Source organism: Dromiciops gliroides, chromosome 1 (genome assembly GCF_019393635.1).
Source record: "Dromiciops gliroides isolate mDroGli1 chromosome 1, mDroGli1.pri, whole genome shotgun sequence".
In the NCBI taxonomy this organism is placed as follows: domain Eukaryota; kingdom Metazoa; phylum Chordata; class Mammalia; order Microbiotheria; family Microbiotheriidae; genus Dromiciops; species Dromiciops gliroides.
Window position 1 is genome coordinate 701,233,348 of NC_057861.1, and position 144,179 is coordinate 701,377,526.

General features: G+C 40.2%; 1 protein-coding gene across 1 annotated transcript; it reads right to left on the bottom strand.

Moving 5' to 3' along the window:
* Positions 1 to 44,603: 44,603 nt before the first annotated feature.
* Positions 44,604 to 119,650, bottom strand: KBTBD12 (kelch repeat and BTB domain containing 12). The gene is made up of 6 exons (XM_043979157.1): positions 119,520 to 119,650; positions 106,021 to 107,200; positions 102,607 to 102,877; positions 95,697 to 95,847; positions 53,260 to 53,457; positions 44,604 to 44,875 (listed from the first exon to the last, which is right to left on the bottom strand). Exons 2-6 carry the CDS (start codon positions 107,100 to 107,102, stop codon positions 44,700 to 44,702), a joined length of 1,878 nt encoding a protein of 625 aa, XP_043835092.1. The 5' UTR covers positions 107,103 to 107,200; positions 119,520 to 119,650; the 3' UTR covers positions 44,604 to 44,699.
* Positions 119,651 to 144,179: the final 24,529 nt, after the last annotated feature.

Genomic DNA, 144,179 nt, shown 5'->3' on the forward strand with positions numbered 1-144,179 from the left:
TTTTTGTACATATTGGTTCTTTTCCTCTTTTTTTTTTGATGAAGCAATTGGAGTTGTCACTTGTCCAGGGTCACACAGCTAGTAAGTGTCAAGGGTCTGAGGCCAGATTTGAGCCCAGGTCCTCCTGAATCCAGGGCCAGTGCTCTATCCACTGTGCCACCTAGCTGCCCCCCTTTTATTCCTTTTTTGATCTTTTTGGGGTGAAGACTTAGTAGTACTCCACTGATTTAAAAAAAATTTTTTTTTTTAAATGAGCAAAAATCTGCCTTTTCCCTCTCTTACCCTAAACCCCCCTCCCAAATTGAGAACAAAAGAAAAAACAAAACCTATTGCAAAATGTATGGTCAAGCAAAACAAATGTCCACATTCACTGTCATATATACATATACAAAAAATATACATGTGTGTACACACATGTGTGTATATGTATGTGTATTTAGAAGTATATGTAAATATACAAATGAAACATATATGAATACACAAACATATGTCTGTACCCAATTGTGTGTGTATATATTATTCCTTCCTTTGACCAGTTCAGATGAAACTGAGGTTGGAATGTCAGCTGCTCCCCCATCCCTCCTCCTTGTTTGTATAGGTTTCTACTTGTGCACCCTCATTTCATGTGATAATTCCCCCTAACCTTCCTTTCTTTTCCTCTCACCCCCAATGTATTCATCTTCCTTTTTCTTTCCATTCTTCTTTTAAGACATAATAGAGGGGCAGCTAGATGGCGCGGTGGATAGAGCACCGGCCCTGGAGTCAGGAGTACCTGAGTTCAAATCCGGCCTCAGACACTTAACAGTTACTAGCTGTGTGACCCTGGGCAAGTCACTTAACCCCAATTGCCTCACTTAAAAAAAAAAGAATAAAAAAAAAAAGACATAATAGAACCCCTTCCAGTACTTGTTTTATTAGATTCCCTCAATGACCCCTGATGATGACAGAGTTTAGAGGGGACATGGATCATTTCTCCATGCTTGGATATAAGCAGTTTATCCTTGTTTAGTCCTTTGTCATTGTTCATTCACATTTACCTTTTTATGTTTCTCTTAACTCCTGTGTTTGAATTTCAAAATTTCCCCAGAGCTCTGGTATTTTCATAGGATTGCTTGGAAATCCCCTATTTCATTAAAAATCCATTTCCCCCCATAGCATTACACTCAGTTTGGATAAGCTATTCTCAGTTGTAAGTCCATATTCTTTACCTTCTAGAATATCATAATTCAAGTTCTCTGTTCCTTTATAGTGGTGGCTGCTAAATCATGTGGGATCCTGATTGTGGCTCCTTGATACTTGAATTCTTTCTCTCGATGCTTGCATTATTTTTTTCCTTTGACCTGGAACTTCTACATTTTGGCTATAAATATTCCTTTTATTTTCAATTTTTTATTTTAGGGTTTCTTTAAGGAGATGATCAGTAGATTCTTTCTATATCCCCTTTGCCCTCTGGTTCTAAATGATCTTATTAATTTTATTTTAATATTTCTTCAAGTAGGATGTCTAGGTTCATTTTGTTATAGTTTTTGGAGTTTACACACTGTCTCCTAGGTTATTTGTTTTTGCTCTATGATATTTTATCTTTTCTTCTATTTTTTTTAGTCTTTTGACTTTGTTTTATTATTTCCTGTTTTTCCACTGAAGCCAATGGGCTTCTAATTTGCAGGGAGTTTTTTTGCTTGGGCTAGGTTTGATACCTCTTGTGCCAAGCTGTTAATTTCCTTTCTTTCTTCCATATCTCTCATAACTTTTCCATTTTTTCTCATGTGCTCTCATTCAATTTATAAAAAAAATTAAAAACTCATTTTAAAACTTTTGTTTCAAGTTTTTCTGATAAAGTCCACATTTTTCAAATATATAGGGAACTGACACAAATGTATAAAAATATGAGTCATTTCCCAATTGATAAATGGATATAATATAAATGTATATAAAAGCATATGAACAGGTAGTTTTCAGAAGAAATGAAAGCTATCTACAATCAAATAAAAATGCTCTAAATCACTATTGATTATAGAAATGCAATACTATTGGCTAACATGACAGAAAAGGAAAATGACAAATGCTGAAGGGAATGTAGAAAAATTGAGATACAAATGCACTGTTGGTGGAGTTGGGAACTGGTCCGACCATCCTGTAAAACAATTTGGAACTCAGCCCAAAGGGCTATAAAACTGTGTCTACCATTTGACCCAGCAATACCACTACTAGGTGTGTATCCCAAAGAGATCAAAGAAAAAGAAAAAGGAAAAAAGCAGCTTTTTGTGGTGGCAAAGACTTGGAAATTGAAGAGATAGTTTCCCAAAGTTTCTCATAGTTTGGAAAAATTCAAGGATGTAGGACAGGAGTTATAAACACACAAATATGTGAGAACAAAGCCATTTTGATATGAGAAGGTTAGATCATATTAGAAAAAAAGTGGGAAACCTGGAAAAACCCAGGAGATTTGTCTTATATCTTTCCTTTTTTTTTTTTTTTTTTTGGGTAGGGCAATGAAGGTTAAATGATTTGCCCAGGATCACACAGCTAGTAAGTGTCAAGTGTCTGAGGCCAGATTTGAACTCAGGTCCTCCTGAATCCAGGGCCAGTGCTTTATCCACTTCACCACCTAGCTGCCCCCTTGTCTTATAACTTTAAAAGAGTTTATGCTGGTCATATGGTTCCTCTTGTTTTGAGATTTAGTGTCCTCAGTTTCTTTTCCTATTAAATCATCTTGTCAGATTAATATAATACCCATATACTAAATTTTAGTCCATGAAAACAAGAAAAACATTAAAAGATTTATCATACAACATTCAAGAAGTACTCATTATCACTGATTAATAAATGACAACCATTTCCTTTTTAATGTTGTCCTGAGTATAACTGTATTCAAAGTTCTGAGTTCATTTTATTTCATTAGACCCATTTGTTGAAAACTATTGCTCAAAATAGTATGTAAAATATAAGGCAGATTAAGAATGCATTTAACTTGGATTAATTCCATCTCCTGTTACTTTCTGTAAATTTATTCCATTGTCTTCTCTCAAAATCTTTTATTTGTTTTTTGTCAAAATTTCATTTGGTTTTTTTTTTTTTTTAGTGAGGCAATTGGGGTTAAGTGACTTGCCCAGAGTCATACAGCTAGTAAGTGTTAAGTGTCTGAGGCCGGATTTGAACTCAGGTACTCCTGACTCCAGGGCCAGTGCTCTATCCACCGCGCCACCTAGCCACCTCATATCAGGCCATTTTTAACATTGTTGTGGTGGTCGTTGTTTAGTTGTGTCCAACTCTTTGTAATCCCATTTGGGATTTTTTTTTTTTTTTTTTTTAGTGAGGCAATTGGGGTTAAGTGACTTGCCTAGGGTCACACAGCTAGTAAGTGTTAAGTGTCTAAAGCCGGATTTGAACTCAGGTACTCCTGACTCCAGGGCCGGTGCTCTATCCACTGCGCCATCTACCTGCCCCTGGGATTTTCTTGGCAAAGATACGGCAGTGGTTTGTCATTTCCTTCTCCAGCTCATTTTACAGATGAGGAAGCTGAGGCAAATAGGGTTAAATGACTTGCCCAGGGTCACAGCTAGGAGGTGTTAAGTGTCTGAAGCCAGATTTGAACTCAGGTACTCCTGACTCCAGGGCCGGTGCTCTATCCACTGTGCCATCTAGCTGCCCCCAAAATTTCATTTGTAAACTATATGGTTCCTGTTTTCAGTAGTGCATTTGACAGCCTTAATGTGACTCCACCATACGAGTTCATACTAATTGGCATAGTACTGTATTGGCATAGGAAAAACACACACACACACACACACACACACACACACACACACAGAGAAAACCTGAGCCTAAATTTGTTCCTGTTTTTGCTAAAAAACAATATGATTAATATATATCTATAATGTGGTTTTGGCAATAGCAATAGCATTTTAAAATTTGCCTTATTTTCATTTGACTTTGCTCATAGCAAGAAAACTTTAAATACTACTAAATAAAATATGCCGTGCTGTATCTGTCATGATGAAGGATCTTAGTAGGTTTCCAGATATAGCATCCAATAATCCAGTTCCACTTATGGTAGCTGGAAAGAATGCTGAACTTAGAGTCAGAAGAGCAGGGCTCAAAGCTTGGCTCTAATACCAAGTCAGGGAAACATACAAATACACATTTTTTTTTGGTGAATTTTTGTGTATGTGCATTCCGTGTGTGCATGCACATATACATAATGTGCATACATACAGTATTACTCACAAAAGTTCTGGGGAGAACATATAAATATATAAACATATAAAGAGAAAATGTGATAAATGCAAAGGAGAGGTTCAAAGGTTTAGATTTACTTTTTTTTTTTTTAAGAGAGAGGGAGGAAGGATAGGAGCAGGATGGGGCCCTCCAGAACAGAAGTTACATAGTATTCTCCACTATACCCTATTTCTTCTTTTATGAATTATAGTTACTATTACAGAGATCATTTTTTTCAGAGGGGGATCTTTCTTTTAAACAACAAAAAAAGCAGGATGGATAAAGAGAGTGAGGGGGAGTTCTTTATTTTATTTTATTTTTTTTTGTGGGGCAATGAGGGTTAAGTGACTTGCCCAGGGTCACACAGCTAGTAAATGTCAAGTGTCTGAGGCTGGATTTGAAATCAGGTCCTCCTGAATCCAGGGCTGGTGCTTTATCTGCGCCACCTCACTGCCCCCGGGAGCTCTTTATTAACACAAACAACTGAACTAGTTATTCATGAGAACAAAGCTTAAACAGTCAAGGAACTAAAACTGATGTAAGGACCACAGAGAACAAGAGGAGCATGAAAGCACAAAGCATGTGGGTAGAGTAGAGCCTAGATTACCCTAGAAAGGCAAGGAAACCTTTAAATGATAAAATCATAGATTTAGAGCTAGAAGTGACCTTGGAGAACTGAGGTACAGTCACTGTAGGGCGTCCAGGTTCACAGCTAGTACATATCTGAAGTAAGATTTCTGACTCATAGTTTAGTTCTCTATCCACTAAAACTAAGAGAACAGGGGCAGTTAGGTGGTGCATCGGATAGAGCACTGGCCCTGGAGTCAGGAGGACCTGAGTTCAAATCTGGCCTCAGACACTTGACACTTACTAGCTGTGTGACCCTGGGCAAGTCACTTAACCCCCACTGCCTCACCAAAAAACAAAACAACAGCAACAACAAAAACCCTAAGAGAACAGAGATGAGGGTTTAGAATAGGAAGGATTTAGTACCATACTCTTAGATGGATTATGGAGAGAGATGATAATCAGATGAGTATGCAAAATAAATGTTACAAAGTGTTCATGCAAAGGGGGAGGAAGGAACTGAAATATCAGTTTTATAGAAGAAGGTACACGTCTAACACTTCAAGTGAATGCATTGATTCTCCCATTCTACTTCCTCCTCACCCCCTAAAAAAAGACAAATCGGAGGAATATTTTTCTTTAAGTCCAGCAATTTGTTGCATAAAAGGAACATACTTTATCTAAGGTGAAGGGAAGGGTTGGAGAAAAATAATTTTTAAGCACTGTAGTAAGCACTTGATAAATCTCATTTTGATCCTTACAACAACCCTATAAAGAATTAGGTGTGGACTGGGAGGAGGGGTGGAGAGGGGGATGAACTATTCTTCAGAATGGAGCAAAAGAATAAAGGGAAAGAATGTTAAAACCATTTGAGGGGTTGAACGGGAGAGAAGAGGGCGCTCCTCACCAATAACCACATTTTTTAAAAGAAAAGTTTCAGGCCAAGTCCACCATTGAGAGGGGAATGGAAAAGGAGACGTCTGGTCCTAGTGGCCAAAGGGACAGGTAGGTTGGTGATGAGAAGCAGAGGAAGGGGTTTGGATGACAATAAGTCTTTCTGAGGCGTTGTAAATTTCAGATCTATCCTCCCAGGGCAACATGGTCCTATTTCAGAGTCACAGCTGCCTAGAGAGCCTTTTCCTTCCTTTCTATATCGCATTTTCCTCTAACTCCTAATCCTGTTGCCTCCTTTGCCTCTGCTTTTTATCTTTCTCTGTCTTCTTTAGACTTTTTATTCTTGGTTTTCCTCTTATTTCCATTCACCCAGGGAGTACTTAAGATCCTGGGAGAGTAAAAGGGAAGGGAGGCATTTTCTCCTACCTCTTTGACCTACTCTTCTAGTTTGTCAATCAGTCAGCAAACATTTATTACTTACCTACCATGTGAAAGGCACCATGCTAAGCACTGGGGATATCAGTTGTCAAGGAGCTCACAGATACTTACCTGGGGCAGAAACAGAAATCCGGCCAAATATCTGCTGGTCCACAGAATTCTTCCTGTACTCTACATGCTTTCTTTACCTGGAGCATTTCCTAGAGCCTCAGTTGTGTAGCAATAAACTAGAATACTATTTTTCCAACTCTATTCAGTGCAGCCCTGGACTCAGGTGCCGCCAATTTTAAACTCTGCCAAAGGTCTCTTCTCCTAACACTTCCTCACCTTATTTTCTAGTTTAGCAGGTTTGAACCATCAGCAATCAGCAGACCTTTGCCAGTGTCCTAATTGCACCTAGTACAGACAGTAACCTCAGCCAAAAGATGTCTTTGAGAAGCCCTCCAGGAAAAACAAAAGGGAATCAAACAAAAAAACCCTCCAAGCTCATTTACATCCTCCTTTGTCCTCCCTCTTCACCTGGCTCTTCTCCCTGAGAATTTCCTTCTTTCTTTCTTTCTTTCTTTCTTTCTTTCTTTCTTTCTTTCTTTCTTTCTTTCTTTCTTTCTTTCTGTGAGGCAATTGGAGTTAAGTGACTTGCCCAGGGTCACACAGCTAATAAGTGTTAAGTGTCTGAGGCCGGATTTCAACTCAGGTCCTCCTGACTCTAGGGCTGGTGCTCTATCCACTGTGCCACCTAGCTTTCCCCTCCCTGGGAATTTCAAATGGAAAAGATAACAGGTGGTTTTCTCTGGGGTCTTACTGGGTAGCCATACAGCAAGGTATGTGAAAGCCATGTGGCTCACAAATATCTCAGTATCCTCTATGCTCTATAAAAATATTTTGAGCTTTGTCTCCTTTAAAATATTATCTTCTGGGGGCAACTAGGTGGTCCATTGGATAAAGCACTAGCCCTGGATTCAGGAGGACCTGAGTTCAATTCTAGCCTCAGACACTTGACACTTACTAGCTGTGTGACCCTGGGCAAAGTCACTTAACACTCATTGCCCCACTCCCAAAAAATTATCTTCTGGTAGTGGCAGCAGGTGATGACTGATGATGGTGAGACAATCATGAAAAGCACCTGGAGGCATTTTTCTGACAATTTCCCCCATTCCTAACTCACATGTATCCACATTGGTTCTAAGAAATTAAGTTATGAAGTATATCAATAGATTGGGTTATTCATATATATATATATAAAACATCCCAGGAGTCAGGAATAACTTCTATGATTCCCCCAATTTTAATGCCTCTCGATCCAAGACAATCCTGAAGGTCTTACGATGAAAAATGCTTTCCACCTCCCAAGAAAGAACTGATGGAGTCTGAGCGCATATTGAAGCATACTTTTTCCACTTTCTTTATTCTTCTTGGCTTTTTGTGGCAACGTGGCTAATATATTTTATGTGGTTTCATATGTTTAACTAATATCACATTTCTTGCCTTTTCAATCAGTGGGGGACAGGTGGGAGAGAGAAGAGAATTTGGATTTCAAAATATTAAAAAAAAGTATGTTAAAAATAAATTTTAAAAACCTCTCACTTCATCTCTTTTAGGAATTCTAGTTGAATTTGTGTCCCAGCTGTGTTTTTCTCTGAGGCGTTGCTTCCAGACAATTTGGAGTCATTCTCTTTTGGGTTTGTTTTTGAATTTCCCTGCCACCACAATAACTTTTTATGGTGGGACTCTTTTTTTTTGTTCTCCTATTCTTCTACTGTGTGATTTTTGGTCTTGATGTTAAGACTGGACTCTACCACACTTCTGGAAGGAAGGCTTGGTCTGGTTCTGTTGCTGCTTTCTTGGAATATTAAGTATTGTGTTATTCCAGGATTTCAGGGACAGGCTGGGGATCTCTCAAGCTTTCAGTGCTCCTGAGGCAAAGTCTGATTGTTATTCCTCTGGTCTGAGCTCTTCAAGTTCCTGCCCTGGGTTTTGGATCTGATCAACAGTGAACTGTTCCTGGCCTCAGCCCCTATTAGCCATCTGGGAAGCTCTGTTGGTTCATGGAATTGTAGGTTTTTTTTTTGTTATGGGATTCTTGCCTTGGAACTGAGACCCTGCTATGCTCCTGGGGTCTGAAGCACATTGCTACTACTGGCTGGTTTCTCAATATCTTCCTTTCTCATTACATATGTCCAGGACTTCCCTACCCAGGACTCTTCACCTTCTCAGTCTGCCCAAAATCTGTTATCAGGAACTGGATAGTGGGTGACAAAGCTGCCAGTTGGCACCTGTCCCAATTGCAGTACTTGGGTATAGATCTGGGGATGCCCAAATATGAGTCTAGGATCTCCTTTTGCCTTGGTTTACAGCCTCTCCCTGGGTGCTGAAATGTTCTGAGCAGAGTGTGCTCCTGATCTGATCCCATTCCTATTGTCCACAGGCTTCTCTGTCTCTCTTTACTGACCTGGGTTGGACAAAGGACTCACTGTGACTTTTTCTGCATTTCTCCATCAGATTTTGGTCTAGTACATTTTCTTTGTTTTCAATTTTTTTGTGGGGCAACAGGGTTAAGTGACTTGCCCAGGGTCACGCAGCTAGTAAGTGTCAAGTGTCTGAGACTGGATTTGAACTCAGATCTTCTTGAATCTAGGGCCAGTGCTTTATCCACTGTGCCACCTAGCTGCCTCCCCCCCCCCCCCAGTACATTTTCTAGATCTATTTGGAAGAGGTTGTTTTGCCCCCATGCCTCTGCCTCCCAGGTATTGTTTCTTTCTACTCCACCATCTTGGCTCTACCTCCTCCTACCACCATCTTGGCCCTGTCTCCAGTTCCACCGATTTTCTACAGACACTGTAGTAGGTGGGATGCTGAGGGTGGGGGTGGGGGTGGGGGTGGGAATCAGGGTTGGATAGGAGTCTTTTTTGTATATATTATTCCCCTTCCCTTTCCCCCCCTCCCCCCATGCAAACTCCTTGAGGGCAGGAATGGTTTAATTTTTGTCCTTGTATTCCTAGCCTTTAGCACAGCATCTAGTACATAGTAGGCACTTACATGCTTTTTGAATGGAATTGACCTGATTTCTGCTTTCTAACTAACAGCACTGTCCTTAAGTAACATGGGCTCTTGGGGTAGGTGGTGAGTCTCCCCTCATGGGAGGTCTGCAGTGAGAGACTGGATGAACACTTGTATGGCATATTGTAGAAGGGAATCTTAGGGATGGGCTGCCAGTCGAGGTCTCTTCTGATTCTGACATAGTGCCATTTTCATTCCTTGCCTGTGAGTGATCATTGAATTCACCACGAGGAGGCAGCATAGTGTAGACAACAGAGTAGCGGTCTAAGAGATCTCTGTTCTGGTCGGGGGTCCTAATACTCAGCCCTGCAACTGAGACCTTGGGCAAGAAGTCACTTTCCCTTTGTGAGTCTCAGTTTTCCTCAACTGTTAAATAAGAGGGTTGCATGAGAAGGAGAAGGGGAGGGAAGAGAGTCTCTAAGGTTACTTCCAATTAATCCTGTGTTGTTCAGATTTTTTTCGCTTCAATCTTGTTTTGTGAAAAGTGCATGATCTAACTAGGATGTTACAGAACCATAGAGAGAGAAGACATCATTCAGCCTGACCGCCTCAATTTTTACAGTAAAGGCATTTTTTTTCCTTCATAGAGAGAAGAGAATTAATTCAACTGAGTGATGTCCCCTTCAAAGCAGCTCTCCTGGGAAGGCTGTGCATTTATGCCAAATGGTCCCCCATTGATTTGAGCTCTGTGGGAACTCCATTTTGGGAATCATCTCCAGCATCCACAGCCTAGTCATTAGAATTTGCTTCACAACAGCAAATCTCTGGTCTTTCAGGGTGAATGTGATTTTTTGGGAAGGAGTCCAAAAGTCATTCTGAACCGAATCTGGTGAATCTGGTGAGACATCAGCAGGGGTGATATTATTTTGGGTACAAAATGAAAAGAAAAGTGAAAATTCGCATTACTCTGTGCCCACCCTTCTTCCGAAGGCGTTATCCTGGCTGCAGGCTGGAGAATGGAGAGTCAATCAGTTTTTATTAACTGCTGCATAGTGGATCACATGCACCCCGAAAGACTTGCTGTGTGGACCACGTTCTAATGACCAGGCTCTGGACTCTGGAGATCCCGCAGTGCTAGCCGTGTTCTTGGAAAGAACTGAGATAGGAAGTCAATGCCTCTGGGTTGCAATCGTGTCTCTGCTACTTACTGGTAATGGGAAATCGAGCCATTTGTTTCCTTTCTCTGCGCCTCAGTTTCACCACCTGTAAAGCAAGAGGTTTGAACTCGGTGATCGCTAAGGTCTTTTCTAGCTCAAAATCCTATGCGTGGGGCAGCTAGGTGGCAGTGGATAAAGCACAGGCCCTGGATTCAGGAGGACATGAGTTCAAATCCGGCCTCAGACACTTAGCACTTACTAGCTGTGTGACCCTGGGCAAGTCACTTAACCCTCATTGCCCTTCAAAAAAAAAAAAGCACCCCTCTCCCAAACAAAACAAAAAAAACACCATAATTTACGGGGACAACTAGGTGTCGCAGTGGATAAAGCACCAGCCTTGGAGTCAAGAGGACCTGAGTTCAAATCACCTCAGACACTTGACAATTAGTAGCTGTGTGACCCTGGGCAAGTCACTTAACCCTCATTGCCCTGCAAAAAACCCCCAACAAAAACAAACAAAAAAAAAGCAAAAGAAATCCTATGCGTGCGACACATATAAGTCCAAAGGCACATCTCTTTTGTAGGATGTTTCTTAGAACCTATTTGAAGTATACCTGGGAGCTGGCTATTCATGGGAATCTTGTGGAAAATGAAGGATCTACTAGAATGTAAGCTCCTTTGATGAAGGGGCTGCTTTGGTTTTTGTTTCGGCATATCCAGCACCTATCACTGTGACTGGAATGCAGTAGGCATTAAATGAATGCTTCTCAAATTGAATTCAGTTAATTTGTACATACTTTGTATCTATTAAACTACGGACATATTATAACTTTCCTCTAGTAGCATGTAAGCCCTTTGAGGTCAGGCAAAGTTTCATTTTTTTGTTCTTTGAATCCTCAGTGCCTAGCACATACTACGTTCTTGCTATATAGTTGTTGAGTTGAATCCTTCTGCAGAATGAACAATTTTGCCTTATAAATCTAGATTTTTAATCATTGGGTTTGCTTATAATGTAGCATACCTGGTGTGTGGTCTGGGCAGCAATTTACAATCATCCATTTAAAGCTAGAAGGGACCTCAGAGTCACCTAGTTTATGATTTTGCATTTCTTTTTAGAGATGAGGTGAGAATGTGATTTGCCCAAAGTTACACAGGCAGTAAATGGAAGGGTCAGGATTTGAACACAGGTCCTTGGACTCCTCTCTATCACTCTTTCCCCATTACTAGTTTCTGGGATGTGTCAGAACACCACTTTTTCTCAAAGCTAACTCCAAAAAGTGGAGTAGGAGAAGCAATAGAGACAGAGGGAGTCTCATTATGGAGGACAGAGCCTTCCCTTCTTTTACCCCTCCTTTCCAGACCTTTGTCCCTGGAAACTTCTGAAAGCCAAAGGGCTGACCTCTCTCCCCAGCTCCAGTTGTGTAACTGTCATCACCTCAAAGTCTAATTGGCCAATTGTCAAATGAGATAATGTTCATAAAGTGCCTGGCACATAGTAATAATATGCTTAATAAATGCTTGTTCCCTTCTCTCTCCTCCCACCCCCTACCCTTTCTCAATTATAACTCACCACTGTAGTCAACCAATAGAGGGCTAAGCACTCCCAAGAAGGGAACATCTCCATGACTGAGGGACTAGTTCAGAAAATGTTTGTCTCTGAAACTGAAGTATGAATGAGATATCCACACCACCTATGCAACCCTGGGTAAGTCACTTAACCTCTAGGAGATTCATTTGTCTCACTGGTAAAATTAGATTAGACTAGAAATTGGACTAGACTCTGGTTCTAAGTTTATGAATCATGATTTGTTAGTGCCATATATTTATTACTAAAAGGTTGGGCACCAGGAATCCATAAAAGTATCTATCAAGGAGATGGGAGATTGTGATGAGTCTGATTGGAGTACTCATGTTACAAAATTACATATCTTTTGAAATGCTGAAGGAGTGAGCTACAGAAGGATAAATGAAGCTAGCAGGGACCAGCCGCAGGTCCCTAAAGTGAATGCTGTCCTTTTGAGTAAAAATGAAGCTAGGAGATACAGGGGGCAGAATGAGAGGCCTATTTTTTTTTTAACATGACCAATGAAAAAATTGGTCTTGCTTGACTAGGCATTTTTGTTAAAAATGATTTTGTTTTTCTTTTTGATGAGGGGTAGGTAGGAGGGAGAGAAAGTAGATGTTTGTTCATTGAAGAAAAGTTAAGGCTTTTTGGCTTCCTGACTTGATGGTGGTGGCGGCAGAGGACTTCACAGGAAATTTGAGGAAAGATAGGAATGCCAGGCTGTTAGAATTCTGTTCTCAATCTTTTTCTTTCTATTTTCCAATAAACCCTTAAAAACCTAAAAAAAAAAAAAAAGAAAAAAAAAGAAAAGTTAAAAAGAAAAGAAACTAGAAGGAAATGAAATTTAAACTGTAGGTTCCTGACATAAATGGGTTCTCTAGGATTCAGCCCCTGAACATTGCTCCAATATCCTTCAGAGAAGATGCAGTCCTGGGCCAATATTCCCATTGTTATCCTCCCAAACTTGCTTCTTTGCTCTTGAAGAAGTGGAATAGTAGGGGCAGCTAGGTGGCACAGTGGATAAAGCACCAGCCCTGGATTCAGGAGGACCTGAGTTCAAATCCAGCCTCAGACACGACACTTACTAGCTGTGTGACCCTGGGCAAGTCAACTCTCATTGCCCTGCAAAAAAAGAAGAATAAGAATAAGAATAAGATTAAAGTCTCACACATAGGCTTGAGAAATTGAATTAAAAGGCCTGAATTCTCACTGAAATAACCAGGCTTTGAACTTAAGCTACTCACTGTCAATTAAACTGAAAAATCTACCCAGGCCAATGCTAGCATATACTGTAAGATACCAGAAGACACTGACCATCTTTGAAAAATGACCAGATATAATTAGGGGGAAGCAAAAACACATTTATTAGGTGCCTACTATGTGTTAGGCACTGTGCTAAGTGCTTTACAAAGAACCAATTCTTACAATAACCCTGTGAGGAAGTTATTGTTTTATAATATGTAAATATTTTATTCACAATAAAAATTAATAGATAAACAATATATAAAAATAAATGTTAAATAAACAATACAACATGCAAATATAAATATATAATATATACATATAATAAATAAACACATAAACATGTTTATTTTATGTGATATATTGATATATTGATAAAACTATAAATATAACTTAAAATGCTTTATATTATTTTATTGATGGGAAATCTGAGGCAAATAGGATTAAGTGACTTGCCTAGGATCACACAGCTAGTGTGGTCTGAGGCTAGTTTTGAACCCAGTTCTTCCTGACTCCAGACCCAGTATTCTATCTGCTGCGATGCCTAGCTGCTTCTGAGTAGCCCTTTCTCAGGCTGGTTTGTTTGCATTCCTGTAATTTTCAACACCTTTATTCCATCCTGGACTCATTCCTTAAAGCCCCAAGTTACTGATTTATCACAATACCACAAAGGTACATTTGACTCATTTTTGCTGTCTCTTTAAAGCAAAATTTTGATTTGTAACTTTAACATAAGCTTTGTTGTCTGAAATGGTTGCTTGGAATTCTCTAGTAGCCATTTTGGGGCTCCCCCTCTAATTCGAGGTTCTCAGCTGGTAAAAGAGAATTCATACTGGTCAACAATCCTCCAAGTAATTTCTTCATAAATTAATAAATCTCTGTTTCTAATAGATCTGATCCCCTAAAAAACCCATTGTTGGGTGATTTCGTTGGTTCTGACAGTCTCTTATTTCTAATTTCCTCTAAGGAAATTCAGACTTATTGCAATGTGGTTGTTGGATATCTGATCTCTGCCTTGTTTAGTGTTCTCCTGGGACATGTGTGATATGGGTGGAGATTGCTGCTGCCTTTAATGGATGCTTCAGCTGATCATCACTGTATGCCAGGGAAGGTGCTGTCCATTGGACAGAGCTCTGGGAGGTGGAGCTTTCCTGAGAGACTTTGTGCTGGATGTGGAGATAAGAGGAGTGGGCCAGTAAATGTTTAACAACTGGCTAAATGTACACACAATGTACTTTTAAATATAATCAGCATTATTGACACTCTTTTCATCACTTTCTTAAGTCTAGACAATCACCAAAAGAATAAAGCAAACCTTGATTGCTGATTTCTGGTGTAAATGCTCACAATGGAAATTTAACCATCAGCTCTCGGACAGCATAACCCTGGCTGGGCTTATGTCAGACTGTGTTTTTTTTTTTTTTTTGTTTTGTTTTGTTTGTGGGGCAATGGGGGTTAAGTGACTTGCCCAGGGGCACACAGCTAGTAAGTGTCAAGTGTCTGACGCTGGATTTGAACTCAGGTACTCCTGAATCCAGGGCCAGTGCTTTATCCACTTTGCCACCTAGCCGCCCCCCAGACTGTGTTTTAAAAGGAAGAAGATGAGGTTGCTGAGAGAATCAGAATTGAATACTGAGTGAGAGCAAGACTTGGAGATAAATTTTTTTTTTTAAATGGGGTTGCAAGAGCTAAAGGAGCAAAGGGTATAAGACAAGACACAAGGCTCAGCTGGAACAGGGAGAAAGAAGACAAAAACACAGGACCAAGAGTCTTTGGTCTGATGTTTAGCCTTGGGCCTTGGTAATCTAAGACCATACTTCTCCATACAGCCTTTGGCTTCTCCCACTGACTTTGCTGTTCCTTTATCACAGTATTTCCATCCTCTTTCATTACCACCTCTTTCTTTCTTTCTTTCTTTCTTTCTTTCTTTCTTTCTTTCTTTCTTTCTTTCTTTCTTTCTTTCTTTCTTTCTTTCTTTCTTTCTTTCTTTCTTTCTTTCTTTCTTTCTTTCTTTCTTTCTTTCTTTCTTTCTTTCTTTCTTTCTTTCTTTCTTTCTTTCTTTCTTTCTTTCTTCCTTTCTTCCTTTCTTCCTTTCTTCCTTTCTTCCTTTCTTCCTTCCTTCCTTCCTTCCTTCCTTCCTTCCTTCCTTCCTTCCTTCCTTCCTTCCTTCCTTCCTTCCTTCCTTCCTTCCTTCCTTCCTTCTATCCACTGGGGTTAAGTGACTTGCTCAGGGTCACAAGGTTGGTAAGTGTTTGAGGTCAAATCTGAACTCAGGTTCTCCGGACTCCAGGGCCTGTGCTCTATCCACTGTGCCACTTAGTTGCCCCAGAACACAAGGTTTTCAATAGTTTTGATTTATGTGCGAAAACATCCTAGCAACCCAAAGACTATTAACCAGAGAAAGAGAGAATTCTGACATCTTTCTTGACTAGAAAACGTGAAGTTAGAGATAATAATGGCTGACATTTAAAAAGCATTTAAAGTTTGCAAAGCATTTTATATTTTATTTGCATCTCACAACTACTCCATGGGGAAAGTATTATTGATATTATTATTTTCATTTTACAGATGAAGGAACTGAGGCTCGGAGATTTTAAGTGAGTTTTCTATGGTCATATAGCTAATAAACATGAAAGGTGGAATTTGAACTCAGGTCTCTCCTGATTCTAAATCCAGGGGTCACTCTTCTATACCATATTGCCTCTGAAGAGTTGAAATTCAAGGATTCACAGAACAGCTAGTTTGTACAGTGGATAAGTGCCAGGAAGACTCATCTTCCTGAGTTAAAATCTGGCCTTAGACACTTACTGGCTGTGTGACCCTGGGCAAGTTACTTAACTCTGTTTGTCTCACTTTCCTCATTGGTAAAATGAGCTGGAGAAGGAAATGGCAAGCCACTCCAGTATCTTTGCCAAGAAAACCCCAAATGAGGTCATGAAGAGTCTGACATGACTGAAAAGTGACAGAACACCACCACGAGGACCTGATCAGCCATCGGTTCTGATCCCTAATGATCAGAGAAGAATCCTTCTATTTTCTGCTCTAATTAAAAGGATGTGAGGCAGTAAAGGTTAGAGTTGTTATTCAGTTATTAATAGAGCTGTTATTGACTACAGAGGCTCCTAGAGCCAACCTGAGCAGGAACTAATTGTTAACTTTTAGTGTGGCCATTTATACCTCAAAAATACTACAATGCAGACCTGGATTTACTGATTTCTTGATTGTCTAGACTTAAGAAAGTGATAGGAAGAGTATTAATAATGCAGATTAAATTTATTTTGAAATTTTTCTTGTATAATTAGAAAATATATTTCCCCCCAATTACATGTAAAAACAATTTAACCTTTTTTCTTTCAAATTTTGAGCTCCAAATTCTCTCCTTCTGTCCTCCCCCACCCCCATTTAGAAGATAAACAGTTTGACATAGGATATACATGTGCAGTTATGCCAAACATATTTCCATGTAAGTCATGCTGTGAAAGAAAACAAAGACAACCCCCCCCAAAGAAAAATAAAGAAAAAGTAAGCTTTGATCTGCATTCAGATTCCAGTTCTTTCTCTGGAGATGGATAACATTTTTCATCATAAGTCCTTCAGAATGGTCTTGGAACATTGTATTGTTGAGAATAGTTAAGTTATTCACAGTTAATCAATGTACACTATTGCTGTTACTGTACACAATATTCTTCTGGTTATGCTCATTTCATTTTGTATCAGTTCCTGAAAGTCTTTACAGGTTTTTCTGAAAGTATCATGCTCATGATTTCTTATAGCACAATACTATTCACTCACAATTAAATACAACAACTTGTTCAGCCATTCCCCCAGATTAAATTTATGATTATGTTTTGTGTTACATTTTGGGGGGGCATGTGGGAGATCAAGGTGTTAAACATTTCACCAGCACACTGCTGCTCTGGTGACCAATAAAAGGAACTCACTTTAAAGGAAACAGAACACTTTCCCTGGAAGAGCTATTGTATTATCACTCCCATTTAATGTCTGTGGAAACTGAGATGGAGAGATTGAGACTTGCCAATGGGCACCTAAGTAGTAGCTGTCAGAGTCAAGACTTGAACCCAGGTCTGATCTTGTATCCAGTGTTCTTCTTGGTGCCCTATGCTACCTTTGCCAACTCTTCTCATTCGGTGCAATGCCACTGCATGGAAATTATCTGTGCATTTAGTGAACATGCCTTAATGGGTCAAAACTCCAAAAGGCCTTCTCATGAAATCCAGGTTAATTTTTTTGGGGGGGCAATGAGGGTTAAGTGACTTGCCCATGGTCACACAGCTAGTAAGTGCTAAGTGTCTGAGGCTGGATTTGAACTCAGGTCCTCCTGAATCCAAGGCCAGTGCTTTATCCACTGTGCCACCTAGCTGTCCCCTAATTAATTTTTTTTAAGTGAGGCAATTGGGGTTAAGTGACTTGCTTAGGGTCACACAGCTAATAAGTGTAAAGTGTCTGAGGCCGGATTTGAACTCAGGTCCTCCTGAATCCAGGGCTGGTACTTTTTCTGCTGCGCCACCTAGCTGCCCCTCCTAATTCATTTTTTTTTTTTTTGGTTTGGTTTTGTTTTGTTTTTGCAGGCAATGGGGGTTAAGTGACTTGCCCAGAGTCACACAGCTAGTAAGTGTCAAGTGTCTGAGGCCGGATTTGAACTCAGGTACTCCTGAATCCAGGGCCGGTGCTTTAACCTCCTAATTCATTTTTTTTTCCTAATTCATTTTTAATAATTATATCCTGCAGTTCTGCCAGCGGGGCTCTGGGCATTGGTGCTGGGTCATGCATTGTTGCTAGGACCAGGATCAGAAACCAAATGATGCCTACAGGCTTCAGGGAATGATCTTGGCAAGGAACTGTGCCTGGGAAAACTACTATTCTATGTCAGTGCAATAGAGAGAAGAAAACAGGTTGGAAGCTGTTAAGGGCTAAAATTCTAGCTAGTCTGTCTAAAATATCTAATGAGTGGTCGCCAATAAATTATAAGCTTTAGCAAGAGTTAGGCTTTTAAGCATTTATTAAGGAAAACAAGAATTTGGTAAAGAGAGAGAGAAAGGCCTAGATTTCTATCTATTAAAGGGAGAGCACATTTTTAGCTCCCTTCTCCGCCAGCGTCCCCAGGAAAGAGAGCGAGACTGAGCGCCAGTCTCTTCCTTCCTCCTCCCACTAGCCCACGTCACTTCCTGACTCCTGATCTTGCCCTCAAAGACCTTCCCTTCATGGGCAGAACTCTTCTACAGTAAGTATCCAGCAGGTGGCATCATTCCAATCGTTACAAAGCCGAGATGGGGAAATAGACCCAAATTGATTATCAAAGGATCAGGGAAACCAGAAAGGCATTAGCAAATATTGGATGCCAAGTAAGTTGGTTGAAATCAGCCTAGGAGGGTAGCCTTGAGCCTAAAGCTCCCAGATTGAATCTAATGTTCTTTCTGGGTCAACACCCATTTCTTTTTCTAAAAGGAGACTGGCTTTATTCTAAATATGATAAACCATATCAGTTCTCCATGTCTCAGGTCTCTTAGTGCCTAAACCATTGGCTGATTATTATTTTTGGACTGGGCCTCTTATTTCACTGGTATAAGGAACTCCTGGGGAGAAAACTTTCTCTATCGGTGAAGACTGGCCGCTACTGTGACTCCCAACTGCTGAGCAACTGCCACCAATAGCACAGGCGAGCCAGCCTAGCTGAAGCAGCAAGGGATCAGGAGGGAGAGCGGGGCATGGTCTATGCTAGTTGGGACAAAACTACTAAACCATCTTTATCAGTACCTCTCCTCAGATCCCTTTGGAAATAGCCATTTTTTTTTTTGAGCCAAGAGCCTTGGAAATAGCTGTCCCTCCTCCCAGCAGTATTGTATATTGTCAACTTATTTATTTAATTTATATACAGAGTACATCATGCAAAATGCCATGCTGGATGAATTAAAAGCTGGAATGAAGGTTGCTGGGAGAAATACCCACAATCTCAGCTATGCAGACAACACCATTCTGATAGTACAAAGTGAAGAGGAATTAAGAAGCTTCTCGATGAGGGTGAAAGAGAAGAGTGTAAAACTAGCTTGAAGTTTAACATAGAAAAAACCCCCAAAACACCAAACTAAGATCTTGGCAACTGGTCCCATCACTTCCTGGCAAATAGAGGGAGAAGAGATGGAAGCAGTGTCAGATTTTCTTTTCTTGGGCTCAAAGATCACTGCAGATGGCGACTGCAGCCATGAAATGAAAAGACACTTGCTCCTTGGAAGGAAAGCTAGGGCAAATCTGGACAGCTTACTACAAAGCAGAGACATCCCCTTGCCAACAAAGATCTATACAGTCAGAGCTATGGTTTTTCCAGTAGCAATGCATGGCTATGAGAGCTGGACTGAAAGAAAGCTGAGCACCACAGAATTGATGCTTTTGAATTGTGGTGCTGTGGAAGACTTGTTTGTTTGTTTGTTTGCTGGGCAATGAAGGTTAAGTGACTTGCTCAGGGTCACACAGCTAGTGTCAAGTGTCTGAGGCCGGATTTCAACTCAGGCTTTATCCATTGCACCACCTAGTGGCCCCCAAGCTTTTCCATTTGATTTGAAGCCGAAGCCTCCTTTATGTGTTATGGGGAGGCAGCTAGGTGGTACAACAGCTAGAGCCCTGGGCCTAGAGTCAGGGAGACCTGAGTTCAAATCCAACCTCATAAACTTACTAGTTTTGTGACCCTGGGCAAGTCACTTAACCCCTGTCTGCCTCAGTTTCCCCATCTGTAAAATGGGAGTGATAATAGCACAACCTCCCAAAGTTATTGTGAAGATTAGTTTATGTGGATAGTGTACGACATGGTATTGAGTCACTTCAGTCATGTCTAACTCTTCATGACCCCATTTGGGGCTTTCCTGGCAGAGATACTGAAGAGGTTTGCCATTTCTGTCTCCGGCTCATTTTCCAGATGAGAAAATTGAGGCAAAGTGGGTTAAGTGACTTGCCCAGGGTCACATAGCTAGCAAGTGTCTGAGGCCAGATTTGAACTCAGGAAGATGAGTCTTCCACTGTGCTATTCACTGCACAAGCTAGTCACCTAGGTGCTTAATAAATGATTATTCCCTTTTTCCCTCTCCCCATAGGAATATGCCCTCCTTAAAAACAATCCTTGCCTGACATTTCTGTTTGTACCCTAGGGCTTACTTTGTTCGTTCATTCATTTTAGTCTTAAGAGAGTTGTCAGGTACCCTGGGAAATTAAGTGACTTGTCATGAGTCACAGAGTCTGTAGGCAGGATGGCATAGTGGAAAGAGCAATGGTCCTGCAGTCCATAGGACCTGCATTCAAATCTTGCCTCTTGCTGTTTACCCCCAGTCTGTCTCTGGACAAGCTGCTTAGTTTCCCTGGGCCTGAGTATCCTAACCTATAAAGTGAAGAGGTAGGATTAGATGACCTCTGGAGGCTACTTCTAGTTCTAGATGGATGACCTCAATTAGGGGTTCTTAACCTAAGAACCAATATTGTAAAAATATTTTGATAACCGTTTCTCAATAGAATTGGCTTCCTTGGTAATCCTTTAGGAATTTACAAACATATTCTGAGAAGAGTCTAGACTCTTCACTGGACTGCCCAAAGGATCTACCAACCAACCAACCAACCAACCAAACAACCAAACAAACAACAGGTTAAAGGCTACTGATTTGAGTCTATCATAATCCAGGCTTTAAAATCTACCTTCCTGACATTGAGGTTGACTCTGTCCACAAGGACATACTGCCTGTCCATTATTAATCCCCTTTGGATTTTCTTCCAGCCTTGATGTAAGAATGAAAGATCCCAAAGTCCAAACCCCAGATCTATGTATCTGAACACATGGCTTCCTGCCTCCAAACGGTGGCATCTGGGAACCTCAGGATTTGACCCTCTCCCATCTCCTCTTATACAAAGCAGTTTTATTTACAAAGAACACAGAAAGGACTCAGAAAGAGTCAAGAGACATCCCCCCCTGCTTGGCTGCCCTCTCTGTCCCAAGGGACCAAGGAGGCAGAAATGACAAGGGAGAGAGTTCCAGGCATGGGGACAACCAATGAAAATGGACAGAGTTGGGAGATGGAGCATCTTCTTCAAGGAATAGCAATTAGACCAGCGTCACTGGATCAAAGAATATGTGGTGGGTCATAAGGTGTAAGAAGACTGGAAAGGTAGGATGGGCTCAGGTTAGGAAGGACTTTCTTTTTCTTTTTCTTTTTTTTTTTGGTGAGGCAATTGGGGTTAAGTGACTTGCTCAGGGTCACACAGCTAGTAAGTGTTAAGTGTCTGAGGCTGGATTTGAACTCAGGTACTCCTGACTCCAGGACAGGAAGAACTTTCAATGCCAGAGGATTTTATATTTGATCCTGGAGGTGATAGGGAGCCTCTGGAGTTTTAAAATTAGGATTGACATGACATGATTTGACTTGCACTTTAGGAAGATCAACTTGATGTAGACTGGAGTGGGGAGAGACTTGAGGCAGGTAGAGCCACCAGCAGGCTAATCCAATTTGGGGAAGAGGGTCTGCACTATGGTGTCAGAGAAGAGACAGGGGAATATGTGAGACGTGTTACAAGGGTAAAATCAATCAGCCTGCCTTAACAGATTGGAGATGAGGTGTGAGAGTGGAGACTGGGGAATGATATCTAGGGTGTGGGAAGCTGGTGGCACCCTCAATGGTAACAGAGAAGTTAGGAAGAGGGGAAGGCTTAGGGAGAAGGGGAAGATGATGAGTTCATGGGTCCTTCTTGCTGTTGCTATTTGTTGTCTTTTCTATTGCTATCTTTGCCTCACTTCTTCCCACTGTTCATCTGTCCTTCAGCAGAGGTTTTGAGGAACATCCCCAAGGAGATACAATGCAGAATCATCCTATAGCTAACAAAATACTCATAGCAGCCCTTTTTTGTGGTAGAAAAGAATTAGAAGCAAAATAAGTGACTAGCCTGGGGAAAGGGTGAGCAATGTTGGTACCTGACTATGTTGAAGTAATCATGAAACAAAGTCTTGCCCATCAGCTCCCAGGCTACTGCCCAGAGAGGATTGCCCATAGAGAGATCAGATTCCAGAAATGGCCAAAAAGAGCTTGTCCCAGTGGTTCACCATTTTCAATATCAATATTCTTTTTTTTTTTTTTTTGGTGAGGCAATTGGAGGTAAGTGACACGATCAGGGTCACACAGCTAATAAGTGTCAAGTGTATGAGTCCGGATTTGAACTCATGTCCTCCTGACTCCAGGGTTGGTGCTTTATCCATTGTGACACCTAGCTGCCCTGATGCTCCTTTATTTTGAAAGTTCTCTTACCTTCTCAACCATCAATATTCTTTTAAACTTGGTATTGAGACTTGTGGGAAGCAGAGGCCAGAAGAGATTGTATCTTGCACACCATGTGGGAGGAAAGAAGGCAAGCAGTGTTGAGAAGGTGCATCTCACCTTTGGGTGGCATCTCCATGGCCCTCTACCTTTTGCTAAGAGTCCGGCTATTGGTGGCAAGTATGGTAACAAACATCCTACATTGTGAGTCTAGGATGTGGAGAAAGGGGTGAGGAGGATGGAGGTGGCTTTCATTGGGGCATTGACCATACCCACTTAAACCTGTCTCTGCCCCTTTCTCCCATGGGGCACAGAGGATGGAATTCTTCCCCACAAGTCTCAATTCTAAGTTAAAAAGATGTCAAAGCACTAGGCAAACCTTAACGGGCTGTAGAGATGCTACTACCATCACCACTACCCTCACCTAGCCTATACATCTTTGGTCTTTCTCATTTCTTCTAACAAAGTTGAAATAAATATCTACCACACAGCTATACAGCTATAGCTTCTTTGAGACTCAGACAGTCCACAGTACATAAACTTCTCCAAACTCAGGGGTTAAAGGCAGGATGGTATGGTGACTAGAACATTGGATCCGGAGACAGGGAGACCAGGGTCCAAATCCTCCCTTGGATATCCTAGCTATGTGGCCTTGGACAATCACTTAACTTTTCTATGCCTCAGTTTCCTCATCTGTAATATGGGGGGATGATTTGATCACCTGCGAGATCTCTTCTCCCTCTAAATTTATTACCCTGGAATTTCTAGGAGGTTTGTTTATGGCCCCACAACCACGTCTGCATATGAGGAAAGGAAATACATCATTCTCAAACCATATGTCAAATAGGGCAAATTACTAGATGAAAGACTTCAGAAGTCTATATACCAGTTTTGGCTTCTCCTCACAGCATGGGGCTCAGGGGCAGGCATAAATAAGCTCCTAGGTCCAATGGTTTTCCATTTTCATTTGCCGTCCTACCATTGTCTATATGCTTCTCATGGAGGCTCACTCAACAGTTAGTGGGGGTATCTTTCCAGGGTTTGGTGTGATATTTATAATGTCATCTGCAAAAGAAACACCTAAATTTAAGAACTTTGATCAATGTAATGACAAAACATGATTCTAGAGGACTAATAATGAAGCATGCTAGCCATTTCCTATCAGAGAGGCAATGGACTCGGTGCAGAAGCAGTCATATACTTTTTGGTTTCTTGTTGTTGTTGTTGTTTTGGTTTATGGGGAGTTTTGTGGGGCAATAAGGGTTAAGTGACTTGCCCAAGGTCACACAGCTGGTAAGTGTCAAGTGTCTGAGGCTGGATTTGAACTCAGGTCCTCCTGAATCCAGGGCTGGTGCTTTATCCACTGCGCCACCTAGCTGTCCTGAGTCATATACTTTTTGAACTTGGCTGATGAAGGAATTTCCTTTGTTAGCTATGGCTATGCATATTTGTTACAAGGGTTTTATATTTCCTTTTTTCCCAATGGGGGAGGAAAGAGAGAAAATAGATTTTTATCAATTAAAAAAATAAAAATAAAGGCATCTAGGGCATGGTTTTCTACTGTTTCTGATTGAGAATCCCTATCAGTAAATAATTTTCCAGCACATGCTCCCAATATATGTACAATGGTTTGTAAGTTATATACATGTACAATTATATTAGTATATAATGTATATTAAAACATAGAAAAACAGAAATGAAAAAAGATGAGGTAAATATGAAATATTTTTAAATGATTTTATTTTATTTTATAATGGTACAATTTAAAAACTCTCAGCTAAAATTGGTAACAATATTGTTACCAATAATATTTTAGTGAGGATAATATAATTGAATGTTTCACTATTTAAAGATCTGGGTTTAACTCTTCACCACTTGTTTTTTAGTGGCTGTCATCTCTGAAAAAGATAACCTCACAAAGATAAGTAACAGAAATGGGAGACTATATTATTGGCTCCTCTTTCTAAATCATGATACTCATTTTTCAATCCCATCCACCAATTATGCAGAGATTTTTTTTGTTGAATTTAGCTAGTAAATTTTCATCTTCTCAGATGCCAATCAGTTCTTGTGAACTAATCAGAAAGTGTTGCCTTTTTACATTTTTAACAAATGGGTTCAAAAGCCACTAATACTCTATATTTGGAAAATTTTTAAGTAGGTTATAAAATTGTTCCCAAATATTTTAAGTGGGCCAATATGAGAGTTTTTAATAGATGCCACACATATCATGATGCACAACAAAAGCTCAGTCTTCAAATGTCTTGCTAATCAGGGTGGTTTCTTGCCATCATTAGCTAATATCTCAATGAGGTTCATTGTCAATGATAAAGGACGAAAATTCATATTTCAAATTATCTTGATAGTTTTAATTTTTTCACTGACTTCTTCGAAGACTTAATTAGATCATTGCTTTTTACTTTGTAATGTGACTGACAAAAAGCTTATATTAGGAGTAGAAGTGTCAGCTCTTCTATTTCCTGTTGTTTGTTCCTGCTTAGAATTCTTAGGGTTATCATCACTTAGTATTATAATCCATGGTGTCCTTGCTGGAATCTTTTTTGTCATTTGTCTATTTTGTTTGGGGTGGTTTAGTTAAAACTGGGTAATTTCATCCACAAATCCATTTAACTGGCTACAAGTAAAATGCAATATGTTTGCAAGTTGGGGCTCAAGCTCAGTTGTATAGGACACTTCCCATTGGTGGAGAATGCTTACTAGTTGTTTTAATGCCTGTGTCAGGGATGGAGTTGTCAAGAGCTTGGGAGGAGAGAAATCCTCATTTTTCTGGTTCTCAGCTTTCAGAGAGAACACAACTTTCCAGGTTTCATTGTTACCTCTATGTGTTTGAGTCCTGCAGGTACTTTCTGGTTCTTTTTCTACCTGAGGGACTTCTCCCTGAAGATAGACTGGAACTGCTTATTCTCTCTCTTGAAGCTGGGAGTCAGAAAAACAAGGATCCCTCTTTCCTTCTAGATCTTGCCAACTCTGCCCCTCTTGCAGGCACAGAACATCCTCCACCAATGACCTTGAGACCCACGTTACATGTTGAAGTGAAGGAGCCACTATCAACTCTCTGTATTGTGGAACTCCTCTTCTACTTAAGGATACCTTGTGTATCATAGGTATCCCATGAATGCCTGACATATGGACAGAGTCAGGGAGCCACCGTTAATATGTGTGTTAAATATTAGTGAAGCTTAATTTCTTCTGTGAATTTGGTTTAAAATAATGGATAACTGCATTTCAATATAATTGTTTTCTTTTGTAATCCTATGTATTTTATCTCATGCATTTAAAAGCACGATTCTGAGAAGGGATCCGGCTTCGTCAGACTTTCAGCGGGGTCCATGACACAAAAATGACTTAAGAGCCCTGGTCTTTTACTGATCTCTAGTGCATCACCGTTTTGGAGGAATCCTTAAGAATAAGTCAAGAGAGACTAGACAGAGAAGGAAACTCGTCAGTCCTTGAGTGGCTCTGCCCCATTTCTGATTTTGAGAATTTTGGTTCCTGTTTCTGGTGATCCCCTGTTTTTTTTTTAGCTTCATGGCTGGCATGAACCAGGGAAACAGGCCCCTGTTACACATGTATTGAGACTATCTTTGGTCACTGTATGAGAAGGGAACGGGTCAGCTTTGGAAGATGGTACTCTCTAGCAGACCGATTCTCTAAAGTCACACAATTGACTGAAAGAAGCAGAGAACACAAGCTCTCATTGTGCTCAGTGTTTCTTAACTACAAAAGCATTTTCCTTGGTAAACAAATTACTGGGGTGAAGGCTCTCCTCCAACAAGATGTCTCCCATTCATATGTTAAAATCATTCATTGTTTCTGAAAGATGCTGTGGCAGAGATAGCTTTGTTCTATGATTCAGCTACTTAATATCACATGAGGAGCTTCGTACTTGCTAAAAGTGTTGGGTCCTGAGTTACATGTTCCTCCATTGTCATGGAGAAGGGCCCACACAGAGTCGAAATGAAAGTGATTTCTAGAGGATGAATGTCCTCTAGAACAGTGATCTTCAAAGTGGAGGCTCTGGCTTGTTGAAAGGCTATTGCATGGCCTCAGTAGGTATGTGGCCAGCCGGCCAGGTGGAAAGATGGGTTACATCCCATTTTCTCATGATAACTAATTGTGAGTCTTGTCTTCAACATAACCACATCGATTCTTCACCTATTATCCCCATTCCACCTAACCCTGTCAACCTTATGTAAGCTCCCAACCCCTCCCCCACCTTGGGCATGGGCAATTATAAGCTAATTGTCACTTGGGTGCCCCTAGTGTGTGGTTGTAGAGGTGCTATTGGGAGAATTTCCCTCCTCCACTCCCCCAGTATACTGATCACTTCCCACCTCCCCCGATAATTTTGTGGCTGTGGCACAGTGGATAGAATGCTGAGTCTAGAGTCAAGAAGACCTGAGTTCAAATCCAGCCTCAGATACTTTCTAGCTGTGTGACCCTGGGCAAGTCATGTAACCCTCTTTGTCTCATTTTCCTCATCTGTAAAATGAGCTGGAGAAGGAAATGGTAAACCACTCCAGTATCCTTGCTAAAAAACCCCCAAATGGGGTCACCAAGAGTTGGACATGACTAAAAATGACTGAATAAAAGCAGGTAACATAGAACTTATTACATTATCTTTACCCTCAAATACATGCCTTTTCTAAAATTCTTTATTTCTGTTAAGGGCAGTGCCATCCTTTCATTCATTCAGGATCACACTTTCAGCATAATCCTTGACTCCTCCCTTTCACTCACCCAGGACGTGGCCTTTCTGTCTTTCTCACATTTCTCACATCTATCCCTTTCTCTTCAATGGCCATGTCTTAAATCAGGCTCTTACTACCTGTCACCTGTACTCTTGCAGTAGTCTCTCCCTGCTTCTAGCCCTTCCTCATTCTAGTCCATCCTCCTGTTAAAGTGAGTTTCCTAAAGAGTATGTCTGATTTCATTATTTCCTCCCACACTCAATAATCCCCAGTGGCTTCTCATTGGCTCTAGGATCAAACATAAATCCTTCCATTTGGTATTTTTCACAACCTGGTACAAACCTCACTTTCTAGCCTTATTATATGGTATGTTTCTCAAACTCCTTATATAGTTTCACCTTGTGTCCAAGTGGTTTGTAATATGTCACCTACAAAAATATATTTACTTATTTATTTATTTATCTTGTTATTGATCCTTACTCAAATTATTTTTGTCATGTTTCCTTCCTTAGATTCCTGGTTTTTTTCATATAAGTGCATTTTCTTAATATATATCACTCCCCTACCCCTTTTATTTATTCTCTTGCTTTTGAATAATGTATATCCTTGCAGGGGGTCTGAATCTGAAGTCCATGAACTTGTTTGCTTTTTTAAAAACTTTTTTGGATAACTATATTTCAATATATACTTGGTTTCCTTTTTTTTTTTTTTTTGGTTAGGCAATTGGGGTTAAGTGACTTTCCCAGGGTCACACAGCTAGTAAGTGTTAAGTGTCTGAGGCCGGATTTGAACTCAGGTCCTCTGGACTCCAAGGCCGGCACTCTATCCACTGCACCACCTTGCTGCCCTTGGTTTCCTTATAATCTTTTGTATTTTATTTTATGCAATTAAAAACCTTATTCTGAGGAATCTGTAGGCTTTATCAGACTGGCAAATGGAACCATAACACAAAAGTCTTAAGAACTCCTGTTCTATAACCCTGTTTTAGTTATAAATTCCATCTTGCTCAATGAAGACTAAGAAGTTGAATTTCCCTTGTGTTAAAATCTCTACCTTGTTCATTAGACATACTTTGTGCATTTGTACATAGACATCTGAGGCCACGGATTGTATTTCTTACTCCTTTCTTGGATATTGCTCCTCTCTTTTGGTATTCTTCCCATGTTTTCCCATTGCTTTTATTTTTATTTATGTATTTATTTTGGTGGGGGCAAGGAGGGTTAAGTGACTTGCCCAAGGTCACACAGTTAGTGTCAAGTGTCTGAGGCAGAATTTGAACTCAGGTCCTCCTGAATCCAGGGCTGGTGCCTTATCCACTGCGCCACCTGGCTGGCCCTATTCCCATTGCTTTTAAATGTTACCAGGCATGTCAGGCAGTTTTCTTTCCCATTCTCTCTCCTGTTTAAAGATCTTGGGATCATATTGAAAATGTGTTCCCATTCTTGACCAAGAGCCCATCATTTTTTTTCAGTGGTGAATAAATTTTTATTGATACCTTTTGTTTTGTTTTAAACCTCACTAATCTCCTCCCCAGTATATTCTCTTCCCCCTTCTCCTCCTGGAGAATCATCCCATATAACAAATAGTCTTAATTAATTAATTAATTAATTCATCCATTCATTTACTTATTTATTAATTCATCAATTCATCTATTTATTTATTCATTGATTGATTGATTGGCAGGGCAATGAGGGTTAAGTGACTTGCCCAGGGTCACACAGCTAGTAAGTGTCAAGTGTCTGAGGCCAGATTTGAACTCAGGTCTTCCTAAATCCAGGGATGGTGCTTTATCCACTCAGCCACCTAGCTGCCCCTAGTATTTTTTAAAGAAAGATCCCATCACTTTAATACTTTCATCCATGTTTCTGGAATCTAAATCACATTCTCAGGCACTATTTTCCTGGGTAACTGTTCGCTTCGTGAAGCTGTGGCGCTCTTCTGACTCCTTGAGTTGCTAGGAGTGATGAACACATTGCCTACATTCCTAAGGTCTTCAGTTCTTTGCTCAGGAGTCCATCACCCTTGGTGTTACTTTCTAGGTTCCTTTTGTGGTGTTCTCACAGGAATCACCAGATGTAGGGAGCACTCATCAGGTCTGACAGTTCTGGGGAGGCTCTCCAATATGTCCTGGATACATGTCTAGGGAAGACAGCAGATCTCTATAAGAAAAGCTGGCAAATACTTGCTTCAATATCTATCAGCAGGAATCACCAACCACCACAATTGTTTTCTTCTTCTTGTGTCCATTATTGGATGATCCCTTACCTGAAGGCACCTTTGGAACCACATCCTTGTTTCTTGGGGCACAAGAAGCTGCTTCTTCTAGATGTAGTCCAACTCCTCACCCCCTCCCAATAAAAAATCTCTTATTTTCTATGTCCCAAAAGGTTCAGCAGTCTTTTTTCTTCTGTCTTTCCTTCTTTGTGACACTTTCTTCAAACCTCTTATCTCCTGAAATAGGTGAAAAATTCCTACTTTCTCATTGCATCCTTTTAATTCTTTTTGTCTCTTTGAGACAAAATTGAATATTTCAATTTCCCTTTAAATCTGGAGAGCAGAAATGCATTTCTCTGGTTCATTTACTTTGTTATTTAGAATAAAGACTGATTTACATTTGTATATGCATGGGTAATACATGGTCCTAGAAGAAACACAGGGAGCACTGTCTCTGAAGGCCGCCAACAATTCTCTTTGCTCTCCATGTGAAATAAAATCTATAGGCCATTGTCTTCTTTTTAGAAGCTCTTTTGGCTAATCCTTGTGGATGGTCATTTTGCTGTTGTTGTTTAGTTGTTTCCCAGTCATGTCTGACTCTTCATGACCCTATTTAGGGTTTTCTTGGCAAAAACCCTGGAGTGGTTTGCCATTTTCATCTCCAGCTCATTTTGTAGATGAGGAACTGAGGCAAACAGGGTTAAGTGATGTACCCAGGGTCACACAGCTATTAAGTATCAGAGGCCTGATTTGAACTCATGAAGATATCTTCTTGATTCTAAGCCCAGTGCTCTATCCACGGTACCACTGGGCTGCCCTGTTAATCCTTGTGGATTACTGCATGGCAAATTGCCAGTGTTTGAGATACAAGAGAGCTCCACTGAGATCTATGCAAACAGAAATTTATTTAGCAGACAGAAGCAAATAAGGAAGAAACCCACAAGACACTAGGCCTCAAGACAATGTATACATCAGAGGTGGGTCTTGAGCCCAGGTCTTCCTGACTGAAGTCAGCTCAATGGGGAACAATAGGGAGATTTTTTTTTGAGCAAGGGAATGACATGATGAAAGCAGTATCTTTGTTGACTAATCTAGCTAAGCAAAAATTACTGCAAAGATACTTCCTTTTGGCTGGTTTATCTGTGAGGAAGTATGCTATAATGAAAAGAATACACGACTTCCCTGTATACATTATCTCTACTTAGAATACTAGGGACAAGAATGGTCCTGCTTCTGGATTTATATCTTAGCACAGTGTTTAGCATATAGTAAACAATAAATGTTTTTTCATTCATTCATTCAGATTCAAATGTTCTCTAAGAGAAAAATCCCAGAAGACCCACCCAAGAGAGTCTTCCTTTTGAGAGGGCTCTGATACTTCCTTCCTTCCTTTCTTTCCTACCAGCAGCTCTGCTTGCTTGCCACTCTGTAAAACATCATACCCCCTTCCTTTTCAGCTTCCTTTTGTGTATCATCTTTCCTTCATTAGATTATAAGATCCTTGAGGGTAGGGACTATCTTTCTTTTCCTTATTTGTATACTCAGCACTCAGCATAGTGCTTGGCACATAGTAGATGCTTAATAAATGTTTACTGAATTGAATTGTAGGCAAAGGGCGAGTCAGCTGTGAAGAGAATTGATTTTATATATATTCTGTGGCGCAGCTAGGTGGTACAGTGGGTAGAGTGCTGGCTCTTAAATCAAGAGGATCTGAGTTTAAATATGACCTCACACATTTGATAGCTGTGTGACAGTGGGCAAACCACTTAGTGTCTGTTTGCCTTAATCTACTGGAGAAGGAAATGGCAGACCTTCCCAGTATCTTTGCCAAGAAAACTCCAAAATGGGTCTGACACAACTGAAACCACTCAATGACATTCCCAATGCTTAGCATAGTGCCTCAAACCCAGTAAGCATGTAATGAATGCTTACTTATTGCTTAATTGATTGAGAGATGGAACAATTCCTAGAAGATACTGGTATAAAGGGTTAACCATAGAAATGGGAGAGAGCACTTCAGCTGAGACAGGAGAGAAGGAGATGAGAGAGAAGAGAGAAATTTTGAAATAGAGAAGTGAAGGAAGAGTAGGTCAAACAGATTTATTTTCTCAGCAAAGGTTGAAGAGAGATTACATACTCTGAAAGGGAGTAGGTTTGGGGGTTATAGGAGGGTTTAGAATAACTGGACCAATTAGAATTCCCCCAAATTGTTCAATGTCTCTGCTCACAGGGGCCTATGGTCCTGTGTACTATCTTCCTCTGTCCCCTCCTTCCCCCATGCATTATGGTGGACACCAGAGGAATAACAAAGGCAGACCACTGGGATTTTGCCTCAGAGTGGCGGATTTTAAGGGTACCAGCTCAGAGGTGCACTTTACCCCCTTCTGGTTCTGACAATGACCTTGTCCTCCAGCACTCTCCTTCCTCCCCTGTTCAGCAGCCCAGATCCTTGCAGGCCTCTCCTCCACCCACAGCCTCCTGAACCACCCCTCCCCCACTCTCCCTGTTTCTGCCACTTGCCCCAGGTACAAACATTATTAGTTGCAGCTCTGGCAGTTGGCAGAGAGCATTCCAGAGAAAACAGCAACAAGGAAAGGGCAGACTGTACTTCCAGTCAGTCAGTAGAAACAGGCTCTCAGAATGCAGGAGGAGCAAGGGACCGAGCCTGAAGATGAGTCTATTTTTCTGGGAAGATATTACCCCCCAGCCCAACCAATCTGGTCTTTTCTTAGCTAGGTCTGCCTCCTCAGGAACAGCCTTCTCTGCCCTGGCTCACGAGGAGCACTTTCTCATCTGGCCCTGGGCCCTGCTGAGCTTTTCTGAGAGCGGAGCTGCCTTTGAAGTAGGGACACCACTGGTCTCCATGGAGCTCTGTGGGAGGCCAAGCCGGCTGAGACCTGGGCCTTGGGTTTTTTTGTTTCTAGGTCTGTCCTCAAGAGAAAAATTAGCTTTAAAGATGATGCACAGAGACAGTTGGCAGCATGAAGATCAAACAGGGGAAAAAACAGCTTTCGTTTCCAGTCCATTTATTGATCAGTTTGCTTCTTCCTAACTGCTTTCCGTTGGTTAAAAAGTTTAGCAGGGTTGCAATTTCAGATGCCTGGACTTTGCCCTTGAACAGACCAAGGTGTTTCCAATTGGAGCAAACAAACCAAAGAAAAGCGAACACATACCCATTGAGGAAGTTTAAGTAAAGCGACTAAAATTAAAGCTAGCAGGGTCCCTAGAAGCCAGCTAGTCTAGTCCTTTCATTTGACGGGTGAAGGCATAGGGACTTGAGTTTGAATTCTGCCTCAGACACTTGCTAGCTGTGTGACCCTAGACAAGGGACATAACCTCTCTCAGCCTCAGCCTGTTTTCTCATCTGTGAAATGGGGATAATAACATTGTCTAACTCATAGACTTGTTGTTGTTGTTGTTTTTTCTTTATTATTGAAGAGGACCATGTGATTGAGGGAGGACTGTTCAAGGTCACCAACCTCACTCTCTCCTCCAGAGCCATCTGGGTCCAGTGGCAAAATAGATATCAGGACAACAGGAGATGGCCCTAGATGTTTAAGGTAATTGGGATTAAGGGACTTGCCCAGGGTCACACAGCTAGTGTCTGAGATAAAATTTGAATTCAGGTCCTCTTGACTCCAGGATCAGTGCTCTATCCACTGCACCACCTAGCTGCCCCATGGGTTGTTATAAGGGTCAAATGAGGTATTATATATGTAGTTCCTTTCTGGGCTCATTCTTCCAGCTCCCCCCCTCCCCCCACTGGCAGGCTGGGTCCCCAGAGGGTGACTTTGCTATTGTTCTTCCTTGGATCCTAAGCATAACCCTGAGGAGCTCATGAACCTCCATCCAGTATTGATTAACCAATTGAAAACAATTAACTTATACAAAGGGGCATTTATTGAAGCAGCATAGCAAGGACACTTGTTACAGAAATCATCTCCACTACAGTCTGGGACACATTCTCTTATAAGTACATATACAGTCCAGGAAAGAGAGAGCTCAGACTTAGAAATCACCCATGGCAAAGTGGGTAACTCACAGCTCCTGGCTGGACAGAAGTAATTTCCTCCCTTTGTGAAATTCCCGTGAAGTTCCTCTTTGGGGCTCTGGCACCCCTGTAGAGTCTTACAGTGGCCTTTCATTGGTGTGCCTCGTTTCTTCTCAATTCCTGATGGAGAAGCTGCCATCAGCTAATGCTCTTCGGGGAATGCTTACCTAAACAGATTAGAAGTCCCAGTCTTCCACCTTTTGAGCTTCATGAGGTCATCTCTGGTCAGTGGGGAAGGGGAAGAGGTTCTTTCTTCTCCTGCCAAACAGTTCCCTCTCAGGGGCTTTTTTGGAGCTCATTCACCATCAGGTTGGTCTGCTGTTAGAATGCTTCATTCAGAACTGGCATAATGTTTTGTCCAAGCCCCACAAGGCATGGCTGATTGTTTTCAACCAAACACAAGCTATTTCTTACACGGAGTCGTCTGCTTTCATTCAATACAAAACTAGTTTATATCTTTGGTTGATTGATTCTATATAGGTATATAGGAATTGTTCAGTTAGTCAGTCAACATTACCAAGTTTCAGGCATTGTGCTGGGGATACAAAGAAAGGCAAAAGAAGTCCCTACTCAGAAGGAGCTCACAGTCTAATGGGGGAGACAGCATTTAGACAGTTGTGTGTGAATAAGACATGTTCAGGCCAAACAGAAGATAATCAAAAGAGGAAATGCTCTAGAATTAACAGGGATTGGAAAGGGCTTCCCGTAGGAGGTGGGATTTTCTCTGGGACTTGAAGGAAACTAGGAGACAGAGGTGAAGAGGAAGAGTATTCCAGGCATAAGGGACAATCTGTGAAAAGTCCCAGAGTTGGGAGATGGTGTATCTTGTTCAAGGAACAGCCAGGAGGCCAGTGTCCCTGAATGGATGAGTATGCGGTGGGAAGAAAGGTGTAAGAAGACTGGACAGGTAGAGGGGGCTTAGTTATGAATGGCTTTGAATGCCAAAGAAAGCATTTTGTATTTGAGCCTTGAGACAATTGAGAGCCATTGAAGTTTATTGAGTAGAGAGGTCAGACCTGCACTCTAGGAAGATCATTTTGACAGCGGAATGGAGGATGGGCTGGAGTGGTGGGGGAAGACTTGTGGCAGGAAGATGAACCAGCAGTATAGTAAATCAGACCAGGCATGAGGTGATAAGGGCCTGGACCATGGGGGTGACAGCGTCAGAGGAGAGAAGGGGGAGTATAAGAGAGGAGTTGGCATCAGATTGTACATGGAAAACGAGAGAGAGAGTGAGGAGTTGAGAATAAAACCTATATTTTGAGCTTGGGTAATTGGGAAGATGGTGGTACTCATAGGAGTAATAAGGAAGTTAGGAAGAGGGGAGGATTTGGGAGGAAAGAAAATGAGTTCAGTGTTGGACATGTGGTTTTAAGGTGTCTACAAGGCATCGGGTTTGAGATGTCTAATAGGCAGTTGGAGATTTGAGACTACAAAATCATTGGAGTAGGTGATCCCACAGTTCCAATTGCAGCTTGTTTGAAGAGAATCAGATTTCAGGGTCCAACATACCCTTCGTGGTCAGCCAAACTGTGGCGTTTAAAATTATATGTGGTCATCTTACTTCTGTCCCAAGTTTGGGGAAAATTATCTGGGGTTTCTAATATATTGCTACTTATAAATGAGAAGCTTTACCACCAGTTTGGGGCCTTAAGCATTTATAAAAGCATACCAAATATCAGTAAAGAGAGAACACGTGGCTCAGAAAGTTAAGAAGGCCTATCTAGCCTAGAGGAGAGATAGAGCTCAGCCTGGCTTCCTTCTTTTTCCAAGTCCTCCACCACAAGCGCACCAGGAGCTTCTGAGTCTGTTGAGACTACAAAGTCAATAGAGAGGTCAGGGTTGGATAAATTGATTGGAGAATCATCAGCATAGAGAAGATCATTGAATCTATGGGAACTGATGAGTTAAATAGTAAAAAGGTATATAAGAAGACAGCCCAGGAGAGAGCCCTGTGGGATACCCACAGTTATCAGGTATAGTCTTGGTGAGAGCTTCCTTACCATTAGTGGGAGTAATCTAGACCAGATGTAGCCTGCAGGCTGGAACGTATACATCTGAGGAATCTTGCAGTTAGCTCTGAATATGTTTAAATAATTGGATTGTACCACTGGACAACAGTCCAAACACTCCCTTCTAGAGGAAATGCCCCCTCAAGTTCCTTCTAGTTCACTGGCCCCTCCTTTAGGCTCTGAGCCTCGAAGTTGTGATTTTATTTTTGCCTGGTTCCCCTCCCCCCATTTTTGCCCTTCAGTATTGCCCCCTCTCCCCCTGCTCCCCCAATTCTGTTCTCTAGAGGAGAATGACTCTTGTTTTTCTCTATTCCCTCCCTCTAGAGGCTCTCTCTTTCCCTGTCTCTGCAATAAAGTATCCTAATAGCTTCTTCTTCATTCTATCTTGTCATTCTCTCTTCATTCATGGTTTGCATCCATAGTCCCAGAATTCACACCATTCATTCATCTCCCTCTTCCAGCCTTCCCCTATTTGTCCTTAGAATTCCCAAAGAATTCTCTCTTCCTCACTTCACACCTGAGCATAGTCCTTCTGGCCTGGTAAATCAGACTCTGATATTTTCCCTATCATATCCCCAATATCTCAACTCAGATTCCCCTTTGATGCCTCACCAGGGACCAGAGATGAGCCTGGATTAACAAAAGGCAAGTCTGGGATCCTGAAGGCTCTTGTTAGGACCTTCCAAGATAGAAAGACTGTGAATAGCAGCCAGACTATGTGTGTTATCTGAAGACTAGTTTGGCTCAGCTCCCAAGATGCAAAATGCTTCACAAATATTATCTCATCGGATGCTCGCTTCAGTCCTGGTAGGTAGGTATTATTCTTATCCTTATTTTATATGTGAGGAAACTGAAGCAAACAGAGGTTAAGTGACTTGCTCAGGGTCACCAAACTAGGAAGTGTCTAAAGTTGCATTTGAACTCAGGACTGTCACTGATTCCAGGTCCAGCTCTCTATCCATTGCCACCTACTTGCCAGACGGTTTTTTTTGGGGGGGGCAGGGCAATGAGAGTTAAGTGACTTGCCCAGGGTCACACAGCTAGTTAAGTGTCAGGTGGCTGAGGCAGGATTTGAACTCAGGTGCTCCTGAATCCAGGGCCAGTGCTTTATCCCCTGCACCACCTAGTTGCCCCCCAGAGACTTCTTTTAAAACACTTCTGATTCCCAATTTGCATTTTAGCACTGATACTTTCAGATCACTGGAGACTAGTGTATTACCTAACTTCATAATGCTTTTCAGGGGCTGATTTGTTCTCTCACCAACTGTCATGAAAGTGCAGTAAGGTGATAATGGGTCAGTTGAAATAAGAGTTGTGTTCACACAGCACAATTTTAAAGGGATTCTGTTTTGGTTTCATCCAATTTCATACAAAGAAAAGAGGGTATTAACTAACTTCCTTATTACTCCACTCACTATTCTTGTGACTTCCCAGACCAAAACACCTTTTTTGGGGGACACCTTTCTATGTGTTGTCTTCTCCCTTGATTAAGAATGAGAGTTTCTCAAGGGGAGGCACGGTTATGCTTTTAAATGTCTATTCCCAGGGGGCAGCTAGGTGGCTCAGTGAATAGAGCACTGGACCTAGATTCAGGAGGACCTGAGTTCAAATTCGGCATCAGACACTTGACACTCACTAGCTGTGTGACCCTGGGCAAGTCACTTAACCCCAATCGCCTCACCAAAAAACAAAACAAAACAAACAAAAACCCCCAACAATAAATTTCTATTCCTAGTTTAGCAGTGTCTGGCACTTATTTACATAAATACTTTCATTCATTTATTCATCCATTAATTAATTTATTTTTTCATTTGTTCACGAATACATGTTTGCATCCATTCATTCATGTATTCAGAAATCACCCCAAATAAGTGAATGACTCTGTGGATCTCCATTCATGCCCAGAGCAGTGGACCAACTCCTTGAGGAATTATGCATACTGTTCCTTTGGGCTATAGAATGGATACCATAACTTTGGGATTAACACTAGAATTCCCATTAACTCTAGGATTTCAAAATACTCCTTTCCTGGTGAAACCTGTCTTCACTTGCCTTTTTTTTTTTTCATCCCCAACAGAAGCCAAACTTCTGGGAAGAAAGCTTTGTTTTTGGAAAGTGACATCTGGAGAGGTCCGTTGGAGAGTGAAGTCTGGAGCCGCTTATCACCCTATTTTGCCATTGACATCAAAGTGGGGTCAGGTCAGTTCTGGGCCCCCAAGGCCACTTTCCCCAACAGCTTAAAAAGATAAACAAACCCAAGAGCAGATAAGTGTTTCAGAGTTGTTTCAAAAATAAACTTTTTCATGGGAAAAGCCAATTCTGTAGTTGCAGAATAAGGATCGACTTCCAAAAGGACATTTAGCTGTGGACTACCCCTCCATCAGCTAGGCCTGAGTGAGGGGTGGGAGGAAAACCAATGAAATTAGTCATTGTAGGGTTGTTTTCTGTTGGACCAATCATTTCCTTCTAATAGAAGTCATATTTCTGTAAGGATTTTTTTTCCTGCCCTCCCTTCTCTTTGTGCCCATCTCCCCACCTCCAACCTTGTCCCTGGCTTTAGTGCTATCTTTCCCGAAAGGTTATTATCTTCTTCTTCTTCTTCTTTTTTTTTTTGTGGGGCAATGAGGGTTAAGTGACTTGCCCAGGGTCACACAGCTAGTGTCAAGTGTCTGAGACTGGATTTGAACTCAGGTCCTCCTGAATTCAAGGCCAATGCTTTATCCACTGAGCCACCTAGCTGCCCCCAGGTTATTATCTTCTTAATGAAGATAATTTCCATCTTCTTCCAGATTTTGAAGACTTCCTCCCTCCCTATTTCCTTTCTCTTTCCTTTCTTTCTTTCTTTCTTTCTTTCTTTCTTTCTTTCTTTCTTTCTTTCTTTCTTTCTTTCTTTCTTTCTTTCTTTCTTTCTTTCTTTCTTTCTTTCTTTCTTTCTTCTTCCCTCCCTTCTTCTTCTTCTTCTTCTTCTTCTTCTTCTTCTTCTTCTTCTTCTTCTTCCTCCTCCTCCTCCTCCTTCTCTCTCTCTCTCTCTCTCTCTCTCTCTCTCTCTCTCTCTCTCTCTCTCTCTCTCTCTCTCTCTCTCTCTTAGGCAAAAAGCAAACTTTTCCAGGAGGTGAAACAAGCAAGAATTTCATGGGGCTGCAGAACCTTTAACCTTCCCTCTAGGGAAAAATGGTTACATGAAAAAAAGTAAAAATAGCTTTATATCTCACACTGAATTTCAAGTCCTCCCTGCTATTTGTGACCCATGTATATCCTCCCAAGATTGCAGATGCCTAATATCCTTTCATTCCTCTAAGTTCTTTCAAAGCTTTTTTTTAAACATCACCAACTACTTAGTGATTCTGAGTGCATTAAAAGGTACTGAACAAAAGCATAGAAATAGAAAACTATAAATGGGTTCCCATTGAGCTCTATGGTCATACCCACATTGCTGGGTCTTTATATCAATGGCCTCCTGCCCACTGGTTCCTGTTGGTTATCTAGCCAGGAAGTCTGAACATGCCTTTGTGCAAAACATTTTCTAATTTAGACATTTCCCTGAATGCCAATATGACCAAATTACATTTTTATTTTGTCCCCACATTGAATGCCAGGGTTTAATTCCCAACCCAAGCTCTGTCCAGAATGGATGGAGGTGCCTCTGATTCTTCATAATTCAACTCAATTCAACACATGCTTATTAAATGCCTGTTACATGTAAGGCACCATGCTAGGAGCTATAAGAAACCAAAAGCTAAATGGAGCAGCTAAGGAAACCACAGACTACATTTAAGTAGTCTCAGTGGTCCTAAATTAGGTGTCAAGATGCACAGGAAAAAGAAAAGGGGGAAAGAGAGAAAGTAGTAAAAGAAATAAAGACTCTATTCTATTAGGTGGCTATTCTGATATTTAATGAAGAAATCCTTTGGGACAGTATTTGGGAATATTTATGAAGTAACAAATATTAACATGTTATATTTATCAAACTATTATTGATTTGGGGCATCTTTCTAATTAAAAAAAATTCTTTGTTGATGGCTTTCATCATATTTATTGTTTCCTAGCTCTAGACTGGGATAAAGACTAGACTTGAGATTCTTCTGGTATAAGAAGTTCCACTTGAGAAACTTCCTCTACTAACTTTTCTGAAACTTAGAGTGTAGGATAACTGAAAGGTTAAGTGATTTCTCTAGGGACACACAGCCAGTATGGGTCAAAGGTGGGACTAGAATCGGTGTCTTGCTGGATCCAAGGCCAACTCTCCAGCCACTCTACCACACTGTCTCTAGATCAGAGGTACTTAATCTAGTGTCTTTAAACTTATTTAAAAAATATTTTGATAATTCTGCTTCCACATAATGAGTTTCCTTTGTAATCCTATGTCTTGTTTTTGAATTTAAAGATATTTTTCTGTGAAGGGGGTCTATTTGCTTCACCAGACTGCCAAAGGGATCCATAACACAAGAAAGTTTAAGAGCTCCTACTCTGGCCCTAATAGAATAAAAATGACAGGACAGGCAACCAATTATTTTAATTAAATATCAGCTCGTTAGGTTTCAAGTCTCCAGGTCTCTGGGAGCACTTGGCAGGGTACCTTCTCTGTTTGGTAACTGTCTGAATGCTTTGCTAAGCATTTGCTTCAAAGATTTTCTACAGTGTTTTGCCTTCAACAGGCCTTCAAGAAATACTTGATGAATGGATGGATTTCAACAAAGCCAATAAATATCACTTTGTGCATTACAGCAAGAAAGGAGGTCTGGCTGCCCCATCATGCTTTAAAAAAGGACATTCTTTGTCTATGTGGTAACTATTAAACCTGACGGTTGATTAACAAGAACAATTATCTTTTCTGGTCATAGAAGGAAATAGCAGAACCCAGAAGGGCCAAGAGTTAGAAGGCTTCTGTAGATAGAGCACCAGATAAAAGAGTGGCAGGCTGTGCAGTATGATGGAAAGAACACTGAATGAGAGTTCCTAAGACCTGGATTCAAATCCTGACATTATCCCTAAGTAGTTATATGACCTTGGTTGAATCATAAGTCATTGTGAAAAGTCTCAGTTTTTATATTTGTAAAATGAGGATAGTAATACTTATACTACCAACTCTGCACAGGGCTGTTTTGTGACATTTTGTGAAGGGCTGGATAAAGTGAAGTTATTCTGATTGTACAGGATGTCCCCAAAGTCAGTCTCAGTGTAGGGTTAAACTTTTTTTTTTTTTTGGGGGGGGAAGGACAATGAGGGTTAAGTGACTTGCCCAGGGTCACACAGCTAGTAAGTGTCAAGTGTCTGAGGCCGGATTTGAACTCAGGTCCTTCTGAATCCAGGGCCAGTGCTTTATCCACTGTGCCACCTACCTGCCCCCGTCAGGGTAAAACTTTAAAAGCTTCCCCCCCAAAAGCTCCTTTTTTTTTTTTCTTGGTGAGGCAAGTGGGGTTAAGTGACTTGCCCAGGGTCACACAGCTAGTAAGTATTAAGTGTCTGAGGCTAGATTTGAACTCAGGTCCTCCTGCCTCTAGGGCCAGTGTTCTATCCACTGCACCACCCAGCTGCCCCTCAAAGCCCCTTTTCAAAGCTGGTGTTCTATAATTCTTCTATGCATTTACAGATGATAAAAGATCGCATGCAATCAGCACTTACGGGGCACACAAAACCCACTTCCTCTCTACCCCCACTATTGTAATGAGATCAAATGACTCTTAACCTGAAACCTCAAGGGATGGGCAGTTGAGTGTATGTAAGAGAGGGGGACAAAAATATCTTTTCCTCCCTCCTCTGCCAATTATCTTAAATCTGTTGTCATATCTTATCGTGTCTAACTTCACATCTGTCACCTACTTCTCCTCGGTGTCACTGTTGTCGGTGTCATAAACTCTGGACTCCAGAAATAGCCTTTTAATTGGCTCTCCCTGACTCAAGGCTCTCCCCACATCCATCCAAGCTGCCAATGTAATTTTCCTTAAAGCGGGTCTAAACATGTTCCCCCTACCACCCATGAAGTCCCAGTGGCTCCCTATTACCTCTAGGATCAAATACTAAATGTTCTGTTTGCCCATTTGGCCTCCTTTTTATCTTTCTAGTCATCTTAAACTTGACTCCCCTTCACCCTCTTCCTTCCACAAATTCTGATACAGCCACACTGGTCAACTTCCCCTTCTCCCTTCTCTCTGCCTTTGCGTTGATCTGTCTCTAAACTCCTTTGGCTTCCTTCAGACTCAGCGTAGATCCCACCTTGTGTAAGATGACTTTCTCTGACCTTTCAGCTGCTGGTGCCTTTACCTGTCAGATCACCTGCACCCACTCTGTATATCTGCTGTAGATAGTTATTGACATGCTGTCTCTCTGTCAGCATGTAAGACAGACTACTGCCCCCACCAGTCAGCCCTTCCTGTTAACATCTCCTTCCCCACCCACTCCCATTCCTTTGTATCCATTCTGTACGTATCAATCCTGCAAAACTGTTGCCTTCCCAGATTGAATGTAAGCTCCTGGAGGGTAGGGACTGTTTCACTTTTGTCTTTGTATCATCTCCCAGTGCCTAGCAAAGCTTCTGGCACTTAGAGGTGCTTACTAAATGCTTGTTAACTGATTGATAGCATCTGAGGTTGAATCAGCAGAACACAGTAACTATCTGTCTGACTGGTGATACTATGTAAAGTACCTGCTTTGGAAAGGACATGGGTATCCTGGATAGGGTATAGAGGAAATCTACAAAAAATCATCTGAAAGTTAAATGATTACTGAGAGCATTTTGGGGGGGGGGGCAATGAGGGATAAGTGACTTGCCCAGGGTCACACAGCTAATAAGTGTTAAGTATCTGAAGCTGAATTTGAACTCAGGTCCTTCTGACTCCAGGGCCAGTGCTCTATCCACTGCGCCACCTAGCTGCCTTCATACTGAGAGCGATTTAAAAGAAAACAAAGCCCTTTCCATCTACGGAGATGTGATAATAGCCCTTGGCATGTAAAATGATAATTTAGGTGGAGACTGATTTCTTCAATACATAGATACAAAAGGAAGAGAAGAAAATAAAGGCAATCTCATTCCCCTGACTTTTACAGATCTCTAAGATGGTTCGTTCCACAACCCAGGGGCTATACCATTTATATCACAAGAGAAAGTCGACGCCCATCTCAAACTGCCAGGGTGAGAAATTTCTCCAGATCAACTAGATGTGCCTTGGTGAGCCATTTCCCAGGAGGCATGACCTCTTCGTTCAGAAACACAGCATCAGGGCATGTCTGGGAAATGCCACAGCAGGACATGTCTGGGAACTCAAACTGCTCAGCATTATGGATAACAAAATTCTTTGTCACCAGCCCTACCATCTGTTCTCCTCATTTCCATCAATGTTGCCACAAGCAGACTCTCCTGAACATATTTTCAACTGGTCTAGGGTCCCTGTTGAATCATCCTCTACAGACTGGGTCAGCACAAATTTCCAAGCAGCATCTGTAGCCAACCTCAGAAGACAGAATTCCATTGGGATGTATCCCTTGGGACCATAATGGATGGGGACTCAGTGGTATAATATCTGAACAAGAAAACTGCTGCAATTAGATATATTTTTGCTGCAGAATGACTGCCCCCAATCAGTGATTCTCTTTTCCTTAAGCAGAATCCACATATCCAAACTCTGGTAATTTTCTCTAGAAGACACAGAAACTAAGCATTGGGAATGGCCAGGGCAAAGGCATGGCAATAGGAGATGGAGTGATATGTGTGAGGAAGAGAGAGAAGTCCAATTTGGCTGGATCAAAGAGCCTAGGGGAGGGAAGCTTTAGAAAAATAAGTTGGGACTAGATTGTGAAGGATTTTAAAAGCTAAATAGGGGGGCAGCTAGGTGGCACAGTGGATAGAATACCAGCCCTGGATTCAGGAGGACCTGAATTCAAATCTGGCCTCAGATGCTTAACACTTACTAGCTGTGTGATCCTGGGCAAGTCACTTAACCCCAATTGCCTCACCAAAAAAAAAAAAAAAGCTAAATAGGGGAATTCATATTTTATCCTGGAGGCACCAGGGAACCACTTTGGTGTGCTGAGCAGAGGAATCATGTAATCAGGTCCATGCTTAAGGAAAATCACTTTAGCAGCAGTGTGTAGGGTGGCCTGGAGTGAGGAGAGACTTGGAGAGGCCCATTAGGAGACCATTTTGATCATCTAGAGGAGAGGTGATGAGGGTCTGAACTGAGGTGGGAGCTGTGTGAGTAGAGAAAAGAAATTGGATTTCAGAGACCTTGTAGAGATATAAATAGCAACTGGTTGGGTATGTGGGTGAAGGAGAGTCGAGGATATTACCAAGGTTGGGAACCTAGGAGAATGGAGGTGACAGAAATAGAGGAGTTTAAAAGAGGGAAGGATTTAGGAGGGAGGGGGACACAAGGTAATGAGTTCAATTTTGGACATACTCAATTTGAGATGTCTCTGGGACATACCAACTTGACCTAAAGTAGGGGTGCCCTAGACTGGATCAGGGGTTCCTGACCTCATTGCCCTCATCATGGGACAAGGGAGAGGGTTAGAGGGCTCTTTGGCCCTAAGATATTGTGACTTTCCATTTCAGTAATCTCTATGCTGTTTGTCAATGTCACCGAGGGGAGCCTAAATAGGATGCACAATAAAGACCCATTAAAAAAGATTATCGCTAAAAACAGGAAAGGAAACACTAGAATCTTCCTAAAATGTCCTGGGTAGTGTTCCTACCCTCATTGGCTTCTCACTATCTACAACAAACTTAGCATCACATTCATGATCCTCTATTACCATGCTCCAAACTATATTTCCACTCTTATATACAACTACTCCCCTGTGCCACAGTCAACTTGGCCAATTCAGCATTTCCTAACACACATTGGGCTTTTCTGCCTTTGATATTTGTTAAACACAAATAAGCCATTCCTTCTGTCTGGAAGACTACTTTTACCCATTTCCATATATCCAAGTCCTACTCATTTTTTTGAGGCTCAATTTGAATGGTCTGGTTCAGGGATGTGGTGGCCAGGCTTTTCGAGTTTTGACATTACCTCCATTATGTCTTTTCCTGACCAATCCATTTATAATGGATCTCCCCATCCCCATGAATTCTGAAGCACTCAGTTGGATCCTCTCAAGGTGAGTATTTATCATATTCTACTTTGTACTGCTGTTGTTCATTTGTGTACATGTCTTATTTCCCCTACTAGATTATCAATACAAGTTAGTGCCTGGCACATCCTTGAACTATGCAGTACTGTCACAGTGCCTCATACCTGCTGAATGAACAAAGGGGAATTTATGTGGCTTTCTCTGTTCTAAACTCTTCATTTGCAACTCAATCTGGCATCTCTACAGTAACAGTATTTCAGCTTTAACCGCTTTCTTCTACTAAATCTGAAGGTGGGGGAATGAGATCCCTGGGATTCATCTTGGCCACAAGGCAGACGTCATAGCTGTCATGCATGAGGACATTGATGGCCACGACATTCCACTGATTTTCCCATGGGTCCAGCTCCAAGATTTCCTTGGAGATAATCTCATGCCGATCTGAAAAATAGCAAAGGGTTAAGATAAAATGTTACTGATTTAAGCCGAATTCATTCGATCAAATGTAGTTTTCCTCATGAAGATTACAGTCTAGTGGGGGCTCATATTTAAAAATTTATGGTGACACTATACACATGGCCTGGGAGGGGCAGTAATCATGGGAATTCCTCTTTATCTGTTAGCAGGCCTGAGCCAGTTCCTGGGAACTGAGCATGAAATCTGGCCCCTTCTGGTGGGCCACCTGCTAAAAGACATGTACAATTAGAGGTTACTGCACACAGGTCCCCATGGGAAGGGGCCACCTCCCTCTATCCCCCAAACAAGGGTTATATCAGAGTTAATTGGCCAGTGAGGTTGGCTCACTTAGTGAATTTAAAGAGATTTAAGAAATGCTTGTTGGTTAATTGAACAATGGATTCCTGAAATGTTATACGGCTGTCAGTCATGGAATCCGACAATTTCCAGGGAAATAAAGCTGAGGATGACCCAAAGGATAAAGAAGGGGCACGTGGCAGGGACAAGCAGGCTGCAAGACACTACAAATACAGGCTTACACAAGGAGTGGGTAAAGTGTGTAATCCAAGAAATGTATGACTAGAAAAAAACATTGGGAGAATTACATAAGAACAAGGAATAACTGATGGAGAGTTTGTGCAATGCATTGGTATTCATGCATTGTGAAGAGAATTCAAGAACTTTATGTGTTGGGAAATGGCATCACAAGGGCAGTGTGATCTCTTTGGGGGACGAATAGGAAACAGTGTGGCTGGCTTAGAATATGTGAGGGGGAAGTGTGTGAGATAGAAACAGGAGGCTGGGTTTGCATCTATAGACTAGAATGGATTCACTTTAGCAATTTTTCATGACTTTGCGCCCCCCCCCCCCCCCCCCCCCCGCTTAGTTTCTATTTATTGCTGCAACTGATTTTTTTGGTTACGTGGCTGTTTTGCTTTGTTTTTGAAATGAAAGCCCCTGGCATTTTTCTTCCTAGGAAAACTCTTATAGAGTTTTATCTAGAAAACTCATTTTATCTACTGGGGTCATGTTTTCTCGTGCCCTTCATGTTCTTGATTCCGTTCTCTCAGTCATTCCAGGGAAGTAGGAGCAATTCAGGTTCCAGCCCATTTTCTCCTTTGTCTAGCTTCCTCAGCTGCTCCCAGCCTGTGTATGGAGCCACTGAGGAATGCCATTGTTCTTTGGAAGCAGCCTGGGTAGGGCCAGGTGGTGGGTGCACCAGAGATTGCTTGTACTGGCACAGGGCCACATGCCCTGCCTACCACTAAGCCACCAAGCCCACCCACACAAAGTCAGGAAGGGCTTTCCTGAAGCCCACCCAGCTTTTTCCTTGGGCCAGGGGAAGAGGACACGGAGAGCTCTCTCTGTCTTTCTGTCTCCTTTCTCTCTTCTCTTCTCTTCTCTTCTCTTCTCTTCTCTTCTCTTCTCTTCTCTTCTCTTCTCTTCTCTTCTCTTCTCTTCTCTTCTCTTCTCTTCTCTTCTCTTCTCTTCTCTTCTCTTCTCTTCTCTTCTCTTCTCTCCTCTCCTCTCCTCTCCTCTCCTCTCCTCTCCTCTCCTCTCCTCTCCTCTCCTCTCCTCTCCTCTCCTCTCCTCTCCTCTCCTCTCCTCTCCTCTCCTCTCCTCTCCTCTCCTCTCCTCTCTCTCCTCTCTCTCTCCTTTTTCTTTCTATCTCTCTTCTCCTCTCTCTCTTTTCTTTTCTCTTTTCTTTCTTTCCGCTCTCTCCTTTTTCTTTCTTTCTCTCTCTCTTTCTCTTCTCTTTTCTTCTCTGTCTCTCTGTGTCTCTCTGTATCTCTCTGTGTGTCTCTCTTCCTCTCTCCTCTCTGTGTCTCTGTGTGTCTCTCTCCTCTGTCTGTCTGTCTGTCTGTCTCTGTCTCTGTCTGTCTGTCTGTCTCTCTGGCTTTCTGTAATGAAGGCAAATGACTCCCTTATGTACTTGGATCCATGCCCGAGCTCAACCCCAGCTGTGCCAGCTCTGAGGCAGTCTCTTTATTCTGTTTCCTGGCTCTTCAGGGACTCTGCCTTGGTGCTACACTGAGCCTGGCCATTTCTAGTATGGCCTTCCTCTCCTACCTTCCATATCCAAAAGGCCTTATTCAGTCAGTCAGTTAATAAACATTGTAAATTCTTTTCTTTACTAGGCTTTACTAGGCTGACTAAATATTTGTGTAATCAGGATTCTAAGCCTGTCTTTATTATGCTTCTAGAGTTTGATATGACAGCAAAGGGCAATGGATAGGCTAGATGTTGTTCTCTTAAGAGACTGTGGGAAACTGTTACCTCGAGGCAGAACAGAAAGTCTATGCTCAACTTCCTGCAAAACCTGTTCAAGTTACTAATTGTCTAGTCACAACTCTGTCCCTATCCCAATAACTCCATTTGGAAATCCCTCCGTTTTTCTTCCAACTAGATATTACCTCATTCATCTATTGGTCTCGCTATTTAAAAAAGATCCACTTTGGTTAGCTCAATGGAGAGCATGGTTATGAAACTTGTTAATGTGTCTGTAGTTGGGCCCTTTCTTCAAAAGTGTGTGAAATAAAGGAATACCTGAAACTTCTGGAGCACTCCGTCAATGCAGCAACATATTTAAGTAGGGACAATGTAACATGGCAGAAAGAGTGGTATACTTAAGGACAGAGGACCTGGGTTTGAAAGCTCTCTGACCTTGGGCAAGCCGCTTAACCTCAGTTTTCCAAAATAAAATTAAGAGGTTAGATGAAATAACATTTAAGGCTCCTTTCCAGTTCCAAATCTATTATTTTATAAGGCATTAAATGTAAAGATACACTTAAAAATCTAGAAAACTCTAGTGTGATGCATGAAGTGGATACTTGATCAATATTTGCTGAACAAACGGATGAGGCTTGATTGGCCCCCTTTATCCTAAAGCAAGTTTGAATGAGATACAGTTGGATGGGACCGAGAAATTCTCAACAGCCTCAAGCCCGTAGAGGAACAGCTCATAATATTAATAGTGATTTGGACACCATGGATTTTTCAAACCCCAAAAGAAGAGGTCAGATTCCAGAAGGGTCAAACTCTCTGATGGAAAGACTTCAGGAAAGAGAGTTGTCTATTATTAGACATAAACATTATTAGCCAAAAGTTACTGATGGATCATAGAAGGACTAACCTACATGTATAGAAACAAGACTATGACATAACACCAAGGTGAGAGATTAGGAAGAAGTCAATGATTCCACCTCCACAACATCTTTTGAACCCATCCACTTCTAAGTTCAGGCTCTTAACACTTCTCACCTGGTCGACTATAATAATATCTCTCTCTCTCTCTCTCTCTCTCTCTCTCTCTCTCTCTCTCTCTCTCTCTCTCTCTCTCTCTCTTTTGGTGAGGCAATTGGGGTTAAGTGACTTGCCCAAGGTCACACATCTAGTTAAATGTCAAGTGTCTGATGGCTGGATTTGAACTCAGGTCCTCCTGAATCCAGAGCCAGTGCTCTATCCACTGTGCCACCTAGCTGCCCCTGTAATAATCTCTTAATCAGTCTCCTTGTCTCTAATCTTCCTTCTTCAATCCATCTTCCAATCAATCAGTCAATCGATCAATAAACATTTCTTAGAGCAGCTAGGTGGCACAGTGCATGGAGTTGGGAGGACCTGAGTTTAAATCTCACCTCAGACACTTACTAGCTGTGTGACCCTGGGCAAATCACTTAATCCCGATTGCCTTAAACATCCAGGACCATCTCCAGTCGTCCTGATATATATATCTTGCACACTGGACCCAGATGGCTTTGGAGGAGAGTGTGAGGCTGGTAACTTTGAACTGCCCTCTCCCACTTAAATCCTGTTTACTGTGTGGGTAAATAATTATTATCCCCACTTGAAAGAACTTTAGCTGGTCTCTTTCAGAAACAGCCCAGAGGTACAGTAGAGATCAGTCTAGCTCAGTAAAGTAGAGATTAAAACCATACCTATCTGAATTGCCTTTGCCCTCAGGGAGTCTGTCTTTCACTAGACCCCGACCTCAAGCTCATTTTAATATGGTCCACCCTCAGGTCACATCAACCAGTGGAATTGAATGATGCTAGCCAATTAGCTTTGATCAGTATGTAAGAGTCACCTCTATTGCAAGAGGAAAAGAGACTGAGATCATGAGGTGAACACCATTCTGGGTGGCACGCTAGGGGAGGAAGCCTGTGTGGTAGCTAAGTTCTCTCTTTAGATAATGTAGGACTTCTGAACTCTTCTTGGAGCCATGTGCTCTCTCTTAGAGACCATATGGTGCTGGGGGGTTTTCAGCTCGTGTTAAATGTGGTCAATGCTCTCCTTCTTGTGCCCTCTCCTCTCTCTTTCTGGGACTATTCATTCTGGGTATGTAACTGTTCAGGCCTGTAAGGCCTGTAACTAGTGGGGAAGTCAGTCAGACACATGGTCAATACTTTAGTAATATGCAATCTTAATAAGAAATGCTTAAATGCCAAAACTAGTGCAATAGCCTTTAATTTATAAGTAGCAATATATCTTAGAAAACCCCAGCCTAGTTCCTCAGTAATTTAGACAGAAACAGCCTAACCCCATAATATTTTAAGTGTCACAACTGCAAGTCATGACATCACCTTGATGTCATAGTCCTCTTCAATAATGATGGACAAATAAGAAGTGAAGAACTGGTACTTGGGCTAAGCTTTGAAGGGAGAGTAATTAAGCATGGGGGATGAACTGTATAAGAAGTGGATATAGATTGTCATGTATGGGGAACAGGAATTAGAACAGTTTGTTTGAAATGTATCATGGATAAGGAGAAATTGTGTAAAATAAGTCCGGGGAAATAAGCTGGACCCAGATTTTGAAGGTAATGAAATACCCAATAGAGGAGTTCCTATTTTATCCTAGAGACAATAGAGAACCATTGAAACTACCTGAGCTGAATCAATAAAAACAAATACAAAAGAAGGTAGTATAGCAGTACCAGATCTCAAACTATATTATAAAGTAGCAATTATCAAAACAATCTGGTACTGGCTAAGAAATAGAGAGGTGGATCAGTGGAATAGAATAGGTAGAAATTACACTATAGTAAATGACTATAGCAATCTAGTATATGATAAACCCAAAGATCTAAGCTTTTGGAACAAAAACTCATTATTATTTTACAAAAACTGCTGGGAAAACTGGAAAATAGTATGGCAGAAACTAGGTATAGACCAACATCTCATACCATATACTAAAATAAGGTCAAAATGGGTATACATAAAGGGTGATGCCATAAGCCAATTAAGAGAGCATAGAATAGTTTATCTGCCAGATTTATGAACAGAGGAAGAATTTAGGAGCAAAGAAGATATAGGGAGCAATAAGACTGGAGATGGCCCTGGATGTTTTAAGGCAATTAGAATTAAGTGACTTTCCCAGGGTCACACAGCTAGCAAGTCTCTGAGGTAAGATCTCTCCTTATCCCCTGATGTGTGTGTGTGTGTGTGTTTTACATGTAATCAAATCTTCCAACCAGGCCTGGGACATTCTGTACTCAAGCCATGTTTAGAAGGAGATGAGGGGGCAGCTAGGTGGCTCAGTGGATAGAGCACAGGCCCTGGAGTCAGGAGTACCTGAGTTCAAATCTGGCCTCAGACACTCAACACTTACTAGCTGTGTGACCCTGGGCAAGTCACTTAACCCCAATTGCCTCACTAAAAAAAAAAAAAAAAAGGAGATGAACTCCAACCTGATGGAGAAAAAGCTGAGTAGGATGGCTTTATGAGAGATGTGATTGGCTGCATGGCTTCTTAGAAGAGAGACATGTGGTTTTGGAGGCTCTTTAGGAGAGAGGCACATGGACAGAGAACACTCCAAGGAGTGGAGAAGAAGAGACTGTAGAAGCTACAGACATGTAGGCTCTTCTACATGTCCCTGATTTTCAGCTCATATCTAGAGACTTTAGAGAGAGAACCTCTACGCAGCATAAAGGAGAAAAACTTGTTGATTTCTTCCTTAGGGTGGAGCAACACTCTCATATACTGGTGTAAAGCCCAGCTTACTTCCTTGCTCACTTGCTTGCTTCCTTCTTTCCTTCCTCTTTCTTTCCTCTTCCTTTCTTTCTTGTCTCTTTTCCTCCCTCTCTCTCTGTTTTTTCTTCCTTCCTTCCTTCCTTCCTTCCTTCCTTCCTTCCTTCCTTCCTTCCTTCCTTCCTTCCTTCCTTCCTTCCTTCCTTCCTTCCTTCCTTCCTTCCTTCCTTCCTTCCTTCCTTCCTTCCTTCCTTCCTTCCTTCCTTCCTTCCTTCCTTCCTTCTTTTCTCAATGCCCTCTGGACCTTCAGGAACTGTTAATGCTGCTCTACCATGGGTGTAGGAACCTTGCTTTTCCTTACCTGGACATACTGATTACTGATATACATACTTGTCATGCAATGTTTTTTTATCAGACCTTATAAGAAAGTTGCTCTTCTCTTCAGAAAGTGCTCAGAAGAATAAGTAGAAAACTTTCCACTTGCGATTGTATTCAGTTATGAATTTGTTAAGATGAACATGAGCATATAAAAATCCCCAGTTACAGTGATCTCTTATCTGGCTCTCTGCCAGAACATAAGTGTTCCTGAGGCATGTTTTTCATAGATATGTTAGCATAGTTCTCCTCTTACCGAGGTCAGAATTAAACAGTTAGTCATCCTGAATATAGTGATCTCATTTACTGATGCAACCAATCAATCTTTTGAGCTTTTTGCTTACTAGATTTATGCCCATTTTAAAATCTGAGTGTTACATTGAGAAAATGGACCCTTCTTGCAAATACAACAATGGTTCACCCACATTTATGCTTTTTCCTCATGCAGAGATGCTAAAAATTAGACATTAAAGAAATTAAATTGACGACTATATAAGACAGCATTTAAAGATGAGTTTTAAGGAATTTATTGTGAGTGTTGGGGAAAAATGAGGATTAAAATAACAATTCTAAGGGAATGATTCTACTAGCTTGAGGAAGACAGATAAAAACAAGCGTGTGCCTGGTCTTTTTTTGTTTTGTTTTTTAGTTTGGGGCAATGAGGGTTAAGTGACTTGCCCAGGGTCACACAGCTAGTAAGTGTCAAGTGTCTGAGGCCAGATTTGAACTCAGGTCCTCCTGAATCCAGGACTGGTACTTTATCCACTGTGCCACTTAGGTGAGCCCCCCCCCCCCTTCTGAATTTTATTTCTATACTACAATCTGGGAGAACAAAACTCCATTTTGGTAACACAACAGCGCTGTAAGAAATCCATCAGAGTAGTCAGATTTCCCAGCATCTGAGTTAAAGAGGGAACTATGTGGTGAGGCCTCCTTTCCAGGCTGCTTGCTTCTTCTTTTCGTGTACACTCTATGCTCCAGTGACAATGACCTCCATTGCTATTCCTCTAGCATGTAGCTGTTTCCTATGCCTGGAATGCACTCCTTCATCTTCACCTCCTGGTTTCCCTGACTTTCTTCAAGACTCAGTTTCAGTCTTTCTTTCTGTAAGAAATCTTTCCCAGTCCCCCTCAATGGAAGTAGCTTCCCTTTGAGATAGCCCTCCATTTATCCTGTATATATATATATATATATCCCTCCATTTATCCTGTATATATATATATATATATTTTTTTTTTAATTTAATTTAATTTTTTTTGCGGGGAAATGAGGGCTAAGTGACTTGCCCAGGGTCACACAGTAAGTGTCAAGTGTCTGAGGTCGAATTTGAACTCAGGGCCTCCTGAATCCAATATGGGAGCTTTATCCACTGCACCACCTAGCTGCCCCCATATCCTGTCTATATCTTGCCTGTGCATTGTTGTTTGTATATTGTCTCCCCCCCATTAGAATGTGGTCAGAACTGTTTTTGCCTTTCTTTATTTCCCCAGTACCTAGTTAGCATAGTGCTTCACACATAACAAGCACTTAATCAATGCCTGTTGACTGACTGACTCAGTCTCCCTTTTTATCCCAAAGTTCTGAAACTCAGGCCAAGTTAGGATATAGGCAAGAAAGAGTTTGGTCTCTTTAATCCAGCTGTACCCCACCAAACATTAGCAGTGCCTGGCCTCCATGATGCCTTTTAATTTGCTTCCTTTCTTTCTGATAAATTAGGTCATGGGGCCAGCCTTCTTTCCCTGTATTGGAGGATTCATCAGAGCCTTGAAGGCTACCCAAAGTCTCCAGGGGTTTTAAGGGAAAGGGAACAACCCAGGAGACAAACAACACTGACTTCACTGGGATTCTGCTCCTATGACTGGCCAGGTCTGAAGCTTGGGCCATTGTAGCTCTGTGAGAATATATGCACTGCCTAGATTTTTGACCAGACAGAAACACTCAAAAGGTACTTAAAGCGCTACTGCATGTGAATTTGGAATGCAAAAGCCAGATCGCTAAAGCATGTGCCACTTTCCATTTTAAACATACCTGCTCCGTGAAAACCCCCACAGACATATAGTTTTCCATCTACTGTTCCTGCGTTGGTAGAATTGGTTCTAAGGGAGAGGAGGGGAGTTGGCATTGTGGGCCCCTCCCTCCAAAAATCCCCATCTGGGTTGTAGATCTCCACAGCATCGAGGCATTTACGAACTTGGCCCTTGTCTCGACCCAGGCAGCCGATTCCACCTGTGGAAGATGATGTATTGATCAGCGAGATGGCCAAGGACCAAAGGCAGAAACCCCACATTAGGCAGAATGCTCTCAGGGAGATTTGTATCACACTCTTAAGTGATTCCTGATTTGTTTTTTTTTCTCTCCTGCCAAGTGCTTACTGGCAAGAAGATTTCTAGGGAAAAATTATGTCTACTTGTCTAAGCTTTTATGTAGTCCTTCCTGGACAAATCTAAATAGAGGTGGCTGAAAAAGAGAGAGCTTGGCTATATGGGGTGACTTTTGTCCATGCCCTTTCATAAATTCTTCTTAGGGGATCCAGGGGCCTTCCTATAGATCCCTTGATATTATGTGGGTACCAATAGGACGTTCAACCTGTCTTTTGTTTACCCTTTGCTTTCATTATGACTCACCCATCTTTTTTTTTTCTAGATGTATATCTCTCTGATGATATCTTTTTTTTTTTATTTTGTTTTGTTTTTGTTGTTTTTTGTGAGGCAATTGGGGTTAAGTGACTTGCCCAGGGTCACACAGCTAGTAAGTGTCAAGTGTCTGAGCTCGAATTTGAACTCAGGTCCTCCTGAATCCAGGGCTGGTGCTTTATCCACTGCTCCACCTAGCTGCCCCTGATGATATCTTTTTTGAAGCTTCCTCTGCTTCATTGATAAATAATGTGTTTCAGCCTGCTCACATCTATAGTACGGTTGGCCTCCCCATTTTTTTCCCCTGGGGCAATGAGGGTTAAGTGACTTGCCCAGGGTCACACAGCTAGTACGTGTCTGATCTGGATTTGAACTCAGGTCCTCCTGAATCCAGGGCCGGTGCTTTATCCCTTGTGCCACCTAGCTGCCCCCTCCCCATTAGTTTTTTTTTTTTTTTAGTGAGGCAATTGGGGTTAAGTGACTTGCCCAGGGTCACACAGCTAGTAAATGTTAAGTGTCTGAGGCCGGATTTGAACTCAGGTACTCCTGAATCCAGGGTCGGTGCTTTATCCACTGCGCCACCTAGCCGCCCCCCACTGCGCCACCTAGCTGCCCCCCTCCCCATTAGTTTTTAGGTGATTTTGAGTTCTAGGATTTTTCAGAGATTATAGCATTCTCTGCCTTGCAGCCCCCACAGTATCACCAGATTATCATGGTTAAAAAAGATGCATCTCTGATTCTGAGAGAAGCTTGGAGTTATCCCATGCTCTACCCCTAGCCATGTTATACACTCTGGCTATATTTCCTTCTACCTTTCCACCACGTACTTTCCTTATTCCTCCTGTCCTCACCTTCTTTCTTCCTTTCTTTTCTGCCCCTACCTCTTGCTTTGGGTGCAACAATTAAATCAATACTACTGTTACTTTAAATGTAAAGGGTGTTCAGGAGGAGTAGCACCTCTGGTGTTGGGGTTTGCTGAGCCATTTTCAGGGCTGCTCATTCAGCTTTGGTGTCCACCTGATTCACCTCACAAACCTGTAGCATATGCAGCGGCCACACCCTGGTAAACCATCTTGGCAAATGGGCTAAATCAGATTGAGAGTAACCAACCGGCCTCAAACCTGTTGGTGAGTCAGGGGATCTCTACCCCAAGCATATGAAAACTTCCCCCAGTGGAATGAGCAGATGAGAACAATCTATTCTTTTTTAATTTTTTTTTTTGTAGGGCAATGAGGGTTAAGTGACTTGCCTAGGGTCACACATCCAGTAAGTGCCAAGTGTCTGAGACTGAATTTGAACTCAGGTCCTCCTGAATCCAGGGTTGGCACTTTATCCACTGTACAACCTAGCTGCCCCTGAGAACAATCTGTTCTAACAGCCTTGAAGGAGGCTAAAGTAGGAGCTGTGGTGTGCTTAGAGCTAGGTCAGACATCCAAGATGACAAGGTCATACACTGCATCCCAGGCCATTGTGAGTCATGCAGACTTCTGTCTTGACACTGGACATGGATGACACAGGAAGAGAAGAGTAAGGCTGAAGACCATGTGCAACTTTGCCTCACTTAAATACAATTCACACACAAGTCAAGACATCTTGAAAATGAAGGAAAAACAACAACTGTGACTTTTACTTTAAGAAAGGGCTGTAGGGGGCAGCTAGGTGGATTCAGGAGGACCTGAGTTCAAATCCAGTCTCAGACACTTGACACTTGCTAGCTGTGTGACCCTGGGCAAGTCACTTAATCCCCATTGCCCCACACAAAAAAAGAAAGGGCTGTGACTTCTCTGACCAAAACTCCCTGGCTAGCATGTATTTTTCCATTATTTGAATGTAAGCTCCTTGAAGGCAAGGACTATCTCATATTTGTATTCATATAACATAGAAAGTGCTTAATAAATGCCTTTCTGTTTATTTATTCATTTATTGTTCAAAGTACTGTGCAGTTTCCTCCCTTCCTGTTCAACTCTCAGTCCAGCTTCAAAATTTGGAGCATTTTTTTCCTGATCTGGCTATTAATAGCTTGTATTTATTCCTTTTAAAATTACCTGTTTGTATCCTTTTATTGATCAGAGAAAGAAATATTTAATTAAAATACTTCTGGCATCTTTCTCAGATAATATGTATGGATAGATTTATTCTATGGGTGGTCAATCCAATGGTCTAGCCTAGTTTGGATAATAGGCATTTTTCATCCAGTTAAGTTTTCCTATGTAGGTAGTTAGACCCAACTCTTCTGAATGATTATGTATCTCATTTAAGAGGCTCTGAAATGTTCTCAGGTTTGATGTGATCAGCACAATGGGGTCTGTAAGCAGTAGATTTTAATAGAGTCCTCCTCTGGAAGACCTCACCACATACAGAGAAGCTCTCTTCCTTCTTGGACTTTGTTCTGGACTTATTCCATGAAGGTGGAAAGTACCTTTGGAAAATATACATTTTCTTGTTTTATGTCTAGCTTAATATTAGTAACAGAAGGTTGTTGAGTCAAGTTTTCTCTGTTATTGCACACATGTTTCAAGGAATCTTGTATGATTTAGACATAGTTATGGAAGACACCTCGTTGGAGGAAAATCTTTCAGGTAGTATTTTGCTTTCCCAAATCAAAGTTTTTTGTTTGGTTTTGTTCTTTAGAATTCAATGAGGAGTCAACACAGTAGGATATCTCATACTCTACATATCTTATTCCCTGATAGCGGTTATGGGATTTAGAGTTTCAGAAAGGAATCTGACAGATCAGTAATTCATAAAAGCAATGTCTTTTATTATGGAACATTTTAAATGGTAAAAGAGGAGGCTCTAGTCATAAAAGTCCTAAATGCCCCAAGTCAGGAGGATAAAGGGGGTAGAGTCAGAGAAGAAGATATAACTGGGGCTCAGTCACCAGAAAAGTCAGTTGCCAGAGTCTTGGGTGCATTGGACTGTTGCACAAAGAGATCACAGATCTCATATGTGCATGGTCTTTGAGGAGAGGCTGACCTTGGACTTGGTATAATCATATTCTGTTGTGCTCCCTGACTCTACCTCCTCATTGTGTTGGGACATTTATGTTTTTGTTATTTTCATAACAGGGAAACTGGTCTCTCCAGTTGTTTTGTTATTTTTTACAAATAGAAGTGGGAAGCCAATCCCAATTTCCCTCATGCTTTAGGCATCATAGGTGGTGGAACTAGTCAAGGACCATTAAATATCTAGTCCCCCTGTCTAGTTAGTGGGCTTCATTGTATTACAAGACTATTTCATCCACTGGTCTATGACCACCTCTAATCAAAATATTTACAACGTTTTACATGAGGGCATAAGGTTGAAATAATTTCTTATTGTTTCACTTCACCTTTCAGTCAAATGGGTGGCTCCATTGATATGGTCTGCTGCCTTTTCATAGCTTTATTGAGGATAGATTTGAAACTTGTACGGATTATTTTCATACAATTTTTACAGCAGTGGGAAACTAGCTTTATGGGTCAGTAGTTAATGATATTTTCTAGGTTGCCTTTTTTGAAGGTACTTATAAGATCCAAGATTTTTATTTTATTTTGCCCTTAAGCTTTTGGTATTCTTCCCTTCCTCAGATACCTTGACAATCAATCCCATAATAACCTCAACACTAATCACCTGTAGCACAGACCTCCTTTGAATATGCTTGGTTTAATCCCTCTTCTCTTCCTATTTTTGTTTGCTTTACTACCATTTTGACATTCTATTTGAACACTGTGGTGTTGAAATCCACATTTAGTGTCTCCACTGCCACTGATGGTGAAAAGAGTTTGTTGTAAAAATCTTCACATCTTTTCCATTTTCGTTTGGTTGTTGTCCTACTTCCAGTTTATTTCTTACATGCTTTAGTTTAAAATGAATTTGTTTAGTTGAGTCTTTTACCAAGTTTTCTCCTGTAAATTTAATTTTTATTTCTGTTGCTTCTTCCTATTTTATGTGGTGCTACTGTTCATAATCTTTTACCATCATTCTTTGCAAGATTTTAGAAATGAGTTTATGTGCTAACTGGTTTTACTCTTGGCTGCCATGTTCCTCTACTGAGAGAGACAAATGTTTACTGACTAGAGCAACCTCTTGGCCCCTTAAGTCTCCTTCTTCTGCAGGATCTGTATCAGTTAGACTTCCATAGGAAAAATGATGATAATCTGTGTCACTGTCTGTTCTTTTATCTATTCCCCATGTTTGGGCATCAACAACTTGTTTAAATAGGCTGGGCTGGAGTTGCCTCAGTTTCATGCTACAAATTATTATTTTTACTTTTAGTCTGGTATAACCAAGACAATCAAGGTTAAAACCAAAATAAAAGTATGAACTCAAAAGCAGTGGTCTCTAACATTCATTTGACAATCAATCAGACATGGCCTCATAACCTCTTTTGTATTGTTTAACTTTTCATGTATTTATGTCTATATTAAGAGCCTCTAAAGACCAATGACCATATCTCATATATTACCCATGGTCTTGGGTTTATTTGGATGGAAATCAGTCTTGGGGGATTTTGAATAAAATTGCCATTGTTCACCCTCCGTCCAACATGGCATATTTCCTGGTATCACCTGAACTGAGTTTGTTCCTGGTTCTCCTCTAGGTGTCCTCAGTACCCTTGCAAGGACCAAGCTAATAAGGCAAGGAACATAGAACAAATGTAATACACAGAAAACACAATATAGTAAGAATTCCTGCTTAAGCCCTGGGGCAATAAAGAAAGCTTTATTCCTTTATAGGCTCTGCTTTCTCCTAGCAATTCTATAGTCTTGATTCTGAGTGCCACCCCACAGTGGGGAAAGAACTCATGATTATTATGAAGTCAAGCAACCATCCCCTGGTGAGCATCATCTTCCTAAGGTACTTGCAGACACAGTTGCTCCAGACTTAAAGCTCTATCCCAGGGTTGAACTCTTGTCTCTATTCTTCCAGGTAGAGAAAGAATTTAGGGTTAATACATAGTTGACGTTTATCCCCAACATACTTAAAAAGCTATTTTCATTATCTTCAATATCTGTGGAGCGCTACAGTTCTGAACACTGGTCTCACAGGACCTTTTCTCTGCTTTATAATTATTTTTATGTATGTCTATATGTATACATAATATATGCATGTATACATAATTTATGTGTGTAAACATATATACACAAACATACATATAGACGTGTATATATTGCAGTTAGGTAGCACAGTAGATAGAGTGCTGTACTTGGAGTCAGGAAGATCTGAGTTCAAATTCTTCCTCAGACATTTCTAAGCTCTGTCACCTTGGGAAAGTCGTTTAACCTTTCTCAGTCTCAGTTTCATCATTTGTACAATGGGGATAAAAATAACCTGTACCTCACAGGGTTATTGTGATGCTCAAATGAGAGAATGTAAGTTAAGTGCTTTGAGATCCTTATATAAACGGTACTGATATTGTCACTTACCCTACTTCTCTTTTGTACATGCCTGCTTGAAATCTGAGTGAACAGATGACATCACTGTGTGGTCATGGTACGTTTAGACTCCCTTTTCTAAAACTAAATTATTATCCAACTCATGTTTCATTTATTTACCAAGAAGCCATGTGGTTTGTTGGAAAGGGTATGATACTGAAAGTAGGAGACTGATTTTCTTTTTGAGTATCATTGGCTCCTGATCTCATTCCCTATAGTGAAGAATTTAAAATCTTCTTCCTTCAAACTCTTAAACATCTTCCCACTTTTATATCAGGCAATGGAACCTTCACTCTGGGTTCCCTTCTTTGCGCTCATAGAGCTGTTTGGCTCTTTACTTGTCTTTGATAAAACATGAGTTCTCTGTCAGCAAAGAGTTGGATTTTTAGCTCATGAGGAAGTCAAGACTTTCACAACAGCTTAGAGGGCTATAAGGAAGCCAATTTATTTCTAGTAATTGAAGCCAGCAATCTTCCATCAAGGAATTACAGACATCACTTAATTGCTTCTCAGAACAGTGTCTGGCACATAGTTGGTGCTTAATAAGTATTTATTGATTATTACTGCTTTTGAGCAATCTTTCAGAGTGATAAAGGGGACTCCTCATTAGATCCAGAGTCAGAGAACATGGGTTCAAACACCAACTTCACTACCAAGTATACCACCTTTCTGACCTTGGGTATTCTTGTCTGTAAAATGAGAGGGTTAGATCTTACGACCCTCCATTCGCTAAAACTTTGCGTCTCTCAGCTGTAGGTAAATGTTAAGACACCGAAGCAAACAGAGGTGAAGGAAGGGTCACCTTTGTGAGTCAGGCAGAAGCAGAGTGAGGCGCTGAAATCCTGAATTCTGGCTCAGAATATCTCCTTTAAAAACCCATTACAGAACCCCCCCCCCATACAATACAAGCAAAGAATAGGTATTATTCTTTTGCTATTCAGAATAATAACTCCCTTGTCATCTTCATTGTTCTGCTACTGAAGGTGGATTTAATTACTGTGTACAATCCTTAGTGTTACAATCCTAACCTTTTAAGAATATACCCTTTCCACTTAGTTGGCAGGCAGTTTAGACGTTCCACTTGAGAAGAAAAATAGGCTAGCAGGTCACTTCTGTCTTGGACTCTATGAACACATTCATAATGAAGAGCACCATCCTACTTGGGCAGGGTTACCTGCAAGCACACTTTATGATAGCAGCAGGTCTGATGAACATAAATTTAACATGTATTCCTAGCAGGTAAACTGCTAAATTAAAAAAAATGTCTTTAGTAATAAGCTAGGGTCACAAGATACATCTTTTGATGAGAGAAATCCCAGGCTCTGATCAACACATAATTAGAATTTTACTTGCCGTGGGCAGCTACACGGGGTAGTGAATAGAACACTGGGCTTGAAATCAGGAAGACTCATATTCATGAGTTCAAATTCAGTTTCAGATACTTACTGGCTATGTGACCCTAGGCAACTCATTTAACCCTGTTTGTCTCCATTTCTTATCTTTGAAATGAGCTGGAGAAGGAAATAGCAAACCATTCCAGTATCTTTGCCAAGAAAACCCCAAATGGGGTCATGAAGCGTTGGACACCACTGAAAAATGACTGCTAACATAATATTTTGACAATGTCCCCCATTCTTTGTGTTTCAGGCCCTAATCAAATATATTACAGCTTTATTTCCTTTGAGCAAGACTCTTAATTTAAAAAAATAGAATGAATGGAATTCTTTTTTTGAGTCATGCCCAACACAAAGTATGTGTCCCAAGTATATCTTAAAGGGTTAATGCCCTTATTATTTAAAAATGCCCACAAAAGTGAACCACCCCTCCTTGCCCACCCTCTTAACCTTATGAGATGTTGGGACCATTGTCCTGTATTTAAAGGGGGAGGGCTACAGTGTTCAGCAGGATACAGGACAGATTGTCTTCTTTCCTCATATACTATGGTGACAGCTTTATGAATGGCAAAACTGTTAGGAAGAATTTCTGGCTCATATGGGATATGGCTAAGGATAGAGAGAGAGGGAGGACGTGCTTCTCTAATGTTTTCCAAGTCCATTCCCCACTCCTTTCTACCCACGTACCCTTGAACTCATAGAATGTGATCTTCTGTCAACAGCCAAATAGTATAGACAGCTTGGCTCAGAGGAAGTTGATCCAAGAATTTCTTTTCTTTTCTTTTCTTTTCTTTTCTTTTCTTTTCTTTTCTTTTCTTTTCTTTTCTTTTCTTTTCTTTTCTTTTCTTTTCTTTTTCTTTTTTCTTTTTTTTTGGTGAGGCAATTGGGGTTAAGGGACTTGCCCAGGGTCACACAGCTACTTAAGTGTCTGAGGCCGAATTTGAACTCAGGTCCTCCTGAATCCAGGGCCAGTGCTCTATCCACTGTGCCACCTAGCTGCCCCCTATTAGATTTTTAAAAATTATATTTGATCCAACATTCTAACCTGCAGTGATCTTTTCTGAAACTAACTAGCTATCCCTTCTAGCTCTGCCTCATATGTAAACTGGATAAGTATGCCATTCAGGCTGTGGATGAAAATGACAAAGAGCACAGGGCCATGCACAGATCCCTGGGACACCCTACTGGAGACCTTGTCTGAAGCTGACATGGATTCATTAATTACTATTCATACAATTTGGACAGTCAACCAGCTCAGAAGCCACCTAAATGTACTATTGCCTGAACTTTTTTTTTTTACCTGTGACCTCTTTTCACCTGAGAAATTTTTACATGACCCTGGTTATACAGGCATATAAAATAGTTATAAAAGTCAAAATTTACTGCCACATTTTTTGTGACCTCCACATTCAGTTACATGATCCTCATATTTAAGAAGCTTTGTCCTAGTCAATGGATTGCCATATTTTCTACAAGAATGCTATGAGAGCTATAGTCAAATACTTTTCTAAAATCTAGTCAAGCTAGGACTATGACAGTCCCCTCTTCTTGTTCAATTGTTTCATTCGTTTTCAACTCTTGGTGACTCCGTTTGAGGTTTTCTTGGCAAAGACACTGGGGTAGGGCAGCTAGGTGGTGCAGTGGATAGAGCACCGGCCCTGGAGTCAGGAGTACCTGAGTTCAAATCCGGCCTCAGATACTTAACACTTACTAGCTGTGTGACCCTGGGCAAGTCACTTAACCCCAATTGCCTCACTAAAAAGAAAACAAAAAAAACAAACAAAAAAGCAAAGATACCGGGGTGGTTGCCATTTCCTTCTCCAGCTCATTTTACGGATGAAGAAACTGAGGCAAGCCGGGGTAAGTGACTTCCCTAGGGTGACACAGTTGGTGAGTGTCTGAGGCCAGATTTGAACTCAAGAAGGTGTTTTCCTGAGTCCAGCTTCAGCACTCTATCCACCACACCACTTAGCTGCCCTTCTCCTAATCTATTGGTCTACATTAATGTATCAGTGACCTCAGTTCAGCATGTACTCTCTAATGGTGAAGACAGAAATTCATCAAAGCCTTTTGATTCTGTCTAAGTTTTGTTCAAATTCTGCCACAAGGTAGAAACTCTACAGGAGCTTCACCCAATATGGTGGTGGCCTTTCTCTTGCCATTGCATGGATACCCATAGAGCATACATGTCATCAGTTATCACTGTGTCTCAAGAAGAAAGGCCCACTTCTTTTTCTGGTCATATATATCTCTGATGATGTCATTTTACACCATCTTTCCTGGGCAATCATTTATTGATACTATATGACTTAGTGGTAATTATATTGATAATACTCACGCCCACCATAAGTGAGATTCTTCAATATCTTTGGTATTGCCTTCAACTTTAATTCTTTGGTAACTATAAAATTCCATTACTTATCATCATATAGAATTACTGGAAGAATACTGATATTAAAAATCTGGGCCCTCATTTTAGGGAGATGCTTAATATCATTAAAAACATGATGCAATTTCCTAAAGGTAACCCAGCTCACATTTCTCCTCAATTCTCACCCATTCACAATGTCCTCTGTTATCACTGACAAACCCCTATGTATCCCTCTTTTATGTCTCACTTGATATTAGTAATCAGAGAGCCATCAAACAGCATTACTTCTGTTACATCTTTCAAAGACTATTCTCTTAGACACATGGGAAATGCCTTGTTGGAGGGGAGCTTTTAAGGCCTTCTTGAATCAAATGTCATTCTGTAGTTAGGAAACAATAAGCATAGTGGAATCTTGTATCCTCTGTTCCTTTCAGTCAACTATGTTATTATAAAGATGTGGTCTACTGTAGAATGTCATTGGTGAGGGCTGTCTATCCTTTTTTCATGCCTTCATCAAGGGGACCATTAATTTGGGTGTAGATATTTTCATAAAGACATAGTAGGGATAGGGAAGAAGCAGAAAGGTCAATAGTGATTGAGAGCTTGTTGGTTTCCCTTTTGTTGTAGGGGTAATAATGTCTAAATTTTGTTTTTAAGCCTTGTTTTTAAGTCTTCTCTTACTCAGGTACCTTGAGAATTTTTTTTTTTTTGCAAGGCAATTGGGGTTAAGTGACTTGCCCAGGATCACACAGCTAGGAAGTGTTAAGTGTCTGAGGCCAGATTTGAACTCTGGTCCTCCTGACTCCAGGGCCCGTGCTCTATCCACTGTGCCACCTAGCTGCCCCAGGTACCTTGAGAATTAATCCTTTGATGCCCTCAGAATGTTGCCCACTACCCAGATCTTCATATAGACTTGGTCCAGCTGTTCTTTCTGACTTTTGTCTTCTTCAGAGACATTTCTTCTTCCTTACTCAGCTCATTTTGGACTGTGATGTTAAGAGGCCAGAAGGGATGGCTCCATGGTTATTGATGGCGAAGAGAATTTATAATTGTATATTTTTCCATTTTTCATCTGTGGTCCTCCTTCTCATTTCACCTTAAAGTGCACTCTCAATTAGATACCAGAAACTCTTGCCAACTTTTCTGAAAACTTGTTAGTCCCTGACCATTTCCACTGTGTTATGATGTACTATTGCTCATTATCCCATCATCTTTCACCATCCTCTTCCATTAGATTTTACAAACAAGTTTATATTCTAAACCAGTGTCCTTGGATGCTACATCTGTTTGCTTGGCAAAGAGGTAAGTCCTTCCTGGATGAGGCAGTTCCTACCTTCTTCTGATCTCCTTCCTCTGGTGATTGATTTATATTAGTTAAACTTCCTTAGGAAATGGTAATCATCCATGGCAGTTCCTGTTCTTTTACTAATTTACTTTTTTCCCCCATCAATAATTTAATTAAGTCAGGATGCGGTTGCCTCAGTTATGTACCATAGATTCTAATTTCATTTCTTTCTTTTGGCATTGAGTTGAATCTTGACTCTAAGAAGTCAGTGGACCAACTGAGCACAGAGAGCTCATTAGAGAATGACTCCCACAACATTAACCAGTTATTTCCTGTCTGTTTTTCATTCTTAGTGATATTATTTAGTGTTTCCCATGTTTTGTGCCTCTTGACTCTTTCCTTGAGGAGAATATCCAGGGTATACAGGCATGAGATTTCTGTAAAATCTGTAAACCTCTCTCATTTCTTACTCCTGACTTTTTTGTTCTTGTTTTTGTCTTTTAAAAAAAATAAACACTTTTTATTTAAAGTTTTGAGTTCCAGGGGGCTGCTAGGTGGCGCAGTGGATAAAGCACTGGCCCTGGATTCAGGAGTACCTGAGTTCAAATCTGGCCTCAGACGCTTGACACTTACTAGCTATGTGACCCTGGGCAAGTCACTTAACCCCCATTGCCCTGCAAAAACAAACAAACAATAAAGTTTTGAGTTCCAAATTCTGTCCCTCCTTCAATACCTCACTTTCCCCTCTCTGAGGCAGCAAGCAATCAGATATAGGTTATACATGTATAATTATGTAAAACATTACCATATTAGTCATTTTGTATAAGAAAAGTTGAATTAAAAAATGAAAGAAATAAAGCAAAAAATAGCATGCTTCAGTCTGTGTTCAATCAATAAGAGTTCTTTCTTTGGAGGTGGATAGTCTGCTTCATCATTAGTCCTTTGGGATTGTCTTGGATCATTGTACTGCTGAGAATAGCTGTCATTCACAGTTCTTCATCAAACAATACTGCTGTCACTGTGCACAATGGTCTCCTGGTTCTGCTCACTTCACTATACTTCAATTCATATAAGTCTTTCTAGGCCTTTCTGAAACCATCCTGCTTGTCATTTCTTATAGCACAATAATATTCCATCACAGTCATATACCACAGTTTGTTTAGCCATTCTCCAATTGATGGGCATTCATTTGATTTCCAATTCTTAGCCATCACAAAAAGGTGCTACATAAATATTCTTTTTTGGTACAAATAGCTCTTGTTCTCTCTTTTTGGATGTCTTTGGGATAGGAACCTAGCAGTGGTATTGCTGGATCAAAGGGTGTGTAGTTTTATAACCCTTTGGGCATGATTCCAAACTGCTTTCCATAATGGTTGGATCTGTTCACAGCTCTACCAACAGTGGATTAGCCTCCCAATTTTCCTACATCCCCTCCAACATCCAACATTTCCTTTTTTTGTTATATTTGCCACTCTGATAGGTGTGAAGTGATACTTCAGAGTTGTTTTAATTTGTATTTCTCTGATCAGTTGTGATCTAGAGCATTTTTTCATATGACTATAGGTAGCTTTGATTTCTTTGTCTGAAAACTGCCTGTTCATATTCTTTGGTTTTTGTCCTTCTTTATCCCCACATTTGCCTTGTAGTCACTGACTATTAAAGTATCTTTTGCTTGTTGAATTGTTCATTTGTTTGAATGGACCTCAGAGTTTCTGGAGAGGAGTTTCTTCCCTACATATTGACCAGCACCATGAAACCTATAGTCTTACAGACCTACTTATAGATCTACATTTGCAGAGCAAGAGCTGAGGTTTAGAAAGTTCTTGCCAGTGACACTGACAGGTTAAAGTCATTTGTACAGGGTCACATAACACTGTCAGAGGATGGCCTTGAACATAATTTTTCTAAATGGGATTACCTCTTTAACCACTGTACCACATGGTTTCTTGGGTATTAAAGCATACGTCAATTTACTTTGGAAAGGCTTATTTAGTTCTCTATAGAGTTTCACTACAGATGTTTGTGCATAAAATGTAATTATCTTCTGGGCAGCTAGGTAGTACAGTGGATAGAGCACTGGCCCTGGATTCAGGAAGACCTGAGTTCAAATTCGGTCTCAGACACCTGACACTTACTAGCTGTATGACCCTGGGCAAGTCACTTAACTCTCATTGCCCTGAAAAAAAAAAGTAATTATCTTCAAGAAGGGGAAGGGAATAAGTGTTTATGAAGTGCCTACTATGTGCTAGGCAATGTGCTAAGTGCTTTATAAATGTTCTCTCATTGGACTTCACAACAATGGGGGGATATTACTGTCCCCATTTTACAGATGAGAAAATTGAGGCAGAGTTTAAATGAAGTGCCCAGGGTCACACAGCTGATAAGTATCTGAGGTGGTATCTGAACTCAGGTTTTTCTTTCTCCAGGCCCAGTGTTCTATCCACTAAGCACTATCTGAGCAATTTGAGGATCAATGCTCCATGAACTGGTGAGCGAATACGGACTCATATAATCCATGATATTCAGTTGGTATCAGGTAAGATCATATTTCAAATGCAATAACATTTTAAAAACATCTAACACAGTACCTGGCACAAAGTAGGTGCCATATAAGTGCTAGCAATTGTAATAATAATAATAATTAATGTTATTCATATCCCATCCCTGTTCTCCACCCTAGACATTTTCTTGTGATCGGTCCTGTTCCTTTCCTCTCTCTTTCCCATCCTCCTCCCCAATTTCAACCTTTTACTTAGAGGAAAGTAATCACATAAATACTACTGTTTCTTCTGGAAAGGTCATGTCAATCCAAAGTCCTAGTGCTCTATTTATTGTCCTTGTGACTTCCATTCCAAAATACCCAATCCCTGGTTACTACTATGTGTTGTTTTCTCCATTAGACTATAAGATGCCAGAGTACAGGATTATCTCACATATATATTTATATTACCATCACTTATCAGAGGACCTGGCACATAGTAACCACTTAATTAATACTTTTCATTCATTCATTCATTCATTCATTCATTCATTCATTCATTCTCTCAGCAGATCAATGAACATTGGCACTTTCTTCAAAACTTGAAACTTTCAATCTTAGAGAAGGTATAGATATGTTTTTATAGAGGAAGGGTTGCCTGGGTCATTGAAATGTGAAAAAACAATCCTCTGGGTCTGGCCAGGCAAATGAATGAATGTGGGAAGGCAAGAACAAAGTGGGAGGTGGGTGTGAAGCCAGAACTTTACTCAAAACCTTTGTTCCCAATTCCTACCTTTCACATAAGTACAACAAACCCTTGAGGATTTGAAGCACTTTTCACTAGTAACCAGGTCAAAGAAGGAGATAAGCTAAGTTAGTTTGACATGACCTGTTCTTTTTTTTTTTTTTTTTTTTTTGGTGAGGCAATTGGGGTTAAGTGACTTGCCTAGGGTCACACAGCTAGTAATCATTAAGTGTCTGAGACCAGATTTGAACTCAGGTCCTCATGACTCCAGGGCCAACGCTCTATACACTGTGCCACCTAGCTGCCCCCAACATGACCTGTTCTTAATTGAAGTCATGCTGGTTCTTCAAGATCACTGCTTCCTTTTCTAAAAGTTCATTGACAATCTCTTTAATTGAAGTCAGGAAGACTCATCTTCATAAGTTCAAATCTGGCCTCAGCCACTTACTAGCTGTGTCACTTCACCCTGTTTGCCTCAGTTTCCTCCTATGTAAAATAGACTGGAGAAGGAAATGGCGAACCACTCCAGTATCTTTGCCAAAAATGCCAAATGGGGTCATGAAGAAATGACTGAACAACAATGCCTCTTAGAATTTTGTAAAGGATTGAAGAAAAGCTCACTGACTTTCAGATTCAAACTCTATTCTCTTAGCTTTTTTTAAAAATTAAGATAACATTTGTCCTTCTTGAGTCCTCTGGTACCCTTCTTGTTCTCCATGAAAAACTTATTTTCTTCTTAAGTCTTTTGGACTTAATCATTCTGAAAAGGTCATTATCTGTAACTCTATATTTATGCAAATGCACACACATATATACATATATATGTATACACACATACATACACACACACACACACACACACACACACATATATATATATATGTATACAGACATATACTTCCTCTATGGTCTTTGTGTGGAAGAGTTTACAGGTTAGAATCTGATAAATTCATATTTTTTCTTAGTTTTGATAATTTCAGGAACCACTAGCATGGCCAAGTCTATAGCATCTGTGTTGAAAGTATTATTATAGACTAGTTTTTTATCAAATAAATATTAATCTACTTTATTCCATAGTTTTAAAATTCAGGAAGTTATTGAAAACAAAGCCCCATAGGAATATTTAATAATTGATAAGAAAAAAACATTAGGTAAGAACAATATGAATGCTCAAGAGAACAAATGATGACAGGTGTTCAGCATCTACATTTTGTGTCTAAATTATGTGTGTTTTTTTCAAAGTTTGATAATTTATGTTCATCTCCACATTTATCCAATTAAGAACTACTGGAAGGGAAATCAGACCAAAGAAAATGAGCAGATGCCTAAATTAGGGTACCTATGAGGAAACAAAGATAATAATACTTCAGATAGACATGGAAGACATTTCTCAGTAACTGAAGGCTTATTTTTAAAGAACTAAAACCTTTTCTATTTAAAATTTTCCAAAATATGGACATTTCCCCTTCTTTATCAGAATATACCAAACATTAATAATTTATTAATTTAGACAACAGGGTCATCATTATGATGAATTTGTATTGGAAAGAAGTTTCCCTATGGAGGAATTTCAGTAAGTATCAAAGAAGCCAGACAGAGATTTATTTCCCAGTTCTTCTTAGTCTTTTGACTTGGATGTGGGCTAGCTTTTTTACTCTTCTGTAGATATAGAGGGTTTGGGATGTTTGATCAAATCAGGTGAGAGTACTAGGCTCAGAATGGGGTAGACCTTCTTCAGATACTAACTGTGTGATCCTAGGCAAATCTCTTAACCCATCTTAGCCTCAGTTTCCTTATCCGAACTAGATCTTCTCTAAGGTTCCTTCAGTTCTGAATTTTTTTTTTTTTTGCGGGGCAATGGGGGTTAAGTGACTTGCCCAGGGTCACACAGCTAGTAAGTGTCAAGTGTCTGAGGCCAAATTTGAACTCAGGTACTCCTGAATCCAGGGTCGGTGCTTTATCCACTACGCCGCCCCCCAGCTCTGAATTTTTTTATTTTGAGGATTTTTTTTAAGTGAGGCAATTGGAGTTAAGTGACTTGCCCAGGGTCACACAGCTAGTAAGTGTTAAGTGTCTGAGGCCGGATTTGAACTCAGGTACTCCTGACTCCAGGGCCGGTGCTCTATCCACTGCGTCACCTAGCTGCCCCCTAGCTCTGAATTTTTGATGCTAGAATATATTGTGAAACTTGCTTTCTTGATAGCAGTTTCATTGCTTGCTCCCTTTTCTCATTACTGGAATGTAGATCATGACTTCTTAGATGGCTTTGCTGCCGAATTATTATCAAATCAATGCCTGAAGCCATGTTCTTCCAAGTTTTTTTCTAGCTCTCAGTAATATCACTTACATCAGTGTCCTTTTACTTTTTTTAACAGTTTTCCAAACAATTATCTATTTAAACATTGGTTAGTTATCTCTTAGTCAGTTTCAGCCCATCACTAAGTGTTTTTTGAGCATCATCTCCTGGTCTTATGTTTACTAGGAGGTGCCACCTCCATTCCAGTCATAGGGAACTTGGATCTAGTTGACAGGATAAAATGCATACATAAACTATTGAATAAATCTGTATTGTACTCAATGAAGTGTGGTATTGCAGAAGTGGCTAAGTGGCACCATAATGCACAGAGTACTGTAGAAGGTACAGAAGGACTAGAATGGAGAAACTATTCCTGGGCCAGCTAGGTTGCGCAGTGGATAGAGCACCAGCCCTGGATTCAGGAGGACCTGAGTTCAAATCCGACCTCAGACACTTAACACTTACTAGCTGTGTGACCCTGGGCAAGTCACTTAACCCCAATTGCCTCACCAAAAAAAAATCAATTGAAATAGACCAGGTGGTGATGATGTCTGTGCAAGAGTGGTGGCTCTATGAATGGAGAGGAGGAGACTTATACAAGAGATGCTGGGAAGGTAGAAATAGTAAGACATGACAAAAGATGTGGGGTGAGTGCAAGGGAGTGAGCTTGAGTGACTGAGAAGATAATAGTATCTCAATAGCAATGGAAAAATTGGGAAGAAAGGAAAGTTTAGGGGAAAAGTTCTGCTTTGGACATGTTGAGTTTTAGAAGCCACCAGGGCAACCAATTCAAGGTGTCCTAAATGCAGTTGGCAATGTGGGACTGGAGCTCAGGAGAGAGATTAGAGCTGGATACATACATCTAGAAATCATCTACATAGTCAATCAGTCAGTCAGTATACATTTATTAAGCACCTACTATGTACCATGCATTGTGCAAAGTACATAGAGTTGATAGTTGAACCCATGGGAGTTGGTGTAAAATACGGACAGAGAAAAGAAGGCCTAGGACAGAGCTGTGTTGGATAGCCACAGTTAATGGATGACCTGACTGAAGGTGAAAGCAAAAGAAACTGAGGAGTGGTAGGAAGGCAGAAGAATGGGAAAGCACAGTACAACAAAAGTAATTTACTATTTCAAGTACCTCAGGAAGCATCAACAAGGAACTTTTAGGATATTGCCTCTAAAGGCCATTATGATCAGATTGCATTCTTGCAGTTATTTTTTGCAGTAAACAAGATTTCATGTCTTCAGCCTGTTTTATTTTGGGGTCTATAGTGATTCTATGTACTTGACATGGGTAGCTAGGTGATACAGTAGATAGAGCTCTAGTACTAGAGTCAGGAGGACCTGAGTTCAAATCCAGCCTCAGACTCTTACTAGCTGTGTGATCCTGGGCAGGTCACTTAACCTTGTTTGTCTCAGTTTCCTCATCTGTAAAATGAGCTAGAGGGGGAAATGGCAAATGACTCCAGCATCTTTGCCAAAAAAACCCAGATGGGGTCACAAAGAGTTGGACACAACTGAACGACCTAACAACAACAAAATATACTTGATATGTTTAAGTTTTAAAATAATTGAGGTTAAAAAATAAACTATCTGCATAATTGGGAGGCTGATTCATGAGAGTCTTCAGCAAAACCATCTCAGATAGCCAGTCTCTAAAGCTGGGCTTGACCAAAAGGCCTTAGAAAGGTTTGGAAGCCTCTGTCTGGCTTCTCTGGGCATTCTATCTTCCTCCCAAAGCTGGATTTCTTTTCATGAAACTTTGAGCTTGAAAGATATTTCACCCAAGTGTAAAATGTCCATAGAACTGACTTTTATTAATCAGGACAAAGGTCTTTATTGACAACATGTTCTTGTTAGTCGTGGATGCCAGGTTAAAATGGGAATTGTTTTGACAAAATGTCCATCCCCAGCTAAGAACAATGGAGTACGTAGTAGGCAGGCAACACGCAACCAAACTGGATATTTCAGAGGAAGAGGATATTTACAATTTGGAGGAAATTCCATTATATAAACTCAGCCCACAATGACTATAAAGACCTCAAAGTGGCTTGAATTCTTATTTTGAAAATGTGTTTACTTGTAAGAAAGAGAAAAAAGAATTTATCAAAAGGAAACTGAAATCCAAGCTTTCTTTTCTTATAAAATAATTCACCATCTAAGTGATCTTTGAAATGCATAATAGCTATAATGACTCCAATCTTTTCTGAAACTTTTCCCTTCATTGCTCTTTAATAGCCTTCAAGCTGAGAGTCAGGCCATTTATAAGGCTGATACTCTTTCAGTAAACTAGTATGGCAAAATGAATTCCTGGAGCAAACAAATGGTAAGGCTGAATGAAGAGCAGCAATCTTCTTAGGCTAGGAGAAATGAAAAGGCCCTACCTTGTTGTTGTTGTTGTTGTTTGTTTCTGTTAATTCCCCAAAAGAAATGTAGCTTTTATTTTATACTCCTCTTGATACAATGTAGAAAGAAAAAAGTTGCCGTCTAAAGGGTCTTTGAACAGGTCTAGGACTTCAGTTCTGACAGATGGACCAGATCTCTAGGAATATGTGTTTTCTAGTTCACCTTTCCGATGTAAACTGTGATATGGAATCACAGAAAATGACAGAATTATTGTGAGGATCAAATGAATTAACCTAAGTAAGATGCTTTGCAAACTTTAAAGAGCTCTAAAATGCTCTTTCTCTATAACACACCCTATAGCTATCATAGAATCGATCACTTACAGATGATCTCCGCACCCTGAAAGCCTTGTCTGTCATCCTTCCCTATCTTCTCTGCTGTCCCTGATGAGAGAGGTTTTCTCTTTGCCAAGATCAAACCCTCGAGAAGACCACAAATGGCTCTGGATCTGACCCCTTCTTGTGTCTTTCAAGCATTGTCTTCCTTTATCATTCCTTTACTTTCTACCATGTTAAATTTCTCCTCATGCTTTGGGTACTTTCCCAACTACTACAAACTTGTCCAAATGTCCGCCATCCATAAACTCAGAGCAGAATCAGATGAACAATTTATAAAATAGCGATGACATTGTAATGGCAGCTTTCAAAGCGGTAAGTGTTCTGATCAATATGATGGCCAACCATGCTTTCACAGTACACATGTTGAAGCATGCTAACAACCTCCAGATGAATATAAGGTACAGGAGATGTTTGGCAGTGGCTGGTGTGAGATTTTGTTTTCCTTGACTATTCATGTTTGTTACAAGGGTATTTTTTCCCAGTAGGGATAGGAGGAGGAGATGAGAGGAAGAAAAAATAGACTTGTTCATTGAAAAAAAATTAAAAAATTAAAAACCCTTACTTGAACTTCCCAGTCCCTTGGGCTACTGCCTCTTAATTTTCACAACCCAACTTCCCCAAAGGGTTGTCTACATTTGTTGCCTCCATTTTCTCACCTCCTGATCTCTGGTTTCCAACCCCACTACTCAACTGACACTGTTCTGATCAGGGTTACCAATAATCTTTTAACTGCTAAATCCAAAGTCATTTTCTTATCCTCATTCTATTTGACTTCTACAGTTTGGGATACCTTGAACTATCCCCTCCTGCTAGACATAGTAACCCTTAACCTCAGTAATACTTATGGGAGGGTGGTTAGATTGAGTCAATCAATCAATCAATCAATTATCCCACTCACTTAAGGTAACTAGATGCTAGACCTTGATACCTTTGTCAAGTGAGACCCATAGTCATTCAGAGGTGTGAACTAAGTGTGAACAAGGACTATTGGGTCAATCAACCAATCATAGACTTTGAAATGGGCAGAGAGATGGTACAGTAGATGTACTACCAGGCCTAGAGTCAGGAAGATCTGAGTTCAAATCTGGCCTCAGATACTAACTGTGTGACTCTGGGCATGTCACTTAACCCTGTTTGCCTCAGTTTCCTCACTTGTAAAATGAACTGAAGAAAATGGCAAACTATTCCAGTATCTTTGCCAAGAAAATCTCATGAAGAGTCAGATACAACTGAACAACAACAACTCTGCCTTTTCAATCATTTGACATGTAAATGGCCTTTAGACATGTCTTGCTTCAAATCATCTTGCTAGCTATTTCCTGGGCCTCCATGCCTTTGCATAAGTGGTTTCCATTTCCAAAATGTGCTTCCTCTTTACTTTTGCCTTGTGGCATTCCTAGCATCCTTTAAAACATAGTTCAGGTCGCTTCCTGATTCCTTGTCCTGCCCCCTGCCCTTTTTATTAGTATCCTCTTCTCCTTGAAATTATTTGATAAATATATTTTGCATGTACTTACTTGTGCTTATCTTTTCTATCTTCCCCTCTTCCCCTACTAGAATGTAATTTCCTTGAGGACAAGAGCTATAGATTTAACACCTAACCCAGTGACTCATTCAATAAATACGCCTTGAATCAATGGATGATTCTTGTCTAAGTTCACTGGTTCACCAGTGAGGAAACTGAAGCCCAAGGAAGAGAAGTCACTTCACCTATGTCACAATAACAAGCCTCTATTAAGGGTTTGTTTACGTGCCAGGCACTGTGCTAAGTGCTGGGAATACAAAAAAAAAGAATCCTTCATCTCAAGAAACATGTTCTAATGGGGGGAAAGATAACACACAAAGAGACCTGAAAAATGGGGGAAAGGAGAGGTTCTCCCAGAAGGCATAATGGGGAAGTCAGGGGGAGTGAAACATGCCTAGTTTGGGCCCTTCCTCTAAAGAGACGTGGTGGCAACTCATCAATGGGACAAGGGACTTCAAGGATGGAGAGAGAAGCCAGCTGAGGCACAGGGGTGGAGTTTGGAGGGTCAAATACAATGGCAAAGCAGGACCTAGAAATGATTGTTCTCCTGAGATCCCGTTGGGTGCTCTGTCCACTAAATCATGCTACTTGATGCAATTTCTGCACAGAATTGGATAAATCTCGTTACCTGACAACAATCCCTAATACTAGAGCTGTTTCCTGAGCCTGACAATCCATTTCTTGCCTCTGTGCATTTGTAAATGCCGGGAATGCGCCCCCACATCTCCAATTGGCAGAATAATCCTTAGCTTTCTCAAAGGATATGCTGAAATACCCTCTCCTCTATGAAACCTCACCTGATCCTCCCAGTCACTAATATCCTCTGCCTGAACAAATTGCCTCAGTTTGTCCGGTCAGTGTAGGTTATATTCCCATCTTCAATGATCCTCGAAGGCAGAGGTGTCTTTTTTTGCCTTTGCACTTCAGTACTTAACGGTTTTTTGCACTTGAACAATACTTTTTTAAAAATTCAAAATAAGCACTCACTTCAAAAGCAATTTATTCAAATGTAGAGTTCATAAAAGCTACCATTTCTCCTAGTTTCTGTTCTACAAACTTCCCCCATGCCAAGACCCCTGAGTATCATATTCAGATCAGTATTTTATAGAGACATTCAGAGTTTAATTGAATTTCATTTAACTACTTTAAACTTCAGCAGCTCCCAGTAGGACCTCAGGGGAGAACTAAGTTTTAATGAGTTGGGTTAGGACAGCAAGAAGCATAAACTGAGACTCTATCATTAGCAAAGCAATTTATATGGCTTTATTAATAGATTTTCCCATTGGATTTCTTTTTCTACTTTATTTACAAAAACACAGTTAATATTTTCACAGTGATGTAATACCTCATATGTTTGACCTACATTTTGTACACTGTAGTTCTTTTGAAAATGCTCTAGAAGATTAGAAGGAGTGGTGTTATTTTTTTTCTTATGGTAGTTTAACTATTACTTATAATGAGTTTTCACAGCCCTCAATGAAAAGGACTTCTTTTTTAAACATATTAAAATGCATGACCTTAAACGAAACCCTTCCATCTGGTTCCTTTCCAAAAGTATCTCAATTGGTTCTGTCATTGAGTACACAATACCACTCTTTCTTGCACTTCTTAACAAATATAGTTATGTTACTGGGAAAATATTCTGAAAAAGAGCTAAGATCAGTCAACTGTAAATAGAACAAAGGGATGTGAGCCTTAGGTAAGGGTGTTTGAGCATTTGTTTACCCAGAAGGATTACATATCCTATATTTAAGTATTCTTTAAGTCTCCAGTCAGGACAGTTGATTGCCATGTGCTAAATAAAGCTAATAAAACAAATGTGTAACCAGTTACATGAACAATGGAACTGCTTCACCACACAAGCCAGCCCCATCTTACATCTTATTTTCATTCAAGATTTTCAGGCTAGATTATTCAACATCTGCCCCAATACAGATGTGCCCCTTTGCTAGCTTGCCATGATGCCACAAGCTGTTTTCACCTAAATTCAAATTCTTCATAGGAAGAAGCTTTGCCAACACATTCCCAGAAACCAACTTTCCATAGTTAAAAACATAGCTCAGAATTTTGCCGAAAGCCAATATTTTTGGCTAATTGTGGAGGTCAGGTTCAAATGGAAATTTTATTTTTTGAAGAACTTGTATGCTTTTAAATAAATTAAGGTCATTGTTAAACATCATTTTTAGCATTTCCTTCAATGCTATACATTTATTTTCAGGCTGTGAGGAGGTGGAGTAAATGTCCTCTTTGAGGAAAGAAAAATAAAATAGACTATATGATCTTATAGGAGAATGGTACCCAGCCCAAGCTGAGATCCAAATGAGGGGCACCAGAATCTACGGAAGGGTGGCAAAGGATCTTTTGACAGTGCTCCAAGATAAAGCTAAGTACCCTTGAGTAGGGGCTAGTCATCAGTGGGCCATGCCACCTATAAGGTCCATGTCTTTCCCTTCCTCTCTCAAGCCAGAATAGGTGTCCCTGACAAAGCTCAGGAGCCTTCAGGGCACTGCCCACCAATGCCTACACTTAGTGGTGCTGTCTTCTAGCACTCTTATTATCATTACCATAAAAAGGAAATATACTTAATCAGGAAGAATAGAGTGAAGTAGCAAAACGCACTTCTCTAGTTTTCAGTTAAAGATTTTATGAGACATACTAGGCACCATGATGAAATTGCTAGGTGCTCAGAATTTATGGAACTCTCTTGTGTATAATTTTTAAAAAAAGTCTTCCAGTGGTACTGAATATCTTATTGTAGAAGGGAAATCAGACTTGTATAACTATATGTTGGTATAGTGAGTGCACATTAACTCATAATGGAAGCTCAATGAAGATTTGTTGAATAATCGAGTGAACAAATGAATATTTAGTATGTTAGATGAGTTCTTCCCCAACCCTGCAAACAAACAAGTTAATTGGACACTTCAAGATAGTTCCTGAATGGTTTTATATAAGGAATCATGGTCAGTGGAATGACTCATTTTTCCTAGTGCCAAGTTGGCCTGAATGCTTGGTATATAAATTTAAATTTTTCGTGCTCAAAACAAACAAACAAACAAAAACACAAAACACAAACCAATCTTTCAGAAAGGAATCCTTTGTTAATCATAAAACAAACATGTTTTCCTGCAGAAAGGAGCCCTTTCCTTTTGTGATTCTCCCAGGTATGTCAAAGACTTTTCAGGCTGCAGTCTACACCGTTGAGAGAAGTATTATAACCATGTGGATCAAACAATTGATATTAATTAAATGATATAGATTTTCCCTGGTGCCTAAATCACTTCCTGGTAATAGGTTAGCTACATTAAATGTTCTTGGGTACCTATGGCACCAATAAAATTCACAATAACAACTGCCTTCCGGTACATGGAGGCCAGGCTTCTAGCAATCTCCTTCATGCAGAACACTGCCCTCAATCCCAGAGTAAATGGAAAAAAGGTCCCTGAGCCGCATAGCTGTCACAAAGCCCGCTTACTTGGGAAGTAAAGCTATTGCTGCCTTCAGATCCTTAACCAGAATCCACTGAGTTAGAATTGTGTAGAAAGGTCATTCTGACTGGAGAGAAGTAGAAAAGGGATAGCCAATCATAGAGGGAAGCTAGGGCAGATGATTAAAGCCTGGCAGTTTGGGGCCTTTTAGGTGAATTTGAATGAATAAATAGCCTTACACAGGCTTCAATAGTTTAAAGGGACCGTTGTATTTCATACAACCCAGGAACTGATACTCATAAGAAAAAACCTGAATCATCAAGAAAAAGTTAAATTACATTCAGGGTACTCTTTAATAAGACATGGGAGTAGAAATATAATAGAAGATATTTCTTGTGCCAAGGATAACTTTATGGCACAAGAAAAAGGTCACAAAGTGAATCTACTTCAACTGGAAACCAACATTTCATGGTAAATAGAGAAAAAAGATTTGATTGAGATTTTCATCTTGGAAAAATGAAATTAAAAATCTGGGAAGTTTGTTTTATCTTATGTACAGGTGAGGCTGATTGAATAAGTCAATTTAGTCATCTCATTTAAAGTAAGTGATAAGATATCCTTTTAGGGGCAGCTAGATGGCTCAGTGCACCGGCCCTGGATTCAGGAGGACCTGAGTTCAAATCCAGCCTCAGACACTTGACACTTACTAGCTGTGTGACCCTGGGCAAGTCACTTAACCCCAACTGCCTCACCAAAAAAAAAAAAAAAGATATCCTTTTATCTTAATCAGGTGAGAACTAGTCTCAACCAATCAAATACTTTAGATGAAGTGAAAAATAGTCCTGGAATGACCACTGTGTGTGTGTTGTTTTTTTTTTTTTTGGGGGGGGTGGCAATTGGGGTTAAGTGACTTGCCCAAGTTCATACAATTAGTAAATGTCAAGTGTCTGAGGCAGGATTTGAACTCAGGTCCTCCTGAATCCAGGGCTGGTGCTCTATCCACTGCGCCCCCTAGATGACCCTGGAACGACCACTGTTAAGAATGTTCAGATTGGCTAAAGAAATTGAGTCATGTCCTGTGGGTCATTTATAAAACATAAGTGTTCAGAACCCAAGTTATTTGAGCATATTGAGGAGACTTGCATTCCAGTTATGAGGAGAATGAGGAGAGAGCATTTCAGCTAAGCCCCTTAAGAAGAAATCTTTTAGTGAGTTAGGGGAGCACTTTGGCTTAGGTTTTGGTCTTTCTCCCAACCATGTATGGAGGATCTTGCCAACTTTGAAGGGTCCAGAGAATTTTAGCACCCGTTGATGTCCTAGCATTGTCTCTTGCTCAGGACAGATGAAGGCCATATCTGCATTGGGAGCCAAGGGCGAACTAGATGCAAATGCAGAGCAAAGAAGCTACATCAAACTTGTGGAAGAATTCTAAAAGAAGGAGAAAAGGACTTGAACAACTAGGAGCTGTTCATTCCTCCTTGAACACATCTGCTTTCTAATCTTGAGCTTACTTTTTCTTGTACTTTGTAGGTAGTGGTGGGGTGGCATGTCATAGACTAAGGGAAGGGGCATATTTTCAACCAACTTTTCTTATTATTCCATTTTAGTAAAATACCTCTTTATAAAAAAGTAGCTTAAGGCTGACTGACAATTGACAATAATGGTGGGAAACATAACAAAATGGGGGCTTGAGTGGGTAGTACTAGAAGGATAATACCCAACCCCTTAGGTCTACCACTAGTGCCCTGAGGGATCTAGTAACCATTCTCTGGTGTCTTCTCAGTGTAATGTGGGAATTAGGATAGTTGCTTCAGAGCATATGTTACATTGTGGGGGGTCCTCTGGCCAAGGTCAGGGGAGGATGGGGAGATCCAGGCCCACCTGAAGAGCTCCCTTTCCCTCAAGAGACTCCTCAGGGGGTTTAGCTGGCATACTTTCATTCCCTGCTGAGTGGAATCCAAATCTTCAGTTCAAATAATTTGGGTTCTGCACTGGTCTTTCATTTTATAGATGGCTTATAGGGCATGTCTAAGTTTTCTCCACCACTCCAAATATCCTTCTTCTCAAAGATCACTCCAGGTCATCCAAGAACATTTTGCACTAAACTAAACATTTGATTGGTTGATTGAGACTTGTTCTTACCTTCTTAAGGATATTGGAGCATCCTATCACTTACATTAAGTGGAGTGAGATGGTTAGATTAATTTGCTCAATCAACCCCACCATTTATATTTAAGAAAACCTAGGTTAAAATTGTAACCATGTGGGGCAGCTAGGTGGCGCAGTGGATAGAGCACCGGCCCTGGAGTCAGGAGTACCTGAGTTCAAATCTGGCCTCAGACACTTAACACTTACTAGCTGTGTGACCCTGGGCAAGTCACTTAACCCCAATTGCCTCACTAAAAAAAAAATAGTAGCCAGTTCTTTTTTTAAAATTTAAAATTTTATTTTTTTAGTAGCCAGTTCTTAGTAAATATTTTAATGTTATGATAACTTATATTTCCTTATAGGAGGGCAATGTGGCATAGTGACTAGCAAGCTGGCCTCAGAGTCAGGAATATCTGGATTAAAAACCTGCCCCATATAGATACTGGCTGTGTGACCCTGAGCAATTCATGGAGCCTCTTAGGGTTTCAAGACTATATTTAGGGGAAGCTAGGTGGCACAGTGGATAAAGCACCGGCCCTGGATTCAGGAGGACCTGAGTTCAGATCCTGCCTCAGACACTTGACACTTACTAGCTGTGTGACCCTGGCAAGTCACTTAACCCTCATTGCCCTGCCCCCCCAAAAGACTATATTTAGCAGAGAGTTGATGATCAGACCTGGGCCAGGAAGCCAACCAGCTCCCTCTGCAGTGGGGCATCCTTGTCCACTTACCAATGCCAAGCTTTCTCTCCCTTCTGCTTGGAGGAGATCAGGAACATCTGTATTGCCCCAAGCAGAACCCTGCCCCAAGCCTGTCTCACAGCCAGCACCTCTTGGAAGGGGATCAACCCCCCCACCCCTTCTTCTCCAGTTCTAATGTGTCAAACCAAGTGAAAGAGAAGCCCATGCCATTTTTCTCTGTAACACCCCTTAGAGGCTGTGAGCTTTTCTCCCTATCAGTAGATATTACCCCTATGGCTTCTCCTGTTTCTCTCCCTAACCCTGTAATTAGTGAACCACTGGTCATTTTGGAGAAAACTCTTCCCTGCCCCCTTCCAAACTGACCCTACTCTTGTTCCAATCTAAACCTGCTTACTCCTTCCACGGAGCCCTCTGAAGTTCCTATTTGAGTCTATGGCAAAAACTTCCCCTTGGATCTCTTTCTTTCTATTAGCCCTCACTCACACCTGCTTCCTCTTTGAGAACTGTGTATCATGGGATCCTCTATAGTGCCCTCTAATCCTCTCAGTCCCCAAACCTGTCCTGGAGAGGTCATTTCTAGGCTTTCCCTTTACCTCCTTTACTCTATTAAAATTTTCCACCCGGTCAAAATTATGGTAGCTATAGTATACTAACCCCCAGGCCATTCTCCCTCCTTTCTCCAGCAGTTCAGCACCTGGCTTGCCACCTTCCTCTCCTAACTCCTGTTCTTATACTAAGGGAACTTCAAATCTTAACATCAAACTCCTCAACCTCCTATTCTTTAAATCCTATGACCTATTTCTTCACTTCGCCCCAGCTAGTCACATGCTAGAGTTTGCCAGTACGCACAAGTGTTCCACTTTTCCGATGAGAAACTCTGATATTCTCCTATTTGTTTATAATCTCCTGTCATTCCATCTCTCCCTAAATGTCACTTTTCCTACAGCGGTTCTTCATTCTCATGAAGTCCTCCCTTCCCTTCACTCTTCAATGCTTTCTCAGGTCATTAGCCCTGACTTTCTCTTCTCTTCTCTTCAGCCTCAACCTGATTGCTGCTTCAACTTGACACCGACTCTGTTTTTTAATCCCTTGCCCACCTGTTTTGTCACTATTCTTTTCTTACTAAACCTCAGTCCTCATTTCCGTCCACCATCTGTCTCTTCTTTGTTCCAACTCATTATCTGCTGAATGAAATGAAAGGAAGTCTTATAATTTTGCTGACTGAGCACATTATAAATTCATGTTATCCAACTTCAAGTGGGTCCTCATAACAGCAAAGGAAGCCTTTTATTTCCCCCTCCTAATTTATTTCCTATTTCATTCTTCTCAGAATCCCAAAACTTCTCCTTTCTCCCCTTATTCTTTTTTTTTTTGTGGGGCATTGAGGGTTGAGTGACTTTCCCAAGGTCACACAGCTAGTGTCAAGTGTCTGAGGCCTGATTTGAACTGAGGTCCTGAATCCAATACTGGTGCTTTATCCACTGTGCCACTTAACTGCCACCCATTCCCACATACTATTGCTTCATATCTCTCCAACCCTCCTCAGTCCAACTCTTTGAAAAAAAATATGTCTATAATTGCTGCCTCCTGTGAGATTTATTATGCTGTTTTTTACCACACTCCACTTTCTCTCTTCTCTCGTCTTAAATTTTTGTAATCTGGCTTCTAATGTCTTTGCTCAACTGAAAATGTTCTCTCTAAAGTTACTAATGGTCTCTTTTGTTGTTGTTGTTGGTTTTTTTGTTGTTGTTGTTTTGTTTTTGGTGGGGCAATGAGGATTAAGTGACTTGCCCAGGGTCACACAGCTAGTAAGTGTCAAGTGTCTGAGGCCAGATCTGAACTCAGGTCCTCCTAAATCCAGGGCTTGTGCTTTTATCCACTGAGCCACCTAGCTGCCCCCACTAATGGTCTCTTAATGGCCAAATTTGACAGTATTTTCTCAGTCCTAACCTTTTTTGACCCATCTGCTATATTTCACACTGCTGACCACCACTCCTGGATATTTTTTCCTCCCTGGGCTGTTGTGATACTGCTCTCTCTTAGTTCTCTTCTTCCTTCTAAATTTCCTTTGCTGGTTCATTATTCATATTATGCACCTCCAAGGTTCTGACCTAGACCCTCTTCTCTTCTATATCCATATACTCTTTTGATAAACTCATGAACTCTCATGGATGTAACTATCGCATTTCTGCAGATGACTCAGACTTTATATCTATTTATATATCTACCTATCTATATTTATGTCTATGTCTATGTCTATTTAGTATCTTCCTTGAGCTTAAGTCCTGACTATTGGACTATTGACTATTGGACATTTCAAAATGGATATCTGAAGATATCTCGAATCAGCATGTTTAAAATGGAATGTATTGTCTTTCCTCTTAAATCCTCCCCTCTTTTTATAGGTTTTTTTGGGGTGGGCAATGAGGGTTAAGTGACTTGTCCAGGGTCACAAAGCTAGTAAATGTCAAGTGTCTGAGACTTGATTTGAACTCCGGTACTCCTGAATCCAGGGCCTGTGCTTTATCCACTGTGCCACCTAGCTGCTCCCCTCTTCTTTTCAAACTTCCCCGTTTCTACTGAAGGCACCATCATCCTTCCGACATCTCAGGTTCACAATCTCGGTATTCTCTTGGACCTTCCAATATCCTCCCCACATATCCAGTGAATTGCCCAATCTTGTTGTTTCCACAACATCTCTTGCATCCAACCCTTTCCCTCCATCCAAACAGCTACCATTTTAGTTCAGGTCCTCATCCCCCCTCACCTAGATTATTATAATGGCCTACCTGCTTTAAGTTTCTCTTCACTCCAGTCCATCCTACATAACGTTGACAAAGTGATTTCCCTGAAGTGCATATATGACCATTTGGCTCTCTAAGCCTCTATTATAAAATATAAACTCTAAATGTCTATTTATTTACATTTATTTAGTATATTTATTTTATATGTGCCTATCTCTCCAGTTACAATGTAAACACCATTTGAGGGGCAGCTAGGTGATGCAGTGGATAGAGTATTGGTCCTGGAGTTAGGAAGATGTGAGTTCAAATCCAGTCTCAGACATTTGACACCTACTAGCTGTGTGACCCTGGGCAAGTCACTTAACCCCAATTGACTCAAACATCTGGGCCATCTCTGGTCGTCCTGATGTATATCTTGCCACTGGACCCAGATGGCTCTGGGGAAGAGAGTGAGGCTGGTGACTTTGCCCAGCCCTTTCTCACTTAAATCCAATTCATTGTGAGTCATGACATCACCTCTCCATGTCATGGTCCTCTCTGAGAACAAAGGACAAACAACAACAAACACCTTGTGAGCAGGGATTGTTCTCTTTGTACTAGTACCTCCAGGACTAAGTACAATGTCTGGCACATAGAAAGCACTTAACAAATATTGAATACAAGGGTTCCCCTGTATATCTTAGAGATGCCTTCTTTTAAAAAAATTTTAGAGTTTAAAGTGGGGGAAAAGCAACCTTGTAATTATCTTGAGAAATATAGTTTATTTAGATGAAACTTCTCATTTGCTAATGATGCTTGATAATTCAGTCGTTTCTGCACTATCAGGCCTTTGGAGAACACAGATTTTTCTATTCCATGTATCAGTGATATATTATATATACCATGAATAATGAAAGCTCCTATGGGCAGACACTATCACACTTATTTTGTACCCCACAGCATTAAGCACATTGATAGACAGGAAGAATGTAGTTAAGAAATGTTGAAAGAATAATAACCAACTGTGGCCCAGAAAAGATGAGAAAATGTACCTCCTTTCTTTCCAGAGGTGGGGGGCTATAGATGTACAACACTGAATACACAGGCTTGCTTGCTGGATATGTTGGTTGGTTTTACTGAACTGATTTTTCCCTCTTTTTAACAATTCTTTGTTACAAAGGAAGGCTGACCAAGTTGGAGAAGGGAAAAGGATGCCTTTAGAAATAAAGGTGAATTAAAAACAATAGATAATAATGAAAATTAAAAAACTAAAGAAGTGAGGGAGAAAATGATGGACCAATTTCCCTAATGAATATTGAAAATTATGGACCAGTTTTCCCTAATGAATTCTAAATAAAATATAAGTAAAGAGATTATAGGAATTTATCACCAGGATAATATACTATGACAAGGTAGGATTTATACCAAGAATGCTGGGCTGGTTCAGCATTAGAAAAAATTGTCAACAGAATAGACCATGTCAATAACAAAACTAACTGAAATCATATGATTATCTCAATAGTTGCAGAGAAAGCTTTTGACAAAATACAGCACCCATTCCTATTAAAAACACTGAAGAGTATAGTAATAAATGGAGCTTCCTTAAAATAATAAGCACCATCTATATAAAACCATTAGCGAGCATTATTTGTAATGGGGATAAGTTAAAAGCATTCCCAATAAGATCAGGGGTTAAACAAGGATGTCCATTGTCACCACTATTATTCAATATTGTACTAGAAATGCTAGCCTTAGCAATAAGAGAAGAAAAAGAAATTGAAGGAATTAGAATAGGCAAGGAAGAAACAAAACTGTCACTCTGCAGATGATATGATGATATACTTAGAGAATACTAAAGAATCAACTAAAATACTGTTTTAAACAATTAACGACTTTAATAAAGTTGCAGGATATAAAATAAGCCCACATAAATCATTAGCATTTCTATATATGACCAACAAAGCCCAGAAGCAAGAGATAGAAAGAGAAATTCCATTTAAAATAACTGTAGACAATATAAAATATTTGGCAGTCCACCTGCCAAGACAAACCCAGGAAGTATATGAACACAATTACAAAACACTTCACACAAATAAAATCAGATCTAAACAACTGGGAAAATATTAATTGCTCATGGATAGGCCAAATTAATATAATTAAAGCAACAATTCTATCTAAATTAATTTGCTTACTCAGTGCCATACCAATCAAACTACCAAAAATTATTTTATAGAGTTCGAAAAAATAATAACAAAATTCATCTGGAAGAACAAAAGGTCAAGAATGTCAAGGGAATTTATGAACAAAAAAAGCAAAGGAACGTAGCCTAGCTGTACCAGATCTAAAACTATATTATAAAAAGCAGCAACCATCAAAACTATTTGGTACTGGGGGCAGCTAGGTGGCACAGTGGATAAAGCACCGGCCCTGGAATCAGGAGGACCTGAGTTCAAATCCGGCTTCAGACACTTGACACTTACTAGCTGTGTGACCCTGGGCAAGTCACTTAAACCTCATTGCCCCATGCAAAAACAAACAAACAAAACCAAAAAAACCCCCAAAACTATTTGGTACTGGCTAAGAAATAGAGTGGTGGATCAGTGGAATAAGTTAGGCACACAAGACAGAAGTAAATGAATATAACAAACTACTGTTTGATAAACTCAGACTCCAGCTTCTGGGATAGGAACTCACTATTTCACAAAAACTGCCAGGTAAACTGGAAAATAATATGGCAGAAACTAGACAGAGACCAACATTTTATACCATATAGCCAAATAAGGTCAAAATGGGTACATAATTTAGACATAAAGGGTAATACAATAGGTGAATTAGAAGAGGAAGGAATAGTTTATCTGTCAGATCTATGGAGAGGGGAAGAGACCAAAGATGAGATAGAGAACATTATGAAATGCAAAATGGATCATTTTTATTATATTAAATTAAAAACGTTTTACATAAACAAACCCAATGCAACCAAGATTAGAAGGAAAGCAGAGAGCTGGGAAACAATTTTTTCAGTCAATATTTCTGATAAAGGCCTCATTTCTAAAATATTTAGGAAACTGAATCAAATTTATAAGAATACAAGTCATTCTCCAATTGAACAATGATAAAATGATATGAATAGGCAGTTTTCAGATGAAGAAATTGAAGCTATCTATAGTCAAGTGAAAAAATGTTCTCAATAACTATTGATTAAAGAAATGCAAATTAAAATTACTTTGAGGTACCACCTCATACCTATCCAATTTGCTAACAGGACAAAAAAGAAAATGATAAATGTTGGAGAAAATGTGGGAAAATTGAAACACTAATGCATTGTTGGTGGAGTTGTGAATTGATCCTACCATTTTGGAGAGCAATTTGGAACTATGCCCAAAGGGCTATAAAACTATGCATACCCTTTGACCCAGCAATACCACTACTAGGTTTATATCCTAAAGAGATCATAAAAAAAGGGAAAAGGACCCACATGTACAAAAATATTTATAGCTGCTCTTTTTTTTGGTGGCAAAGAATTGGAAATTGAGGGGATGCCCATTAATTGGGAAATGGCTAAATAAGTTGTGGTATATGAATGTAATGGAATGCTATTGTGTTGTAAGAAATGATGAACAGACAGATTTCAGAAAAACCTGGAAAGACTTAAATGAACTGATGCTGAGTGGAGTGAATAGAAACAGGACAACATTGTAAACAGTAACAACATGGTATGATGATCAACTGTGACAGCTTTAACTTTTCTCAGCAATACAATGATCCAAGATAATTCCAAAGGACTTATGATGGAAAATGCTTTCCACACCCAGAAAAGGAACTATGGAGTCTGAATGAAGATTGAGGCATACTATTTTCACTTTTTTTTCTTTCTTGTGGTTTTTCCCTTTTGTTTTGATTCTTCTCTCACAACATGACTAATGTGGAAATGTGTTTAACATGATTGTACTGTATAATCTATATCAGATTGCTTGCTGCCTTGGGGAGGGGGAGAAGCAAGAGAGGGAGAGAAAAATTTGGAACTCAAAATCTTACAAAAATGAATTTTGAAAACTATCTTTAGATTTAATTGGAAAAAATAAAACAAAATACTATTTTTTAAAAGTGCTAAAATAAATTAAAACATTAAAAAAACTAAAGAAATGTTGAATGAAGTACAGACTACATAATAAGCAGTTGGAATATAGGGCTATCTAGGAATTCATGTATAGCTAAAATTTATATAGCTTGTTGGGGAGCTAGATGCGACAGTGGATACAGGGCTGGGAGTTAGGAAGGCTCATCTTCCTGAGTTTGAATCTGGCCTCTGACACTTACACACTATATGGCCTTGGGAAAGTCACTTAACCTTGTTTGCTTCAGTTTCTTCATCTGTAAAATGAGCTGGAAAAAGAAATGGCCAACCACTTCAGTATCTTTTCCAAGAAAACCCCAAATGGGGTCATGAAGAATTGGACATGACTGAAAAATGACTCAACAATGACAACAACATATAGCACTTTAAAGTTTACAGAAATGTTATCTCATTTGATCCTTACAATAACTATATGAAGTAGATACTATAATGACCTTCATCTTAAAAATGAAAAAATAGTGACTAAGAGAGGTTGAGTGTCTTGTCTACCAAGGTTCCCAAAGCTTATATTTAAGACAAGATTTTCACCCAGGTCTTCCTAACACCAAGTATAAGAAGACTATTCACTATGTCATCAAGCTTCTTCTATACCCCATTTCAACTTTCCTCATATAACTTAAGACAATATCTGCTCAAATCTACACACTAGAATCTTCCACCTAAATTGTAACCCTGATACTAAACTTTGTTTTTTTTTTCGTTGAATTAATCATTTGACATTTTATATGTATGTGAGCATGAACACGCATGCATCCTTCCTTCTCAAGTCTCAGAAAATAACCACTGCCCCATCTTGCTCTTCCAGTTGCCCGAGGACTGCTTTCATTCACACATCTCCTGATGCATCTTCTCCTCAAGCTTTCTAGGCTCTTGCTGCTTCCTTTTCCCCACTTCCTACACAGGACTAATTTTGAATTTTAATACTGTTTTCTTCCAGTCATTTGAGTTTTTCCCCCTCCCAATTAAGCCTTCACAGCATAGAGAACATCTCTGTCCTTCTGTTCCAATGACATGTTTTGTAACTCCAGTTTTTAAATATGGATTGTAACTATTCATAGTTTTTATATTACTATATTATTATCATATGACCAAGGATGAAATCCAAGAAATTAAAAATTAATGTTGCAACATAGAGGATAGGGAAATAGGGGATTTCATTAGTATAGGGAATTCCTGGAAGAGATTATGTCTTCTATGGATGCAGGTGGATGTCTTCTTTGTACCACATAATCTTAGACTGAAACACAGAGAGGTAAATGACTTACCCAGGGTCACACAGATAGTGTGTGCCACAGGTAAGGCTTGACCCAAACCTGATCTTCCTGCCTCTGAGGCTAACTTCTAGCCACAGCGTTACAATCTTTTACATGGAAAACCATCATGCCCTCATTCAAATCAAACAGCGGGAACTGTAAAGTCAACTTTTCATTTCTCAGGCTAAGCAGGGAAGAGGGAACAAAATAAAGATACCAGAAATCAATACCATATTCAAAGACCCATTTTAGCTAATATTTGAATACCCCTCTCCAACCAAAGCTTCTACCAAATCTATTGAAAAATAAACAAACAAAAATACTTGAGTAATCTGAATTTTATATTCTTTAATTTCCCTTGTTCTTAAGTGAAATGACAGGTAAGCAGGAGGGGCAAGCAAAGGAGGTTGAATCTATAATTTGGGTTATGAGCCTGTGAATTCTAAGAATTGATTAAAGACATGGCTCGGACCTTAACCAGGAACTCCTCTGTCTCTCAACTAGCATTATGTGAGCAGGGACCACAAGACCTATAAGTCTGGCTTATTGCTAAAGTGACAGAGTTCTTGTCAGGGACATGAGGCAGCACAGCAAATTAGGAGGTTGGAATCTGGCTGTCAGCACTTAGTACCTGGATGATTTTGGGCATCTTCACTTCCTGGGGCCTCAGTCTCCTCTCTATAAAATGATGGGGTGGCACCAGATGTCCTCCAAGATCCCTATTGGCTCTAAATCTATGATCCTTTGTAGTCACAGACCTTATTTAAAGGGCATTGGTAAAGGAGGCATCTCAGAATAGTAACTGAAATCCCCAAATGAGATGGGAATCCTCAATGTCTCTGGGCTTCTTAAAATGTGTAGTAGAGACGGAACAGGGATCCCTACCACTTCAGAGTGGTTACAATGGACCCTGGTAGTATCCTTGCTCTTTTGCTCTGTTGTTTTACAGAGGCAGGGCAGTGACCATGGGGGCAAAACCCAAGTGGTATAAGGTGGTGGCAGATTCTATTCTGCTCTCTTTCTCTAGGTCTTTACACCTTGCTGAAGACAAACATTTGGTTCAGCTCTGCTCTGTTCCTTCCTTCAGAAGGCCCCATGTCCAGATACTGTATAAACTCAAATTTCATTAAAATTTCTATTTTAATAGCCAAAAGGACCTCCTTTGTCTCTCAGTTGTTTCTACACTGTTAATTCCTAATTTCATTGGATCATCATGGAAGAAACCTTAAATGCCATCTCATCCAACCCCCACATTTTATAGATGAGTAGTTGATGCCCAGAAAGGAAAGTATTTGCCCAAAGACATACAGGTAGTAAATAGGATTCACACCTAGGACAATTAACAAGCATAATAACATCAAAAAAGTAGTTTGGCACCAGGCTTGTGAAATCCTTTAAAAGTCAAACAGAGGAGTGTCAATATTTTGTTCTAGAGTTAATAGGGAGCATTGGAGTTTATTGAGTAGAGAAGTCAAACAATTAGACTTTCTTTTTTTTAAGGAAAATCACTTGGTTAGCCATGGGATAGATTGGCCAAACCCATCCCTCTACTGAACCACCCTATTTCTTTTGTTTGATTTTTTTTTTTTTGGTGAGGCAATTGGGGTTAAGTGACTTGCCTAGGGTCACACAGCTAGTAAATGTCAAGTGTCTGATTCCAGATTTGAACTCAAGACCTCCTGAATCCAGGGCTGGTGCTCTATCTACTGCGCCACCTAGCTGCCCCTCACCCTATTCTTTTCAATCACTATCCTTCTAGCAACTCTGATTCACAACTCTTCATGTTCTCTCACCTGACATATCTAATCAGTTGCTAAATTGTGTTATTTTCACTTCTACAGAATCTAAATTGTATCCATGCCCCTCTGAGTGCTCTTTTTTTGACCTGCTCTAGCTCAGGTACTCACAACTTTTCCCTTGGACAATTACCTCCTAATTGGTGTCTCCTCTCTCCAATTCATCCCATGGCTAACCAAGAGGCAACTAGAAATAAATGACTGAAGCTCAGGAAGGTGACTAGGGCTGGATATCTAGATATAGAATGCAAGGGGCAGCTAGGTGGTACAGTGGATAAAACACCTGCCCTGGATTCAGGAGGACCGGAGTTCAAATCAGACACTTGACACTTACTAGCTATGTGACCCTGGGCAAGTCACTTAACCCTCATTGCCCTGAAAAGAAAAAAAAGTCATTGATATAGAAGGCAGATACACAGAAATGATAACTAATCCCAAGGGAGATGATGATGTCACCAGGAGTGAGAGACTAGAAGAGGGACTTTTAAGAAAGGAGACTTAGAAGGGGTAGTCAGGCAGGTAAGAGGAGAACCCATAGAGAGCAGTATCACAAAGAGTGAGAGGAGAGAGTAGCAAGATTCTGATCAACCTTGTCAAATGAGAGTTGGGTTTTCTAACTCCAGATCTAGCCTACTTCCCTATGTATCACACTACTTCCTAAAAATGATCCAAGGATAATCATACAATTGATCTCAAGTTCATTTCTAAGCCTACAGGCTAAATCTAGGATCTAGCTACATCTAGGATTTACCTCTTTTATTAATGAATGTGTGCTTAGACTGGGTGTTTCTTGCAGGGTCTCATATATCACTCTCCTGGGTTGGGGTAAGCTGGCCATTGCAGTTAAGTTAATTTTCTCACTGTTTCCTCCACATACCATACTTCCATCACTACACCTTTGCTCAAGCTGTTCCCTGGCCCCATCTCTCCAAAGTCTAGCAATTCTTTTTTTTTGGTTTGTTTGTTTTTTGTTTTTTTAGTGAGGCAATTGGGGTTAAGTGACTTGCCCAGGGTCACACAGCTAGTAAGTGTTAAGTGTCTGAGGTCGGATTTGAACTCAGGTACTCCTGAATCCAGGGCCAGTGCCACCTAGCCATGCCACCTAGCTGCCCCCAAAGTCTAGCAATTCTTAAAGGGCCATCTCAAATCTTATCTTCTTGATGACATCTTCTCTAATAACTACAGTCAGTACCAATATCTTCCTTTTCTGATAACCTTTTAGAGCCCTTATATTGCTGTACAATGCTTTTAGACATTGGCCACATTTATTCTGTATTATCTCATTTTGTTCTTCTAGTCTCTCCAATAGTATTTTAAGCATTTTGAGAAGAAGGGTTTTATCACCCCATTGCCCTTAGCACAGTCTTCAGTGCATAGCTCCTCAAAAACTTAATGAAATAAACCACTTAAAGACATGGCTTGGACCATTGGCAGACACAGATTATAACATAATAAATTTATCACATGTCTCAAACTTGAGAGATATGCTCTAATGCTATAGAAATGAAGACACTGAAAGGATCACCCAAAACATTTTCTTACCCAGGGTGTTATTTTTTTAATCTATTTTTCCCCATTAGGGTTGAATGGGATCCTTGGAGAGTTGTCATTCTGCCACTATCTAATAATTTATCTCCATTCTATTGCTATGATTCCCCCAATCCTTAATAAAATCCTTTGGGTCAGTTTTCTTTAAGAAACCAGTCTTTATTCACTTATTTCTGTTGGTGCTTCATTGGAGTCCATAATAACATACCATTTCAAAGTAAAAAATATTTATCATATCAATAATTTTAATTTTTTAATTATACGCAAAGCTGCTGAGAGGGGTAGCCATGAGTTAGGCAGGAACATATTTGTACACTGCTTTTAAAAACCATAAAATATCATTTTTAATATTTAAATGCATCTGTCTCTCTACTCCAAACTGAAAACTGTCAATGATGGTGAAATGGAAAGGAAAAAAGGAAAAGGGAATGGAAAAGTTCATTCCTTTTCTCCAGACTAAACATTCAACTGATCCTCATAGGACAGAGAGTCAAAGCCTACACCATTCTGACTGTCTCCCCTGGGCACTCTCTAGGTGATCAATGTCCTTCCTAAATTGTGCTGCCCAGAACTGAACATATTATTCAATAGGTGGTATGAATAGGGCACAGTATATTGGGACCATATTCTTATTCCTTAAAGTTCTTCTTCTCTTAATGGAGGCTCAGCATCACAGTTGAAACTCTCCGCTCCCTTCTGCCCCAGATAATATAAAATCATGGACGATGTGATGGCTAGCTATCTTCAACTATTTAAAGGACTCTCATGTAGAAAAAGTATAAGATTTGTTCTGTCTGGCCCTCAAGAACAGACCTAGTAGCAGTAGATAGATGGTGCAAAGTGGTAAATATAGGTTTAATGTTTTAGTTTTTTTTTAATTATAGGTTTAATGTTAGGAAAAATTTCCTGTTGATAAAAGTCATCTGAGAATAGAATGGATTGCCTCAGAGGATGATGGATTCTAGGGCCAGATGACTAAATGTTCAGTATATTTTAGTGTGGATACTTTTTTGGGGTGTGTGTGTGTGTGTGTGTGTGTGTGTGTGTGTATTGGACCAGATGATCTTTAAGGTCCAAAAGTTGGAGAAACCAAGGGGAGGCCCTAGAGGCACTCAAAAAGGACTTTGAAGATAAAGTAAGAGAGGTAGAAGGAAAAATGGAAAGAGAAATGACAATGATTCAGGAGGGTCATGAAAAAAAGGCAATAGCTTGAAAAGTCATATTGGCCAAATGGAAAAGGAGGTACAAAAACTCTCTGAAGAAACCAAGGGGAAACTATATTGGAGCTGATCCTCATGAAGAAGGAATTGGTTGCTAGGATGGAAATGATGGGAACCTTGGGGAAAAGTTAGTACTCCCTTTCTAGAGTTTGTGATAGAAGAGTGGAAGGCTGGGCATTGTCTGATATGTATCTGAAATTTTGGGAAAGCAGATTTCAAAGTGTTCAGAGGAAATATAGGTAGGATTCCATGGATGAAAACTCTATAGAAGTAGTCAGTGCAGGAGAGATGGCAAACTCAAGAACGACACTATGAAGACAATTGTAATGAAGAAGGAAAAAAGGAGTTGTCTGAAAAGATCAATATAGACATGTGGAAAACTAATCAACAAACTTGGGTTTTTAAAACATGTACAGAGGTTGAAGCAAGGTCAGGAAATGGAAGATGAATAGAAGATGAACGTCTATATGTCTGTAAAAATAGTATTTGAAGTTATCACAGCTGAGAAAAGTGAAGTATACCAAAAGGACTGTTTTAAAGAAATACTGGGGGAAAGAGAAGGGTTAAAGAAGACTCAGTAAGACCACTGCTTGGGGTAGATGAGACAATGAAAACTGACAAGACAGAGAAACAGAAATACTTTAGCACTTGGTTTTTCTGCCAAGGAGAAAGACATTTACCTTGGACACAACAGAACAAATATGCCTAATGGATGGTAGCTAGGTGATACAGTGGATGGAGCACTGGGTTTGCAGTCAGAGAGACTTGAGTTCGAATATGGCCTCAGATATACACTAACACAACCCTAAATGCACATATATGTGTGCGTGTGCATGTTGTGTTTATTATCTATCTACACACACTATATATATGTGTACATGTGTTTGTATATACACATATGTATATACATATAAGCACATACACGTACATATACAATACACACACATATATATGTAAAACACAATACTAACACAACCCTGAATGTGTGTGTATTTGAATATAGTCAATGCAGGATATTGTTTTGCTTGACTATGCATGTTTATAATAGGGATTTTGCTTTTCCTGCTTTCTCAATGTGGGGTGGGGGAGGTGGGAAGGAGAGAAGGAGTATCTTCATGAAAATAAAATAAAATTTAATTTTTAAAAAAGGAAATAGAGATTACAATGAGCCAGGACAGTTTCATCAAGAGCAGGACATGTCTGACTAATTTCATTTAAAAAAACCAAACCAAAACAAAACAAAAAACCAAACCAACATTGTGAGGCTGTTAGATCAGAGGAATGCTGCAGATGTAGTTTACCTAGATTTTAGCAAAGCTGATAATGTTTCTTAAGCTACTCTTGTGAAAAGGATAGGGGTCAATACAATGCATTTAGAACTGACTGAACAGGCAGATCCAAAGAGTTTTATGTCAGCTTGTTAGAAGGTCTCTAGTAGAGTGTCCCAAGATGCTTTGCTTGGCCTTTGAAATTCTTATCAGTGACTCAGATAATGGTATAGGCATCAAGATTATTAAATCTGGAACTGACTCAAAGTCACACTGGGTGTCAGAGACAAGATCCTAAGAAGTCTTGAAAGTCCAGAACATTAGGCTTAATCTGATAAAATAAAACTTGGTAGGAATCAGTGGGCTTCCTCAGGAGGTACTGGGGTGTCTCACTGGAGATCTTGAAGCAGAGGTTGGATGATCATATGGTATGTCATAATGGGAATTCCTTTAAGGTATAAACATGGTCTAGATAAGAGTTTTTAAACCCTCTTTGTCCTTTTTGTGCCATGGACTTCTTTAGAGTCTAGCAAAACCTATGGGCCTTTTCTCAGAACATTTTTTAATAATCGAAGGGAATGATAATATTCATGGTAGAGAAAATAAATATCATAAATGGTAGGGAAAATAAAAATGTAATTTACTTTCCATTCTAGTTCATGGATATTCTGAAATCCATCCATGACCATGAAACCCTGAGGTTCTTGGTCACCCTAGGTTAAGAACCTTTGGTCTAGATGGCTAGTCAGTTTCCATCCAACTCTAAAACTCTGAAGATATATCCCTTCCAACTTGGATATTCTATTTTCCTGGATTCAGTTATTTATGGTATTGACCTCCTTTATTAGCATAGGTAATCATGAAAGGACTTATGTGGTCACTCTTCACTGACAAGAAGTCTAGACAAAGACACATTACTAGTTTAATATTGCTAAGCATGGATCTCAGTCTGCTCTCTCCTCTCTCTCTCTCTCTTACACACACACACACACACACACACATACACACACACACACACACACACACACACACCCCTCCATATTTTCTAGGGCACTTAAGAGCACCATCAACAAAAATCACTTTTATTAAGACAGTGGACTTTTATCCAATGAGAAAATACGTGTAAAAGAATTTGTAAAACCTTAAGGTACCATATACTATACAAATGTGAGTGATTCAACTTCATCTACCTAGGTTCTAGAAAGCAAGAGAATAACCACTACAACAAATTCCACTTGTCCTTGCTTATGATACAAAAGGAAAGGGGAGTTTTTCATTTTACTGAGGTGAAAGGCTAGAGAAAAGAAAAAGTAGTTATATTATCGGTTAAAAAAATCTTTTTCTCCTTACCCAAAACATAAATCTCACTGTTGACTACGGCAGTACTGAATCGGTATTTAGAGTACTTCATTGGTGCCCTCTCTCTCCATTGATCTTGGCGAGGGTCATACTGCAACAGTCGGTTGCTTAATCGATCAGGCTCATCATCAGGGAGATCTGTCTGTATGAAATATGACAGCTATATAACAACGTACCATTTAGAGATGGATGTGAGTACACGAATGCAATTAATCAAACTGGACAGTCAAGTAGATAAATAGCGTCAACTGAAGTACTCAGGCTCACTAAAATTCACCAACTCTCCATGACTTGTGGTTATAAGTGCACTGTCAAGATCAGATGAATTTATATCTTAGCCCAGTGGGACTGAGGTGCTAGGTTAAAACAAACAAGCTGTGATTATAGCACTGTCACAACACAGCTTTTTTTTATTATTATGAAGCAGCAACTTGAGTTTTAAAAATGAAGCCAAAGTACTTCAGCCAATTTTTTTTTAGCACATTTCTATTTTGTTAAACTTTATAGCAGTGTCCTTGAAGTATGGGTCTGGAAGGCTAAACTTCTATTTTGTGAAATATTTCTTCTATATATAAAGAATCTATTTTGGCAAAACTAATTGAGTCACAAAATCTTTTGTTTGAATAATTTGCTAAATATTCTTTAGACTATAATTTCTCATAACTGGAACTTATTAAAGAGGACTTTATAGTGCTTGAGACTAAAAACTTCTTATACCTTGACTCTATCGGTTTGTATGTTCCTCTGGGAAAGAAATTGTCCTTTCTGTTTTGGACTACTGTGCCATGAACACTGTAAACCCTGAATAAGTAAGGAATTAAATTTTTTTATATGGAGACTCATCAAGGAATTACATTGTAACTAAGGGTCATTTGAATGATTTTGGGCATCTGAACTTTTCAATCCTGGAATTGCATTTGAAATTCAGAGGGCAAAAGGAGATATAGTGAAATTGTTAGGGCCCCAGTATAAATTAATGATCACATATAAAGGCCACAAATGCATAGGAGAAGGGGACCACAATTTGTTATCCAATATTGTATGGAGTAAAGAAAACTCCTATTAGTAACAAGCATCCCAGTCATTATAGAAGTGAACAAGAGAACACATGGGGGGCAGCTAGGTGGGGCAGCAGATAAAGCACCAGTCCTGGATTCAGGAGGACCTGAGTTCAAATTTGGCCTCAGACACTTGACACTTAACTAGCTGTGTGACCTTGGGCAAGCCACTTAACCCTCATTGCCCCGCAAAAAAATAAAATAAAATACATGGGAAGAACAAGTGTTTGTTGAATGAATGTTGAACAGTGGCAGAAATGGTTTCTTTTATATTTAGCTCATCATACAAATTTTCATAAATTTTACAAGAAAGAGAAATAGACTCTATCTCTATTAGTATTTTTAATCACAAGTTCTGACCCATGAATCAAGAGCCAGGGATAAATGGGTTGCACGTATAAATATTTTATAATTATTCGTATACACATACTTTTATCAAGGACACACTAGCTGTCAAGCTAACTGGCTAGCTATTGCTACAAAGGCTACATTAAGTTCCATTATACTTTACAGACTTGGCGGGGCATTCAGGCTAAGGGTTTCTCAATCAATTTTTTTTTCTTGTATATGGACAATGGATATGTTCTAGGAAAGCTGCCTGCAAATTTGTTTTTTTGTAAATTTAATAAGTATCTAAAATACACTAAATGGAGATTATTAAATAAAATAACATTGTGGTGAATTCCTTGGTAAAGTGTCCTTTTGTAAAATGAATAATCACCTCCTAATTTTTGTAAATCTGGATTTTGAGAAACTGTTGAATTTGCTTAAAGTGAAAGTAATTTATAATCTCTTTTGAAGTGCTATGGAACTTGGGGGGATAAGAAGTAGGTGCCTAATTTAATAACAGACTGTTGCATAATAAAGCTCTACATTTCTGCTTTTTAAAGCCAAAGATTTTAAGTAAACCAATATGTTAAATTTATTCTTATTCTAAATTTCCTTCTTTATTTAAGTGTTAAGTTTCTATTTTAGCAAAAGAATAGCTCCCGAATTATTTTTCTGAGGCTTTGTCATGGAAATATTGATATGTAAATGCTGTTTTAGGTCCATAATTAGTTCATAATTTTAGTTATAATCAACTTGAGAAGCCTTGGCAACGAGCTACCCTGAAGATGACGTTGTCATTCAGTTGTTTTCTAGTCATGTGACCCCATTTGGGATTGTCTTGGCAAAGATATTGGAATGGTTTATCATTTCCTTCTCCATTCATTTTGCAGATAAGGGAACTGAGGCAAACAAGGTTAAGTGACTTGCCCAGAGTCACATAAGTGGAAAATGTCTGAGGCAGGATTTGAATTCAGGAAGACAAGTTTTCCTGACTACAAGCCCAGTGCTCTGTACACTATGGTGCCACCTAGCTACCCTCTAAGACTATCAGAGCATATATTTAAAATGTGGTAAGAATAAGATTTTGTCATCTATAGTGGTTATTCTCTGTCAAGAGATCAAATTGAATCTCTTTGAGTAAGTCAGTGTAAAAGGTTGTTCAAGTCTATTAGGGAACAAACTTTTAAGACAGAAAGAAATCATCTTTATTGCTTGTCATACATGTCTCCATTAAATCTGGTTCAGTGGGTTAGAAAATCTGACTTTTGACAAACCTTTCCCACAGGCTTACCTTTGAGGTGAGGTATGGCTACCAAATATGCAACCATATTAACCTAGAAGAGGGTGGGTCCATAGTCCTGTTTCCCATGAGTCTTCCAGTGGGAAAGGAGTGAAGGGAAGGCATGAAGTATACAACACCGCTTACAGAAGAAAGCCTTGAGTAATCAGATAGCCAAGGAGAGAGGCAGCACAGCAGGGTGAAAAGGGCACAGAATTGGGAGTTTGGGTGCCCACTTGCCTCTAAAGCCACTTGTCTGATTGTGGGTAAGTCACTTCACCTGGTATATCTTATTCAAAAGGGACAAATAAATGGTTGGGGGAGGGGAGAGATGGAATAGGTTATAGTAAGAAGATATAGTAATGTGAAGAAACTCAGGGTGTTAGAGACCATTGGGTGAAGCTCAGTGGCGGCAGAAACATAAGTCATATTATCATTGTCATATACTATAGACCACCAGGATAGAAAGAGGAGATAGATGAAGAGTTTAAGAGACAGATCACAAGCTTGGAGGATTTTTTTTTTTTTTTGCAGGGCAATGAGGGTTAAGTAACTTGCCCAGGGTCACACAGCTAGTAAGTGTCAAGTGTCTGATGCCAGATTTGAACTCAGGTCCTTCTGAATCCAGGGCTGCTGCTTTATCCACTGCACTACCTTAGCTGCCTCCAGATCACAAGCTTGGCACAGAGGTGTAATATGGTAGTAGATCTGGGGTCTGTGGGAGCTCTCTTTCTGCTAGAAGCTGGCCAATGAATAATTTCCTGACTTTCCTCGGTGATGATTTTGTCCTTCAAAAGGTATAGGAACCAATAAGGGGAAAGTCTCATTCTGGATCTGAGTATCCTCAAAAAGGAACAATCGACTGCTGGGGTGGAAGTGTTGGGAAGGGTGGGGGAGAAGTGATTATGCTATCCTTGAATTTTTCATAGAGAATGAGAGAGGGGCTGGATATAATCTGAAATTCACCCAAGATTTTGGGAGAGCAAATTTCAAAGCATTTAGAAAAAATAATAGGTAGAATCCCATGAACAAATTTTCTACAGAAGTTAGTCAAGGTGAGATAGGAAGCTCTCAAGAATGAGATTCTGAAGACAAAAAAGAGAAACAATTTCAGTGGGAAGGAATAGGTGGATTGACCTAAAGAGACTGATGTGGATGCATAGAGAACTCCTTGACCAACTTAGATTAAAAAAGAAAGTGTGTGTATATGTATGTATGTATGTATGTATGTATGTGCGTGTATATATATATAAATATATAAACACCATAAAATATACATATGTGTAATAAAACGTATATATTACATATGTGTATATATACATATATATTCACAAAGAGATGAGCTACATATACACATACACATGTCTATATAAATACACACATATATGAGAGATGAGATGTATGAGAGATGTGTGTATTTATAGATAAACATATATACACACACCTCATATGTAGCTCATCTCTCAGTGTTCATATATGTATGCACATGTGCACACATGTGTATATATGTATGTATGTATATGTGTGTATATATATATATATATATATATATGATGGCTTATAGCAAGGTCAAGTAATAGAAGATGAATGAAAAAGAACAGCAGGGTCCAGACTAGTCTTATAAAAAATACCAGGAGCACTAAAGTTTAGAATGAGCTAAGGCTGGTTAGGAAAGCTAAGGATGACCAAAAAAAAGCAAACAAGCTTTTTTAAAAGCTATATTGGAAATCAAAGAAAGATTAGGACCGTTGCTCAGTGTGGATAGGATATCATAACAGATTACAAAGAGAAGACAAAGATACTTAAATCATAATTTTATTTTCCTTGCCAAGGAAAATTATTTTTGGACTGGAAATATTGGGACAAAAATAGTTAATAGAGAGTTGTTGCCCAAGGTAAGTGCAAAGTTGCTATGTTCAAGTCACTAGATTCAGATGTATCTTAGATTATGGAACTAGCAGATGTGATTGTTGAGACACAGTGATCTTTGAAAGATCATGATGAATAGAAATATTGGAGGGCTGGAGAAAGGCAAGATATTTTGACTGTTTTTAAAAAGGGGGGAAAGAATGGAGTTAGTTCGACTTTGCTCATTAATAAGATGATTAGTGAACATCTAGATAAGGAAGTAGTGAACCCAATGAACCAAGATGATCTCATCAGAACAGGTTATGACGAACTAAACTCACATTCTTTTTTTCAACAAAATTTTGTTCTTGTTCTGTAATTTCAGTTGTGTCTGATTCTTCATGACCCTTTTTGGGGTTTTCTTGGCAGAGATACTGGAGTGGCTTGCCATTTCCTTCTCCAGCTCATTTTATAGATGAGGAAACTGAAGCAAACAGGAGCTTGCCCAGGGTCACACAGCTAGCAAGTGTCTGAGGACAGATTTGAACTCAGGAAGATGAGTCTCTAGGCTATAAAATGAGGAGAATGTGGTAAATACAGTCTATTTAGATTTTGTAAAAGCATTTAACAATGCTTCTCAAATTATTCTTGTGAAAAAGATGGAGAGATGAGGACTAGACACTAGAACAGTGCATTTAGAACTCATTGGCCAGCTGGACCCCAATTAAAGTTCAATAATTTCATGTCAACTTGGATGTCATTAATAATTTAATATCATCTTGGAAGGTCTCTAGTGGAGTCGCCCAGGGGGTGGCACTTGGTTTTATGCTATTTGATATTTTAATCAGTGGCTCAGATAAAAACATAGTTTATGTGCTTATCAAATTTGTAGATGAACAGGTTAACAGTTAGGATTCCAAAAGATTTTGATAGGCCATAGCAATGGGCAGACTCTAACAAGATATAATAAAATGTTAAAATTTTACATGTGAGTTTGAAAAATAAACACTACAAGCACACATTGGGAGAAGAGTGGCAAGGTAACATTTCTTGTGAAAAAGATCTGGGGGTTTTAGTAGACAGCAAGCTCAATATGAATCAATAGGGTGATGTGGAAGCCCCCCCAAAAAGGTCCAATGTGATTTTTGTATTAAGAAAGTCCCAATGTTCAGGAGTGGGAAGGTGCTAGTGCTTCCATGCTCTGGCCTGGTTAGATAGTTTGGGTGATCTGTTTTAGTAGGGACATCAGTAAGCCAGGAGGTAACTGGAATTATGAAGACCTTTGAAATCCTGCTATATGAACACCCATTGAAGGAAGGATGACATTTATCTGGTGATATTTATCTAGGAGAAGTGAAGACTTAAGGCAGACATGATGGTTGTCCAAGTATACAAAGGGTTTTCACATCAAAGAGGGATTAGATCTGTTCTGATCTGAACCCAAAATGGCAAATGTATAAGTAATGCATAGATTGAGGAAAAGAGACAAATTTGGAGGAGAAGAAATTTTGTCATGATTAGAGCTGTTCAAAAATAAAATGAGCTCCCTTGGGAGGGAACGGTTTCCCCTCAGTGGATGTCCTCATATAGTCATATAGGTTTAACAGAATGTTGGAAAGACCAGGATCCAAATCTTACTTCAGATAACTAATTGTGTGGCCTCACTTAATCTCTATAATATTCAGTTACCTCACCTGCAAAATAGAATAATAGTATGCTGATCAACTAACTGGATTGTCGTGAAGATCAAATGAGATAATGTTTGTAGAAGTACATAGTGACCATAAAGTATATGAGTTGTTGTTATCCAATCTATCTCCTCTTGTTTTTAAATATGGAGACACCGATCTTGAGAGGTTAAGTGATTTGTCTGATGTGACACAATTTGTATCAGAGCTGGCTCTAACACCCAGGTCTACCTGGTTTCATGCCCCTTAACACAAATATCTTTGATAAGTAGCAAAAATGGGAAGGCAATTCTGGAAAAAAAATGCTTAAATGTTAAGTGAATTCATGTCTAGGCTGAATTCACTTTAAAATTTAATTAGTCGGGGGCAGTTAGGTGGTGCAGTGGATAAAGCACCGGCCTTGGATTCAGGAGGACCTGAGTTCGAATCCAGCCTCAGATACTTGACACTTACTAGCTGTGTGACCCTGAGCAAGTCACTTAATCCTCATTGCCCCACAAAAAGTTTAATTGGTCATCTATATTCCTATGTAAGCTTTACATTTAATATTCTAAAATAGGGAAAGTTTTTGTTTTTATGTTTTTTTTAACTTAGTGAAGGCACGATGTTTTAGTTTTCAATAAGCATGTCAGCATTCTAAACCAAGAAGCCAGTTTGCATGCAAACATGCTAGTTAGGTATATAGGAGATTTTCTAACCTGTGGGGTCCATCCTCCAATCACATAAAGTTTATTATTCACCGTTACTACAGCATGGCATGCTAGTTGTAATGGAAGAGGAGCCACCCTTTTCCAATTGTCGTGTTCCACTGAATATTTGTCAACACAGTTTGTAACGAGATACTGATTTTTCAATTTCATCTGTCCTCCTATAACATAAAGGTCGCTATAGACACTGCCTAGGGCATAAAGCTCCCGAAACTCAGTGGCGCATAACTTTTCCCAAAATTTGTTTCCCCGGTTGTGGTACCTGTAAGTGAAAGGATAGAAAGTTTGAGATTAGAGATGACATTGCCTTCTAGAGACCAATACATTTCACCCTTGAAAATTACTTGAGTTTCTTTCCGAATTGTAAAGTATGTGATATGGTTCTTCACACTGAAGGAAAAAAGGATTTTTTTCAAGATTGCCAAACTGTTTTCTGAACACACTGGTGCAAAGAATGGAATGTACATTAAACGTGTGACAACTTCTATCTGAACAATTTTTGGGGGGCGGGTCAATGAGGGTTAAGTGACTTGCCCAGGGTCACACAGCTAGTAAGTGTTAAGTGTCTGAGACTGAAATTGAACTCAGGTCCTCCTGAATCCAGGGCTGGTGCTTTATCCACTGCACCACCTACCTGTCCCTGAACAATTCTAAAATAAAAGTAGTATAATTGTGCCTAGCAAAGGGCATAGTAAGTGCTTCATAAATGTTTGTGGAACTGATAAGAAATGAAAAGCAGAAAGTTGGAAAACATCAATTATTAAAGACCAGCCTTGATTTTCCAATTCTGGGGGAAAAGAATTACGAGAAACCCTATTAAGGTTAGAAAATGGACAGAGACCTCAACAATTCATTTGCAAAACTCAACAGGAGACACTCTGGGATAAACAAAACATCAAATAACTGTAGTCTGTTTCCTAAAATCAAAGCTTGTCAAAAATCTAGAGAATTAGCTAGAGAATAAGCAGTGTTTTTCCAAGCAGTTCTCTACATAAAAACCACATTTCAGAACTTTCTTAAAGAAGACCAAGGAAATAGATCTGTGTGACTACAGGCAAATCAATTAACCTCTCTGAGCCTTAGTTTCCTCATCCATAAAATGGAAGTAATAATATCTGTAGCACCTATCTCACAGTTATTGTGAGGCCCAAATGAGCAAATCTAGGTGAAGCACTTTGCAAACCTTAAAGCCTATATAAATTCTATTATTGTTATCATTATCAATTATTATTCTGAGGTTAGCCTCTCTGAGTTTTTTTTTTACCCGTGAAGAAGCAATGATTATATTTGCCCTGCCCACCTCACAGAGATCAATCAAATGAGATCATGCTTGCAAAAGCTTTAAAGCATTATGCAAACACAAGTAATATTTATATAAAAGTCCAGCTGAAGACTTTGGTGAGTAATATTGGAAGGTGGAATGCTGGGCTTGGTTGTATTAGGAGGATATTGTACCACTGAAGGGCAGGACAAAGCGGGAAGGAAAGAGGAGGGTAAGAGGAGGAAGGAGGAGGAGGAAGATGGGGAAGAGGAGGAGGAGGAGGAAAGAGAGAGAGACAGAGAGACAGAAAGAAACAGAAAGAGACAGAGAGACACAGGGTGAGGTAGAGAGACAGACACAGAAACAGAGAGACAGACAGGCAGAGAAAGACAGAGACAAAGAGAGAGAGAGAGAGAGAGAGAGAGAGAGAGAGAGAGAAAGAGAGAGAGAGAGAGAGAGAGAGAGAGAAGACAGAGAAAGAGACAGAGAGATAGACCACACACACAAACATAGAGATAGTAAATATATACCAGTTGTTGATCCCTGTGGTTCAGAGAGAGAGAGAGAGAGAGAGAGAGAGAGAGAGAGAGAGAGAGAGAGAGAGAGAGAGAGAGAGAGAGAGAGAGAGAGAGAGAGAGAAGATAGACAAAGAGACAGAGAGACAGACCACACACACAAACATAGAGATAGTAAATATACACCAGTTGTTGATCCCTGTGGTTCAAAGTTGGTCGTATTTTAATTCTCCTCTTAGTTCCTCCAACCTCCTCTCTTTCTATTTATTTTTCTAAATAGGTACTTGGAAATTGTCTAATTCACAGGAAACCTTTATTACCCCAGGACTGTAAATAACCGATTTGGTGTTTGTGTCTTATCACCCTAAATGGTTTTAAGTTCTGTGCCATGCAGATCCCAGCCAATATTTGCTGAATAATAAATGCCCATGTAATGTATGCCATTCCTCATCTGACTGATGTATCAACCTCTTGGCTGGAAAATTTTATCCTGGTCTTGTGACTCTTTTAAGATCAAATAAAAAAAATTAATATCAGAGAAACAAAGATCCGCTAACCAAAAGTACAGAATGAAAATTGGCTAAAATGGGAAGGTAGCATAAAAGAGAAGCCGTGCTTTCTGTCTGGCCAGTGTAGCTTACACTGAACCATGCTGCTATCTCCACAAAGAACTACATCAATGCTTGCTTGGGGTGTGGAGGGGACTCTGGCTTCTCCAACCCTATGCCAGAGTCACAGCATAAATTAAGTCGGAAGGTTCTGAAAAGGCTTCAGTGACCGGAATGTGGAGGAACTGTGAACTGAGGGCCAGTCTAGCTTAGTTCAGAGAACATCATTACCATGCATTGGGGAAAATATTGGAAAATATTAGATGAAACTGGTAACTGACGTGGAAGAACTGCTGTTTGCAGTGTTGGAAGTAGTTTTTCTTATTAGTATTATTAAAGACTATACTAAATAATAGTAATAACTAATATTTATATAGCACTTACTATGTTCCAGGCACTATTCTAAGCACTTTGATGATGATGATGGTGATGGTGGGCACTATGTGCTGGGCACTCATCTAAGCACTTTAAAATTATTATCTCCTTTGGGGCAGCTAGATGGCGCAGTGGTTAAAGCACCGGCCCTGGAGTCAGGAGGACCTGAGTTCAAATTCGGCCTCAGACACTTGACACTTACTAGCTGTGTGACTGTGGGCAAGTCACTTAACCCCCATTGCCTAAAAAAAAAAAAAAAAATTATTATCTCCTTTGAACCATAAGCAACTCTGGGAGGCAAGTGCTGCCATTATTTCCATTTTATAGATTAGGAAACAGAAATTAAATAATTTGCCCAGGGTCTCATCTCTAGGAAGTATCTGAGGCTGCATTTGACCTCCAGCCTTTCTGACTCCAAGCTCCATGCTCTGGCCACTGCATCACCTATCTTCCCTTAGAAACTGAGTTTTTGTTTAAAAGGAAGATCAAATTTATAAAAGACTATTGCTATAAGTTAAACCTTATGATAGTAGATGACTGGAAGGTAAAAGATATAGGAACCATATTTTGGTTATGTCCAATATTCCAAGAAATGACAATTTAAACAAATTTGCGAATTGTAATGATTTCACCTTCAGGTACCCACCGATAGATCTCTACATTCTTATTCTTTTGTCTGGATAATTTAGAGGCACTGGCTTCCCCTGCCACAATGATGTCGTTGTTCTCCATCACGACCCCCGTACATACAGTTCCTAAACCTTCTCCATACTTCGGAGAGGAGAGGAAGTAGGTCTTCCGTGTTGTAGGAACATAGCAAAAACTAGCATCTCCATAGTTGCCATGCCTCGATCTGATCCCCGTGGAATTGTTGCCAATACAAAGCAGAAGATTAGTGGTCTCCATTCCATAACGGAGATTTAGAGAATGCTGTTTGGATTTCTTGATGGCATCTAAGGCATCCTGGATGAGATCAAGACAATCTGAGTTGCAGAGAAGTGCCGTGTTCCTTTTCAATGCTTCTCTTAAGAAAGAAGGATTCACGAGTCCCAGTCTCACTTGTTTCAAAAGTTCAACAAGGGAGTCCTGGCGAAAATCTCGGTTATGGTTTACCCACCTCAAAACCAAGTCCAGAATACTCTCCTCTCGGGAAATATTAAGATCATCTGATTTAATGAGCCCCATCAGTTGGTCCACATCAATTTCTAGAATTTCTTCATGTAAGCTGGCCTCAGCAAAGTGCTGATATAAATATTTCTTGGCTTGATCAGACAAGTCTTCTGCCCCAATGTGTTTGGCAAAATAATAGATTCCTACACAATTGGAGGCATCCATGTGGTCCATCATATATTTTTGGCACATGTTGAAGACTTCATCCATTTGCATAAAGTAGGCAGCCACAGCTACAGTCTGCACATTGGCATTATTGATGTCCAAATCCACATTGTACATATAGTTTAATATTATAGATACACTCTCTGCTGTAATATCATAGAGTATGACTTCCCTCTGAGCACATTCAAGCAAGCCGCAGGTGAACATGGCTTTGAAATAAGGACTAAAGGCAGCCAAAATCAGTCGGTGGCAGGGAAATTTCTCCCCTTCTGCTATGAGCACCACATCTATCATTTCCGCTAATTCTTTCATGTTCTTAATTTTGCTAAGTAAAGTCAAGCTATGTTGCTGTTTTTCTTTTCCCACAATCTTGCTCTCCACGATACACGCCATACTTCTAAATAGAGTCTTCTTTGAATTTAGTCTGATTTCTGAGGGGCTATTTGCATGTTTAATTGCTCACAAGGCAGCAGAGATGCCACAAAGCATTCCTAGGGAGAGGAAAAAACACAGTATTCTTATAAGAAAAAAACTTCTATAATTGAATGTTAATACCAAATCTAGTTATCTCAAAGGAGTCCAAGGGCAGGCTACAAAGAAGGTCTATTTGTTCTGACCTATGAGGAATAGTTTTATTCTTAAATGAACTGACCTTGTTTGTCATGTTTTGTTTCATTCAGGATTGTGATGCTTAATCAAATGAATTGTAATTTTCTATTTGTTTTATATAGACTCACAGAATGCCAGAGTCTTTAGGGACTTTAGAGACCCAGTACAGATCTAGGGCAGCTAGGTGATGAAGTAGATAAAGCACCCTACCTGATGTCAGGAAGACCTGACTTCAAATTTGACCTCAGACACTTACTAGCTATGTGGCCCTCGGCAAGTTGCTTGACCCTGTTTACCTCAGTTTCTCATTTTTAAAATGAGCTGGAGAAGGAAATGACAAACCACTCAAGTATCTTTGCCAAAAAACAAAACAAAACCCAAATGGGGCCACGAAGAGTCAGACATGATTGAAACAACTGAACATCAACAACAAACGCTTGTGGCACTGAATTAACTAATGGCAGGGTATGAATTAGAACTCAGGTCTCCTGATTTACAGGCATGCTCATTCCATCACCCCATCCTTTTTTCACTCTTTTTTTTGGGGGGGGCAGGGCAACGAGGGTTAAGTAACTTGCCCAAGGTCACACAGCTAGTTAAGTGTCAAGTGTCTGAGGCCAGATTTGAACTCAGGTCCTGAATCCAGTGCTTTATCCACTGTGCCACCTAGCTGCCTCCACTATAGCTCTTAAACGAGGATGTGAAGTACAGGTATCTTTAAATCCTGTCTTTCCTCCTTGACAAAAAGAAATAATTACTAATGCTATTCCTCTGAGACTCACCATGCTCCTCAGCCCTTGGAGATGTGATTCTTATACCCCATATCTGCACAAAAACTGAATGTCGCCTTTTCACTTAACAATTCTGTTGGGCTAGATGTTTGGATAATTAAGTAATTCTCAGGCCACGATCATATTTTGCACACAATTCCATACCAACTTTAGAAAACTCAGATGATATTTATATATGCTTTCTGCTAGATCTCAAAATGAATATTTACAGTTTGCAAATGTTTACAACTGGAATTATGAAGTGATAACATAATACTTATACTATCATAGAATTGGCTAAAATAAATATCATTCTATTTACATATTCCTGCCCTACTGACTAAAAAAAAATTCACCACTTCTTATGTGTGATATTGTGTCATTTCAGTTGTGTCTGACTCTTTGTAACCCCATTTGGGCTTTTCTTGGCAGGGATACTGTGGTGGCTTGCCATTTCCTTCTCCAGCTCATTTTACAGAATAGGAATTAGGCAAACAGAGCGAAGGTACTTGTCCTGGGTCACACAGCTAGTAAGTGTCTGAGGCTAGATTGGAGCTCATGAAAATGAGTCTTCCTGATTCCGACTCTATCCTCTATGCTACCTAGCTGCCCCATATTAAAAGGGTGCTTTTCTTGAAACCTATATTCCTGAAACCTAGTAAAGGCAGTCCCGGCAATCTTATGTTTCCCAATCTAGATTAAGGGAGAGGGAGAGAAGCAGATAGAATATTACAAACTTAGAAATCTTTCATAGGTAGCTCAGAAATCTGGATCATAAGTATTGCTTCTGATCTTAAGCTAATTCACCAGAGAAAATAATCCAGGCCTCGGGTTGGACTGGATTATTGCATTTCAAATGTGAGGCAGGCATAAAGCTATATATCTTTATCTGTCCATTCTTCTGGCTGTCCTTCCATCTGTCCAACCATCCATCCATCCATCCATCCATCCATCCATCCATCCATCCATCCATCCATCCATCCATCTATCCATCCATCCATCCTGTTGTGTTTAAAATTATATGTGGTCACCTTATTTCTTTCCCAAGTTTGGGGAAAATTAGTTGGGGTTTCTATTATAAATTAGAAGCTTTAGCACCAGTTTGGGGGCATTAAGCATTTATCAAAGTATATTAGATATTAGTAAAGAGAGATAGCACATGGCTCAGAAAGTTAGGAAAGACTAGCTAGGATAGAGGAGAAGAGAGAAAAAGGCACCACCACCTATGAGTCTCAGGACAAAAAAAGGAAGTCCCTATGCTTCTGTGAATGGAAGCTTCCTGGGGTCCAGACAAGAGGCAGTCCCTTCATGCTGCTCAAAGCTAATTGGCCAACATCACCTAAATCCATTGGTTCACTGGACTTGAGGGTGGTCCATGAGCAGAACATGCTGAGGTCAGAGCTCAGAGAACACACCCTCTGAGGGCCAAGCCCTCAGGTAGGCGTGGTTTCGGCCAAGTCAACTTCAAGTGAGTCAATCAGCAAAGTCAATCCAATCTATCTCAATATTATCCCCTTGAGGGGCCTCTGGGTGTCCCAAAACCCAGAATTTTCTCACAATCCATTCATCCATCCATCCATCCATCTACCCACCCATCTACCCATCCATCCATCCATCCATCCATCCAACCACCCATCCATCCATCCATCCATCCATCCATCCATCCATCCATCCATCCATCCATCCATCCATCCATCCATCCATCCATCCATCCATCCATCCATATCCTCTAATAGTTACTCTTCTAAAACACCATCTACCCTAGTTGTTTACATTTCCTCTCTTCCTACTCAACTAGCCATCTAGGTAGCCTTTTGGATAGAGCACTGGACTTGCAGGTCAGGAATTCTTGAGTGCAAATCTTGCCATAGACCCTAGCTAGAAAGCATTCAGCATTTAACCTCTCTCAAGTCTCACTTTCCTCATCTGTAAAATGGGGGAGATAATAATAACACCCTAACTTTCAAGGTTGCTTTGAAGATAAAATGAAAACATTTTAAAGTGCTTTGTAAACCTGAAAGTGCTTTATAAATGCTGGCTATCATCAATCATTATGTATCCCTTGCAATCTGTCTGCCACTATATTAAAAGGTCATCCTCTTTTGGTGATCTCATTCATGTCCATGCCTTTGGATTCAGTTATTATCTTTATTCAGATGTCTCTCAGACCTTTATATTCAGCCATTTCCTCTCCTAAGTCCAGGAGAATTATTGATAGTTCTCCTGGATATCTTGAAGTCCATGTTTTTGAAGGCATCTCAATTTCATCATGTCCAAAAACCAACTCACTTTTGTTTCCCCTAAACCCACCCCTCTTCCTGATTTTCTTATTTCAGTTGAGGGTGTCTCCACTTTTTCAGTCTTTCAGGTTGTCCATTCTTACGGAGTTGTCCTCAACTTTTCATTCTGTCTTACTTCTGTCCCCTGTCCTATTTTCCTGAACTTCCCAAATCTTGTGAGCTCTACCACCACCACACTTCTCAAATCCATCCCCTTCATTCTTCCCATCACCTCTCACCTGTACAGTGAGGCAGCAGCCTCACCGGATGTTCTCTTTCTTCCAGCTCCAGCTCATCATTCATACAAGTGCCAAAATAACCTTCCCTAAAGCACCTATCTCACAACATCATTCTCCTAGCTCATAATTATTCAGTAGCTCCCTATTACCTCTGGCACAGAATATAACTTCCTCAGTCGGGCACTGAATGCCCTTCATGCTCTGGCCTGGCATGACGAAAAGATCACCAACCCACAAGTTCAAGGATCTTCGTGCAGATCCTTTTTCTGATGCTTCTCATGTGTGTGACTGTGGGCAAATCACTTAACATCCCTAGATCTCCATTTCCTCTAAAACGAGGCTGAGCTGGATGGCTTTTTGAGGTTCATTTCAGCTTTATAGACATGACCCCATGACTCACACTGTTCCCTTTCATGCACTCAATATTTGGGCCAAGGTGGCTGCTTTCTGTGTCCTGAATGCAGCTCCATCTTCTACCTCCATCCTTTTGCATAGGCTGTTCCCTCATATATGATATGCACTCCCTCCCCCCATGTAAGTTCCTGGAGCCAGGATGCTGTCAGTTTGTTTTGCATTGGTTGGACCTAGAGGTGCCTTGCACACAATAGGCATTATATATATGCACACACACATACATATATATACATACATATATACACAATACGTTTGTACATGTGTATATGCATGTGTATAACATTACATATATGTATATATATATATATATACACAGAGTCAGATATGACTGAATAACAACAACAAATCATTTCAGTCGTGTCTGATTCTTTGCGACCCCATTTGGGGTTTTCTTGGCAGAGATATTGGAGTGATATGTCATTTCCTTTTTACATATGAGGAAACTGAAGCAAACAAGGTTAAATGACTTACCCGGGGTCACACAGTTAGGAGGCTGGATTTGAATTCAAGAAGATGAGTCTTCCTTACTCTGGGTCCTGCGCTCTGTGCACTGTGTCACCTAATTGCCCCATTTATACAATATGCATGCAGGTATGTATGCCCCCACACAATACATGTGTATACATATAGATACACATATGCATACACATGTATTATATACATTTGTTTATACACATAGAAAACACATCATGGCCTGGAATGTGTTTCCATTGGTGTATTGAGATCCAGAAGCAGTTCCCTTTAGGGTACAGGATCTAGATGAGAGGGAGCCTAGTTCTTTCTGAGGTTTATCTGCAGGTCTTCAGGGTCCCTAGATGGATGAGGAAATTGAATTCAATCTACTCACTGACTCACTTACTCACACACACACACACACACACACACACACACACACACTACATCTTTACTTTGGCAAATACGTTCCATACAAAACATCTTAAAGTAAATTGTGTACTTGGATGCACCCCAAAAGCTGAAACATTTGTTCCAATAGAACAAACTTTCCAAACAGAAATAATTGCTTCCCCCACTGTGTAGAAATGTTTGTAGTTACATATTTTTTTAAACGGTCAAACATTTGTAAACATATTCCCAAAGGTTTCCATTCCTAGAAGCTTTCGTACTTTACTGCAAATTTATGGAACTGGGTGGAAATTCTTATCAACTAGGTCTGTAGTCAAGACGCCCCCACGTTTTCAAATGTACCTGGCTCTTTCTTGCTCAGAGCAGGCACTGAATAAATACTGTTGAATCAGAGAATTTGAAATGTTCAACTGGCAAAGACTGAGAGGCAGTCAAGATGTAGGGGAAGGACAGTGAACTAGTGATCAAGACCTGGGTTCTAGCCCTGGCTCTGCTACTGGCCACTGGCCATGTGACCTTGTACAAGTCACTTCTTTCCTAGAGGTCTCATTTTACCTATTTGTATAATGGGGAGCTTGATCTAGAGTTGAGTTTTTCAGCGGTCAGCTGATGGCCAAGCAATGCTCCACAGCAAATCTTGACTCATTACAAGTTTTATTCTGTTAACAAGTCCTTATGTCTTAAAAGCTGGCCTCTCCCAGCATCTTTCCCCTCCAGCTTCTTCCTTCTCTGAAATTCTCAGTCTCTGGACCCTAAACTGCTGCCCAGCACCCTTCTACAGAGAGCTTAGATATTTAAATGATCACAAATAAAGTTCAGGTTAGAACCTAGAGGCCTAGGTGATCACTAATAATACTTCCTTCCAGCTTTATAAATCCTTGAATTATAGTAGTCCACAGGTACCCTCCCTGTGTTCCTGGTTATTCTGTGTGTATACCTGCATAGGCTAGAAAATGTGCATACTATTTCTTCTTCTTCTTCTTTTTTTTTTTTTAGTGAGGCAATTGGGGTTAAGTGACTTGCCCAGGGTCACACAGCTAGTAAGTGTTAAGTGTCTGAGGCTGGATTTGAACTCAGGTACTCCTGACTCCAGGGCCGGTGCTCTATCTACTGCGCCACCTAGCTGCCCCTAAACTTAATTTTTAATGGTACAAAGCCTTCCACATAATAATAATACTGTTTTCATGTATAACATGCCCATACTTCCTAAATTGAAAGCCAGATTAATGGTAGAAATAGAATTTAAACTTTTTGCATTCTATTATTTTTTGGTGTGGACCTGTGAGTTCATTGTTATAGGAACCTTCTGTTGAAGAAACTCCCTCTATCAATGAGATCAACAATTGTTTTGCAACTTTGATTCTCTGAGTGACCTAGATCACTGAGAGTTTAAGTGACTGGCCTAGAGTCATATGGTAGTGCATGTCAAATATGAAATCCTTTGATTTCAAAGGCCTTCATAACCTGGCCCCTTCTTATATTCCCAGTCTCCTTACATCTTTTTCCCCAACACATACTCCTTGATCCAGTGACACTGGCCACCTGCCCACAGGACACTCCAACTCCTCATTCTTTTTTTTTTTTTTTTTTTTGGTGAGGCAATTGAGGTTAAGTAACTTGCCCAGGGTCACATAGCTAGTAAGTGTCAAGTGTCTGAAGTCAGATTTGAACTTAGGTCCTCCTGAATCTAGGCCAGGTGTTCTATCCACTGTGCCACCTAGCTGCCCCTCAACTCCTGATTCTTAAGCCTTTTCACTGGCTGCTTCCCTAGGCCTAGAACCCTTTCCCTTCTCATCTCCATCTCTTGGCTTCCCTGGCTTGCTTCAGATCTCAGCTAAAGTCCTTCTGCAAGGAGTCCATCTTCCTCCTCTCTGAATTACACGCCCCCATCTGTTCTGTATATGTTGTTTATATAATTGTTTATACATAGTTGTTTACATGTTGTCTCCCCTATTAGACTGTGAACTCTTTGAAAGTCGGTTTTCAGGTTTTTTTTGTTCTTTGCCTTTTTTCGTACCCCTCAACACTCATAGTAGGTATTTTTAATAAATGCTAGTTGGCTGACTGTAGCTAGGTTTCCCTGATGTTATTTGAATTTACACAGCATATTCATTGGACTAGAATTAATTACCATATTTTACATAATTATAAGTTAAAATAGTGTGAATCCAAATACAATTGACCACTTCAGGGGATCCATTATTCCCACTCATCTGGATTTAGCTGTATAAAAACATGCTAATACATCTCATTAATGGGGAGAAGGGAAGAGGTCAAGGCAGTGAGGGGGAAACTGCCCTCAGAGGTTCTATCTTCACCTTGCTTCAATTAACTTCAACTCTGCCTCAGCCCTCAACCCAGGGCCTCCATTGCTGTTTGGCAGGACATTGACACTGAATTGAATTTTTTTCCTTTGAAAGTAGCCATTAGGTTCCATTTATTCATATGATAGTTCAGTTACTTCAGTACTTTGAAATGTCATAGCCTGACATTTGCATAACATTTGCATGAAATGTCATTGACTTGGCCCTTGCCTTCACTGATGCAGGACCACAGCCCCTCTATGACTAGATCATCTTGAGAGCAGATGAGGCTGAAACATTTATTCCACTGAAGCCAACAGTAGTGAGCATATTCAGACTGAGCTGGATTGGCTCTCTGAAAACAGATCGGAAGTCATCCCTGCGGTTGTAGCCAACAGGTAGACTCTATCTCCCCAGCCTGCATTCCATTGGCACAGTCTCGGAGGAGTCAGAGTAAGCAGGTATTTGAGAGGGCTTTAGCGAAAGGGGTTAGAGCATCACTGGTTAGAGCAGCATTTATAGCAGATAATCAATGTTTACAGCATGGGTTCCATGGGACAAGGAAGTCATGGTCAAACAGTTGGTAATGGCTTAGAGCACAATGTATTCATATGCAGCCATGTTGCAATTTACCTGGGCGTTCAAAGTTTTAATAGCCTAGTTGTTTTGCTTTTTGTTTTGTTTTACCAATGTTAGCATCCTACTGCCTTCTCGAATACTAAGCTAGGAGTATATGGTTGGTGTATGACCTTTTGTTTAATTTTCTAGGTTTGCATTATGTGGGATTAGATCTCAACCACTGGTGAGCTTTCTCTACCATATAGGAAAGTCGTGGTCAATGCTAAATGTATCTGCCTTCTTGTCTTAGTACTGTAGGTGGTGCGGTGTATAGACCACTGGGCCTGGAATCAGAAGGACCTGAGTTCAAATCCAACCTTGGACACAGAATAGTCATGTGATCCTTGGCAAGTTACTTAACCTCTGTTGGCCTCAGTTCCCTGATCTGTAAATTGGAATCAATAATATCTCCTAGGGTTGTTGTGATTCTCAAACAAGATATTTGTAAAGGGCTTAGCACAGTGTCTGGGACATAAATAAGTGCTTAGGAAATACTTGTTCTCTTCCCTTTCCCTCCCTCTAATTACGTGCATACTCTGTGTTGACATTGTATTCTGAGGATACAAAGATAAAAAGGATTTGGTCTCTGTCCTCAAGGAGCTTATGTGGGGAAAACAGCATGTACAAACACAAGAAGATGTATAATACAGGATGTCCTAAGCTCCAGCTTTAAGCTATTAAAGCTTAAAGCTGCACTATGACTTTTGGAACATGCTGTATAGACAAGGGAAATAATAGAAGGCAATTTGAGTAAGACAGCTGCTGTTGCTGCTGCTGTTCAGTTGTATATGGCTCTCTGTGATCCTGTTTGGGGCTTTCTTGGCAAAGATCCTGGAGTGGTTTTGCCATTTCCTTCTCCGGCCCATTTTACAGATGAGGAAACTGAGGCAAATGGCATTAAGTGACTTGCCCAAGGTCACATAGCTAGGAAGTGTCTGAGGCCAGATTTGAACTCAGGAAGAGGAGTCTTCCAGACTTCAGGTCTGGCACTCTATGCACTAAGGACTACTTAGGCGCCCCTTTTTGCAGCTATGGGGATTAGGGAAGGTCCCTTCTATCGGTGAGTGATTAAACTGAGCTTCAAGGGAAGCTAAGGATTCCAAGAGGCAAGAAGATGGGGAGGAAATTAATTACAGGCATGGGAGACAGTTGGTCAAGAGACATCGATTAAATACTATCTGTCAGGTACTGTGGGAAGCATTAGGGATATAAAGCAAGGCAAAAACAAGTCCTTGCAAATGAGTGTACATTCCATTTGAGGAAAGAGCATGCTAATAACTTGGTAGATACAAGAAATATACAGGATGGATGGGAGATTGATTGAGAGAAGAGAGCACTGGTAGCTGGGAGGGATTGAGGAGAGGGACTGGGAAAGGTTTCCTGCAGAAGGGGGGATATGTATATATGTGTGTATACATATACATGCATACACATATACATATACATTCTGTATATGCAAGGAAAATAATATAAAGCAATTTGGGTGTATATATATATATATATGTTGAATATACATCTATACATCCTGTCTGTCTGTCTGTCTGTCTGTCTATCTATCATCTATCCTGAATCTGAATCTTAAAGGAAGCTGGGGGAACCAACAGGAGGAATTGAGGATGACACCAAGGTCATGGGCCTTGGTGAATGGGAGGATGATGGTATCTTCAAGCAAAAATAGTAAAGTTAGGAAGAGGGCAAGGTTTGGAGAAATGATAATGGGTTAGTTTTTTTTTTTTTAACATGTTGAGTTTGAGATGATCCAGTTCAAGGTGTCTAAGTAGCTCAGAAGAGAAGCTAGGGCTGATACAAAGATCTGAGAATCTGCAGAGATAATTTAGTCCATGGAAGCAAATTCAATCAACAAGTGAGAGTACAGAGTGAAAAGAGAGGAAGGCCCAGAACAAAGCCTTGGGGAACAACCATAGTTAGTGGATGTGATATTGATGAACAACGGAGTCTGAGAAGAAGCTGTTAAACCAGTAAGAGAACTGAGCAAATTGTCATGAAGCCTCAGAGAGAAGAGTCTCTGGGGGAGGTGATCGCAAGTGTTGAATGTTACAAAGTGATGAAGGCTGGGAAAAGAACATTAGATTCGGCAAATTAAGAAATCATTACTAACTGAAGATGGAAGTTTCAGTTGAATGATGTGGTTGGAAACCAAACTGCAGAGATGATGATGATGCCAAGCATTTATATAGTGCTTATTACATGCCAGAAGAAGAATTGGAGATACCAAGTGTAGAAGGCTTTTTCGAAGCATTTGGCCATGAAATGGAGAAGATAGCACTGTGTGTAAAATTATATGGGGACAGGTCATAGAATTTTACATGCGAAGGGCAACAAATAGGTCAGTTGAGCAGAACTGTAAAATACGTGAAGGGGAATACTGTGCAATAAGTCTAGAAATATGGGCTCCTGGGAACTCTTGTAGTTCATACAAACTCCTCAAATTCATTCTCATTTCCTTTTGGATTCTGCCTCCACCCTAAACTAGGCCTCTGATCTATCTGGTATAATTCTAGACTTGGAGTCAGGAAGGTCTGAATTTGAATCTTTCCTCTGATACTTATTGGTTTGACAATAATAGGTCACCCCTTAACCCTTCTGAATCTGTTTGCTCATTGGTAAAATGGAGACGATAATACTTCTGTTAAGCTATCTTATCAACCGTTGTGGAGCTTAAATGAGGTGAGGTGCTTGGCAAACTTTAAAAGTGCATATAAATGTCGATTATGAAACTAGACATTTTCCCTTGTTCTCCATTGAGGACCCATACGCTGAACCTTGTCTTATAGCCACCATCTTGTTCTTCTCTTATTTCAAATAAATCTCCTTACCCTAAATACCTTCATGACCCTTCAGATCCCAAACTCAGTCAACTACCTTAACACTAATAATATCACCACAGCAACACTTGGCATTTTTATGGTGTTTTCCCAAGTGCTTTAAGGTGTATTATATCTCATCTGATTCTTACAGCAACCCGTTAAGCATTGATTTTATCATCTGTACCTTGTACATGACGAAACCAAGGCCAAGAGCTTGCATTGGGTTACACACTCAGTGGCAGCACCCAGACTAGAACTCAGGTTATCTGACTTGCAGAGCATTTCTCCCTTACACTTCTCTCACTCCTCCTAATATCTTAGTCATGTGTCTTTTCCCTCTTTAGATTGTAACCTCCTGGAGAGTAGAACCTGTTTTTCTTTGGTATCCCCTGCTACCTGGCACAGTGCCTGGTATATTTTTTTAGGAGGGAGGGGAACAACCTTGTGCTTTCATTACTGTGGGAAACTCCATATGTACATTTTTCCATCCACTGATTCAGAGGCCCTATGAGTGTACCCAGAATTCTGCCCTGGTCCTTCTTCTCTTCTCTCCTTATACTCATTCTCCCCACTCCAATCTATCTTGGCACAACTGCCAAGGTGATTTTCCTTGGATGTTTAAGGCAATTGGGGTTAAGTGTCTTGCCAAGGGTCACACAGCTAGTAAGTGTCTGAGGTAAAATTTGAACTCAGATCCTCCCAACTTCAGGGCCAGTGCTCTATCCATTGTGCCACCTACCTGCCCACTCTCACAATACAAACAGATCAGGTCAGGGCCCCATTGCCTCTTGCCTAGGCTGTTGTAATACTCTCTTAACTGACCTCCCTGAATCCAGTTATTTTCTTCTTTTATACATTGACTCAACAGCGCCAAATTGATGTGCTTAAAGCACAGGGCTGACCATGTTTTCTCCCTGCTGAAAAAGCTTCAATGATTTTTCCATTGCCTTTAGGATAAAATGGAAACTTCTTGATTTGGCATTTTGAAATCTTCACAATCTTGTTCACAGTCTCCTCTTTTCATTATGATTACATATTATTCACTCAGATGTTATATAGTTCAGACAAACTGGCCTGGCTATTCCCAATATCAGACATCTATTTCCTGCCTTTGCACACCATACCGAAAGTGTTTTTCCCCCTCAACATTACCCCTGGGAGCATGAGTGTGCGCGCACAAACACACATACATTTCCTGCATTTTAAGCACATCCCAGCATTGTCATCCACCCACCCTCACCTCCCTGCTTAGGACTTCCAGGCCTTTCCATCTATCTACAGATAAGTTTTCTTTAATATAGGGTATTCCAAAGACTTATAAGGCAATTTGAAGCTCTTAAAACTACACTAGCACTGAGATGTTTGGGACAATTCTCCCAATTAGAGTGTGAGCTCCTTAGCAAATTGCAAATGGATAATAAATGCTTTTGTCATTTGCTCAAGTGCTTTGCAAACCCCAGGGCCCTATATAAATGTGAGTTGTTGTTATTATTATTATTATTATTGTTATTATTACTATTATTCCCAGATAAGACTAAATACCTCTCCTGAGCAGAATAACTGCCTTATTTCAGTCACTGGTGCCCAACAAACTGTTGCCAACTTGGTAAGGCAAAGGAAAAGGGCTCTGGAGCTAGAGGTGGGTTTGAGTTCCCCATCAGCCGCGGACTAGGCCGTAGGACATTGGGCCAGCCCTTTCCCCTCTCTGGGCCTCAGTTTGCTTCTGGGCAAAGCCAGCAGGTGGGACCAGATGCTGTGTAAGGCCCCATCAGCTCTGAGGATCAGCTGACCTCGCGTCCCCATAGCCCCGTCCCCGATGCACCCCCTCCACCCCCACCCCACCTCCAGGACCTTGCCCCTCCCCTCCCCCTTCCTCCCATCTCTACCTTCCCGGGAGCGGGGCGCGGCCCGGGGTGGGCGCTCACCGGGCCGGGGTCACAGGGGCAGCTGCAGAAGCCCCGCCTGACACAATCATCCCCAAACACTCACACTGCCCAATATGGGCCTCCCCGCAGCCGCCAGCGCTATTAATAGAAAGGGGGGAGGGGGAGGGAATGAGGAGCTGGCTGGTGGAGAAGTAGGAGGAGGGGGAGGGGGAGGCTAAGCAGGGAGAGGGGAGGAAGAGGAGGTGGTGGTGGCAGCGGCGGCGACCCGGGGACTGTGGCTTGTGGAAGGGTTGGCACCTGGGTGACAGACCGTGAAAGAAGCTGCTTGGCTTGAGAGGAGGGTAGATGCCTAGAGAGCTGCCAAGCCCCGGGTTCAAATCCTCTCTCTGCTTCATTCTGCCTGTGTGTGACCAGAGGCAAGTATCGTTCTGCACCTCCCTAGTTCTTGCATTTGTTAAGCCCCACCTCGTAGGGATGGGGATGCAGTTTCTTCTCATTCACCCATTTATAACACACTTGGTAGGACTGGGGATACGGCCTCCCCTCATTCATGCATTTATTAAACCCCTAGTAGGCCTAAGTATACAGTTTCTTCTCATTCACCCATTTATTAAGCAGCCAGTAGGACTGTAGATACACTCTCCCCTCATTCGTGCACTTGTTAAGCACCAGTGTGGCTGGGGACACGGACCCTTCTCTAAATATTGCGGCAGGGGACCTAGAAGGGAAACAGGTGCAAACATACGCAGGCTATATCTTAAGTTCATGAAATAGCCTTTGCTCTCAAACAACTCAAGTTCTATCAAGGAGGAAGCAACATGTGTAAATACATAGATTTATTCCATCTTCATGAAACAGCCCTTGCCCGGAAAGAGCTGGAGGGTCCTGGAGGGTGGGGAGGGGGTGGGGACAACACGTGCTGAGCTACAGAGCCTATAGAAGGCATTTTTTTAAAATATATTTTTCAGGCATAGGAAACAATAAGTTATTTTAACAGTGGGATTACCTTTATCTAATAAATGTTCTCCATCCCTGTAATGGTTGACGGTAACACGCTACCTAACACTAGATTGTCTATCTCTAACCGAATTACAACTGTAACTGATTCCCTTTTTAGTCTTCTCTCTAAGACTAAGTTATAGAAGAGCTGCCAATGTGCATCGATAAAGGGAATTTACCTAGGGGAAGGTATCCACACATATGAAATTATAAGTCTCAACCAAAAGAAAAAAAAGGAAAGAAAAAAAAAGAAGAAAAAGGAGAAGGAAAATCTAGTTATCATGTTCTTATTTAATCTCTCTTGAAGAAGCTGTCAATATTTTAAGGTTTCTCACATTTTTAATTAGATTGCTATGCAAAAATTAAAACCCTGAAACACAGATCTTTTTTGTCTTCAACTTCCATGACAAATAATCCCCCAGTCTAGTTCAGGGACTGGTCCAAAAGGCCAGATCTCCTTGCTCTTCAAAGGTTTTGCCTCCAGGTATTCTGGTATTTGGTTCCCTCCAGGATCCAGCTAAGTAGAAAGTCCTAACTGGGGACAGTTCCTAGAAGGGAATCTCCATGCTTCTCTTTCTGTCTCTCTGTCTGTCTCTGGCAAAGTTGAGTGACTTGCCCAGGGTCACACAGCTAGTAAGTATCTGAGTCTGAATTTGAACTTGGGTCCTCCTGACTCCAGAGCTCATGCTCTATCTGCTGTGCCACCTAGCTACTCCATGCTTCTCTTGACAGTGTAAAAATTGCTCCTGAGTGCCAGATTAAGTTGGTGTTTGTCCAAAGCACTGAACCTTGCACTGTACAACTGAGAGAACAGGAAGGGCAGGTTAGAATGACCTTGAATTTTGGAAAGAATGGGGAGCAGAAGGGGATTTCTGCTGGAAACCCTCCCTTCAGGTTACATAGAGACTCTGTATAAAAAGTTCTCATTGAGTCATATTAAATGCTAACTGTATGCACAGCATTCTCTTATGTGCTTTCAAAACCAAACAAAAACCCCTGCAAATTTTACATTGGTAAAGTGCTTTTTTAACTTTAAAAATGAGCTTTCATCTATTCATTTTTTTACAATGAGATATATACATTTTTATTTACAATTCTTCTCAACTTTTTTTCTCCCTTTCCCTACATATTCAGTTATACACCTAGTCCTCATACACACAGAATGTCCAGACCCTTATTTTACAAATTCCAGAGACCCTTATTTTACAAAATAGGAAATTTGAGTCCTAGAAAGTTGAAGTGACTTTCCCAAGGAAGTAGCCAAAGCAGGGGTCAGTCAAATCCTTGTCTTCTGATTCTGAGTCTAGCACTCAGATCTTCATTTTCATCACTTCCCTTTTCCTCAGAATCCAATAAACTGCACATCTGGTGTTATTAGTATTATAGTGTTCCTACAGAGTTAGTTTATCACTTCCTTGGACAGACACTGTAGACAATGAGTTGGGATCTGAGCACATCATTGTTGGTAATATGCTGCTGCCTTTTTATGCCCATCGTTCAGCTTTCCATTTCCTACTTTGTCCAGCCAGGACTATATTTGGGAAATTGCTCAGCAGTTTCAACTACTCCTGAAACAAAAGATAATCTTTTTTATTTAAAAAATTACATTCTTCTTCTGATGTTATAGAGTTGTGAATAATGGAACTTCACAATCTCCAAAGAATAAAGAGTTGTGGAAACCCAAATGACAATGGATATATATATATATATATATATATGGTTGGCATAAATGGACTACAATATATTACTAACAATGCTGTATTCAAGAAGTAGCAAAAAAGATATTCAGGCAATATTTTTTTAAAGTTTTATTGTTGGGGGAAACTAGTGGCACAGTGGATAGAGCACTGGCTCTGGATTGAGGAGGACCTGAGTTCAAGTTCGGCATCAGACACTTATCACTTACTAGCTATGTGATGCTGGGCAAGTCACTTAACCCCAACTGCCCTGCAAAAAAAAAAGTTTTATTGTTGTGTTTTGTTTTTACTTTATATTTACAGAGTATTCCTTCTTATAACAAAGCAAAACAATTCAGTAAAAAGTAACAATATAATGACTTTATCTGAAAGCATATGCAATGTTCCACACCTACGGCATCTCTATATTTTTAAAAATTATTTTCTTAATTGAGAAATATCTATCTTCCCTCCCTCTCATCTCCCATCCCATTAAAAAAAGAATAAAGAAAAAACAAACTCGTTGTTACAAATATACATAGTCAAGCAAAACAAATTCCTTCTTTGGCTAGATACACACACACACATACATATAGGTATATATGTTACAAAATGAGATTATATATAGGAGTACAGAATAAGACATATAGATTATATGAAACATATAGAGATATATAATTATAAATTACAAGGAGAGACAGTGATAGATTTAGGGTGCAGAATGACATCTATCTGTCTGTCTACCTGGGAGAGAGAGAGAGAGAGAGAGAGAGAGAGAGAGAGAGAGAGAGAGAGAGAGAGAGAGAGAAATTTGTCAGTTTCTTCCAACCATGCAAATCCCAACTTTACCCATGTCTGTCTGTGTTGTACAACACTCATCCATGCCCTCCCCCAAGTTTTCCACAGGAGGTGGGGGTGGTCTTTGTATTTATATTTATATAAAATTCTGTACATCTATCAAGAGGTGGATACATACATACATATGTATGTATTTTGTACCTCTCTATCAGGAGGTGATTGGTATATTTCATCACTGATCCTCTGAAATTATGCATGATCATTGTATTGATCATAGTTCTCACAGCTTTCAAAGTTGTTTGTCTTTTAATGGTGTTGTCATTATCTGAATTGTTCTCTGAAAAGTATCTGAAATTATTCACTTTTATAATATTATTGTTATAGTGTAAATCGTTCTCCTAATTCTGCTTACTTCACTCTGCATCAGTTCACATGTCTATGTCTTTGAAATAATTTATTTCCTCCTTTCTTACAGCATAATAGTATCCCACCACATTCCTATACCACAACTTATTTCAGGATATATGATTTAAAAAGATATGTCTGTCACATAGAGTGAGGGGGAACAGATGGAAAGTCTGAATCTTTCCTTGGCACTCATATAGTTTTTGAATAGGTGGGCAAGCCTGGGTGACTGACGGGATAGTGATGCCCTCCGCAGTATGGTCCTGCTGCAAGACCATAGATTTGTTATGGAGGACTAGATGGGTCTCCCATTGGCCAGTCTCCCATTACACTCAGGAAGAACTGTGGAATGGAAAGAGTCCTGGAATGAGAGCTGGAGATATAAATGCTAATCTCACTTCTTCCACTTTCTGTCAGAACTTGGACAAGTCAACCTCATCTGACCTCTGTGTATTCATCTATCAAATGAAATGGTCGGACAAGATAATCTTTGCGGTCCCCTCTAGCTATAACATTCTCTAATATGCTTTCTGTCATCTTGCTGTACCTGTTGTTTATCTCTAGCTAATTTTTTCCTTTCCTTTGCTATTTTTGGCAATCTTAAATAGATGTGTGATCTCATTAACTTGGCTGTTTCTTCCAGCAATGCAAATCCCAGCTCTACCCAAGCCTGGCCATGACCTCCCCAAAGTTTTCCATCAGGGGGCGGGGCTGGGGGTGGGGGGATGGTCCACAGGATATACTTAATCGGGCTGTCTGTTATTCCTCACTCTTGCCACATGACTGGTCCATCTTTTCTTCCTATCATAAAATTCTTTGATGTCTTATCTGCCTTTTCTTCTTCAGAGTTCCTTATTGGATATATATATATATATATATATAAGAGCCTGTTCACACCCATCATCTACCTTTTCATTGTCTTCTCTGTTACACACCTGAATTTTTCTTAGGCAGTGGTGTTTCATATCTCACTGCCATATAGCAACATCAGTGAAATGTTCATATTAAAAGGATGAGTCCTTATTTTCATGGGAAGCTCGTGGGGTCAGTAAAAGAGCTTTGAACTGTCCTGAAAGCAATCCAGCTTGCTCTCCTCATGGTCAGCTCTGGGCTCAGCTCACTGTTTATGTGCACTGTTTCAGATCAATGTACTATATTATCTATCACCTCTTGAAATCCATCTTTTTTAGTTTCTCTCTTCAAAGCATCCCCTTTACTTCTGTCCCCATCTGTTACCACCCATAATAGCTTCCCTGTATCCTTTTGGGTAAAGGTCATCAGCTCAATTGTTTAATTTTCCCTTTCATTTCCTCAAGCTTAGCCCATCTGTACCTGTCTCCCCTGTGTGGCAACAATCTTTACTAGTTACCATAAATGAGTCTGGCCTTGCCAGTGAGGTCACAGAGAGCTTTCCATCCTTCTTTTACCAAAAGCTCTATTATGCTTTCAGTCTGCGACAATGTTCTCAGTCTAAAACCATGCTCCTGACTTCACATTACATTTGGTTGGGGTTTTTTTGAGCCATATGGTATAGTATGTCTGGCCCCTATACTGCATAAAATTCTCCTCTGTCCCTAGATGAAAAGCACCTGGCAGGTGGTCAAAGCCTCTCTACAGTTCTCTTTTATATTTTTATTCCCCTCTCAAAAACACAAATTGATTTACGTAGAGTATAAATTGGGCATGGTAAAAGTTCTTTCCTCCCTCGCTTCCTCCTTTCCTCCTCTTCTTTCCCTCCTTCCTTCCTCCCTTTCTTCCTGACTTCCTTCCCTCCCTCTCTTTCTTCCTAACTTCCTTCCCTCCTTCCCTCCCTTCTCTCCCTCCTTCCTTCCTCCCTCCCTTCCTTCCTTCCTTCCTCCCTCCCTCCCTTCTTCCTTCCTCTCTTTCTTCCTGACTTCCTTCCCTCCTTCTCTTTCTTCCTAACTTCCTTCCCTCCTTCCCTTCCTTCTCTCCCTCCTTCCTTCCTTCTTCCCTCCCTCCTTCTTTCCTTTCCTCCTTCCTCCCTCCCCACCCACCTTGCTGTACTGCCCTGGGTCTTGTTTCTATTACTCCTCTCCGACATAATTCCCATTTGCAGCTGACAGGTGAAGTCATCCCTCCCCCTGGTTAAAGTCAGGTTGGGCAGTAGGGAGATAGAGCTCTGCTTAGCCAAGTAGGCCCCTCTCGCTGCTGTTGTCATTGATGCTTTTCCTTTAGAGAAGACCATGTAGTGCACTTAGAGAATGGTCACTGGGATGCTGCAGGGACAGGAAATAATGTCATAAGAGGATCAGCTGAAGGAACTGGAGAGCACTGAGGACGGTGCCGACCTGGGGAGGCATGATGGCTAGCATCCAGGATAGGAAAGAGTGTGATGTTTAGGAAGGATTATACTTGTTCTGCTAGGGCTCTGAACACAGAATTAGGAGAAAGCTGCAGAGGCGACTCTCTGCTCAGTAATACCGTCGGGGGTAACATCCTAATAATTCGTCATCCCAAAGAGGAAGGAGCAACCTCTTCCGAGGCAGTAGGGTTCCCATCATTGGTGGACAACCAGAGACTCTTCCTCCTCTTTCTGCTTCCTAGCAGGCATCACTCATTAGCACAGGTGAAACTTGTTTGAGTCTCAAAACAACTCAGTAGAGTAGGTAAGGTAAAACATTTTCTGGTTTTCCAGATGAGGAAACTGAGGCAAATAGAGGTTAAGTAATTTCCCTCTTTTCTCATAGCTTACATGCTTTAAGGTGCATACAAAATTCTCTTATTTAATTCTCACAACAACCCTGTGTGACTTGTAAAGGTAATGTTTACCCCTATTTTATAGATGAGGAAACTGAGGCACGGAGAGGTTAAATAATTCATGATTACACAGGAAGTTAGTAGACCTGGTTACAGAAGCCAGATTTCCTGATTCTCAACCCAAGGGTTCTTTCTAGTAGGAGTAGAAGCATATTAAAACCCTGCATTTTAGTTCCTGTAGAAATATTAAGAAATTATATTTCTCAGGGCATGTAGGTGGCGCAGTAGATAAAGCACCAGCCCTGAATTCAGGAGGACCTGAGTTCAAATGTGACCTCAGACACTTGATACTTACTAGCTGTGTGACCCTGGGTAAGTCACTTAACCCCAATTGCCTCACCAAAAAACAAAAACAAAAACAAAAACCAAAACAAAACAAAACAAACAACGAAATTATATTTCTCCAGTCTAAACTCATTTTCATATTTTTCCTTTTAGGAAAGTGAAAAGAATAAAATGTAAGGCCTTCCTTAGAAATAGAGGAAGGGTGGTAACCAAACTTAACTCTTGTCTTGATAGAATTGTTGCCTCCCTACTCTCTGAAGTAAGGGGTGCCAAAAATTCCAGATGGATCTTCTCTTTTGTATTCCACTTTAAGATTTTGATTACAAGAAGGAACTCCTTAAGGGAATTAGTCCAATTGAGTTGTGGTGACTATTTAAGAATGTTACTGTATTTTTTATTATTTATTATTTTTAAAATTAATTATTAATTTTTTTTAGCGAGGCAATTGGGGTTAAGTGACTTGCCCAGGGTCACACAGCTAGTGTCAAGTGTCTGAGGCCAGATTTGAACTCTGGCCCTCCTGACTCCAGGGCCAGTACTCTATCCACTGCACCACCTAGCTGCCCCAATGTTACTGTATTTTAACATTTTTAATGATCTTTTTCTTGCTTAAGATTCCTCTAAATGTTACCTTAAATTGTCTAGGGGCAAGGGAGCCATGTTGAAGGGCATTGGGAGTCTGTGCCATTTGGATATTTCTCTCTTCAAGCTAGAAATTGCTTCGATATACATTTATGTTAAATTAATAAAATTGTTTCTGGCAGAGTTGAGCTCAAATTGCAAAGTACAGTATTAGTATTATTTTTTTCTTTAACATATCTCTTAAAGCCTTTTTCTCCAGAGTCTACTACTGCGGGAGTTATACCAAAAGTATGAAAAACATTTATCGGGTTTCTTCATGTGCAAAGTGCTTTGTTTTGCACATATAAAGAAAACCCAAAACACCTCATTTCCTATACCAAAGGAATTTCCTGTTGAAAATAACAGAAAAAGAAATGAAAGCTTTTTAAGCTGTTCCCTACTTTTCTCCTCTTTGTCCTTTATTTGATTTGTTACTTAACTCTTTACATAAAGATGGAGAAAATGTTTTCAAAAGTTCATTTATCTAATACTTTTACAAAGCTAACCTATATCCTGAAGGACATGGCCTGGGTGTGGTCTTGAGAACTTCCCTCTTTGGCTCATGACCCTACCCAGTATTTCCCTGGGAATTATCAGAATTCAGCTTGTTGCCTAGAATTCCACAAGAGAAAAGGGGCCTTCAGTTCCCACATAGGCTAAAAATTCATCAAATACAGGATGGACTTCATCAAATTTAACAAGAAAACAAAGGACTTGCACTCTTGTTTACATACAGTTTTTCTCTAGTAATCCTCACCAGGGAACCTCTATACAGTTCTCTAGACTTAGAGTATTAATTACACTGTGGGTTGGCCTCCTACAAGAGTAAAAAACTTAGGGGTCACTAGAGAACCACTCACTATTCCTGGACCTTCCCAGTCCTTATAACTTACAGTACCAGTAAAAACCAGCCAGATATTGGATCTACCTCTTGCTGTTCTTCACCTCTGACTCCCATATGGTGTAAGAACTTTTTCACTTGGTCCAGGGAATCAATGTACTCAGACTGCTCCTCTTGTTCCAGTAATTCCTCTTCTCAGCCCAAGGGGTTTGGTCCAGGAGCTTACTCAGTGCTCTGACATTGCCTCCATCTGTTGAAATTCTTCCTGGCTCCCTGGATAAGCCGCACCAATGGACAGGACTCCTTCCAAGGAACTGAGTCTATTCTTTGTATATGTTGCTCATCAATATGTGCATTAATTCTCTTCTTTTTCTCTCTTATTCACTTGTAATATTATTATTGTTGTTGTTGTTTTATTTTTTAAAATATAGGTCTTTTTCATATAAATAATTTCTAAATATACCCTTTTCTTTCTTCCTTTCTTCCAACCCTTACTACTGTGAAACTTACATAGTAACAAAGAAGCCAATCAACACATTGGCACAGGCAACATTTGACATTTAAAGACCCTCACCTCTCCCGAAACATCTCCTTTTAACTTTTCTGTGACTAAGATTGGTCATTTTAATTACATAACAATCCAGCTTATTATTTGTTTCTTTAATAAAGATTTTATTAATGAATATTTATTAGTTAATAAATATTTAATAAAGATTTCCTGGTTTTGCTTATTTCACTTTGCATTTGATCAAATATGCTTCCCTATGTTTCTCTGAATTCCTGAAAGTCACCACTTTCTGTGCTGCAATAATACTCCATTTTATTAATGTACCACAATTTGTTTAGCCATCCTCCAGTGGATAGGTATCCATTTTGTTTCTTCTACTTTTTTGCCACCACAAAGGTACAATTATGCATATTTTGATATACACGGGATGTTTCTTTCTGTTTTTGACTGTGTTGGAGTATGTACTTAGTGGTTCTCTATTCCTTTTTCAATGCAAGGGCATAGCTCAAAAATTCAAACTGGCTGTAAATCGTCCACCAGTCATCATTAATGTACTGTCAATAAGGCAATCAGTACCCTGGACAAGCAGATGAACTAAAGAACTCAGCATTATCAGGGGAGTTTCACACCATGATAAGGGGCATCCTTGTTCTGGCATCATTAATGTCAGAACAAAGAGAAATGTCATGGGACAACAAGGACCCAATATAATACTTGGGCACACTCACTATATAAACCTTTCTAATGTACCTCCATCATACTCTGAATTTCAGTGAAAGTACTTTCTCTGCAGATCAGGATGTCTGCAGGTCAGTACCAGCCGGGTACTGCTTTCAATCACCCCTTTCCATCTCATGGTGTTCTGGTAGGTGTGCCAGGACATGTACCAGGGAAAGAATTGCAGCCACCAAATATAACCTTTCTTACAGTCCATTTAGGGATTTTTCTGTCACTATTTCATCTTCCAGTTCTGGCCTCCTTTTCTGAGATCTCAGAGCTTCCCGGAAATGCAAAGTTTGCTCTTATTACAAAAACGTTAAGCATTCCTGCCTTAAATTATTTTTGATTATGAGGTCCTTTGGGGTTTAAAGTAGGTCTGGATAATTCTGTTCATCCAGAGTGTAGTACAGAGTTGTATGCAATTAACATCTAATCAATGCCCTTTGATGATATCTCCCTACCTATCCTTCATTGTACTCAGCCTGCCTCAAAGAGCAGAAAGAAATTTGAAATATTCCTTTAATCAGTCCTCATTCTCTCTAGCCTTTCCTTTTCCCTGAAGCCACATGGCTTCTTACCTTCATTCCTAATTCCTCCCCTTCAGTAAAATAATCTGCTTATAACCCACCTCCAAAGTAATCTTGCCCCTATTTTCCTACTTCAAAGCCTCCTTCTGTCTACCCTCATGGCTGATCTAACCCTGAACTCCATTTCTTCCCCCAAATGCTAATTATCCCCAGGGGAACTTTGTTCTTAGTCCAACTCCGGGATCCAAGGTTACCTTCCATTCCCATGGGGGTCTTGCCATATTGAATTGAGTAAGGAATGGTATAGGGACCATTATGGGAGACTAGGAGGTACAGAAGGTTGGAAACTAGCAAGCTCTTAATTGCATCCTTAGTGAAGCCAACATTAGATTTGGAGTCATAAGACAAAGGCTTCCTTAAATCCTGGTTCTACTGATGTAACCCTGGGGAAGTCACTCCATCTCACTGGGACTTAGTTTCTCCACCTGTCAAAAAGAAAGTAGACTAGAAGAGCTCTAAGGTCCCTCCCATCTCTAATTCCTATGACCTTAAGCAAATTTGATCATTCTTTCAAATTCTTATAGCACTTTTTGTTTAAAAAATTTACATACCATGAGGCACTTCTAGGTCCAGTTCCCAGTCTCCCTGCAGTGTCTGTCCAATACAGTGTACTGATGGACCAGCTCATGGGGCTGTTAGCTGCATTGCATAGTCTGGACAAAAGGCATTCTTTACCCACTTGATGGCGTATTCTACTTTGTAGTCATAGTTATCTCTTTATATGTCTAATCTTCCTAACTGCATTGTAAATTCCTTGCGGGGCAGAAGCCATGCCTCTTTTTCATATCCCCCTCACTCTCTAGCAAAGTGTCTTGCAAATGGTAGACACCCAATGCATATTTGCTGCTCTAATTTTGATTTGATATGATTAAAAGGTGGAAAGACCACTGAACTAGATGACAGAATCCAACAACAAATATTTATTATGATTAATAGCTAGTATTTATGTTTTATTTTCAGGTTTACAAAACACAAGTCTTATTTCGTGTGATCCTCACAACAGTCCTGGGTTCTAGGTGCTATTATTTTTCACATGAGGAAATTGAGACAGATAGAGGGTAGGTTACTTGCCCAGGGTCACAAAGCTAGTAAGTGTCTGAGGCTGGATTTGAGCTCAGATCTTCCTGATGCCAGGTCCAGTGCTCTGTGCACTATGGTGCCACCTTGCTGCCTGCTAAGTGAAAGGTACTATATTGGGTGCTGGAGATGCATCAAAGATCTGTGATTTCATCGATGAAGGAATGTCTTTCCACCAATGCAGATTACCACCTGTCTGTAACCCAGTAGATAGATCAAGGTTCAGAGAAGTTAAGCAATTTGCCCATGGTCATGGAGCTAGTAACCTTAAGCAAGAGGATTTAAATCTAGGTCTTCCTGACAAGTCCACTGATCTCTCTACCATGCCATGTTGGGGACCAGGGATATAAAGGTTTTAAAAAATGTTTTTCTTATATATGTATGTATATATGCATGTATGTATGTCTTGAATTTAATTATAACTTATAAACATACCTACAAAGTACCTTCATTCAAAACTTCCTTTTACATTTTGCCATGGCCCTGAGCTGCCCCATGGCTCCTGAAGCCTGTGGCAGTGGGACACAAGCTCTGACGTGTTCTACTGAGCTGGAAAGGTTTTGGGTTCTCCCATGGTGATGGACTGTTTGTCTCCTGTCTAAGTCCAGCAAAGTGCTGAGAGACCTATCTGTCACTAAGCCAGCTGCAGGGCTTTTTGGCCGTGCCAGCCCTGATGTGGGTAGGAGAAGCATTGGATTTCGAGTCTAAAGACCTAAATTTCATCTCCATTAGTAACTGTGTGGCCTTGGGCAAGGCACATTGCTGCTCTGGGCCTCAGTTTCTTCATCTGTAAAATGTGGAGGCTGAAGCTCCAAGGTCCTTTCTAGCTCCAAGTCTTTGATTGTATGAAATAAACCTTGACCTTTCATATTCTGTTCTGGTTCTTCCACCTACTAGTGTGACCTGAGATATTATTGACTGCCTAAATTTTCTCATCTGCAAAATGGAATTAATGATACTTGACCACACAAAGTTATTGCCAAGATCAAATGAGGTAATGGGTATGCAAGCATTTGGTAAACTATAAAATGCAACAGAAGTCAGAGCCAGAACTAGCAAGGGGTGACTGGAGCTTTGCCCCAGGTGGCAATCCCTGAGGGGAGAATATATTTTGTCTTCCTGATAAAGCACTGGTTACCCTACTACACGATATACTTCCTTGGCCCCTAGACTGAAAACCTCTAGGGTCTTGTGGTTTTCTCTCTCCCAGGCTCAGTTGACTGGCCCTGAGACTCTTCCTGGGTTGGGGACCCTTTGGGGGGGATACCTGGGATTATTAGTTGGACTAGTGGTGAAAGTAGCATGGGTTGGCCACCTCCTCTTCTCACCTGATCCCATAATAATCTTGGTGATATCTCTCTCATATTGACTGTACCAAACTCAACATGTCCCAAACTGAATTCATTATCTTCCCTTAACTCCTCTGTTCCCAACTTTCTTATTACTTACCATTATCTTTCTAGTAACCCATGCACGTAACCTGAAGTTTCTATCTTGATTCCTTACTTGCACTCACTCCACATATGTATTCTATTTTCAAATTTTGTTCTTTCCATCTCTACAACCTCTAATATATGACCCCTTCTCTTCACTCACGCAGCTGCCTCTCTTGTATAGACACTTATCAATCACCTAATGCTTGGATATTTCTACCTTCTAATTAATCTTCCTACCCCAAATTTCTCCCCACTCAAATCCATCCAACCAGCAGTTGCCAAAGTGAAAATATTCTTAAACCACAGTTGCTGATGTCTTCCTTCTGAGATTATCGTCCATTTACACTGTATTTGTTTTCCATGCATGTAGGGTGTATGTATTACCCCTGTATGTCTCCAAAAGCTGTTGAAATGCAGCTCTTGGGGAGACATGAATCTTGGTAATCTTGTCCACTCTTTTTTAAAAAAGTGAGACAATTGGGGTTAAGTGACTTGCCCAGGGTCACACAGCTAGGAAGTGTTAAGTGTCTGAGGTCGGATTTGAACTCAGGTACTCCTGACTCCAGGGCCAGTGCTCTATCCACTGCGCCATCTAGCTGCCCCCAATCTTGTCCACTCTTAAGGAGAGACTTGTTTCCTTGTTGAACTGGAGCAAGGGAAGGGGCTGTGAGGCTGAGAAATTTGTCCTCCTCTGAGAAAGAAAGGGGTGCTAGTCTAGAATTGTAGCTGTCTCCCCCACTAATTATTGCTCATTTAAGGAAATAGGTTTTTTTTTTAGATTCAATTCACTTTTCTGTCTATCCTCTAAAAGGGAAGGGCTATCTTCAGCTTATATGCACAAGCCTGACTCCTTCCCACTAAATGCCAGTAACAAAAAAGCCTGTTAAGATAATGAATAACAAGTAAACGCATTCACCCAAGTAGATAGCAAACAAAAATCAGAGCAGTTATACAGATTAGAATATATTTGAAAATATACGGAATGAATGATTTCCTCCATTGGGAGTGAGATAGCTCAGCTCAACCAAAGAAATAGGCTTTGATCTCATCCAAGGGAAAATTCCCCCAAAGTCTCTAGGGAGGCAAGCTGAAAATCAGTGACATATTGAGGGGCTGGCTTCCCCCTACAGGTCTGCCTTCCAAAATCTGTTTTCTTCTCTTCATGAATATCTCCCTGAAGAGCTTTTCTCTCTAAAGTCCTTGGGCCAATACTACTTCTTACAGTTGTTCAGTCATCTCTTTGGTCATCTTCTGACTACATCTGGCGTTTTCTTGGTACCTTAAGATACTGGAGTAGTTTACCATTTCCTTTTCCAGTTCATTTTACAGATGAGGAGCCTGAGGTAAACAGGGTTAAGTGACTTGCCCAGGGTCACACAGCTAGGAAGTGTCTGAGGCCAGATCTGAACTGAGGAAGAGGAGTCTTCTTTACTCCAGGCCCAGTGTTCTGTGCCCTGTGGTGCCACCTAACTACCCACTACTTCTTACACAAGCACACATGTTAAGTCATCTCCAGAAATAAGAAGAATCTTAGATACTCCAGAGTTGAAACCTGGGTTGGATATACACAATTATTTGCAAGTTGACTCCTCCTCATGAAGTCTTTGAGGTCAGGGACTATGTTTTTGCCTTTCTTTGTATCCTCAGGGGTTAGCACAGTGTTTTGTGCACAGGAAGAGCTTAAAAAATGTGTGCTTCTAGTTTTTCTGGTAGTGTCTATCCGCCTGTGTCCCCTCCTTTTCACTGAGACCCAGGCCGACTCCTTTCCCTCACCCATTCCTTTCATCTTCTGGTGCTCCCTGAAATGTAGCTTTCTCCTGAAGATGCCAAAGCTGATGGCTTACTCCTTCTATCACTTGTGATGACATAGGGGCCAGGAGGAGGCAGTAGATTACTTGGTTCTCATCACCACTTTCAGCCCTTTCCTCTGCCACCATCACTTAGAAACCACCTCCTTCCCTTTCTTTAGTTTTCTATAGTCTGTCTAGATCGTGGATGATATCCTTGTGGTTGACCAGGTCCCCTGTCCTTTTCTACAATCAGTTTAGTATTTGATTTGGTATTTTTCTTCCCCTCTACCTTTCCCCTTCAATAAATGGCCTCCCAGTTTCTCACCCTCTTTAACTTCTATGATCTTAGTTTCCAGTCTTTCTCAACCACAGAGAGCCACAGTCTCTTAACACTGGCCCACTGCTCAGCTGAATTTGCCCCAAGTACTGGATTTCTGAGCTATGGTTCAGATAAAGGGTCATTTTATTGTTGCTGCAATTGCACTGATGAACAAGAGTCTCTTCCTACTATATTCACTGCAGAAAAGCATTTATCAGGCAGCTGAATGGATTATGAAGAGACACTCCCACCCTTGGTGATCCCTTCCATAAGACAGAAAGCCATCTGCTACTGTCCTGTATTCTCTTGAGGCAGAGGAATACATTATGTCCCTTTTGGAGTTTACTTCTGCATTAAAATGTTGTGATGGGATCAAGTGATAGAATCAGGATCAAAGTTCACTGTCTCTGAAATATTAGTCATTTTCATCTAAATCAGCATAATTTTGTCACTGAGAGGAAGGGTGGTATAATATAAAGTATGCTGGAGTTGGAAACAGGAAAGCCCTGGCATCTAGTTCCATCTCTTAATCTTACTAGTGACCATGTGTATGAGTAACAGCCTTTCTGATCCTCAGTTTCTTCATCTGTAAAATGGGTTAATGATACTTATAGTACCTCATACTATAGTATCTCCTAGGAGCAAATGAGAGTTACATATATATTATGTAAAATACATATACATAATATTATATGACATTTGCAATATATTATACATTCATATATATTTTCAACTAGATCAGAAGTGGCCTTTAACCTGTGAATGACTGTAGCTGAACAGAGCAGGCCAGAGACAGGAGAGTCAGGAATTAAATAGTTTTATTTTTAGAGTAAGGAAAAAGGCTTGCAAGCAAGGAGGAGCTATAGACATATTGCTGGGGCCCTGCTCCTGGTGGGGAGGCCAAGAGAATGTGGGGAGATCTTAATACCTAAACTAGTGGCTGCCCATTGAACTATAGTCCTGACAATGAGGGAGCAGCAAGCATGTGACAAGTTTGAGCCATTGCTGGACATTCAGACTTTGTCCAGTGTTTGTCTTTGATCAGAGAACACCTGGTGAATTGTGTGAGATCGTGCAGAGGGTGATTGGAAAGGATTGTTGTTCTACCAAGCTCAGGGCACAGCTTGCTTTCTTGGCCTTAGCTCTGGAAAACAGGGGGTCTAAATTTTATTTTGTCAATATAATATATATTCCTTGGTAAACATTACAGTGTCACATCATCATCATCATCAGATCACCACCACCACCACCACCATCATCCCAGAAGCCATGTATACCCTACTACTGAGTTTTTGTTTCATGAAAAGTCTTGAATTTGATAGTCTTTGGAGGTAAAATTTCTATATGTTCTCTAGAACCTTTAGAAGAGTAGCTTCAGCAGTCCCAGTGTGTCTTCTGATGCCTTTGAAAAGTCAGAGTATGCAAGAGGAATTAGACTTTTTCCATGTGGCTTCAGGGAAAAGAGCTGAGGCTAATAGCTCAAAGGTCCCAGGACACAGACTTTTACCCCATGCACCAAGGCTGAGCTAGATGAAGGAAGAATTGGTAAGATCATTGGCTTTAGGCTGTTTATTCCTACTTCTTTTGACCCCATAGAACAAATAACATTTAATTAATGTACATAGCCTATATACACACATCATACAGAGATGTGTTACAGCTAAAATTTTATAGCTAGCTCATGGTCAGTTTCAAAGTAGCATATTCATAGCTCACACGGCTATTAACCTTGCTTTTAGAAAATTAATGGTTTGTTTATTGAACACATATAATTTTGTGTTCTCTAACTCTGGTTTGGCCTTGTATACCATAAATCAGCTTTACTACTCATCTCTTTTGGACTTTGTGGCTCACTCATGACATTCATCCCCCACCCCAAGTTCCTAGGACCTCTGTTTCCACCCTAAAGCCTTCAATCACACCAAAGATCTTTTTTTGGTTTTACTGCATTTCATCAAAAAACTGAAGGAACTTGAAGACATGCCATATATGAGGATTAGTAGAGGCAACTAGGAATGTTTTGTCTGGAGAAGAAAAAAAAATCCAGGAGATACATTATTATTTATGTCTTCAAGTATTTGTATGGAAGAATTAGGCTTCTATATGGATCAAAGGGAGAGATTTAGGACTAAGAAGTGAAAGTTTGACAGAACTTTCTAATAATTAGAGCTATTCAAAAATGGAATGCCTCATAAGCAAGTGAGTTTCCTGTCACTGGAGGTGTTTAAGAAAAGGCCAGGTAACCAACTTGGGGATTTCTTGCTTAGGCATTTGTCTGTACTGCATGATGTCAGGGATCCCTTCCAATTCAGCATTTCTGTGATTGAGAATAGTTATTGTGAGTTTTACCTTTTTTCTCTGTGTCTATACTTTATCCCCTCATAGTTGAAGAAGAGATATCCCATTCCTCTATAAATCTAACTTACATCTAAACTTTAGATTCTATTACATCACCTGAGGATTGTGTTCCCTCTTTCTCTCTCTCTCTCTCTCTCTCTCTCTCTCTCTCTCTCTCTCTCTCTCTCTCTCTCTCTCTCTCTCTCTCTCCCTATCATTAGTTCTTCCCATTCCATTCCATTGAATCCTTTTCTTCTGTCTTCTAACATACATTGTTCTCTACGATCTTAATACCCTCCTCAGTTGCATCTTATATTTTTCCTTCTTTTCAGGACTTGAATTTTCAAAGGACTGTGATATTACTGTTTTTTCTCTTGGACATTTCTCTACTATAAGATGCTATTATAGTTTTAGAATGCCATTCTCAGGCACTAGTCTATTCAGACTAGTCCGAGGTCAATTTTTGCTGGTGTGAACTCACTCCTAGATCCCTTCTACTTCTACCTAGCACAGACACATACCAACCAGCTGACTCCCATCAGTGATCCACATTCTCCCAGGAACACAAAGGACAAGATATGTATTCTTGTCTCACCGAGAAGGAATCAAATTCTCACAGCAGAGTAAAATGAGGGGACTGATTCTTGGACACTGAAGTATTAGGGCTGTTCAGTAGAATCCATCACTTGAGCCATCTAACTCTGAGACAGGACCCAGAAAGACAAAGAAGCCTGTTATAACTCCCACTGCTAGGCTGCTTCTAGTTGGGAGGGGCAGTTGCCCTGTGGGTTTGCTTGTGGTTATAGGGCATAGGCGAGTTTCACATTTACAGCACATCCAGAATACTTGAGAGTCTTTGCAATGAAACAGTAGTGTGGCATGCTTGTGTTTTTTTGTTTTTTTGTGTTTTTTTTTGATGGGGCAATGAGGGTTAAGTGACTTGCCCAAGGTCACACAGCTAGTTAAATGTCAAGTGTCTGAGGCTGGATTTGAACTCAGGTCCTCCTGAATCCAAGGCAGGTGCTTTTTCCATTGCGCCATCTAGCTGCCCTGCAGTGTGGCATGCTTGTGACAGATCTAAGTTGTGAGTTTCATTGGAAAAGGTTGTTAGGATTTGGCCAAGAGGTTACTGATAGCTATACAGAATGACAATAGCTTCAGTAGCATGATATGGGTATTTTTATGTTGTTTTGTTTTTAATTAATAAAAATTCTTTTTCTCCTTTATTGAAATAAAAAAGAGAAAGAAAACCCTTATAGTAAGTATGTATAGTCAGGCAAAACACATTCACATACTGGCCATGCCCAAAATGTATGCCTCATTTTGCATCTTGAGGCCATCTTTTTTTTTTCAGGAAGTAGGGAAATATGCTTCATCATAAGTCCTCTGGAAATGTTGTTGGTCACTGCATTTATCATAGTATTTTAAAGTTTTTGTCCTTTGCATGAACTGATGCAAAGTGAAGTGAGGAGAACCAGGAGAACATTGTATATAGTAACAGCAACATTGTGGGATGATCAGCTATGAATGACTTAGCTCTTCTCAATAATGCAGTGATCCAAGACAATTCCAAAAGACTCATGATGGAAATACTCTCCACATTCAGAGAAAGAACTGTTGAAGCATAAATGTAGATTGAAGCATACTATTTTCACTTTACTTTTTCATGTTTTATTTTTCATTTTGGTCTGTTTCTTCTTTTACAACATAACTAATAAGGTAATATATTTTACATGATAGCACATGTGTAACCTATATCAAATTGCTTACCATTTTAGGGAGGGAGGAAAATCTGGAACGAATTTTTTTGCAGGGCAATGAGGGTTAAGTGACTTGCTCAGGGTCACACAGCTAGTGTCTGAGGTCAAATTTGAACTCAGGTCCTCCTGAATCCAGAGCTGGTTCTTTATCCACTGTGCCACCTTGCTGCACCCATCAAAAAAATTTTAAACGAATGTTAATGTTAGTAATGCATAACCTATATCAAATTGCTTGCTGGCCTCAGGAAGAAGGAGGGAAGGGAAGATGGGAGAAAAATTTGGAGCTCAAAAATATCTTTACACATAATTGAGAAAATTAAAATTAAAAACAAACAAAAATAAGATGAAATGAATGTTAAAATTGTCTTTACAAGTAATAGGAAAAATAAAATACTATTTAAAAAATAAAGCATCAGAAAAAATTAAATTTTTTGTCTTTATAATGAATTTATTGCATAAGTTGTTCTGATTTTGTTCACTCTGCATCAGTTTATACAAGTCTTCTTAGGTATTTCTAAGATCATCTATTTTGTCATTTCCTACATCACAATAGTATACCATTCTATTACATACCATAAATTGTTGGACCATTCCCCAGCTGATGAGCACCCCTTTGTTTCCAGTTCTTTGCCATCACAAAAGAGCAGCTATAAATACTGTGGTTCATGTGAATTCCTTACCTTTTTCTTTGATTTCTTTGGGGTAGCATGATTCGAGTATAAGGCAGGTTGCAAGAGGTTAAGAAGGCACTGGGGAGATAAGAGATGGAAGGATAGAGACCATAGGTTTGAGGAATTTGGTAGTGAAAGAGGGATACTGGTCTGAAGCAGGGCTAGTAGAATCACAGTGTTTTATACATAGCAGGTTCTCAGCAGTAACCTCACAACCATTTTGTTCATTCTATCAGTATTTGCTATGCTTGAAAAGTTTCAGAGGAAGCTTGGGATTACATGAGATAGTTGGTATGAAAGTCCTCTTTAAAACTATAAGACACTATAACAAAGAAGGGTTATTGTTATTATTATTTTTGGACCATGCTTGAGATTTCATTGGCATAGGGAGCTCTCAGGGAGGAAACTGTAGAGCTGCTGCCCCTGCTCTTTAGATTCTAGTCTGAGAACAGCGGTTCTCAAAATGTGAAACCCTTGGGTCCTTAAGACCCTTTGATGGGATCCTCGAGGTTAAAGCTATTTTCATCATGATACTGAGATATTATTTGCTTGTTAAAATATACTTCCCTTTTCAAGTTACATGTCTGTGTGAGGGGGCAGCTAGATGGCACAGTGGTTAAAGCACCGGCCCTGGATTCAGGAGGACCTGAGTTCAAATCCGACCTCAAACACTTGAGACTTACTAGCTGTGTGACCCTGGGCAAGTCACTTAACCCCCATTGCCTAAAAAAAAAAAAAAAATAACAACAACATGTCTGTGTGAGACTAGATTTTCTTCTCAAACTTCAGTCCAAACCAGCCCTGAACCCAGGAGGCCCTGAGGCCAAATCTGGCCCCAGACATAAGCCACCCCACCCTGCCTGCCCCACAAAAAACAAGGATAAACAAAAAATAAATGCTTTACAGATATCATTCCTTCATATTCAATTCACACCTGTGCCCTCTAAGGATATTCCTTTCAGCTTCCCTAATACTGAGAGAGTTCTTATGGGTTAGAAATATTATCTCTCCATGTAGGAATGTAAACAGTTTAATCTTTTAATATTCCTCATGATTTCCTTTTCCTGTTTACCTTTTTATGCTTCTCTAGGGTCTTGTATTTGAAAGTCAAATTTTCTATTCAGTTCAGATCTTTTCATCACAAATGCCTGAAAGTCCTCTTTTTTACTGAAGTCCCATTTGTTCCCCTGAAAGATTATATGCAGTTTTTCTGGGTAGGTGATTCTTGGCTATAGTCCCAGTTCCTTTGCCCTCTGGAATATCATATTCCATGCCTTCCAGTCCTTTAATGCAGATGCTGCTAAATCTTGTGTTATCCTTACTGTAGCTCCACAGTATTTGAATTCCTTTTTTTCTAGATGCTTTCAATATTTTCTCCTTGATCTGGGATCTTTTGAATTTGTCTAATAATATTCCTGGAAGTTTTCCTTTTGAGGTCTCTTTCAAAAGGTTATTGGTGGATTCTTTCAATTTCTATTTTGCCTTCTGCTTCTAGAATATCAGGGCAATTTTCCCTGACAATTTCTTGGAAGATGATGTCTAAACTCTTATTTGGGTGATGATTTTCAGGTAGTCCAATGATTTTCAAATTATCTCTCCTGGATTTATTTTCCAGGTCAGCTGTTTTTCCAAGGAGATATTTCACATTGCCCTCTAGTTTTTCATTCATTTGGATTTGCTTTATTGTGTCTTTGTTTCTCATAAAGTCACTAGTTTACATTTGTTCAATCCTAATTCTTAGGCAATTATTTTCTTCAGAGAGCTTTTGTATCTGCTTTCCCATTTGGCTTTTCAAGCTGTTGACTTTTTTCTCATGACTCTCCTGAATTGCTCTCATTTCTCTTTCTATTCTTTCCTCCATCTCTCTAAATCTTCCCTCTATCTCTCCTACTTTCTCTTCAAAGTCCCTTTTGAGCACTTCCATGGTCTGAGACCAATTCATATTTTTCTTGGAAGTTTTGGATGTTGGAGCTTTGACTTTGTTATTATCTTCTTCTGAGGGTGTATTCTGGTCTACTTTGCCACCCAAAATGCTTTCTATAGTCCACTACTTTCTTTGCCTACTCATCTCAGCCTGGAAGCAGATATCTGATTGAAATCTGATTCTCTGTGGTCAGAAGCTTGGCATGCCTGTGCCCCTCCCACACTGGGCTTCCACCACTAGAGTCTGCCCACTGGATCAAAACCTGGGTGCTTTGCCTCACCTCCAGCAGAGGTTTCAGTCACTTCACCCCAAGCCAAACACCCTCACTGGTCTGAGAGCTGAGCCTCAGAAGAAGTAGCTGGTACCAAAGACTTTGAGGCCCTGGAAGTGCTCTGTTCCAGGCTGGGTCAGCACTGTGTGTTGGGCTCCTCTCTCCATCTGTGGGCTGAGTTCCAGAGGAAGCTGCTGCCACAGTTGAGTCAAAGGTTCCCAAGGCCTGGTTCTCTGGGGCTGGAGCTGGGTCTGTGCAGTGTACTCCACTCTGACCCTGGTACAAAAGACCTTTCCTGCCGACCCTCTAAGCTGTCTTTGGCTGGAGAATTATTTCAGCCTGTCCTTTTGGGTTCTGCTGCTCCAACAATTGTCCTATGGCATTATTTGAAGGTATTTGGAGGGGTTTTGGGGAGAGGTCAGGGAAGTCACTGACTTTCCTCTGCCACCTTGGCTCTGCCTAAATTTGTTATTTTAAATGAATTAGTTAATATTATATAATATTTCAGTTTTAATTTGTTATTCTTCTTGTTGTTTAGTCATTTCAGTCATGTCTGATTCTTCATGACTCCATTTAGGGTTTTCCTGGCAAAGATACTAGAGTAGTTTGACATTTCCTTCTCTGGCTCATTTTACAGAAGAAGAAACTGAGGCAGAGTTAAGTGACTTGCTGGGTTCATACAGCTAGTCAGTGTCCAAAGCCATATTTGAACTCAGATTTTCCTGACTCTGGACCTGGCACTCTATCCATTGCCACACCAGTTTTTGTTACAGTAAATATTTAAAAAATAAATACAATCTATGCAAACAAAAACTCTTTGGGGTTTTTAAGAGTAGTTCTGAGAGGGGCAGCTAAGTTACTAGTAAGTTAGTAGCTGTGTGACCCTGATCAAATCACTTAACCCTGATAGTCCCCCTGCCCCCCAAACCCAACAAGCATTGGTGCTGAGACTCATGTCTTAGAGAGTTGTCTAAGCAGGGTCACAGAGCCAGCATGTTTCTTTCTTTCTTTCTTTCTTTCTTTCTTTCTTTCTTTCTTTCTTTCTTTCTTTCTTTCTTTCTTTCTTTCTTTCTTTCTTTCTTTCTTTCTGTTTTTTTGGTGAGGCAATTGGGGTTAAGTGACTTGTCCAGGGCCACACAGCTAGTAAGTGTTAAGTGTCTGAGGCCAGATTTGAACTCAGGTACTCCTGACTCCAGGGCCGTTGCTCTATCCACTGTGCCAACTAAATGCCCCGCCAGCATTTTTCAAAGGGAGGAATTGAACCCAGGTTTTTCTGGGCCCTCCATCTACTCTACCATGCTGTGTTTCCATTATTATGCTCACAAAAATGTAGGAAACTAAGGTATTAATCTCCCTACTATATTTAGCATAGGCCAGGCAGTTATTATTGTTACCATAGAGAGCTCCCTCCACTCTGCTTCCCTTTAACCTGCACAGACATTCCTAAAGATTTCTGTAACAGGATAGGAAGGCAACTGCTGGTGCCAGTTGTTGCTTTGGCCTTAGTCAGGGCATGAGAATGAATTAGATATTCTCTGGAGGTTTGGGCCCTACTTAGATCCTTGATAGAAAATATAGCAGTGGCTTTAAAATGGGAATTCCAACTCACCGTCTCTGAAGTTTTGTTGTCTATACACCAATTTGCATATACATTTTCACTTTGGGGAAAATAAGTCATGTTTATTTATCATGGAATTATATTATATAGGAAACTATTGTATAAAATTATCTTCTATGAAATATAAATATATGATATGAAACTTAAGATTTCAGAGGTCACGGACTTAAATCAATCAACAAGATTTATTAAGTATTTACTATGTTCAAGGCTTTGAGCTAAGTTCTGGGGATACAAAGAAAGACAAAATCATGGTCCCGGCCCTCAAGGAGGTCCCATTCTGGTGGGGGGAGACAATATGTAAATAAGTATGAACGTGCAAAATCTATACAGAGTAGATGGGAGGTCATCACAGAAGGAAGGCACCATGGGAGTGGGGAGGTAGAGACGGGGAAAGACATTTCCTGCAGAAAATGGCATCTGAGCTAAATCTTGAAGAAGCCAGGAATCAGAGGTGAGGAGGTCTTCTAGGCATGGGTAACAGCCAGGGAAAGACACAGAGTTGGACAATAGGAGTGGTGTGTGTGTGTAGGGGGGGGTACACAGCAAGAAGTGCAGTGTAGTTGAATTGTAGAATGCATGAAAGAGAATAAAATATAAGAAGACTGGAAAAGCAGAACCGGTTTGTGGAGGGTTTTAAAATCCAAAGAGAGCATTTTCTATTTGATCCTGGAGGTAATAGGGAACCACTGGAATTTAATGACTACATGGCTAATTTCTGTGAGTTAAGAAAATCACTCGGGTTGAGTGGCGGAGGACACATTGAAGTGGGGAGAGACCTGAGGCAGAGAAAGCAGCAGAGAACTTTCAAAATCGTCAGTGACTTAAGTCTAGGGGAGCTTTTGGTCTGTGATAGGTTTGACAGTTTCTGGAGGAGGATCTTTTCACTTATCTCTAGAACATTCAGAAAAAACAGCCCAAGAAACACTAATCTTTCTACTCTCTGTGCCCAATGCTGCTCTCAAAGTAGTGAAAGCAGGTAACAGCACAGGTCTTTTTTTCTCTGCTTCTGGCAATGATAGGATAGCAATTCATAAATGTATGCATATAGATCATATACATATGATATACATATGACATACCATATACCATATATGGATGCATTGTTAAGCTTACAATTTGGCAGCCAGCTGAAAAGTAACACATGCATAACTTTTGGCTACACTGACCTTGCATCTGCAAACTAATGGTTTGTTTATTGAACATACATCTCTGCTTTCATGTTATGATTTGGCCCTC

Excerpts from the sequence above, each read along its gene's own strand:
- KBTBD12 (XM_043979157.1), bottom strand. The coding sequence starts at position 107,102 with ATGGCGTGTATCGTGGAGAGCAAGATTGTGGGAAAAGAAAAACAGCAA. Across the intron at positions 102,878-106,020 it reads AAGAATGTAGAGATCTATCG|GTACCACAACCGGGGAAACA; the intron begins GTGGGTACCTGA and ends TTTCACTTACAG. Across the intron at positions 53,458-95,696 it reads CAGTGAGATTTATGTTTTGG|GTGGAATCGGCTGCCTGGGT; the intron begins GTAAGGAGAAAA and ends CATCTTCCACAG.